General features: G+C 51.6%; 5 protein-coding genes and 1 non-coding gene across 8 annotated transcripts; 2 read left to right on the top strand and 4 right to left on the bottom strand.

Moving 5' to 3' along the window:
- Positions 1-6,184: 6,184 nt before the first annotated feature.
- Positions 6,185-6,291, top strand: LOC125126635 (U6 spliceosomal RNA). The gene has a single exon (XR_007134730.1). It is a non-coding gene; the product is annotated as a U6 spliceosomal RNA (small nuclear RNA).
- Positions 6,292-17,965: 11,674 nt separating this feature from the next.
- On the bottom strand, positions 17,966-23,889 carry LOC125125482 (sialidase). 2 transcript variants are annotated; one of them, XM_047776560.1, is made up of 4 exons: positions 23,763-23,888; positions 21,016-21,384; positions 18,213-18,358; positions 17,966-18,107 (listed from the first exon to the last, which is right to left on the bottom strand). In XM_047776560.1, exons 1-4 carry the CDS (start codon positions 23,830-23,832, stop codon positions 18,060-18,062), a joined length of 633 nt encoding a protein of 210 aa, XP_047632516.1. In that variant the 5' UTR covers positions 23,833-23,888; the 3' UTR covers positions 17,966-18,059. The 2 variants fall into 2 exon arrangements, with proteins under 2 accessions (XP_047632516.1, XP_047632517.1); XM_047776561.1 differs by lacking the exon at positions 18,213-18,358 and having other exon boundaries at positions 23,763-23,889.
- Positions 23,890-24,744: 855 nt separating this feature from the next.
- IQCN (IQ motif containing N) lies at positions 24,745-37,604 on the bottom strand. The gene has a single exon (XM_047776485.1). The coding sequence runs from the start codon at positions 36,949-36,951 to the stop codon at positions 24,829-24,831; it is 12,123 nt and encodes a 4,040-aa protein (XP_047632441.1). The 5' UTR covers positions 36,952-37,604; the 3' UTR covers positions 24,745-24,828.
- Positions 37,605-49,689: 12,085 nt separating this feature from the next.
- JUND (JunD proto-oncogene, AP-1 transcription factor subunit) lies at positions 49,690-51,524 on the bottom strand. The gene has a single exon (XM_047776548.1). It carries the CDS (start codon positions 51,385-51,387, stop codon positions 50,338-50,340), a length of 1,050 nt encoding a protein of 349 aa, XP_047632504.1. The 5' UTR covers positions 51,388-51,524; the 3' UTR covers positions 49,690-50,337.
- An 18,033-nt stretch (positions 51,525-69,557) lies between these two features.
- On the bottom strand, positions 69,558-83,259 carry LSM4 (LSM4 homolog, U6 small nuclear RNA and mRNA degradation associated). Of its 2 annotated transcripts, none has more exons than XM_047776564.1 (5): positions 83,138-83,259; positions 78,144-78,185; positions 75,402-75,500; positions 72,320-72,503; positions 69,558-70,199 (listed from the first exon to the last, which is right to left on the bottom strand). In XM_047776564.1, the coding sequence occupies exons 1-5, from the start codon at positions 83,138-83,140 to the stop codon at positions 70,108-70,110; spliced, it is 420 nt and encodes a 139-aa protein (XP_047632520.1). In that variant the 5' UTR covers positions 83,141-83,259; the 3' UTR covers positions 69,558-70,107. The 2 variants fall into 2 exon arrangements, with proteins under 2 accessions (XP_047632520.1, XP_047632521.1); XM_047776565.1 differs by lacking the exon at positions 83,138-83,259 and adding an exon at positions 82,828-82,851.
- Positions 83,260-99,512: 16,253 nt separating this feature from the next.
- Positions 99,513-130,876, top strand: PGPEP1 (pyroglutamyl-peptidase I). The gene is made up of 5 exons (XM_047776551.1): positions 99,513-99,651; positions 101,666-101,718; positions 122,607-122,723; positions 125,682-125,914; positions 130,091-130,876. Exons 1-5 carry the CDS (start codon positions 99,618-99,620, stop codon positions 130,386-130,388), a joined length of 735 nt encoding a protein of 244 aa, XP_047632507.1. The 5' UTR covers positions 99,513-99,617; the 3' UTR covers positions 130,389-130,876.
- Positions 130,877-131,262: the final 386 nt, after the last annotated feature.

Raw genomic sequence — 131,262 nt, 5'->3', positions numbered from 1 at the left:
GACCTAATTATAGCTGGTCCCCAGGGGATAGAGGTCGCCAGGACTGGCCTGGTGGAGAGACTGGGGCTGGGTCCAAGGAGCCTTGACACCACCTCGGCCCCATGGGAAAGGCTCACAATACTCTCTTGTCCCCAAGAAGAAACTGAGGCACAGGGAGGTTCAGTCCCTCCCCTGAATTCACGAACAAAAAATGGAAGGTTAAGACTAAACAACACATGGATGCAAACGGAGCGCTTCCTGCTCTTCTGGTGCTGAGCCAAGGGCTGTGAAAAGTCATTTGATTTTCAGAGCAACTCTGTAAAGTGGGGACTATTATTCCCCTTTTTTGGATGGGGATACTGAGGCACAGAGAGGTGTGTTACTTGCCTGAGGTCATTCAAGCCTAGGCCAACAGGCATTGCAGCCTGTGCCCATCCCTCTTAATGTTTAACTGGCTCCATCCCATCTACAGTCCCAGATGCTACTCTGACATTAATGCTTTATCAGTAGTCTTTTGTTTTTGTTTTTGTTTTGTTTTTGCTGTGCCCATGGCATATGGAAGTTCCCGGGCCAGGAATCGAACCCATGCCACAGCAGCATCCTGAGCCACTGCAGTGACAACATCAGATGCTTAACCCACTGTGCCCCAAGGGAACGCACATCAATAATTTTAATATTTTAATATTAGTGCTTCATTGATAGATTCAATTTTAAAATATTTATAACCAATTATAACAGTAATGCATTATTGATAACTTGTTGGATGCAGAAACTGAGCCACAGAGCCAAGCCTCAGCTTTTAAGTCTGGTCTGCCTGACTCTGGAAGACCCCAAGCTTTGCCTGGGAAGGGGCATAGGCCGAAGGAAGAGTTGACATGATTTCATCTCACGCTGGCTTTGTCCCTGCATACTGTGTGACCCGAGGAAGTGCCCAGCCATTTCTACCACCCTTAGCACATCACTGTCTCCATTTCCCCCATTTGAGCCCCTTTTCCCTGGGCAAACAGTTTTCTCAACTGCCACCAGGTGGCTCCAGTGAGATGGTGCTGTTCCACCCATTTTACAGAGAGCTATATACCAGGGTCTGGAGAGGAGAGAGGACTTGCCCAAGTTCTCATGAAGAATTTGGACAGAAAGAGGAGGGTGGAGGATGAATCACATGTACAGATGCTCACATGGGTTGGGTCTCACCCTCCTCTGCTCCAGATCCTCCTGTGGCTCCCCACTGCCCGCACTTCTGAATCCACACCTCCCCAGGCCCCACTTCTCAGCTCACTCCACTCCAGCCTCATCGCCCCTCCCTCCTTGCTATTTTTGGAAGCAGCTAGGCTCATCCCTACCCCAATGCCCTTGCCCAAATGCTCTTCCCTTGCTAACTTTTGGTCTTTCAGGTCACAGTTGAAGCACCACCCACTTCAGGAAGCCCTCCCTGGCCAGACAAGTAAATCTTCTCAGAGCACCTTCCTCTCAATGGCGCAATATCACACTGACTGTCATGATTATTTGATCTGTCTCTGCCTTGCCCCCTAGCCCCTCAAAGGCAGGAACTTGCTCCCAGTTGTGCCCTCAGTGCCCGGCACACAATAGGTGCTCAGTAAATGCTTGTGAAATGAATAGAGATCCTCCCCTCCCACCCTCCAGCCACACTATCTGTGTTCAGCTCCTCATAACCAGATCCTCTTGAATCTGAGGCTTTGCATGTTCTGTTCATCCTGTTTGGCATACCCTTCCCTGCACTCCTCCCAGCTGACTTCTCTTTATCCTTCAGGCTAAGCTTAGATGTCACTTCTTCCAAGCAGTCCTTCCTCATCCCCTACCCCCAAATGCTGGGTCAGAAGCCTCCTTTGGCCTCCATGGCACCCCGATCTCTCTTCATCACAGCACAGATCACTCTCTTTTCTCCAGCTGGTGTCAGTCTGTCTCTACCATTAGCATATGAGCACCTGCTTGTCCCTGGGCTGTTTCCCCAATACAGGGCCTGGCACACAGTAGGTGCTAAATAAATGCTTGCAGAACAACACTCAGACCCTCCCAGACCCACATGACCTGCCTGGGGTGGTGGGGAGGAGCACCATAGCTGAGGATTATGCTCCAATATAGGCAATTCATGACAAAATGCAGAAAGTATGGAGTTCCTGTCATGGCTCAGCAGAAACAAATCTGACTAGTATCCATGAGGATGCAGGTTTGATCCCTGGCCTTGCTCAGTGGAATAAGGATCTGTTGTTGCCATGAGCTCTGGTGTAGATCACAGATGTGGCTAAGATCCCGTGTTGCTGTGGCTGTGGTGTAGGCCAGCAGCTGTAGCTCCGATTGGACCCCTAGCCTGGGAACCTCCATATTCGGAGGCTGCAGCCCTAAAAAGACCAAAAAAAAATGCAGAAAATAAGAGTTTATGTTTGTATCTCACTGATGACACTGAGGGTCAGGGAAGTACCACCACTACCGCTTGCTTGGAGATGCACAGCACATTGGCCTTGAACCTAGCCTCTTTGAGGGCTGAGCCTCTCCTACGACATCTGTACATATATGCATGGGCAAGACACACACACACATGCACACTCACAAGAACAAAATTCACCACTCCCGCCATCCAGAGCCATGTGATTCTCCCCCGCTAGATGGGCCCAAAGCTAGACTCTGTTTTTTCTTTCTTGAAGATAGAAAATCACAAGTCACTGGGAGGGAGGGCAGGAGGAGCTGAGGGCTTGGGGGGTGGGGATAAGGGGCCTGCTGGGTCACCTGTGAAAATCCAACCCTTCCTGGCACTGGGGGCCATTGGCCCCAGACACCAACCAGGGTTGCTGGAGAGCCAGGCTGAGATGTTTGGCCAGGTTTGTTGATCAAGAAGCCATTGACACTGGGAGATCCATGGGCTAAGGCAGGATAAAAGTCCAGAGAGGAAAGCAATTTACCCTAAATCACTCAATCTGGCCTCAAACCCGGGCTCTATGTCTGGCCAGATTTACCTTCCCCTCCCACTCAAGTAGGGCCTGGGACTTCTGGACCCTCTGCCTTGGCAGCACTGAGGGTTGACTGGTCCCTCTAAAGCCCAAGTTTCTCTGTGTTTCTCTCTGTCTTTGTCTTATTCTGCCCCCTCCCTCAGTTCATAGGAATTAGGAGCAGCCCCTCCCCCATCTGTACTCCCTTCTTCCCCACCCCATTCTTTCTTCTGTGGAAGAAACATCCTGTGCTCAGGCTCCCCAAGAGGCTTTCTCTTTGACAGCAGGGGACATGGGATGGGGGAGTACAGGACAGGCTATAGAGGAGGTTCCTCCCCCCAACATAGCAGATAGCAGGCCCTGGCTGCTTGCCAGTGGCCACAAACCCCACAAACACTCAAGAACACTCCAGGGTCTGGAGGACACTTAGACACCAAGCTGGGTCAGATCAGATGCCCAGCCACACACCAGGCATGACAAGGAGAAAAACACAGCATGTAGGTAACCCATAGACACATACCCAAACACATCCCTTCACCCACAGAGACACAGCCAGCTGTGGACATTGACACAACAGACCGGAGCACACACAGCGTCGCAACTGCTCAGATTCACACACACATCCGGATGCAGCGACGCTTGAGTACACCCGGTCACACAGACGCATAAGCAATGGTGGCACTACCACCCTCCAGCTCCTCCCGATGTAAAAACAGCTTTTTCCTTTAAAGAGCCGGCCTCAGCCAAAAAGCAGAGACCCCCGCCCCTAGAGAAACAAGGACCACCCCCCCCACTCCCGCCAGGCCCTGCGCGCCCCTCCTCTACCCCGCAGGAGGGCCCTGCCCCCGCCCACATACCGCCTGTGGAAGGAGATGGGCCAGGAGCGCCGCGAATTCTCGAGCCCCGGCCGCGGGCTCTGGTGCCGCTCCCTGCGGCCCACAGACTTTTCCGGGTCTGAGTGGTAGCGCTGCTGGATGCGGATGGGGCGCCTGGGCTGCCGCCACAGGTGCTTCGGGACCCTGGCTATGCCTTGGCGGCCGCGAGCGCGGTTCAGCTCGCGGGATGCCTCTACGCCTTCTTGGACTCCCGGGGTCTCCATGTGCCAAAGCAGGGGAGCAGTCCCGGGAGCGAGGAGTGTCTGAGCCGGGTCGGGCCAGAGCCAGCGGTGGAGACAATAGCGAGGAGCTGTCCGCGCCGGAGGTGCTGAGGCGGGAGAAGGTGGAAACAGGGGCTCAAGGTTGGGGGGTGCGGTTTGACACCGAGTAGCTGTCCGTGCTGTGGTGGTGCTGAAGGATAGATAGCGCGGGAAGAAGAACTTGGGGCGGGGGGAGGGTTGGAAACTGGAGCTGAGAATACCCCCGGCGACAAGAATGATATGCCGTCCCCTCTATTGCTGAAGGAAATAGGGTCAACACATGGACTCGGAGTGAAGACAAAAATTGTCCTCTCGGTTGCTGCGAAATGGAGAACAGACAAAGAGGGGCTGCGGAGACCCCCAGAGCTAAGGCACCGACCGTACTCCTGATGCTGAAAGGGAAGAAGGTAGAAGATTCAGGAGCTCCAGGTGGTTGAAACGGAGAGGAACTGTCCGTGACTTGTTGGTGCTGAAGGCAGAGCAGGAAGACTGATGGTGTTCAGAAGCACCTCCAGACCAGGATGCCAAACAGTGCTGAAAGCTGAGCAGTAGTGGGTCCTCAGCCTTTCCCCAGTGACTACAGCAAAGAGAAGTCTGGAAGCAGAGTCCAGGGCTCTGGTCTTCAGAGGTAGACACAGACGGTGGTTTCTCTGCTCAGGAAGGTAGGCTTATCAGCTCAGCCTCAGATGAGGTCTCTTTGAGGTCTTAAAACCCCTATCCACACAAGGCAGGAATCCAGGAAGGACAGAGGAATTGGAGAGAGCTGTGGCGGGGCCCTCCCATGCCTGAAGTGGGCACACAGAACCTACCTCTGGTTGGGAATGTTGACAGTGGTGGTGGGTAGAGAGAGGCACTCTTTTATAGCCACAACCAATGCTGAGACCCCTCAGCAGAAATGGCAGGATCTCATTTGCCCCGTGATGCCTCGGGCCCCACCTCGCAGCCACAATTCCTGCTCGCAAATTCCAGGTCTGCCCCTCCCTTCCCCAGTTCTAGAAACTCAACCCTGCCCACCAGGCAGTCTAATCTCAGGGGTAATTTCCTGGGAAGTGGCAAAGGGAGGGCAAGAACATTTTCTATCATGGATAATGGAAGAAGACAGGGACAGGAGCAGGGCTGAGTGGGTGGGTGGGTGGGTGTGGGCTGGGGCAGGGAGGAACTTGGGGCCACTTGGTGCAGCAGATGTGAGGGCAGAAAGAGGCCTGATCTTTTCAGAGCTCACAAGGACATCTCAAGGATATTTCCCATGGTGACTGTCTACCCTCTACCCCAGTTGTGTCCAGGTTTGAGGAATGGAAAATGCTTGGATGTGATAGACTGAGCTCAAGCCCCAGTACTACTACTATGTCTTGCTAGGTGATGCAAAACAAATGATTTCTCTCTGTCCATTACACAGGGCTCAATCCCCCACCCTCCAAAGCTGATAGTAGGAGACAACTTGGTCCAATGGTGGGAGATGTGTGTTCTACCACTGGTTTGCTATCAATTCCCCTCCCCAAACCTGTTTTCTATTCTGGAAAATGGGGATAATGATGGTGTTCCCACCTCTGGGTATTGTTGCAAAGATGAAAAGGAATGTCACAAGTGAAGGCTAAAAGACCAGGAGCTGTCCACACCACTCCTCCCTCTCTCTTTCCCTCTGCTGATGTCCACCAGTGCCTGTGTGTCCACTTCAGAAATCTTGTATCTGCCTGAACTTCTGAATCTGCTTGCTCTCTCCAGCTCTTGGCTTCCACCCTGGTCCAGGTACCACCATTTTCTGCTCAGAACTGCCCAGGCCTCTTTGTTGGGCTCCCGCTATTTCCACCCTGGTTCCTGACAGTTCTCCCTACAGCAGCTGTAGGGAATTTTTAAAATTCCAATCTAATTAACTCACTCCCTTGAAAAACCACCCATGGCTCCCCATTATACCTATAAGATCTTGTGTGGTCATGCCCCTGCCCATCTCCCCAGGCTCCCCACCCACCCTCCAGCTACACTGATCTGTGTTCAATTCTTCATGCACCTGATCTTCTTGAGTCCAAGACTGCACAACCTGTTTCTTTTTCTTTCTTTCTTTTTTCTTTTTTTTTTTTTCTGCACTCACAGCATATGGAAGTTCCCAGGCCAGAATCAAATCTGAGCTGCAGTGCTCGCTCCAGCAGCTCATATACTAAAATTGGAACGATACAGAGAAGATTAGCATGGCCCCTGCGCAAGGATGACACGCAAATTCATGAAGCGTTCCATATTTTTTGAAAAAAAAAAATCTGTGCTGCAGCTGCAACATACGCCACAGCTATGGCAATGCCGGATCCTTAACCCACTGCATCAGGCTGGGGATTGAACGCTTGCCACCAAAGAGACAACACTGGATTCTTAACCCACTGCACCACAGCAGGAAGGCCGCATGCTGTTTCTTCTAATTGGCTTACACTTCCCTGTGCTCCTCCTGGCTGACTTCTCTTCATCCTTCAGGCTAAACTTGGATGCCACTTCTTCCAAGCATTCCTTCCTCCCCCCAAGTCCCCAGTGCTCCCATATCGCCCTGATCTATCCAGCTGGCATGAGTCTATTTCTACCATCAGCCCATGAACACCTGCTTGCCCATGGCTGTGTTCCCAGGACAGGGCCTGACACAGAGTGGTTGCTTAATAAATGCTTTCTGAACAAGTTAAAGAAAGGTTCAGCTAGATAAGGAGGTCTCCCTCTCCTGGGACAGGACTCCTTTGTTCTCATATACCTCCTCACCTGCTTGGGGCCAGGCTGTGGCTTTGCTCATTCCCTTGAGCCTCGATGGTGAAGACCACACAGTCACTAGGCTCCACCTCTCTAGAGATCCCAAGGCGGCTCAACAGTGGCGGCAGCAATGGGGTCCCCGAGAAGCATCTCCAGATGACACCACTGCCAAGGGGGATCAAAGGGTCCAAGCCAGAATCTGCCGACACTCGGGCTGGCTGGGGAGACAGCAGCAAAACATGAGTAAGTTCCCAGGCATGGTGCCTCTCTGGGACCCTGGAGACCAGGAGGCTCTAAGATGTCCCCACTCAGATTCCTGGACTGACCCAGAGAGTTGTATCTCAGTTCTACTTTCTCCCTGAGTGAATTTCCTTCTCTAAGCCTCAGTTTTCTCATCTATGAAATGGGGATGTGGATCTTAACCTTGCAGAATATCAACAGTGCCTGGCCCACAGTAAGCATTGCAAAAATATTTATCAATTAACTAATATACAGTGTATTCATTATTTATAACATTATATAATATACCACTATTTATGATAATAATATGAACCATAATGATATTCTATCATAAGTTCTTTATTAAAATATAAAAATAAGACAAGAAGTAAGTAAACAAGTGAATAACGACAGTATGAATAGCTGCCTTTCTGGCACACTCACTTCACACTGGTGCTGTTCTAAGGATACCTCATGGATTAGCTCAAAGGGCACAATGAGGCCATTTTGTACAATTAGCCTCTTTGTACAAACAAGAAAACTGAGGCTCAGAGGTTAAGTAACTTTCCCAAGGTTGCAGTTAGTAAGTAAATGGTGGAGATGGGATTCTGGATTCTGAGGTTTGACTCCTCATTTCTTGAAGGAAGGACTGAACAGGGAAAATTAAATGAGATGGTGTTTGTAAGCATGCTCTGGATAAACACTTGAGACATTTAAAAAGCAAGCAAGTTGTCTTCTTAGTGCAGTAGGCAGCTCATCAGTCTCATAAAAATCAAACAGAATAGGCGTACCCATCATGGTGCAGGGGAAATAAATCCGACTAGGAACCATGAGGTTATGGGTTCAATTCCTGGCCTATATCAGTGGATTAAGGATCCGGTATTGCCGTGAGCTGTGGTGTAGGTTGCAGACACAGCTCGGATCCTGTGTTGCTGTGGCTGTGGCTCTGATTCAACCCTTATCCTGGGAACCTCCATATGCCATGGGGACGGCCCTAAAAAAACAAAACAAACAAACAAACAAACAAGCAGAATCAGGATGGAATTGATGAGTTGAGGGTGTGCACTCTCCAACCCAACAGATCTGGGTTCAATCCATGCCGTGTGGTCCAGGGCAAGCATGCCTCAGTATCCCCATCCTGTGAACCAGGGATGAAATCCATGTAGATTCCTCTGGGTTGTTGCTAGAAAAAGATCTGGCTGGGAGCTGTCCACAGTGCTGACCCCAGGAAGTGGTACCAAAACTGGAACCCACAGCCACAGGGTGGGAGTCAAAGGAACAGAGAGGGAGGTGGAGAGGTGGAGCCCAGAGCTTCTCTGGCTCTTCCCATGTGCTTCACAAGCGAGTCTGTCTCTACCATCAGACAACATTCAGATGGGAAACTGAGGTCCAACACCACATGGCTAATCAGGATCAGGGCCAGGGCAACAGGGGCAGGGAAAAAAGTGAGACAAGGGGACAATAGTTGAAGTTCTTCTATGTTTGTTTCCTTTCTTATGAGGTGGAGCTTCTCATTCCTGTCACAGAGGAGGATGTTAAAAGTCAGAAAGGAGGGAGTTCCCGTTGTGGCTCAGCAGTAATGAACCCGACCAATAACCATGAGGACTGGGGTTCAATCCCTGACCTTGTTCAGTGGGTTAAGGATCCAGCATTGCCCTGAGCTGTGAGATAGGTCACAGACATGGCTCAGATCCCACGTTGCTGTGGCTGTGGCTGTAATGCAGCCTGGCAGCTGCAGCTCCGATTCAACCCCTAGCCTGGGAACTTCCATATGCCTCAGGCGCAGCCCTAAAAAGCAAAAGGTCTGCTGAGTGTCACACAGCTGAGAGCCACTCAGCTCACCCATCTCCCCTAAACTCTTACCATAGAGCTGATCCTTCTAGGACCCAGGATACCCGAATGTTCCCTGCCACACACCCACCCCATTTGAGCTCCACCATCACCACCCTCTCCCAAGGGTACTTCAATTCTAATGCAAAAAGCTAAGTGTTCCACCCCAGGCCTCCCCTGAGAGGATTCCTGGCAGCTTGGAGGAAGTGCAGGAAAAAATGAGGGTGGGGCGCATGGAGACTTTGGGCTTCTTCCAGAATAGAGACTTGCTGAGATGTTACCTGCCTGTATTCTTGAGGAAACTGAGTTCCAGATGGGAAAACCATTGCCCACATGTATGTGCATTCATTTATTCACTCGACAAATACAAAAAATAGCTCATATGGTGCTAGAAAGAAAATTAAACCATGTAAGGGCCTGGAGAGCAATTTGGGGAGTGGCTGATGATAGGCGTAGTTAGGGGCCTTTCTAAGGAGATGACCTTGAGCTGAGACTGAAAAGAGGAGAGAAAGCTGGCCAGGGAGTTCTTGTTATGGCTCACTGGTCACGAACCCACTAGCAACCACGAGGATGTGGGTTCCATCCCTGGTCCTGCTCAGTGGGTTGAGGATCCAGCATTGCCATGAGCTGCAGGGTAGGTGGCAGATGTGGCTCGGACCCCGGCCTTGCTGTGGCTGTGGTGAAGGCCGGCAGCTGTAGCGCTGATTCGACCCCTAGCCTGGGAACTTCCATGTGCCATGGGTGCAGCCCTAAAAAAAAAAAAAAATACCCACCAAAAAAACAAGACAAAACAAACAAACAAAAAACAAATGCAAAAATAGTTCCTATGGTGCTAGAAAAAAAAATTACATCATGTAAGGGCCTGCAGAGCAATTCAGGGAGGGGCTGATGATAATGTTGTTCAGGCATAGTTAGGAGGCTTTCTGAGGAGATGGCCCTGAGCTGAGACCAGAAAGAGGACAGAAAGCTGGCCAGCAGATAGCTAGGAAAATAGCTCCCAGGCAAGCGGACAGCTCATGCAAAGGCCCTGAAATGGGCACAAGCTGGTGAGTTTGACGAACAGGGAGGGGAGGCTGGAGTGGAGTGCAGGAAGCTGAGTCGGTGGGGAGTTGATGGGGGGCCTCTGAGGTGGGGTGATGGGATGGGAGTTAGTTCCAGGAGTGGAATGAGAGGTTTCAAAGGATGCGATTTGCTGTATGATTTTAAGAAGTACCTGGAGTTCCTGTCATGGCTCAGTGGTTAACAAATCCGACTAGGAACCATGAGGTTGAGGGTTCGATCCCTGGCCTTCCTCAGTGAGTTAAGGATCCGGTGTTGCCGTGAGCTGTGGTGTAGTTTGCATACATGGCTCGGATCCCGCATTGCTGGAGCTGTGGTGTAGGCTGGCGGCTACAGCTCCAATTCAACCCTTAGCCTGGGAACCTCCCTATGCTGCGGGAGCAGCCCAAGAAATGGCAAAAAGACAAAAAAAAAAGAAGTCCCCTGTGCCTACATCGGGGAGCAGGGACCACTGGGGGTAGGATAGAGGCTGGTGCAGCCTCTTGTGGGGACACGGACTAGGGTGGGGCCCATGAGTGGATTGGGGACATGTTTTGGAGGCTGAGAGATGGGCCATAGCCGTGACCATGGGGTGTTCAAGGAGATTCAGGGATAACTTATGATCATAATGGGTGACTAGTCATAGTTCTCTGGATAGGTGGGACCACCATGACCTGGATGGGGAAGATTTTGGAGGAAGCACCAAGATCTAGTGAATTCAGTTTCTGTTTGAGCATAACATGAGCCAGAGGAGGAAGCTTGATGTTTGAGTCTGGGCTTGTGTGGAGCCTGGATGGTTTGGGGGTGATTCAGACAAGATAGGCCTTGTGGGAAGAAGCTGACAGCACCTGCCGTGGGTTGATTGCCATGGATTGGGTGATGGGCTTTTCAGCAAAAGCCCCAACTCCCAGGATCCAGCCTGGCTGCTCCTCCCGCCCCCATCCGGAGTGAGGGTAGGGTAGGGTAAGGGGGAGGGCTCTCAGAGCTGCAAGCAGGGGAGTGGAGGGTCCTCCAGGCCTCTCAGCTGCAGCATTAATCAACCTGCCACTCCAGACTAATTGCTTTCCTCATTGAGAGGCTGGAGCCAGGAACCGAGGGCCTGGTGGGGATGGGGTGGGAGGATGGGATGAATGAGGAAGGAATTGCAGAGAAGCTGAGAAGCTGTCTTTTTGGGTTTTGTTTTGTTTCCCTTTTAGGGCCACACCCATGGCATATAGAAGTTCCCAGGCTAGGGTTCGAATCGGAGCTGCAGGTGCCAGTCTATGCCACAGCCACAGGAACTCAGGATCCAAGCTGTGTTGGTAACCTTCCCCACAGCTCTTGACAATGTGGGATCTTTAACCCACTGAGTGAGACCAGGGATCAAACCTGCATCCTCTTGGTTACTAGCCAGGTTCTTAACCCACTGAGCCACAATGGGAACTCCTCTTTAAGTCCTTTTTTTTTTTTTTTTTTTTCCTAGGGCCGCACTCGCGGCATATGGAAGTTGCCAGGCTAGGGGTCTAATCAGAGCTACGGCCTCCAGCCTACACCACAGCCACAGCAACATGGGATGTGAGCCTCGCCTCTGACCTATACCACAGCTCATGGCAACACCGGATCTTTAACCCACTGATTGAGGCCAGGGATCAAACCCGCAACCTCGTGGTTCCTACTCAGATTTGTTAACCACGAGTTATGATGGGAACTCCAAGAAGTTCTGTTTTGATTTGCCCATGCTGTCCCTGAAATCCTGATATGTGCTAGCTCTGGCTGCGACTCCAAGTTCTGCTTCTAAGAAAAACCCTAAATCTGTCCCTTGCCTGCTCCTAACCTCCCCTCGGCTTCCAGCACCCCTAGATCACTATCCACACCCCTTACCACAGCCCCAAGGCCCCTGCCTGCCGCTGCCTCTCACCTTCCTCCCTCTGCCCTTGCTCAGCCTGCCCCAGCCCTTGTTGTAGCTGCTCCTTAAACCTGCCTCAGGGCCTTTGCACAAGCTGTGCCCTCTGCCCTCCCGGAGCTCTCCCCATGGCTGGCTGCTTGGTTTCATCAATTCTTTTTTTTTTTTTTTTTCACTTTTTAGGGCTGTGCCCGCGGCATATGGAAACAGACTAGGGGTAGAATCAGAGCTACAGCTGCTGGCCTACACCACAGCCACAGCAACGCAGGATCCAAGCTGCGTCACCAGGGATCAAACCTGCAACCTCATGGTTCCTAGTCGGATTCGTTTCTGCTGCGCCACGACGGGAACTCCGGGTTCATCAATTCTTCAGCTCAGATGTCACTTCCTCAGAGAAGCCCTTCCAGCCCAGGCTGGGTAACCCCACTTATACTCACCCACCCCAACAGGTTATCCTTTATCTTGTTTAACACCTGTCTGCTTAGCCTGTGACCCTCCACATCCCCCAGGCCCAATGCTGGGCCTTGAACCCAGTAGTCCTCCACATGCAACTGGATACTGTAAACTGAGTGTTTGGGGGAATGTCAGGGGGTCCCCACTTTGCAGAGGAGGAATGTGTGACTTGGAGAGGGAGCCAGCTGCCAGGGTTCACTGGGGCTGCCCGTTAAAGAGGAAGGCTGGGGATTTCCCGCTGTGTCTCAGCAGTAATGAACTCAACTAGTATCCATGGGGACTCAGGTCCAATCCCTGGCCTTGCTTAGGGGGGTAAGGATTTCGTGTTGCTGTGAGCTGTGGTGTAGGTTCCAGACGTGGCTCAGATCCGGTATTGCTATGACTGTGATGTAGGCCAGCAGCTGCAGCTCTGATTTGACCCCTGGGAACTTCCACATGTCATGGGTGCGGTCCTAAAAAAAAAGGACAAAAATAAATAAATAAGTAAATAAAGCCAAAGAGTGTACTGGGTGGTTGGAATAGTTGGGAGCTCAGTTCAACAGAGCACAGACAAGGGCCCTGAGGACTTGGGTTCAAACCTCACTCAGACACTCACCTTGATGGAGGGCTAGCCTCCCTGTGCCTCAGTTTCCTCATCTGTAAACTGGGACTACCCTTATCTTTCTCTTCCTACAGACAGCTGGGGCGCGGCTAAATGAGTTAAGGCTTGTGAGACCTTGCTTGCTGCTGGGGACCAGCTCTTTCTGATGTGTGTCAAGCCATGCAATTTTAGCCTGTTTTTTGTTGTTGTTTTGTTTTTTTGGTCTTTTCTAGGGGCCACACCCTCGGCACATGGAGGTTCCCAGGCTAGGGGTCTAATCAGATCTATAGCCGCCGGCCTACGCCAGAGACACAGCAACACAGGATCCGAGCCGCGTCTCTGACCTACACCACAGCTCACAGCAACGCTGGATCCTTAACCCACTAAGCAAGGCCAGGGATTGAATCCACAACCTCATGATTTCTAGTTGGATTCATTAGCCACTGAGCCACAATGGGAAGTCCCAGCTTGTTGGGGTTTTTTTGTTTGTTTTTTTGTTTTTGGTCTTTTTGCCTTTTCTAGGTCTGCTCTCATAGCACATGGAGGTTCCCAGGCTAAGGGTCTAATCGGAGCTATAGCTGCTGGCCTAGGCCAGAGCCACAGCAACATGGGATCCGAGCCGTGTCTAGGACCTACACCACAGCTCACAGCAACACCGGGTCCTTAAACCACTGAGCAAGGCCAGGGATCAAACCCGCAACCTCATGGTTCCTAGTTGGATTACTGAGCCACAACGGGAACTCCCAAGCCTCTTGTTTTTTAAAACAAGCAAACAAGCATATGGAGAGGCGGGTACCAGCTACTCAGCCATCAGTGACCAACCTGGGATTTAAGTCCAGCTCCTGTTCAGTTCCCTGTTCTCTGGCTTTTGTTTGTTTGTTTGTTTTTGTTTTTTGGGGTTTTCTTTGGTCATACCCATGACATGTGGAAGTTCCTGGGCCAGGGATGGAACCCATACCATAGCAGCAATCCAAGCTGCTGTAGAGACAATGTCAGCTCCTTAACGCACTGCACCACAAAGGAACTCCTTTTTGTTTTTGTTTTTTTATTCACTTTTCCTCTTGACTCAGTTTCCCAGAATGGGGCCACTGGCCCTGCCTCACACCCTCCCCACCCTGGACTGAAGGCACCCAGGCCCCCTTTCCTTGGTCAACCAAAAAGCTTGTATCCAGGAGTTTCCATTGTGGCTCAGAGGGTTAAGGACCTGACATTGTCTCTGTGAGGATGTGGGTTTGATCCCTGGCCTTGCTCAGTGGGTTAAAGATCTGGCGTTGCTGTGGCTGTGGTCTAGGCCAGCAGCTACAGCTCCCGTTTGACCCCTAGCCTGGGAACTTCTATATGCTCTAAGTGCAGCCATGAAAAGAAAAGACAAAAAAATTAAAAACCTTGCATCTAGGCCGAAGAGGTCCCAGCTGCCCCCACCCCTCCCCCCACTGCTCATCCCCTGCTCTTCCCAAAAGCAATGATTGCAACCTTGGGCTGAATACTTGGATCAAACCCTAGTGCCCTCTCTGGACCTCAGGTTCCCCACCTATAAATGGGTCTCCAGGCAGCTCTGGGTGTTTCTAAGTACTGGGACACCCTCCCCCTTGTCCAGAACAACCCAGTTCACCCACCTCCCACCCCGTCCCCACATCCACTGCTCACCTCTCTTAGTGGAAAGGAGAGGGCTGTTCTACTGCGCCTCATGGCAGCATGATGCGTCTCTGAACCTGGGAAGATGGACGTGAGCCCTTTGGGCTCCAGGAGCCCTGCTATGCCCCTATGAGCCCCTCAACTAGACAGGGAGCCCGTTCCCACACCCTGTACCCTCCGCTGGAGCCTACACTCCATCAAGGTAGCCCAAGGTAGACCAGGGCCACCAGTGGGGGACATCCATCCATCCCTCTGCAGGGGCCTGGATCCAGGTCTCCACCAGCCACGCACTCCACCAGCCCCCTCCCTACTCCCTTCCCAAGTCACAGGCCTTGGAGCATCAGGATCCTCAGGAAGAAATCTCCTGGCCCCAGACCTCATGGGGGATCCGTTCCACTCCCAGCCTAACTGGAGGGTTCAGGGACCCCAGCCTACCACCAGGGAACTCCCGCAAACTTACACAAGCTCTACGAGGCCTGGGTAGGCCTGAAGCTCACTGCCACCACTGAGCCCTGCTTGAGTCCTGTGACCTCGCAGGGAGTGGGGGGGAGGGAGAAAAGGACTAAACCTGCCCAAGAGCCAGCCCAGGGTCCCCGCCCCCCAGCCCCTTAACTATCTGAGTGCCAAGCCTGAGCAGGACACACCCACATACTATCCTTTGGGGTTGGGAGGTGCCAGACAGGGCAATTGGGAGGGCCCAGGGGATGTCACCAAGACAGGGTAAGAGAGAGTGGCCGGGATCGGATCGTGACCGAGTGTGTTTGTGTGGGTGAGGGGTTTGGGGGGTGGGCCCAGGGTGGGCAGGTGTCAGGTTCAATTGTTCTGGTGTTTTCTTATGCAAGTGGGGAAGGAGCCAGAGAGACGGAGGTGTGGCTGTAGGTAAAAATGGACGGTTTTGACCAGCTCAGAGTCTGGGACATAAGCTTCCCAGCAGAGCCTGTGAGGTGTGACTTCAAGAGTTTGAAGATGGCTTTTCGGGGTCCCTGGAAGCTCGGGGAAGGTTACCCACCATGCTCTGCTGCCCCCGGCAGATGACCATCTCTGGTCAACACCCCCCTCCACGAACAGTGGCGGGGCTGGAGGTGCAGCAGGAACTAGGCCCCCCAGGAGGTGCTGTGGGGTGAGGGGGGCTGTGGCCAGTAAAAGGGATTCCTGTGGTATTGTTGCCTCCCAGGCTGCTCCCAAGTTAATGTTTCACCAGACCTGCTGCCTGCCCGGGAGGCCCTGCCACCATTTCCTCTGCCCTCAAGAATCATTAGAGCATGACCCTCCCCTGGGTGGGCTTCACCTCCACCTGCTGGATGACCTTGACCCACAGCCTCTCTGACCACCCCTCTCATTATGGGGTAAACCCAGCTGGTAGGTGGGGGTCAGCGCCAGGCCAAGACCCAGCCTAAAGCCTCCAGAAAGAGCCCAGAAGGTCCCTGGGGATAGCGTGAGTAGAATGAAGAGCCCACAGACCCACCAGTGTCCCCACCCCCAGGCCTACCTATCCCCGAACTCAGTTTTGCCTCCTGTAAAATGGGAGGGAAGGACATGGGCACCCCGGCTCAGAGCCTGGGAAGCAGGACTGAGACAAATGGTGCTGGGGGGGTATGCATTTTGACTCCCTGTTCTCTGCATGCTTCTGGGCCCTTCCAGCCTCCAAGCCTTTGCAGAGGCTGTCCCTGAACCTACTGGTCTATCCTCCTAAAGACTTAAAGGGGGAGTTCCTTCCTGTCGTGGCACAGTGGTTAACGAATCCGACTAGGAACCATGAGGATGCTGGTTACATCTCTGGCCTCACTTGGTGGGTTAAGGATCCAGCGTTGTCATGAGCTGTGGTATAGGTTGCCGACACGGCTTGGATCCTGTATTGCTGTGGCTGTGGTGTAGGCCAGCAGCTATAGCTCCGATATAGACCCCTAGCCTGGCAACTTCCATATGCCGCGAGTGCGGCCCTAGGAAAAAAAAAAAAAAAAAAAAGGACTTAAAGAGGAGTTCCCATTGTGGCTCAGTGGGTTAAGAACCTGGCTAGTAACCAAGAGGATGCAGGTTTGATCCCTGGTCTCACTCAGTGGGTTAAGGATCCAGCACTGCTGAAAGCTGCAGTGTAGGTGGCGGCTCCAATTCAATCCCTAGCCTGGGGACTTCCACATGCCGTGGGTGCAGCCCTAAAAAGCTACACACACACACACACACACACACACACACACACACACACACACAAAAGACTTTAAGGAAGACGAGTTGGATTCTGGTACTTGCTGGGTAGAAACTCCCCCATGGTGTTCTGGCTCAAACTCACACCATAGCCCACCCAGTGTCCCATAGACCCCTCTCTCATCCCAAACTGACCCTGCTCTCACCTCTTTTTTATTTTCCAAATGAGGCAGAATATTAACTCAGGTAGTCAGTGTAGGAGCATGGGCTTTGATGCATTCTTTGATATGGCCATTCGTTAACATTTGTGGCTTAAGGGCTCCAGGGAGTAGCATCCCCACAGGCCTTGTTTACTGTAGGGTGTGTACCTACATCCAGATGGACTTGAATCCCTAATCCTCTGTGCCTCGGTTTATGGGAAGAAAAGGACAAAGAAACTATGAGACTTAAGGACATTTCCGCCCCTAAGCCCCTATTGGACAAGGACTGATATAGGTAATTGAACAAGGCCAATGGGAGAAAGCCACATCTTTCTGGGCCCCATGTTGGTACCCCCGCCCCATCTTTAAGGAATAAAAACCCCTATAGGACAATAGAGAAAGGGGGCTCTTCTCCCCCTTCCCAGAAGCCCTGGGAGCTATCTGCTTTCCTTTAATAAAAACTGTGCTTGCTTGCTGCCTGTGTGTTCATGGAGTTCATTCTTTGACTGCCGTGGACAAGAATCTGGATTCCAGTATCATCTTTCCGGTATCACAAATAGCCCAAGTTTTCCCTACCACAGGGCCGTTGCACTGGCTGTGGCTGCCTCCTGGGACAGCTTCCCGAGGCTCCTTTGCCCCTTTCAGGTCTCGGCACAAAAATCACCTTCCAGAGAGACCTTACCCTTTCAGCAAATTTGGACACCCAGGCCCTTGGAATCCAGCCACAGCCCCAATTTGTGACTGTGTGGCCCTCAGCACCATCTGGAATTCTATCATTGGGTCCCTTGGCTGTCGTCAGTCCTTCTGCTTGAGACTTGTCCCCATAAGGGTGGAGAAAGAAATGGTCTCCGTGACTCTAGCACAGAGTAGGCACTCAGAAACATTTGTACATTTGTCAGGAGTTCCTGTTGTGGCTCAGTGGGCTAAGAACCTGATTAGGAACTATGAGGTTGCAGGTTCAATCCCTGCCCTTGCTCAGTGGGTTAAGGATCCAGCATTGCCATAAGCTGTGGTGTAAATCACAGATGCAGCTTGGATCCCATGTTGCTGTGGCTGTGGTTCAGCCAGTGGCTGCAGCTACGATTCAACCCCTAGCCTGGGAGCTTCCATATACTGCGGGTGTGGCCCTAAGAAAACAAAAGACCAAAAAAAAAAGAAAGAAAGAAAGAAAGAAAAGTAATGTTTGTCAAATGAATCCATGACTCAGGAGGCCTCAGAGGAATAGGGCTTTATTCCCACAAGCCTTGCCCCTCCCCAGACACCCCCAGCCCCATCCAAGCCTCCCTCTCTCCCAGGCTCTTGAGGATCACTCCATCCGGTGATGGGCAGAGGATGACCTTCGACTTACAAGCCCCTAAAGGAGGAACACACACAAGAGGGCGTTCAGGCACCAGTGGGCTTTGTAGCTGGGGAGGGAACTCCCCCAGCCCCCCTCCCTGCCTCCCGTCACCCTGGATACCTCATCCAGCTCCTGGAACTCAGACACGCCCTTGTGGCAGTGCCTCACGGCCATTACCACAGACCCAATGAGCAAAAGAGACACCAGCAGACACACGGCCACCACCACACCTGGGTCTCTGTGCAACTCGGGGGCCCCAGTGTCACCTGGAGTTGAGAGGAGGAGCCCTGAGTCAACCCTGGACCCCACCCCTCCTAAGGCTGAGACACCCACCTGGGGCCCAGGGCCTTTTAAGTCCCAGCTTAGAAAGCTGTGCTTCCTTCCCTCTCTGGTGGCTGCTGCGACTGTTTTTTTCAAACACATTTTTGTGTGTGTGTGTGTGTTTAGGGCCCCACCTGTGGCATATGGAGGTTCCCAGGCTAGGGGCTGAATTAGAGCTGCAGCTGCAGACCTACACCACAGCCACAGCAAAGCCAGATCCAAGCCTCGTCTGTGACCTACACCACAGCTCATGGCAATGCTGAACCCTTACCCCACTGAACGAGGTCAGAGATCGAACCCAGGTTCTCATGGTTACTAGTTGGGTTCTTAACTTGATGAGCCACAAATGGAATTACTCAAATGCATTTTATCCTTTTGCTTTTTTTTTTTTCTTTTTTCTTTTTGGCCATACCCATGGCATGTGGAAGTTCCTGGGCCAGGGACTGAACCTGCATCACAGTAGTGATCCAAGCCACAGCAGAGACAACGCCAGATCCTTAACCAGCTGAGCCACCAGGGAACGCGTTCTTTTTCTTTTGAATCTGTTGTCTATAAGGAGTTCATTCTGATCACTATTTCCACTGCCATTGGTGTTTTTTTTGTTTTTTTGTTTTGTTTGTTTTGTCTTTTTGTTGTTGTTGTTGTTGTTGTTGTTGTTGCTATTTCTTGGGCCGCTCCCGCGGCATATGGAGGTTCCCAGGCTAGGGGTCCAATCGGAGCTGTAGCCACCGGCCTACGCCAGAGCCACAGCAACTCGGGATCCGAGCCGCGTCTGCAACCTACACCACAGCTCACGGCAACGCCGGATCGTTAACCCACTGAGCAAGGGCAGGGACCGAACCCGCAACCTCATGGTTCCTAGTCGGATTCGTTAACCACTGCGCCACGACGGGAACTCCTGTGTTTTTTTTTGTTTTTTTTTTTTTGTCTTTTCTAGAGCCACACCTGTGGCATATGGAGGTTCGCAGGTTAGGGGTCTGATTGGAGCTGTAGCCGCCAGCCTACACCAGAGCCACAGCAACGCAGAATCCAAGCGGCGTCTGCGGCCTACAGCACAGCTCATGGCAATGCCAGATCCTTAACCCACTGAGCAAGGCCAGGGATCGAACCCACAACCTCATGGTTCCTAGTCGGATTCGTTAACCATTGAGCCACGATGGGAACTCCTCCACTGCCACTGTTGACCACTCTCAGGGGTTCTTGCAAAATGAAAAAAATCCAACAACCTAGAACTCTGTTCCCAAATGCAGTGACCCTCAATACATGCAAAAAAAAATCTTTTTCTTTTTGTCTTTTTGCTATTTCTTGGGCCACTCCCGCGGCACATGGAGGTTCCCAGGCTAGGGGTCCAATCGGAGCTGTAGCCACTGGCCTACGCCAGAGCCACAGCAATGCGGGATCCAAGCCGCGTCTGCAACCTACACCACAGCTCATGGCAACGCTGATCGTCAACCCACTGAGCAAGGGCAGGGACCGAACCTGCAACCTCATGGTTCCTAGTCAGATTTTTTAACCACTGCGCCACGACGGGAACTCCCAAAAAAAATTTTTTTAGGGCTGCACCTGTGGCATATGGAAGTTCTCAGGCTAGGGGTCGAATTGAAGTTGCAGCTGCCGGCCTCCACCACAGCCACACCAGCAACACCAGATCTGAGCAGCATTTGCAACCTATGCCATGACTTGCAGCAAGGCCAATCAGATCCTTAACCCACTGATCAAGGCCAGGGATCGAACCCGCATCCTCCCAGAGACAATATCAAGTCCTTAACGTACTGAACCACAATGGGAAATCCCAAAATTTGACACTCTGTGAAGATGGCTTACATTCTATGACTTGAAGCAAAATGTCATAGTGTTTTCACTCTTCTTTGCATGTTTTGGAGACAATATATTATTTGAATGATAAATTTTTCTAGACCCCCCAAAAATGTGTGGCCTTGGGGCCCATTCACTCACACCTTGCAACTTCCCCACCTTCACTGCCTCCCACTAGTACACCACTAGCCCCATTCCAGCCATCTCACTCTTCCTCAGATGCACCAGCTACAGTCCTACTTCAGTGCCTTTGCACTTGCTGTGATCACTGCCTGGGCTGTTCTCCACCTGCCTGGCTCCCTCCATCTCCTTCAAACCAAGACCTCTGCTGAACAGTCTTTAAAATTTTCATGTCCTTTGCATTCCTATTCCAATTCCTTATCCTTTTGGTTTTGTTTTTTGGCTGCACCCGGGGCATATAAAACCTCCCAGGCCAGGCCAGGGATCAAATCCGAGCCACAGCAGCAACCCAAGCTGCATGCAGCAGGGGCAATGCCAGATCCTTAACCTGCTGGGTCAAAAGAGAACTCCATGTTCTTTTATAAACAAACATGTACTTATAACTGTGATACACACCAGGCACTTACTAAATGCGTATGGAACCAAGAAAGCCTGAAAAGGATTAGATGGTGCTGGGGTGGGGGCGGGTGAAGGGTGGAGGAAGAGGCCCTCTCCAGCATATTCTTGGACTGTGTCTCCCCCTGGTGTCCACTCCCAGAACTGCAACTTAGTACTCACAACTGTTTCGCCCCCCCCACCCTCCCTGCCCAAATGTCCCAATACTCACCAAGGCCAGAAGCTAAGGTGGTCCCGTCAATGGAGGCGGGGGACATGGAGGAAGGCACTGTGCTGGGGTTGGAGTGAGTGGAGCTCCAGTGAGGGGTGGTCAAGGAGATGGAACTTGGGGGACTGGAGTGGGAGGTGAGGGGGAGCTCTGTACTCGGGGAGCCAGAGCTGGTGTGGGAGCTTAACTCTGGTTGTAGGGAAGTGGGCTGGAGGGTGGAGGTTGCCCATGAATCTGAAGCAGGGTGGGAGGTTGTGGAATCTGCCTCTGAACTAGAGGTGCTAGGGTGCATGAGGACGCTTGTCTCCGGGCTCTCTTCTGTTGGGCGGTTGAAGGGAGAAGGTGAGTTTGCAACATCTGAGACCGTAGTTTCTGGAAAGGAAACACCATTGTGGTGCAGGGAGCATATGATGAGGAACAGAACTGTGTGACCCTGGCCCCAACCACCCTCTGTCGCAGTTTTTGATTGTTTGTTTTTTATTTTTGTTTGCTTTTTTTAGGGCTATACCCATGGCATATGGAAGTTCCCAGGCTAGGGGGCGAATTGAAGCTATAGCTGCCAGCCTACACCACAGTCACAGCAATGTGGGATCTGAACCACATCTGTGACTTACACCACAGCTCATGTCAACACTGGATCCTTAATCCAGTGAGTGAGGCCAGGGGTCAAACCTGCATCCTCATGGATACTAGTCAGGTTCTTAACCCACTGAGCCACAACAGGAATTCCCCACCTCCCTCTGGATGCCTCTTTCCCTAGTGCACCAGACAGTACACACCCACTGCCTAGGGTGATCTGGAGGACTTAGTGCACCATATGAGTGCTCAGTGGGAAACCAAAGTGCCCTTGTCTGAAGCCTCTTATCTGACATCCAATCTGGCTTGGACCTTCCCTGCCCCCTATTCAGGGCTCTGAAGCTAGATGCCCTCTGGATATAGGGAATGGCTACACCCGCAGGCAGCACGCTGGGCAACTCTTTTAAACTTTCTGAGACTCCGTTTCTCTGTCTGTAAAATGGACGTCACAGGAAGTCAGAGACTCTGAGAAGTCACACAGGTGTCTGGCACATAGCAACACAATGCTACAAGCAGGCACAGAGCCACCTCTGAGCACCCAAGGAGGATCAGCCCTAACCTTCTTCCCCAGGTACCTGGAAGGTCCCCATGACTAAACTCAGAGTTTTAAGGGGATGCAAAAGGAACAGTGAGCGAATCAAGGCTCTGAAGCCCCCACTGCCTTGCTCCAGCTACTCCCTAGCTCCTACCCCATCCTAAACGTTGAGCCCCGGGGCCAGGCTGAGGGTGGGTAAAGAGTTCATGACTCACTGCCCACAATTACTTCCTTCCCAGTTCCAGGCTGCTGGGCAGCTTCACTGCTTGCAAGTTCATTCATCAACTACTCCCTGCCCCACCCCTACCCACTCTGCCCTGTACTGATCTTTGTGCTTCTACCCTGCCTCACCCCAAGCAGTAGAAATGCGGAAATAACATCCAGTACTGGGCCCAGGAGGGAGCTTGGTTCATACACAGACCTCCATTTCTCGGTCCAATTTACCAGGCCCTGTGGGGATGACAGATGAGTCTAGAAGCAGCATGGTGCACTAGCCTTATTTCATCCCCATTTTACAGGTGGGGAACTGAGGCTTAGAATAGTTTAACATCTGGCCTGAGGTGACAGAGAGAGAGGGAAGAGGGCCCCTTAAGGACCTCAAAGAAGCCAAGGACTTAAGAGTCCAGCCTCCTCAAACTGCCTCCCACCATCATTTGAAGATGAATCCAGAGGACGAGAGGTTTCTGCTGAAATGAAGATGACTCGGGCCACAGTGGACCCTAAGCCAAACCAGACGTCTGAGGAGTTAAATTTTTCAATTGAACAGAGGAAAACTAATGGACCTGGAAAGAGGAGGTGGGGGGGGGGGCACAAGCTCCACTGAGTACCTGGCACAGAGCAGAGTTGACCAGAAGGTAAAGCGGGGCTGTTTCTGCACACTGTGCCAGGAGTTTGCCTTGCCCAGAGACTCCTAGACCAGGAGGCTGGCATGAGCCAAGTCAACTAGTTCTAATCTGGGTCCACCACGGGCTAAGCCTGTTTCCTAAGCTATGAAATGGGGACAAATGTACTGCCTTCTGAGTGAAGTCTTCACTGTAAGAGTCTCAGGCTTGGTGGCCGCCACTCTGACATTCCAGGTTTGGGGTGGGGACGTGGGTCAGAGGGAATGATGACTTGGTGGGATGGGAAGGGCTGCAATAATTTCTTCTCTGCCCTGGGAACTGTCTCACAGTGAAGCAGAAACTGTCAGGTGCCAAGAACTCCCAGGAGCCATAGATGCTCAGTGACCAAAAAGTGAGCCCTCCTCCTGCCCACCCCGCCTCCTCATGGTCCTGGCGTCCCTACTCTTTGATGACTGGCTAGGAGAAACTGAGGTTTGAAATAGAACCTCAGACTGGGTGTGAGGCACTCAACTAGCCTCTCCCTGGTTCGGGTCACACTGGTTTGGCAAAACTGGGAGCTCTCTGGGCTGGGGTAGGGGGTGGAGACGCTGTAGTGTTCCCGCTGTTCTCGTGACCTCCCCTCCTTACTTCTGGTAGAAAGAACAGCCCTTTGGGAGATAGGGGGCACCTGCAGACCAGCCTGCGGGAGAAGTCCAGCCGCCAGATGTGTGGCTAGGCCATACGCCCTCTCCGGCTTCGTGGAAGCCGGATCTCCTTTTTACCTGTTTTTACCTGAAATGTCAGTAGAAAATTCTCACCAGAAGGTATCAGCGGCAGCAAGAGAACCAACAGCAGAAGAGGCAGCGGCGGCAGCTGGGAGCCCGCCATTCTTGCGACGGGAAGCGGAGGGCGGGCTCTGCACAGGTGTGTGGCAGGTGCCGGCTTCTTACCCCTGAGCGCCCCCTGCTGGCAGCACGCGGGGCTGCTCAGGGGAGCGTCAGAGGCGGACCCTCGGGACATAGGGCCTCCAGGGGGCGCTACTGCGCACCAGAGGTGACACTCCTGACCCCCTTTCTCCACCTGGCCTACCCACCTCTCCTAACGAACTCTCCTGGTTCATGACTCTGAAGCAGTTACACTCTGCCTAGTCCCTCAGGACACCCCTACCCCTTCCAGTTCCCCCTGGTGCCCCCGCCGCTCTGGCCCCCCTCTGTGGCTGCTCCAAACTCATGCTGTCACTGCCCGCTGCACCTCCTCTTGGGCAGGCTGCCCCTTCTGGGTGTCCCCAGCCCTTGCCTTCCCTCTCTGCCCTGTCCCTGATCCCACCAACTGAGGATGTCTGTGTCTGGCTCTCCCTCACCCAGACTAGGGTCCCTTGGGGTAGACCCAGCCTCCCCCCCACCCCCCATGCCCTGGATCAAGATGTGGCTAGAACTCTCTCTGGTATTTCCTGAATGAGGCACACATGCATGCACCCGTAGGACTTTCAAGGGCCAAGGGACTCATGATGACCCTTCTAGGTCAGGTCCCCAGAGAGTGGCTTTTGGAAGGCACTGGGGATGGCCTCCATCTGACACTGTTCCCGTAATCATGGATGGATATCGTGGCACACTGAGGCCACAGTGGCAGCCCTGACCTCCAGGAAAGGCTTAGGGGTGGGCTCCCCAGCCACAGACCCCAAGTGCCAACTCCATGGTTGGAAGTTTTGGGGCCCTCCTGTCCAGGATGTTCCAGATGCCCCCCTAATTCCCCCAACACACCATGCCCAAGATGCCCCCATAAGCACAGGTAGACCAAGACTCAGGCTGTGGAGGACTTTATTCATTAGACCCGGAGAGCCACATGGCTCCTGCCCTGGTGTCCCCCCACTGGTAAGCCAATGTCCTAGACGCCTGGCCACTGCGTGTGCCGTGAGTTGTCCCATGCTGCTGGGCCCAAGAGCGCATCCGTGGTGAGGGAGGCCCGGGTGCAGCGACCACGCCAGCTCGCTTGAAGCATCTTAGCTGCTACCTGCTGCTGCTTCAGCAGGCGGCGTACCCTGAAGCCCCTCCAGGAGGACTGGATGGTGGTGGCTGCCTTGTTCTGGCTATGGGGTTGCCGGGGGCTCCGGGAGGTTGGCTGGATGCTGCAGCCCCGTGGCATGCTGGCCTGGACTACAGCACCCCGGCCGATACCTTGCACCACCCGTGTGGGCAGGGTGTGGCCACACATGTGGCATGTACGGGGGCTGGAACCCACAAGCATCACCACGCTGGGTGGGCTCCCCAGCCCAGAGCTCAGGGACTGGCAGAGGCTACAAGCGTGTGGCTGGCAGGACTGGTAGCAGCGGTGGTCAGACATCGACCTGGCCCCACCCCCACCCCCGCCCACTGCAGCCCACACAGCTGGGAGCAGCATCTGCTGGGTGTGGCTCCGGCGGACGCAGAAGCCTCTCCACACAGCCTGGATGATTGTAGCGGCTCTACAGAGCTGGGCCAAGTCCCGCCGCACACAGTAACCTCGCCAGGCAGCCTGGATGATGATGGCCCACTGGTGCCAGACCTTGATGGTACGGCGCACCAGGTAACCGCGCGTACACGCCTGGATAATGACCGCGGCATGGGTGATTATCTTCTCCACAGCCTGCACCGACGCCACCAGCTCTCCTGGCTGGCTGGGATCCACCGCTGCCTTGCTGCCCGTGGCCTCCCATTGCACAGTGCCCCTGGCTGGCTCCCATGTGCCGCCAGGGACTATGGTGCTGTTCCTGGGCCCGACTGCGACACTGGGGACGGCGGAGTTCCACGCTTGGCCACCAGACACGCCAGCGTCCTCAGGGCCCTGGAGTACAGCGGGAGTCAGGGATGGCTGGTGACTGTCCAAAGGAGCCCTGGAACTAAGAGAATCCTGAGACACCAGCGGCGACTCTTGGCTAAAAAGGGGCCGCCGGGAACCATCTGGTGAAGACTCATAGCCCAGAGACACCCTGCGAACCCCCGGATTCAGCCTAGTGATGGCCATGCCGTGTGCCGCCTCACCAGTGCGGATTATTGGTGTGATGGCCGGCACCGTACCTGTGGAAGGGCGTGGGACTTCCTGTAAGGACCTGGGGGCATCCTCCTGCTCCTGATGGGGGGGCACGGTCTGGGCCTCAGAACTGCTTGGCATCTCTGAGGCAGGGATATCATGCATGGCCCTGTAGGACTTTCTAGGGCCAAGGGACCCATGGCCATTCTGAATCAGGCCCCTGGACACTGGCTTCTGGAACCCCCTGGCCTCTACCCCTCTAGCCAGAGATGGATGAAGAGGCACCTGTGAGGCCATGCTGGTGGACCCTGATCTCTGGGGGGTGCTTGGAGTCGCTATCCCAGCCACAGACCCTCGGTGTAAACTGGATGCCATAGAATCACTATGGGCCAGCTTGGGTGACCCTGAGACCGCGGTGGAAGCCATCATCTTATGGGAATGGCGCTGGGGCACAATGTGAGCCACCAAAGACTTTTGATAAGCTGAAGGTTTCTGGGGAGTGATGTGAGCCACCGAGGGCCTCTGGGGTGCAGCGGGAGGCACTGATGCCTGCTGATGAGCCAACGGGGCCCCAGTGCCCTTGACAGACTCCATCTGCACGTCAGGAACCCCACTAGCAGCCACAAAGTGGGAACTGGGGACCCTCCAGCTGGTTGCTGACCTCTGCTGCAGAGTTGGGGGACCACCACTGGCCATGGGGTGCTTGGCAAAACTTGAGGACTGGGAAGGGACAGAGGCCACGCCACTGGTCACAGTCTTAGCTTGGCTGGGAGCCACCTCCTCCAACAGTGGCCTTTGACTTTTGGGAAGTGTCTCATCCTCTGCAGGGAATTCTTGGCTGTAGTCAATATCGGTTGCCAGGGGACTATGGTACAACCACGGGGTTGCCTCAAGGATCTCGGACTCCGTCCTAGTAAGGGAGCCCTGGGGCAGAGATTTGTCTGGGTCCTCTGACTTTTTAACAGACTGCCTGCCTATGGTCTCAAATGGCATCATCCCAAGAGCTTGGCTCAACTGTGAGGCTCTTTGCAGAACCGTGGGCACTGGGGCCACCCCCTTGGCTGTGCCATTGGCTTCCAGGGCTTGGGGATGAACTTGAGCTGGGCCAGTGTCATGCGGTGCATGAAAGGAGGCTGTAGGCCCTTCTCCTGCCAGGGCTCCATGATATGGCCGAGGAGTGAGCCTGATCAGCATGGACCCCTGGGGAAGGCTCTGGGCCACATATCCAGTTGAGGAGGGTGAACCAGGTGCACTAGCCATAGGCAGGTTCTGATTCAGTCCCCCAGGCGTAGATGCTGGGACCACAGTAGGGGCTATAGGGACACTTGGGTCCACCCCACCTGCCACTGAACCTGGAAGCAAGTTTGGAGCAGTTAGACTAACTGAAGGTCCTACAGAGAAATCTTGCCTCTTCCCACCACCACCAGATGCTGCAATCGGACCTGGGGACACCCCCGTTCCCAACGAACTCAGAGGCAGGGTTCTGGCCATGCCACTGGCCTCAGAACCTGGAGGTAGGCTCTGGGCTACAGGGCTGGTCATGGGATCTAGAGGAAGGCCCTGGCTCATGCCACCAATCGCAGACCCTGGAGGAAGGCCCTGGCCCATGCCACTGACCACCGACCCTGGAGGAAGGCCCTGGCCGACGCCACAAATCACAGACCCTGGAGGAAACGTGTGAACCACACCATTCACCATATAACCTGGTGAAAGGCTGGGGACCACACAACTCATCATGGACCCAGGAGTTAGGCTCTGGCCCATGCCCCTGCCCACAGACCCTGGGGAAGAACTAGGGGCCATGCCACCAGCCACAGTACCTGGCACCAGAGCTGCGGTCATCCTACTGGTTACAGAACCTGGAACCACCGCACTGGCCATGCCCATTCCAGGCTCCTGGATGACAGCATGTGTTGGTTGGTAGCTAGACATGGACCCAGGATACTGGTAGTCCAAAGGTACTGGAAGATCCACCTTGACCTGTGTGCTGGGGCCCATGCTGATCGGGGAGAACTTAGATGAAGTCTTACCTAGTCCACAAGGCCCTGAAGCCCAAGAGAAACCAGGTCCCTTCCCTGAGGCTGGGTCACAGGTCAAAGGGGCACCAGCCACAGAGGCCCGGGATATAATAGGAGTGGTGCCTCTGGCCGCCTGCGATTGGCTTGCGTTCATACCAGTTGCCACACTCCTCCGGCCCATACTCCCTGTCATGCCAGGTGACACAGGTACCCGAGACATACTTAGAAACATGCCAGCAGCCAGAGTCCCCTGAGACATATTTGGGAGCATGCCAGCAGCCATGGTGCCATGGGACATGCTTGCAGCCATGCCCCTGAACAGGATCCCCTGAGACATACCGGGTCCTTGGCCCAGACAAGGGTCGTCTCTACTGGCCGCAGATGCCTGGTAGCGATTTGGCGTTGAAACAGTGACAGAAGGTTGTTCAGTTATGTTTAAGGGTCTCCCACTGACACTGGGTGGCTGATGAAACCCAAGGGACACCTCACTGAACTCAGGGGCCTGAGGATTTGAGGCCACCCCACTAACCATCAGAGGATCTTGATGTGGGTCCACCTTAGTAGACACAGTTGGCTGGCTCAGACCTCGGCCCCTGCCATTAGCCACCATTGGATATGGTGTACATGATGTGACTTCAATGGCAAATGATGAATGGTGCAGACTGGGAGCCACTGCATTCACCCTCGAGGATGGCAGATTTGAACCTACCCTAGAGGACCAACTTGGCTGACCAAGTGTACAACCCGTACCACTGATCATAGATGGCTGGGCCAGGCTGGGGGGCCCCCTTCTGGCCACAGATGGCTGGGTTAGGCTGGAGAACACCCCACTAGCCATAGATGGCTGGCCTAGGCAGGGGGCCTCCCTATATTCCATAGAAGGCTGGCCTAAGCCAGGAGCCATCCCAACGGCAAAGGATGGCTGGGCTAGGCAAGGGGCCACTCCAACGGTCAAAGACGGATGGCCTAGGTTAGGAGTCATGCCAGTGGTCAGAGATGACTGGGCTAAACTGGGGGCTGCCCCACCAACCCTAGATGTCTGGCCTATGCTGAGGCCAACCCCACCAGTCACAGGTGGATGAGCTAGGCTACAGGTCATCCCATCTATCTTAGATGGCTGGACTATGCTGGGCAGCACACCACCAGCCACTGATGTTTGGCCTAGGCTGGGGGCCACTCTGCTGGTCATACATGGCTGGGCTAAGCTAGAGGTCACTCTACTGGTCATAGGAAGCTTGGCAAGGCAGGGAGCCACCCCACCAACCCTAGATGACTGGTTTAGGCTGGGGTAAACTCCACCAGTCATAGACGCCTGAGCCAAGCTGTGGGCCACCCCATGAGTCGCAAGTGACTGGGCTAGGTTTGAGGCCACTCTATTGGCCACAGATGGCTGGGCAAGGTAGGGGGCCCCCCCACTGAACATAGGTGCCTGGGCTAGGCTGGGGTAAACCTCACTGGTCATAGATGACTGTTCTAAGCTGGGGAGCACCCCACTTGTCACAGGTGGCTGGTCAAGGCTCGGGGTTATCCCACCAGTCATTGATGGCTGAGCTAGGCTGGGGGACACCCCACCGGTCATTGATGGCTGAGCTAGGCTGGGGGCCCCCTCACCAGTCATGGATGGCTGGGTAAGGCTGGGAGCCACCCCACCAGTCATTGATGGCTGAGCTAGGCTGGGGGCTCCCCCACTGGTAACAGGTGGCTGAGCTAGGCTGGGGGCCACCCCACCAGTCATTGATGGCTGAGCTAGGCTGGGGGCCACCTCACTGGTCACAGGTGGCTGGGCAAGGCTGGGGGCCACCCCACCAGTCATTGATGGCTGAGCTAGGCTGGGGGACACCCCACCAGTCATTGATGGCCGAGCTAGGCTGGGGACTCCGTCACTGGTCACCGGTGGCTGGGCAAGGCTGGGGACCACCCCGCCAGTCATTGATGGCTGAGCTAGGTTGGGGGCCACCCCACCAGTCATTGATGGCCGAGCTAGGCTGGGGTCCACCCCACCGGTTGTTGATGGCTGAGCTAGGCTGGGGACTCCGTCACTGGTCACCGGTGGCTGGGCAAGGCTGGGGACCACCCCGCCAGTCATTGATGGCTGAGCTAGGCTGGGGGCCACCCCACCGGTCACAGGTGGCTGAGCTAGGCTGGGGGCCACCTCACTGGTCATTGATGGCTGAGCTAGGCTGGGGGCCACCCCACTGGTCATTGATGGCTGAGCTAGGCTGGGGACCACTCCACCGGTCATTGATGGCTGAGCTAGGCTGGGGGCCACCCCACCGGTCATTGATGGCTGAGCTAGGCTGGGGTCCCCCTCACCAGTCACAAGTGGCTGGGCAAGGCTGGGGTCCCCCTCACCAGTCACAAGTGGCTGGGAAAGGCTTGGGTCCCCCTCACCAGTCACAAGTGGCTGGGCAAGGCTTGGGGCCCCCTCACCAGTCACAGATGGCTGGGCAAGGTAGGGGGCCCCCCCACTGAACATAGATGCCTGGGCTAGGCTGGGGTAAAGCCCACTGGTCATAGATGACTGTGCTAAGCTGGAAGGCACCCAACATGTCACAGGTGACTGGGCAAGGCCCGGGATCACCCCACCAGTTACAGGTGGCTGAACTGCACTGGTCATCAATGTTTGAGCTTGACTTGCGGCCAGCCTACCGGTCATTGATGCCTGGGCTAGGCTGGGTACCCCCCGACTAGCTACAGGTGGCTGGGCAAGGCTATGGGCCACCCAACCAGTCATAAGTGGCTGGATTAGGCTAGGGGCCACCCCGCCAGTCATCAATGGCTGAACTAAGCTGGGGACCCCCTCACCAGTCACCAGTGGCTGGGCAAGGTTAGGGGCTCCCCCAACAATCATAGATGCCTGGGCTAGGCTGGGGGCCATCCCACCAGTCACTGATGGCTGTGTTAGGCTGAGGGTCAGCCCACTGACCCTAGATGGCTGGCTGAGGCAGAGACCCATGCTATCAGTCCTGGATGTCTGCCATAGACTGGGAGTCATCTTATTGGCTGCAGATAGCTCAAATAGGCTGGACGTGTCCCTAATGGCCATAAAAGGCTGGCCTCGATTTGGAGACACCTTACTGGATACTGTGGGCTGGGATAGATATGGGGTCAACCTACCAGGCATAGGTAACTGCCAATAGACAGTAGGAACTACATTACTCAATGACAGACTTCTTGTCAACCCAGTTCTACGGGGTTTCTGGGACAAGCTCTCCTCCAGATCCATGGAACTTTGACCTGAGAACATATCACCCTCATCCTGACCATCTGAGCCCCAGTGGACACTCAAGGTCAGGTGACTGGCCACTGAACTGCGATGCAGAATGGGGGTCTGTTCTAAGGCTGGAGAGGACCGGTCATGGACCTTTGGGATCATGGCCCGATGGTCTGTGCTCTCAGTCCCTCCCATGGTCACAGGTCCCTGAGACCCCTCCATGGCCTCCCCAGATTGGAGAGCCCCTAGATGAAGGTCCCTGTCCAAGCTGGCTTCCCAAGACTCCTCCTCTACCAGGTCGAGCGCAGTCAGGCTGGCCATAGACATGGTGGAAAGGCTGCGTGAACTGCAGCTTCGTAGAGAGCTCTGGGAATTGCTCATATTTGGGCCATAGTCTGTGGAACCCTGGGAGAAGCTTCTGGCCAGGTCATTGTCTGGAGCCTGTGGCAAAGTGGCCACCAGTTCATTGATTATATGGCTAGTCACCAGCTTCTGTGGGGAAGGCACACTAGAAACAGCATCCCCTTTTCGACTCTTCTCCTGCCTAGGAATGGCTGTATGGGGAAGGGTGGGTGCCAACTTATTGCCTGGGGAGGCTTGGAACAGAGTGGGGTTGGCCTGAGTCCTGAGCGCCCAGCGATGACCAGGAGCCACAGAGCCAGGGGTTATTACACAGGCCTTGGGGATCTGTGCCTGTGGTCTGCTCACCATGGTGGCATGTGGTGGACTTGGGGTCACCTTGCTGGTCACGTCCCTAGTGCCCATGGAGGGCCGTTTATGATTTGGGGACCGAGTTCTCTGCACAGTCTCCTCAGGGACCACAGATGGCTGTTGCAGACCTTTGGTCACGGGGGGTCGACACGCACCAGGGGGCACCCTGCTAACCCCGGAGGGCTGACACCAACAAGTAGATCCCCCATAGGCGGCAGCACACTGGTGGGAGTGGGCAGCCCTCCCACCACCCTTAGTGCTGGGAAGCTTGCCCGATGCCACCCTGCCCTCTCTTGACGACGCCCATGGACGTGGGGCCACCCTGCTGACCTCGTGTGGACTGTGGGAGCTTGGGGTAGTGCTACCACCAGCCAATGATGGCTGGCTGGTGCTTGGGCCCACGCCATTGGCAATGAGCGGCTGCCATAGGCCAGGAGGTGGCTGCAGGTGGGGTGAGTTGGACAAATTGGGATCCATGTCACCCAACATTTGGTGGAGACCTGATGTCAATTCATTGGCCCTCGGGTGCAGGTACACATTCCCGAAGACCTCAGGGCTCAGATACAGATTTAGGGAGTCGCTGCTGGGCCCCGTCTCCCAGGACAGAGTGGGGTCCAGGGCAGCAATCAAGGGATACTGATGAATGGCAGTGATCACCCCAGCTGTCAAGGAGGTGCCCACAGAGACCACCGATGAGCAGGGGGACCCCACGAGCATGGCCCCATCCCCCCTCTCTTCCAAGAACCCAGAGGGCCAGCCTGTGACGAAGCCCTCCCAGGCCCCACCCCAGGGAACCCTGACCTTGTTGGGCTGTAGTCTCATGGGGCCCAGGGTGGGCCCCCAGGAGGCCAACTGGTTTCCCCTGTAGTCCACCTCCACTGGGCTCGGCATCACAGGCATCCCACTTCCTGCCGTTTTCGAGGCAGCCTTGGGGAGGACAACTCCAGACCTCAGGGCTGCCTGAGACAGAGGCTGGCTGAGGACTGCTCCCAGCTCCCCCTGACACAGGGCCTGGCTCAGGGTGGCCCGCTCCTCCTCCGTCAGGGCCTTGCTCAGCACGTCAGCCAGTCTGCCCTGAATGACCTTGGTGAGTTCCGCCCGCAGCTCGCCCCGGGACAGGGCGCGGGACAGGGTGGTACCCAGCTCGCCCCAGGACAGTGCCTTCACCAGCGCCGTGCCCAGGATGCCCTGGGGCAGGGCCTTAGCCACTGTGGCTCCCAAGACCTCTTTGGACAGGGCCTGGTTCAGGGCCGCCCTCACTTCCCCCTGAGAGAGGGCTTTGGCCAGCAGGGCACGGAGATCCTCCTGGGAGCCCAAAACGGCAGCCAGCTCAGCACACAGGGAGGCAAGCTGGGAGGCCGCCAGCTCCTCCTGGCAGGGTGGGGCCGGGCTGGTTGTTGATGGCTGGGCCCGGGCAGCCCCACTGTCCCCCCAGGATTCAACATTGCAGGTCTTGTGTCCAGCAGATGCCAGCAGAGGCGCCAGCATGCTCTGGGTCTCCGACGCCCCCTGACGTGGCCCCTGGGTGACCTTGCCCTGCACATAGCCGTGGGACGGGAGCTGGGTGAGTCTGTCCTCTGGCTTGGCTCGGGGTAGAGTGCCAAGGATGCTGTGCTGGCAGGGCTGGGTGGAGGCCTTGAACCCAACCAGGAATGGCTGTGACTGTGTCTTGCTGCTGAGCTCAGCAGCTTGGCGGGCTCCATAGAGGCACTTGGCTGTTTCTGTGACCAGCTGAGCCTGCGACTGAGCCTTAGTTAGCCCTGTGGGCAGATGGGCTTGGGATTGTACCTTGATCGCTCCTGTGGCCAGGTGTGCCTGGGACTGTGCCTTGGTCAGACATGAACCTGGGTGTGCCAGGGACAGGGCCTTGGCCAGCTTGGTGGGCAGATGGGCCTGGGACTGCACCTTGGACAGATGCGTGCCCGGATGCGGTTGGGCTGAGGCTGCAATCGGCTCAGCAGATGGATGTCCCTGGGGTGGGGCCGTGGTCAGCTCCATAGACAGAGGTGTCTGGGACAGGGGCTTGGACAGACATGTGCCCAAGTGGGCCTGGGGCAGGGCCTTGGTCAGCTCGGCAAGAAGTTGGCCCTGGGATGAGGCTGTGGTTAAACAGGGGGCTGGCTGTGCCTGAGGCAGAACTTTGGCCGGACATGTAGCCGGATGTGCCACAGCTGTTCCAACAGGGACATATACCTGGGAGGGGACATTCATGACCTCCATGGCCAGGTGGGCCTGCTTGTTCCTGTCCTCAGCCTCTTTTTCCAAGGTCATAGCCTCGGCCATTGCCATGGCCACATTGGTGTGAGATGCTGTTTCTGTTTTTACCTGTTTCTGGGAGAAGGCTTTGATTTTCTCACTTTGCAAAGGAAGCCGGGCTGGAGCCTTGGGAGCCCCAGCCGCTAGATGTGATGGGGGGAAGCATTTCATCTTTCCCTCAGTTAAATAGGAGCGGGACGGGACCTTGACCACCCCTGTCACCTGCCTTGGGGTCACCACAGCCTTGGCCTTTGGTCCACTTAGGCATGTGTGGGAGGAGGTGTCAGGGATTCCAGCTGCGGCTGCCGCCGCCACTGCCGCTGAAAGTGGAGGCTTCAGATTTCCAGCTGCTGGAGGGGGCAGACACAGGGTCCTGAGGATGGTGGCTACTGAGCGTAACTGCGCTGGGGTCTTAGTTATCATGGCCGCCAGGCGCGTCTGGGGAGGAGGTGCCTTGGTCACCGAGGCTCCTTGGAGCGTCTGATGAGACGGGGTCTTGGGCATCGTGGCCACCTGACATGTCTGCAGTGGGGTCTTGGTCGCTGTGGCTGCCGGGCGCACCTGGGGCGAGGTTTTGGCCATCACAGGCATGGTGCAGGTCGGGGGCGGAGCTTTGGTCATTGTGGTGGCTGCCGGACGTGTCTGGGTTGGGGACTTGATCATCGAGGCCAGCAGGCACAACTGGGGTGGGATCTTGGTTGTCATGGCTGCCAGCCGAGTCTGGGGTGAAGTGTTGGTTGTTGAGGCTGTTGGTCGCATTTGGGTTGGGGTCTTGGTCATTGGGGTCGCCGAGCACGGCTGGGGTGGGGTCTTGGTTATTGTTATTGTAGGCACTGGGCATGGCTGGGATTGGATCTTGTTCATCATGGTGGCCAAGCACGTCTGGAGCGGGGACTTGGTCACTGCGGCGGCCGGGCACGTCTGGGCCGGGGTCTTGGTTATTGCAGCCATCGGGCACGTCTGGGCTGGGGTCTTGGTTACTGCAGCCATCGGGCACGTCTGGGCCAGGGTCTTGGTCGCTGGGGCTGCCTGGTATACCTGGGGTGGGGTCTTGGTTACTGTGACCATTGGTGTGGGGCACGGCTGGAGTGGGGTCTTGTTCATCATGGCGGCCAAGCATGACTGGAGTGGGGTCTTGATCATTGTGGCTGCTGGACACAATGGCTGGGGTGGGGTCTTGGTTATCAGGGCAGCTGGGTACGTGTGGGGTGGAATCTTGGTCACTGGAGCTGCCAGGTACATCTGGGGTGGGGTCTTGGTTATTGTTACCATGGGCACTGGACAAGGCTGGCGTGGGGTTTTGGTTGTGGCTGCCGGGTACATCTGGAGAGGGGTCTTGGTAATTGTTCCTGTGGGCACCGGTTGGGGTGAGGTCCTGGTTACCACAGGTGCTGGGCCTGTCTGGGGTGAGACCCTGAGGACCTCTGCTTCCATGTGGGCCTGGGTCTGGGTCTTGAGTTGGCCGTGAACTGCCTGGGCATACCTTCCACATGGTGGTGGACCCAGGACTCCTGCCTTGTTGGCTCTGGCAGTTACTTGCTTGGTCTTCATTGTGTCCCCTTCTACGTGAACGAGGCAGGTGCTTCTGACAGTTCTTGTCAGCAGACATGGGCGGCACTTTGCATCCAGACTCACAGGATACGGAAGTCCGATGGAGACCGTCTGGTGTGGCAGGAAGGTGACACTGGGATCTCCGACGGCACATGTAGCCTGCATGCCAGGCTGTGACTTGACTTTAGACTGCAGCAGGGCTAATTGGTGTGTGTAAGAGGCCAGGCTGTCAGAAGAAGGGAACTGGGTCTCCTTGTTCACCATGATGGGCTGGGCCAGAAGGGACCTGCCCTCTTCTGGATGCTGGAACCGCACCTGCTGGGGTGGGTGATAAGGAATGTTCCTCTCCTCCACCTTCACTTTTTTTTCTACTGCCTTGCCAGACCGGAGGAGGCGCCTGGTATTAAAGCGCCGCCAGGCCTCCTGGATGGCCTTGGCTGCCATCATCTGAGAGATTAGCTTCTGTCGGAGCCGGTAGCCCCTCCAGTTGGCTTGGATGAGAGTGGCTGCGCGGGACAGCATCATGTCCATCTCATCCACCAAGACATTCTTGAAGGCCTGGCTCTCAACCACAGCCCGGAGGCGTGGGATACGGCGAGCCACCATTTTGTCCTTGTCCAGTTGTTGCAGAAGGGTCTCCTTGGGTGTAGGTGGCTCATGCTGGGGCTGTGGATGCGGCATCCCCACTTTGTCTTGGGTATTGGGGACAGGCTGATAGGAGCTCTGCCCACTGGATGACACCTGTAGTTGTGAATGTGGTGTCCCCACTTTGTCCTGGACATTGGGGACAGAATGGTATGAGCTCTGCCCACTGGATGACACCTGTAGTTGTGAACATGGTGTTCCCACTTTGTCTTGGGTATTGGGGACGGGCTGGTAGGAGCTCTGCCCACTGGATGACACCTGTAGTTGTGAACGCAGTCTCCCTGCTTTGTCCTGGAGACTGGGGACAGACTGGTAGGAGCTCTGCATACTGGATGACACCTGTAGTTGTGAACATGGTATCCCCACTTTGTCTTGGGTATTGGGGACAGGCTGGCAGGAGCTCTGCACACTTGGTGACATCTGTAGCTGTGGACACAATGTCCATGCTTTGTCCTGGAGATTGGGGATGGGCTGGTAGGAGCTCTGCACACTTGGAGACACCTGTAGCTGTGAACGCAGTGTCCCTACTTTGTCCTGGAGATTGGGGATGGGCTGGTAGGAGTTCTGCCTGGTGGGTGACACCTGTAGTTGTGTTGCTTGCTGCATTGTCTTGGTTCCTAGGCGGGTCAGCTCTGCCTGTGGAGGTGTGGCAGGTAGGTGAACAGGGGGTGGGGGTCAGGCAGACATGAGGCCTCCTGGCTGGAGCAGGTATGCACCAAGGGACCTCTATTTTCTTATTCCTGGCACCCTGCAATCTTCTTCCTGTCCTTTGCAGGCCCTCTCTCTCCTGGCCACAGGCTCAGGTGGCCTTTCATACCCATGTCTCCCTCATCATCCTGTGGCTACTTCAACACCAGCATACAGTGCCCCTTCTCACCCAAATGCCCAACCACTTACCTGTTTTTCAACCTTCCACTTTATCTTGACCATATGGTGAGTACAGCACTGATCACGCTGTTTTGAAAATATCCTGTTTGTGTGTGCATGTGCACGTATGTATGATGTTATTATTTGCCTTTCGCCATTGACTGTGAATTCCTAGACAGCAGAGACCAAATCTGAGTCATTTCCACATCCCCATCTCAGTCATAGGGTCTGGCTTCAGGCTATGAACAGGTGGATGTTGGCTAGGTGGCTAATAAACAAACAGGTAAGTGGGAGTTCCCACTGAGGCTCAGCAATAACAAGCCCTATGAGGACCCACGGGGACTTGAGTTTGATCCCTGGCCTCACTCAGTGGATTGGGGACCTGGCATTGCCATGAGCTGTGGTGGAGGTCACAGATGTGGCTCGGATCCCCCATTGCTGTGGCTGTGGGGTAGACTGGCAGCTACAGCTCTGATTCAACCCCTAGTCTGGGTCCATATGCTGTGGTTGCAGCCCTAAAAAGCAAGCAAGCAAATACAGAAATAAATAGGTGAGTAGATTGAAAGTTGGATGGATAGATAGATGCACTACTAGATACTGAATGAATAAAGCAGCAGATGAATGAATCATTGAATGGGTTGGAGGGATGGATGAAGGCTGAGTTGAAAATGGATGAGTAGGAGCTCCCATCATGGTGCAGTGGAAACATGAGTAGGAGCCATGAGGTTGCAGGTTCGATCCTTGACTTCGCTCATTGGATTAAGGATCAAGCATTTCCGTGAGCTGTGGTGTAGGATGCTGACACGGCTTGGATCCCATGTTTCTGTGGCTGTGGTGTAGGCTGGAAGTTGTAGCTCTGATTAGACCCCTAGCCTGGGAACCTTCATATTACGTGGGTGCAGCCCTAAAAAGCAAAAAAAAAACAAAACAAAATGGATGAGTAAATGAAGTTGAGAAGTTGATGAATGAATTGTTGAAGAGATTGGTAAATAAGGAAGTGAATACATGGATAGAAGAGTAGGTAAATAAATAAATGGATGGATATGTGTGTGGGTGAGTGGATGGATGGGCAGATGGATGGATGAACGGAAGAATGAATGGATGGATATATGAGTGAGTGGGTGGATGGACAGATAAGTGGGAGGATGATGAATGGATGGATGGGTGTAGGAATAAATGGATAGATGGAGGGAGGAGGATAGATTAGTGGGTGGGTGGATGGATGACATCTGAGTGAACAAGTGTGTGAATGAAGAAAGCTGAAGGAATTGGTAAAGAGATCATGAATAGGGAGGTAGATGATAAATGGCTGGATGGATCAGTGAATGGATGGTGGATAAACTGACAGATGATGGATAGATCAATGGCCAATGGAAGGATGGGTAGAGGGAAAAACGAGGGGATGATTGGTTTTCAGAAGTACCTTGGTGCAAAGAGAGTTCAGACACTGTCAAACAGTCCTGATGTATAATCTGGAGCATAACACACTTATTTTGTTGAAGTATCCCCCTTCCCACCAGACCAGCAGATTGCATACCTTGGAAGATCATAGAGTTGGAGGAGGAGCAGGAGGAAGAGGTGCAATCTCAGAAGCCAGCTTGCAAGAGGAAGCAGCCTTCAGCCCTTCATCTCATTCAACATGCAGCAACACCGCCTTGGGCTAGCTCTGTTCCCAAGACCAACATGAGAAGAGATGTTAAGAGCAAAAAAACTAAATTCCCCAAGAAAACAAAAACAAAAACTTTTTTTTTTTTTTTGCAAAGCTCACTCATTCAGAGGTAAAACTAGAGAAATACCAGTCAGGCCAAGTAGAGTAAAGCCACCATCAAAAATTAGCACTTGTTTCTTTTTTTGCCATAGCCATGGCATGCAAAAGTTTTAGGGCCAGGGATCAAACCCAAGCCACAGCAGTGACCCAAGTCCCTGCAGTGACAGTGTCAGATCCTTAAACTGCTATACTTCCAGGAGTTCCCGTTGTGGAACAACGGAAATGAATCTGACTAGGAACCATGAGGTTGAGGGTTCAATCCCTGGCCTCGCTCAGTGGGTTAAGGTTCCAGCATTGTCACTGTTGTGGCACAGGTTCAGTTCTTGGATTCAGAACGTCCACATGCTGTGGGCATGGCCAAAGAGAAAAAAGGGCATTCATTTTCAGTGAATCTACTGCACATGCATGTCTTTGGATTTGGGGGGGGGGGGAAGCTTTTTAAGTCTACAAAAACGAATGCACAAGGAAGTTTGTTCCAGTGTTTTTTTGTACCTAAAAACCAAACAACTGGAAATAGCCAAAAAGGTGATTGCTAATAGGAAAGTTACAACTGCATATAGAAAAGTATTTAAGGATGCTCATCCCTGTATTGTTTAGAAGAGTAAAAACTGAAACAACCCAAATGCTTATCAATAGTAAGTAGTTTAAATTAATCAATAGGACCTTGGTATGCTACTCAGCCATTAGAAATGATATCCAGATCCACAGAATGGCTAAAATTTAAAAGGTGAACATGTCACAATCATCTGGGTAAACAATCTGTGTCTTGAAGGCAACTCATCAATTCCACTCTTGACAAATATACTCATGAGGTCCATGTGTTTATACTCACCCCAAACCAGAAACCACTGAAATGCCCATTATTATAATAATGAATAAGTCAGAGTTCCTACTGTGGCACAGCAGAAATGAATCCAACTAGGAACCATGAGGTTGCAGGTTCAATCCCTGACCTTGCTCAGTGGGTTGAGGATCCAGCATTGCAGTGAGCTGTGGTGTAGGTTGCAGATGTGGCTTGGATGTGGCATTGCTGTGGCTATGGCGTAGGCCAGCAGCTACAGCTCCGACTAGACCCCTAGCCTGAGAACATCCATATGCCACAGGTGTAGCCTTAGAAAAGACAAAAGACAAAAGACAAAAAAAAAACTCAGAAAACCCTAAGCAAGATAAGCACAAAGAAACACACGCCTGGGCTCTACACAGTCAAAAACCTAAAAAACAAGGATCAAATCTTGAAATCAGGCAAAGAAAAATAATACATAACATACAAAGGAGCCATGATTCAGCCAACTTCTTATCTAAAACTATGGAAGCCAGAAGACAGTGGAACTACATTGAAGCTGTCTTAGCTCAATCAAGATAGAAACCACACCATAGACTGAGCGAAATTTAATATGAAAAATTGTTTGTGAGGAGTTCCTGTTGTGGCTCAGTGGTAAAGAACCTGACTAGTATCCACGAGGTTGCAGGTTCAATCCCTGGCCCTGCTCAGAGGGTTAAGTCTCTGGCCTGGGAACCTCCATATGCCGCAGGTGTGGTCCTATAAAGACAGACAAAAAAAAAAAAAATGAAGACTGCCAAAAGGTTTTCCCCAGCCAAGCCTGCAAAGTTGGCTTTGAGAGGACATTCTGGATCCATGACTGGGGCAGGTTCACCAGGAATCTTTACACTTCCACCGCTGACCCTTCCTGCAATGTCTCATCAGCACCCTCTAGTGAGAAAAAATGAACATTACACTTACCTGAAAGACCATGAAAGGAACTCTTGTTTATTACAGAGCACTGTACATATTGAAAAGTGCATTTGGAACCAAGAGGCAATGGATTGGGGACTGACAGGCACATATTTAAAGTGCTGAAAGAACAAAGAAACCCACCAACCCATAATTCTGTATCCAGTGAAACTGTCCTTTGAGAATAACATTTTTAAGAAAACATTTTCAGATAAAAGAATTTGTCAACTGTACACCTGCATTATAAGAAATGCTAAAAAAAAAAAAGTTCTTCAAACTGAAGGAAAGAGACACTCAAGGGAAACAGATCTTTGGGGAGAAATGAAGAGAACATAAGAGATGATAAAGGAATTCCCATCATGGCTCAGCAGAAACAAATCTGACTGGTATCCATGAGGACACAGTTTCAATCCCTGGCCTCGCACAGTGGGTTAAGGATCTGGCATTGCCATGAGCTGTGGTGTAGGTCACAGACACAGCTTGGATCCCGTGTTGCTGTGGCTGTGACTTAGGCTGGCAGCACAGCTCCAATTCAATCCCTAGCCTGGGAACCTCCAAATGCTTCAGGTGCAGCCCTGAAAAGACAAAAAAAAAAAAAGAGAGAGAGAGATGATAAGGATTTGTATAAATAGGAAAGACTATTATTTCACTCTTTAAAAAAACATCTATGACTATATAAGTAAAGATGAAAACATTGTCTTGTTATGGGAGTTCCCTTTTGGCACATAGGATTAAGGATGCCGCATTGTCACTGCCACAGGGCTCTGGTCACTACTGTGACGCAGATTGGATCCCTGGCCTGGGAACTTCCACATGCCTCAGGCAAGGCTAAAAAAAAAAGCAACACATTGTCTTGTGGCATTTATAATTCATATGACAAATAGAGAATAAAGGACAACAGTGAGGGTAAATGGACTTCTACAGTTGGAAGATTTTTTACATTTTAGGTGAAGTAGAATAGTAAATCTAAGTCAATTGTGACTTAAGGATGGGTATTAAGAATTATAATTCCTTGAGCAGCCCCTAAAAAGGAAGAAAAAAGGCAGTAGTTAATTTAAAATGGAATTCTAAAAAAGATTCGAAGTTCCCATTGTGGCACAGTGGAAACGAATCCAACTGGAATCCATGAAGATTCGGGTTCGATCCCTGCCCTTGTTCAGTGGGTCAGGGATCCGGTGTTGCAGTGGCTGTGGTGTAGGCTGGCAGCTATGACTCGGATTTGACCGCTAGCCTGGGAACCTCCATATGCCACAGGTGCAGCCTTAAAAAAAAGAAAAAGAAAAAGATTCAAATAATCAAAGACAGAAGAGGGGGAATAAGGGGGATAAAACTCAGGGACCACAGAAAGAAAAATAGTGAAACAGTATATTTAAAGGCAATCACATAAATCATTGATATGATAATTGACTAAACATCTCAAGACAGAGATGATCTCAATCTATTTGTTTTCAAAGACCCATGCACCATCTCCTTGTGAAATGGACATTTTTTTTTTTTGCTTTTTGCCTTTTCTGGGGCCGCTCCTGTGGCATATAGAGGTTTCCAGGCTAGGGATCTAATTGGAGCTCTAGCTGCCAGCCTACATCAGAGCCACAGCAACACAGGATCAGAGCCATGTCTGTGACCTACACCACAGCTCACAGCAATATCAGATCCTTAACCCACTGAGCAAGGTCAGGGATCGAACCCACAACCTCATGGTTCCTAGTCAGATTCATTAACCACTGAGCCACGACAGGAACTCGAAAATGGACATTCTTGATTCACTTATGTGATAGGTCAGGGCAGGCGAGGCCCAGGCACAACGAGCATCAATGTGAACTGAGTTGTAACAGCAAACTGGCCTGAGGTCGGCTTCCCTGGAGGTAGGCAAAGTCCCTGTTCCCATGTCACAGAGAGGAATTTGAGGCCCAGAGAAGCCAATATACTATGTGTCTTATTTCTTGTTTTTTGTTGTTGTTGTTTTGTCTTGTTTTTTAGGGTTTTTTTTGTTTTGTTTTGTTTTTAGGGCCGCAACCCCAGCATATGCAAGTTCCCAGGCTAAGGGTCAAATTAGTGCTACGGCTGCCAGCCTGAGCCATAGCTGCAGCAACACAGGACCTGAGCTGCCTCTGCAACCTACACCACAGTGCACGGTGCCGGATCCTTAACTCACTGAGCAAGGCCAGAGATCAAACCCCCATCTTCACGGATTCTAGTTGGGTTCATTAACCGCTGAACCATGAAGGGAACTCCCTGTGTCTTACTACTTGATATAGTTTCCTCTTTGCTTCCCCCATTAGACTGTAAGCTGCCCACTGGGGAGTATCTTTTGTCTGCCTTCAAATCCCAGTGCCTAGAACAGTACACATAGTAGGGCTTCAATAGATGTTATGGATGGATGAGTGTGGCGCAGGCTTCAGAACTTGGAGATGGCAAACTCCAAGGCCTGAGGTTTCATCATTTGCATGGTTCAGTCCTTTTGATGAACTCCGTCAGAGTAATAAGAGAACAGGGAATTCCCTGGTGGTACAGCGGATTAAGGATCCAGCGTTGTCATTGCTGCGTCTCCAGTGGCTGCTGTGGTGTGGGTTTGATCCCTAGCCAGGGAAATTCTGCATGCCGCTGGCGGGACCAAAAAAAAAAAAAAAAGAAGAAGAAGAAGAAGGGGGCAAAGGGAGGATGGGGAGGGAAATGGGATTGTGGGGGAAAAGGTGCTATGGATATATAACCTGAGTGGCCAGCTATGCAATTTTTTTTTCTTTTTAGGGCTGCACTGTGGCATGTGGAAGTTCCCAGGCTAGAGGTCGAATCAGAGCTACAGCTGCTGGTCTACACCATAGCCACAGCCATGAGGGATCCGAGCCACTTCTGTGACCTACACCACAGCTCAGGGCAACGCCAGATCCCTAACCCAATGAGCAGGGCCAGAGATTGAAACTGCATCCTCATGGATATTAGTTGGGTTCCTTACTGCTGAGCCATAGTTTCCCTATGCGTCACATGAGCTAAGACCACTTTTCCAGGCTCCCAAGAAAATGTGCTACGCTCTCCAGGCTGGGCCCTCAAGGCAAACAAACCCACTGGGAGGCCTTTGGGGAGCCCCAGCTCCCCTGCTCTGACAGGTTGTGGAGCTGTTCTACCTCTCCGAGCAGCCTGGAGGGCCCAAGAGGATTCTGAGGGCACTGGGGGCCAGGGGAGAATGACCAGGTCTCCACATATCCCCCCGACCAAACCCACCACCAGCCTCACTCACCTGCCCTTGAAGCTGAACCCACCAGCCCAAACAGTTGGGGACTTGGTGCCAGGGTGGCTTTGTGACTCACAGCCAGGTTCCAGCCAATCCCCACCAGCTCCTGGGGGGAGGGGCTTCTAGAAGGCTTACAGTGGGGACGGGGGAGGGGCAGATCAGGGCTGAGGGCCATGGTGGTTGCTACAAACCGCCTGCCCATCCTGAGAGCAGAAAGTTAGGGCTCTGAGCCCAGAGGGGACCCCCACATCTCTCCCTTCCTGTGTCAGGAGATCTCAGTCTCTGATCCCTTGGGCACTTGCTGAGGACCTACTTGGTGCTAGGATTTGATGTGGGTCTAGGACACAAACAACTCAAACAATTTAAGGAACCAAAGAGGAGGTGGGACAGGCTGAGCCCTACAGAGAGAGAAAGAGTTGGCTCTGGGAGAGCTGTGGGAACGAACAGCATCCTGGCTGATGGACAGAGCATGTGCAAAGGTCTGAGGTCAGAACAGGCTGGGTGTGTTTAGGGAACACAGAGGAGGCTAATGCCTTTGGAGGCGAGGGAGAAGAGGGCATAGATGGGGGGACTGTAAGGCAGGGCTTCAGAGAAGAGGACAGGCATTTGGGTTTTGTTGAAAAGCTGAGGGGAAGCCAGTAGATGGTTTAAAACAAAGGAAGCGTATGGGAGTTCCCGTTGTGGTGCAGCAGAAACAAATCCAACCAGTATCCATGAGGATGTGGGGGTTTTTTTGTTTGTTGATTTTTTTTTTTTGGTCTTTTTTGTCTTTTCTAGGGCTGCTCCCAAGGTATATGGAGGTTCCCAGGCTAGGGGTCTAATCGGAGCTGTAGCCGCTGGCCTACGCCAGAGCCACAGCAATGTGGGATCCGAGCCTCATCTGTGACCTACACCACAGCTCACGACAACGTCAGATCCTTAGCCCACTGAGCAAGGCCAGGGACCGAACCTGCAACCTCATGGTTCCTAGTCAGATTCGTTAACCACTGCGCCACGACGGGAACTCCATGAGGATGTGGGTTTGATCCCTGGGCTCAATCAGTGGGTCAGGGATCCAGCATTGCCATGAGCTGTGGTGTAGGTCGAAGATGCAACTCGGATCCTACATTGCTGTGGCTGTGGTGTAGGCTGGCAGCTATAGATCCGATTCGACCCCTAGCCTGGAACCTCCATATGCCACAGGTGCAGCCCTAAAAAGCAAAGAAATAAAACAAAGGAGTTCCCATCGTGGCTCAGTGGAAATGAATCTGACTAGTATCCATAAGGACGCAGGTTCGATCCCTGGCCTCACTCAGTGGGTTGGGGATCCAGCATTGCTGTAAGCTGTGGTATAGGTCATAGACACGGCTCAGATCTGACATCACTGTGGCTGTGGCGTAGGCAGGCAGCTAAGCTCTGATTCAACCCCTAGCTTGGGGACCTTCAACCTTGCATGCAACCCTAAAAAGACAAAAAAATAAAAACCTTTACAATTTGTTTTTAAATAAAATAAAATAAAAAATAAAGCAAAGGAAGCATAGACTTCTGCACTCTGACTTATGCCCTAAAAGGCCCGGCACATCTGGCTCTGAGGATGGAGGCTCCTCAGGGTAGTGCTGTGCCTGAGGGCCCTTGGGATCCTCCCACTGCCTGGCCAAAGTGGGCGCTGACCCTGAGCCACAGTCTGGAAGGGGAAGTGAGGTCACCGTCCCCGGTCACCTCCTGGGCTGGGCCAAGGCCTGGTGTGAATCATTGCTGGCCAGGCCAGGGCTGACACACACTTTGGCCTCAGCTCGGCAGGGTCCCGCCAAAACCACACAGGCCTGGCCCAAAGGCCTCTGCCTGGCCTCCCTGGGAAGCCACTAGGAGGGGCGCTAGAGCAAGAGGCCAGTAGGGAAGCCGAGCCTCCCTCTGCAAAGATCTCCACACTGTGGGGTATGGCTTTGGGCAAAACCAGGGACACGGCAGCTGGACAGGACTGATTTCCTTTGTCTCAGCAGAGACCAGGACCAGTTCCCATCCATGCCCTAAGTGAGCCAAACATAAATCCAAAGCGATCACGGCAATAATAATGGAAGAACAGAGCACTGATAAAGCCCAGTAAGGTAGGCCCTGGTCCAGCTGGGGGTTGGTGTGGACCAGCTTCCAAAAAAGAAAGCGTCTGCAGCTGAGGTTGAGAGGTGGAGCTCGGACTTGGTGGCTGAGGGAAGAAAGGTATGGGGCTTATAGCTATGCAAAGGTCCGGAGGCCAGAGGGAAAGGAAATAAGAGTTTGGGTGGGGGAGGGGTCTGGAGAGAGACTCTGAACAGCGCAGGGCCAGTGCAATTAAGACCCTTTTTTCCAGAAAAGTTTAAGTAGAGGTCAGGTCTGTGGTTTCCAAAACGCCCTTTTTGTCACATGGTAGTGAAAGAGAGGGCCTCCACCTAGCCCTGAGGCAGGTAAGAGGCTTGGGTTTGACCCCTGCCCTGCCATTTAGCAAGCAGGTGACACAGTAAGATAACTTTTGGTCTTTGTCCACACAGCTCCTAAAACTTTCGTAACCTCTGGAGTGCTAAGTAATAAAATGAATAATGGCTGGTGGGGGGTGCTTAGATAGCTTTGAAATGGGAGTTGGTCTCCAAAAAGACCAAAGCATGATTAGAGGGTTGTAACTTTCGGCCTAATCTCCCAGACCTCCTGGCAGGGGAAAGAGGCTGGATATTGAGTTAATCACCAAATGCCAGGGATTTCCTCAATCCTGCCTAAGCATTGAGCACGTGGGGTGCTGGGAGGGTCAGATGCCCAGAGGTGGTTAAGAAATACAGGTGGCAGAGTTGCCACTGTGGCACAGTGGGTTGAGAATCTGTCTGTAGCAGCTCCAGTTGCTGAGGAGGCAAGGGTTTGATCCTAGGCTGGGTGCAGTGGATTAAGGATCAGGCATTGCTGCACCTGTGGTGTAGTTCACAGCAGGGGCTCAGATTCAGTCCCTGACCTGGAACTTCCTTATGCTATGCGTGTGCCAAGAAAGAGGGGAGGGGAGGGAAGGGAAAAGAGAGAGAGAGAGGAAGGGAGGGAGGAAGGAAGGAAGTCAGTCAGTCAGTCAATCTGGGACAGGCATCTAAACTGAGAGGGGGAGTTCCCGTCGTGGCGCAGTGGTTAACGAATCCGACTAGGAACCATGAGGTTGCGGGTTCGATCCCTGCCCTTGCTCAGTGGGTTAACGATCCGGCGTTGCCGTGAGCTGTGGTGTAGGTCGCAGACGCGGCTCGGATCCCTCGTTGCTGTGGCTCTGGCGTAGGCCGGAGGCTACAGCTCCAATTCGACCCCTAGCCTGGGAACCTCCATATGCCGAGGGAGCGGCCCTAGAAATGGCAAAAAGACCAAAAAAAACCAAAAAAACAAAAAACAAAAAACTGAGAGGGGAGTTCCTGTGGCGCAGCAGAAATGAATCCGACTAGGAACCATGAGGTTGCTGGTTCCATCCCTGGCCTCGCTCAGTGGGTTAAGGATCCAGTGTTGCTGTGAGCTGTGGTGTAGGTTGTAGACACAGCTCGCTTCCCACGTTGCTGTGGCTATGGCATAGGCCTGCAGCTACAGCTCTGATTGGACCCCTAGCCTGAGAACCTCCATATGCCACAGGTGCGGCCCTAAATAGCAAAAATAAATAAATAAATAAAGTGAGAGGCTTGGAGTTTCCACCGTGGCTCAGCAGGTTAAGAACCCAACTAGTATCCTTGAAGATATGGGTTCAATCCCTGGCCTCAGCCAGTGGGTTCAGATTCCAGCATTGCCGAAAGCTGCAGCATAGTTTGCAAATGTAGCTCAGATATGGCGTGGCTGTGGCGTAGACCACCACTACAGCTCCAATTCGACCCCTGGCCTAGGAACTTCCATATGCCACAGGTGCAGCCCTCAAAAAAATAAAAAATAATAAAGTGAGACAGTCTTTGGAGCTCCCTGGTGGCTCATGAGGTTAAGGATCCAACTGTCACCACTGTGGGTCTGGTTACTGCTGTGGTCCCTGGCCCAGGAACTTCCACATGCTGAAGGTGTGGCCAAAACATTCAAAAATGAAGTGGGAAAGTCTTCTAGGATTGAACCTTTCACCTGTGTGGTCTGTGCTAACAGTGTCGAACTGAACTGTAGGATACCCTTGGTTTCTGTAGTTGGAAGGTTGGTTGGTGTGGGGGAAAAAAATCCCACATGTGCGGCATCAGAAGTGCTGCGAGTAAAAACATTTCAGGAGGTATCATGAAAGCTCCCTGGGCCTCCCCTTCTCTATAGATTTATAGATTGGGAGCTGCACAGGAAGCACCTTGCCCGAGCACTAATTTCATTCATTCATTGTTGTTCATCCCCTGAGCACTTCCAACTTCTGACCTGAAACATGTTACCTGGACATGTGAAACACATACTTTTCACAGCACAGGAGCTAAAGGCCAGAGTGGGATGGAGACTTGACTGAGGTTACAGTGGCAAACTGGCACCCAAGCAGGGACTCGTCTCCTGAGTGACGCTGAAAAGTGACACTCTGCCCCCCTCAGACATGGTTCTTGGTCTCCTCTGTGTCAACACCCTCCCATCTCAGCATCAGCTTCCCTCTCACTCCAAACCCGACTCCTGAAACATCTGCCTGAAGGTGGTACCAAGGAGAGGTCACATGGCTAAAAGCCAAACCCTAAAGCAGCTCTTGGAGCTTTGAAAAGTAGCAGCCAGAACTTGCAGCTGGTGAGGGCTCAATCTTCCAATGGCTGAGGGACTGTGGTCACAAGGTGTTCCTTCTCTGCACCAAAGTTTCCTCATCTGTAAAACAGGTGAGATTTGCCCACCTTCTCTAACAGAGCTAAGCTAGTTCAAAGCTCGCTTGCCCTGTGTCCTTAGCCACCAATGCTCATGTCCCTCCAGGCCCTAAGTGAGGCAGAAGACCAAGGTCCAGGGTCTTTTGCCCCCACAACAGCAAAGGCCAGAGCAGGAGGGGAAAATGGTAGTCTGGCAGTCAAGGCTCTGGAGGTGAGAAACCCAAGATCCAAATGTCCCTGTGCAGTCTACCAAAAAGGCTGTAAGACTCAAGCCAAGTCACTCTGAACCTGTTTCTTCAAAATGGGTGAATAAGATGTTGGGAGAGGGATGTTTCAGAGAGTACTTGAAAAAGCCTGGATTCCATGTCAGTGCCCTAACAAGAAGGTCCCATGAAACCTAACTACATCTCCAGTTCTGGAGGCAGACCGCCTAGGTCAGATCCTACCTATGCCAACCTTTCTTCCAGTCCTGAGACTCAGGTCTCCCATGCAACAAACCATACTACAAGCTCACACTGAGCACCACCTGTAAGCCAAGAACAGCTCTGTAAACTATTTCAATCCTCACAAATTTCTAGGACATGTTTACAACTGTTCTGTCCATTTTACAGACAGGTAAACACAAGCCGAGAAAGTTTCTATCTTTTCCTTTCTGCCTCCGGCTGGACCTGCTCCCCTTCCCTCCCGCATTCCCTCCTCCGAAAAGGGGAGGCAAAGGTCTGGGACAATCGCGGGCTAGCTAGTCCAAACATTGGCAGGAAACCCCAAAGTCCCCCGCCCACCCGGATAGGAGTCGGCCCCGCGCCCAGAGGCGCCTAGATGGCGCTCTCTGCGCGCCAGATGTGCAGTACCTTCCCGGACGCCGACTCCCTCCTTCTCCGAGCAGGGGCGGAAGGAGGCGGCAAAGGAGGCAAGAGGGGAAGGGGAGCCGGTCAGGCCCCGCCCAGCCCGTCAGGCCCCTGCGGGGGAAGAAGGAGGCGGAGAGCCGAGCTGGCGCAACGAGACTTTACTGAAAACAGAACACCGGGCGAACCAAGGATTACAAACAGGAATGTGGACTGGTAGCAAAACAAAACAAAAAAATCAGAAAAAAGGCGAGAGGAGGGGGTGTCGGAGGGATAGGAGGGGGGAGCGAGAGCAAGAAAAGGGGTGTTTTTTTTTTCTTCTTCCCATTTCTTTAAAAAACCAACACAAGAAAACACACACACACACAACCAACGTTTGTTCCCGAGTAGAAACATAAATAGGGCAGAATCGAACACTCTGTTCTTCTCTCTTCCAAAGTCCAAAAAAAAAAAAGTAAAAGAAAAGGAAACGCAGGGCTTGAGGCTGCGCCCCCTTCGGCGGCGATGTGTACAAAGGGGCAGCCAGGACGCGCGGGTTTGTGCAACACCGGGTGGCCGCGCGCCGAGGACAGAGGCAGCGCGAGGGCAGGGGAAAAGGAGGGGGGTCATGCGCTCGCCCCCCCAGGAGCAGGGGGTCCAGCTTGTCGAGTCTGAGGCGCCCTCTCCGAGTCCTAGCACCCTCGGGGGGGGGGGTCCCCGGGGCCGCGCCCTCTCCAAGTCCCGGGAGCCCACGCCCCCCCCCCAGCGAACCCGCCTCTCTGGAAGGGGGCCGCGCATGCGCCCCGCGCGCGGGCTCAGTACGCCGGCACCTGGTGCTGGGGCAGCAGCTGGCAGCCGCTGTTGACGTGGCTGAGGACCTTCTGCTTGAGTTGCGCCACCTGCTCGCGCAGCAGGCTCGCCGTGGACGCCAGCTCCGTGTTCTGGCTCTTGAGCGTCTTCACTTTCTCCTCGAGGCGCGAGATACGCTCCAGCTTGCGCTTGCGGCACTTGGAGGCAGCGATGCGGTTGCGCAGCCGCTTGCGCTCCGCCTTAATGCGCTCCTGAGTGTCCATGTCGATGGGCGACAGCGGCGGGCTCTCGCCGAAGCTCGGCACGTCGGGCACCGTCTGCGGCTCATCCTTGAGTGCGGCCAGGCGTGGCGGCCCCAGCGCGCCTGGGGGCGGCGGCGGCGGCGGCGGCGGAAAGGGCACGGGTTCAGCGGCGAAGGCGACCGTCGCAGCTCCCCCCGAACCCCCAGTCCCGCCCGCGTAGCTGCTCAGGTTCGCGTAGACGGGCGCCTCGGGCGTGGCCGCCGCTGGGGCCAGCTCGCTGGGAGGTGCGGCGCCTGCAGCCGTGCCTGAGGGTCCTCCGGCGGCGGCGGCAGCGGAGGCCGCGCCCGCGCCCAGCTGGTTTTGCTTGTGCAAGTCCTCCAGGGCCTTGACGAAGCCCTCGGCGAACTCCTGCTCCTCGCTTGCCGCCACCTTGGGGTAGAGAAACTGCGTGCTCGTCGGCGTGGTGGTGACCAGCCCGTTGGACTGGATGATGAGACGTTCGAGCTCGGGCGAAGCGAGCTTGAGCAGCCCCAGGTCGGGCGAAGGGAGCAGGCTGTCGGGGGGCGCCGCACCCTGGGCGCCGTCGGTGCGCAGGGGGGCCGGGGGCGGTGCGGCCGCGGGCTTGAGCGCCGCTGCCACCTGCTCGCTCAAGCTCAGCGTCAACGCGTCCTTCTTCATCATGCTGCCGGCGGCTGCCGTCGGGGGCGCCCCGGGGAACAGGCGACCCGGGGACGCGAAGCTGCCACCGCCGCCACTGCCACTGCCGCCGCCCAGGCCGCTCAGCGCCTCATCGCCGTAGAAGGGTGTTTCCATCCTCCGCCTCCCCCGCCGCGCCGGCCCGGGGGGGGGGAGTGGCCGCGGCCGCCCGGGGGGCCCTCGCCCCCCCGTCCGCTCGGCCCTGCGCCCGCCCAGGCCGCGGCCGCTGCGCCCAGCCCTCTGCTGGCGGCGGCTCCCGAGTCGCGCAACGCGCGCGCCCCCTTATAGCCTCGGCCGGGTACGATGAGCTCACTGTCCCTGCTCGCCATTGGACGCGGGTGACGTCGCTCATTTGCATGGAGGGGCGGGGCCAAGCCACTGACGGCCTCTTCAACCCCCACCGACTGCAGTCGTCCAGGTGACGCGCGGTAAACGGCACAACAGCGCGCTGCCTTGTGGGTTGACGTCATGGGGGCGGGCCGCGCGTCGGCCCGGTCACTCCGCCCCAGGAGCCAGAGTAAGACCCAGGCCCCCAGCACCGCCTCTCGCCAAGGCACGTCCCGGGTGGCGTGATGGGCCCGGCCACCAGGCGCCCGCCAGCCCGAAGCCCCGCCCCGCGTCCGCGCGTGGGGCCCCGGGCGGGCGGGGGCGGTGCTGGCTCCGGGGACAGGAGGGGGATGGGGCCCCGGATGGATAAATAACTCCCTGGCGCCTCCAGCTCCACTACGCCGGCTGGGCTTCCCTTAGCGCGCCTGTAGCTACGCTCCGTGGAGTTGAAGACCTGAGGGAGCTGAAGCCGGTGGCTCGCCAGGGTGTGGGTCTAGTCTGTCCACCTCACCTCCACCCCCAGCCCAGTCCCAAGTGGTGTGTTTGCTTCAGAAAGGCCGGGAAGCGGAGAGGAGGCCAGAAGTTGCTGGAACCTTTTTGATCTCAATACTTTTCACTGGGTGGGGACTGAATCGTGGAGTCTGACTTCCTGACTTTACAGATGGGAAATTGAGGCTCGGCGAGGTGGAGTGACCTGTCTCCGGGACCAGGCCTGAGCTCTTATACATCTGGCAGAACCCTGGCGTCCATGACCCTGGACAGCCCCCTACCTGGGTCACACTCCTCACCCCCCAACCCTTGGCCCTTGGCTCCCGGACTGAGCTATTAAGGCAGGAATCCCAGTCCGTATTTATTACCATGATTGTCAGGTCAGGCTTAATTGGCCTCGAAAAGGCTGGCTGGGAACGGAATGTTAGGGAGGTGGGAGAGACTCTTCCCACCTTGGGACTTCTGGGTCTGACCTACAGTCCCTGCATACAACCCCTCCATTGTTCCTACCACACTGAGGATGGAGCCTAGTCCATCGGGAGGGGGCCCCACACCTTTCTTGTGGTGTCCTCTAACCTTTCACCCTCACCTTCTTTGAGCTTTGTCTTCCCAATTCATTGCTACCTCGGGGCCTTGACAGGTGCTGTGCCCTCAGCCTGATGCTGCCTTCCCCCAGTGCCAACACTTGTCCTTAGGCCCCTCACACTCACCTTGTTTCCATTATATCCTGGCAACCATCCACAATGATGGGATGGACCATAAGTCCCTGGAGGGCAGGGACCTTGTCTAGCTCAAGCTAGCTGGGTACCCAGCTTTCTGCATGGGGCCAAAGACAGCGTTAAGAAAAAAACACTCTCTGGTGGGGTTGCTGTGGCAGTCTCTGGCCTCAGTCTGATTGCCTTTGGACATGAGCACTTGCTCTTCTAGGTCCCTTCCTCACCTAGCCTTGCCCCTAACTGGGCTGTGGAGCAAGAAGGCCATGAGGGAAGTTGTCACAGGAGCCAGAAGCCAAGCCTGGCTGGCAGAGGGTCAGAGTATGGGTGTGTGTGTACAAACACACAAATGTCTGTTTGTGCCTTTGTGTGTTCGTGTGTGGGTCACTATACCCAAATGTGTTCATACATGGGAGTGGATGTCTGTGTGCCTGGGTGGATCTGTGCATGTGGATCTGTGTTAACGTGTATGTATATATGTACATACACATGTATTCATGCATGTATATACATATACATACACATCTGTATGTATGTGTCAGTGTGTCCAGGCATGTGGGTCTCTTTCTTCTCCTGTCCCAGCCTGGGCAAAGGGACACCTGATGGGAGGGAATACAGCCTCCAGCCTGTAGCCAGCCCAGTACTGGGTTCCTCCCTCTGGGCCTGTGCAGTGGGCCAAATTGAAGGAGATGGGACCATGATTCTCCCCAAGGCAAAAGGGTGAGTGGGCGGCCTAGGAAGGCCCTACTCTGACCTGGGGCTTTGACTTTGACAGGTAGGCAAGTGGTCAGGAATGCTTTGGGCTGGGCCAACCTGATTTGAGAGGCTGACCAGCAGACAAGCTTTGGTAAATGGAGGCACAGGAAAGCCAAGGCATGTTACCTCTCTGAGTGTGTTTATTGCTTATGAAAATGGAACAAATAATCCCATCTACTTCATGGAGTATTGTGACTTTTATTGGAAGGATCTGAACAAAAAGTAAAGGCTCAGTAAATGTTTTCTGTAATTGTTTTGCTTTATTATCATTTGGCCAAACTTTTTGGGGGGCCACACCTCGGGCATTTGGAAGTTCTCAGGCTAGGGGTCAAATCAGAGCTGCAGCTGCCAGCTTACGTCATAGCCACAGCAACGCAGGATTCCAGCCATGTTTGCAACCTACACCACAGCTCATGGCAATGCCAGATTTTTAACCCACTGAGCAGAGCCAGGGATCAAACCTGCATCCTCATGGATATTTGGGTTCATTACTGCTGAGCCACAATAAGAACTCCCTTATTTGCCCAAATTTAACTGGGGTTCTTTGGTCTGGAGTTCCCTTGGCCTGGAGTGCCCTTCCTTAGCTTCCTGGCAAACTCCTACTCATCCTTCAAAACCCGCTTCCAATGTTTCCTCTTGCAACAGTCTTCCTTAACCATGCCTCCAAGACTCCCCTAGACTCCCACCATCTGGCTGAGCCCTGGCCACTATCTGTGCAGTTCCATCTGCCCCAGGCAGGGGAAGGAGAGTCCTTGGGGCTGGGTAGAGAGGACCTGCTTGGCCTCTAAGTGTTGGGAGCTGCCCTTTCCATCCTCTGCCATCCCTACTCTCCAAGTTCTACCCCCTCAGGCTTCTCTGCTGTGTACTTGCTAATCCCTGTGACCCAATGCTCTTCCCCATCCTCCCCTTCCTCCCTTTGGTACTCTCAAGTCCTGCTTCTCCATTTGGACTAGCCCTGACCCCACAGAACTGGATGGCAGCCTTGTCCAGCTCAGTCCTCCCAGACTGGGGGCTCCCCTGGCAGATCAAGGGGGCCCCAAATCCATCAACCAGTCCCATGCAGTGAACTGGGAATCGCTCCCATTCATTCATCCATTCCACATAAATAGATTGAGGACCTACTGTGAACCTAGTGATGGGGACACACAGGATTGTCACAAACTCCTGCCCTTTTTCAGCACACAGTCTGAAGGAGGAACCTGGTAAACACAGCTTCAAGGAGAATGAATGGTATTTCTTTCATGAAGGATGAAGCTGGAAGGAAGAGGGACTGTTTTAGAGTTGGGTAAGCTGGGACAGGCACCCAGGTGGTGATGTGGGCAATGGCTTCCAGTGAGAACAGCAAGTGCAGAGGCCACATTGATCTGATCAAGGATAGAGAGGTGAGTGGGGCTGGATTCACCAAGCTGGGGGAGCCAGAAGAAGAGAAGGAAGGCAAGGGTGGCAGTGGAGATGCCTTTGCTGAAACTTAGGTGGTTTTTGTTTCAAGGGCAGTGGGAGGGGCATATGGGACTAAGGGAAGAGATGGTGACAGGGCTAAGTCTGGACTCTTATTTTCACCTTTATTCTCCCTGCAGCTTTCTAAGTACATGGACATTATCCCACTTCCCAGAGTGTTATCCAGAGAGTGCGTACAAAGGGTCCTGGATCACACAGCTTAGGCCTGGAAAGAACTCCACTTTCCAAACGAGAAGCTAAACTTGAGGCCCCTTCCTGGTGTTGGGGTCTCCCTGGCTCTGGCCTCTCCCCAGCACAAAGAGATTTGCTTTCTAGTTTCAAGCAACCTGCAGTTCAATTTAATGTTTGGTCTTTAACTGAAGACCCAGAGATGTAAAATCTGCTTAATAAAATGGAAAGCCCCAAAGAACAAAGAGTTAAGCAGAAAAGAGTGAGGTGGTGAGACGAAGGGAGTTCTGGGGGCAGAGGATTTTGCTAAGGATGTCTGGAGGGACTCAGGAGGCCAAGGGGCCAGGTGGGGAATTGCGGGGGGGGGGGGACTTTCCCTGGTGGCAGGACCCCATGGGGTGGCCCAGGGGGCAGCGGTGTGTGGAAGGCACCAACCTCCGGCTGGGGGCACTTCTGGCCCCGGCGCATTCCTCAGGATCAGGTTACCCTGGCAGGCAGCAGCCGTCCCTCCCCCCCCACTCCCCTCCCTTCCCCTCCTTCCCCACTTCCTCCCACTGCCTGGAGCAGGAACCGCAGTCACGTCCAGTGCAGGTGTTTGTCCAGCAGCTGGGAAGGGACCCAACCCTGTCCTCTGGCTCTTTCTAGTCTCATGAGGCCATTTTATAGACAAGAAAACTGATGCACCCTTCAACATCAGACACCTGGCAGAGCCTGCTTTATGACTCTGTGGCCCTGTTGACTGTTCCCAGGGCTTGTGGTGTCTCCTATAGTTCCTGAAGAACTGCAAGGTACAATTTTTTTTTTTTTTTAGGGCTGCACCTGAGGCATATGAAAGTTCCCAGGCTAGGGATCGAATCAGACCTGCAGCTGCCAGCTTAATGCCACAGCCACAGCAATACAGGATCCAAGCTGTGTCTGTGACCTATACCACAGCTCATAGCAACACCGGATCCTTAACCCACTGAGAGGGGCCAGGGATTGAACCCGCATTCTCATGGATTCTAGTCAGGTTCATAACCCACTGAGCTACAATGGGAACTCCAATATTTGTTGATTGACCATCCTGAGTGAGCCCAGAAGGGCTATGGGGCAAGAAGTATACAATTCTCATGCCACCCCCATCCTCCAGGAGGAGCAGGACCCCTGCACACACATATCCAGTGTACACAATATATACTTGGTGTATACCCGGGCCCAGTCAGCCCCTCTCACAGGAGAACTTTGGGGAACCAGAAGATTTGGGGGTCAGAAAGTAGTGAGTTCAATTTCACTAGACCAACTACAGAAGTTGATTTGTTTTTCTTTTGCTTGTGGCCAACCTCAAGCATTATTATTCATCCATTCTACTACTCACTGTTGAACACCTACTGTATGCCCAGGCCTGTGTGCTAGTGAAGATTTGGGGCCATCTCTCCTCACCTCTGAGCTGACAAGACTCTCATGGGGGATGGGAAACCACCACAGGAATACAGAAGCCAGCTTTAGGTCAATGTCATAATTTTTCCTTTAAGTCGACCGATCCCTTTTCTGTTTTTACTTCAATAAATATTTGAAAAGGGAAGCTTCGAGTCACCACCAGGAATGGAAAACCAAGTTTCTCTTGCCATAAATAGAAGGAAACTGAAAAAACGATGAAACGAGAGCAAAACCCAGGCATTCCCTCCTCAGGGATACTCAGGGCCAGGCCTGGACCGCTAATGTTCCAGTGTCCAGAAACCATTAAAGTCAGGGAAGCCCCAAGCCAAGAAGAGTGGGGCATGTGGGCCCAGAGGGCAGGAGGGGACACATGGACCCACACAGCTTTCCTGTCCCCAAGGGGAGGGCCCCAGCACACAGTAGGAGCTCATTAATGTTCCCAGCCTTGGTGATGAGTACCTACAATGTGTGGGTTTTGCCTGTATCAGCCAGATTCCTCCCAAGGACCTTTGATGCACTGACCCATTTTGGGGTACAGATGGAGGCAGTGGTGGTGGCAGACAATGGCCTCTCTGGGGAGGCTTCAGGTTGGTTAAGTGGAAGTTCCCACTTCCTCCTGAAGACCTTGGGACTGTCCCCACCCACGGTCCTGGTCCTGTGGGCCCCTGGCATCCTTCCCAGGCTGCCTGGGTGGGATTGGGGAAGGGGGATGGTGAACCAATGGATACATTTATAATGAAATGAATGAAGATGATTTAGTGAAGTAATAATCAGATGCCTCTGTGCTGCCACAATGGAAGCCCATTCTTGACGTTGTTCCTTAAAAGCCCCAGAGCAGCACCGCAAAGAGGGACAACTGTCCCCATTTTTCGCATGAATAAACTGAGGTTCCAAGCAAAGAATGGCTCTGATCTTTGGAGGGTAGGCTGGAATCCAGGTGAATCTCTACAGGCAGACGTGGGGGGTGGCGGTGTGTGAGCCAGGCTGGTGAAAAGGACAAGGGGCTGGACCTTGGGCCTGTGGGAGCCTTGTGAGCAGGTACCTGATTGGCATCCCTACAGGATCCCGGCCCCTACACCGGAGTAGATCGAATGGGGGCGAGGTGGCAGCGGAGGGAGCAGGGAGGCGGTGGCAGAGGGGCCCCCAGAGTGGGGAGGAGGCAGAGTCCGAGTTGGTTAGGAAGGAGCACCAAGGAAGGAGCAGTTTTGGGGGGCTCTCTACATGTGTGGTATAAATTAACGCCAGTTCTGCCCATCCTGGGCGTATGGGCGAGGAGACCCCGACTCCGAGGAACCCAGGGCCGCTCCTCAGAACTCGCAGCGAGTCATTGCCCACCCTCCTCCGCCCCTCCTCCTCCGCCCCCGCCGCCGCCGCTCCCAGGGAGGAAGTGGTGAGGATGCGGGGGAGGGCCCCCCATTCTCACTTCCCCTGGGGCAGGGCGGGGCCCGCAGGGTCCCCTCCCCTGCCGCAGGAATGGCGGGGCATAGGGGTGGGGGTCTGGGAGCCGCAGTACCTAGGGCCCGGCCAGGTTTGGAGGGGCCCCTCTGGGTGACCTGTAAGTTTTCTAGGCTTCGACGGTTCTCATCTTCTCAGCGAATTGCTGGGTTGAGAGGACCCCGCCCGGGCCTGACAAGCGCCCCCCCCCACCCCCCGCCACCGCCCTGGGGCGGGGAGACCCAGGCGGACAAGGACACGCCCAGCCCTGGAGGGGTCAGGGCCAGGACGCTGGGAGGGGTGTCGCAGTAAACACGGACTTGGATGGGGAGGGAGGCGCATTCCAGGCGCAGGCAAAGGCCCTAGAGGCTAGTCGGGGCCTCCCGTCTCGCCTGGTAGCCAGGCCTGCCCAGGACTTGTCTCACGTAGATCCCCACAGCCTGGCCCCTTCTCTGGCCGGGGTTGAGGAAAGAGAGGTAATTGGGGGTCTCGGCGCGGCCAGGGGCTGCGCAAGAGTTAACCCCGCGCAGCGGTCGGACCCAGTGGCGACGGGGGCGGGTGGCGTCAGCGCCGACGTCAAGGCGAGGCGGAGCGGGTTAGACGCCCGATGCCCCGGCCGCCCGATACCCTGGCCGGCCCCCCACGTCGCGTGGGAGACCGTGGGCGTAGTGGTGGGGAGGGTCCGCCCTACAGTTTCCCCGACGCTGCGCAAAGAGATGGAGAAACTGAGGCACCAAGAGGGGCGTGGCTTAACTGGGACAACCCAGCGCCTGTGGGGTCCAGGTCCCCGCTCGTCGGCCCGGGTCCCACAGGTCACCCTCTCGCACGCCGAGACCGCCCGCAGGGTTGCCTGGCTGGGACGAACTGGTATTTTGTTCTCCAGCACGCAGACAAAACCGCATAAATAGTCTCGGAGTTAGTCGCCACATCTACCTGGGCCTCAGTTTGCCCTCGGGACAATGGGGAGCGAGCTGACATTTACTGTGGGCGCAGAGCTCGGCCTTCGGGAGGGGTTGGGTGGGGATTCCCACCCCCGAGGGGAACCGAGAGCCCTGAGAGACGAGCTGGGGACACTAGCCAGGCGGGATTCGAATCCCCGGTGGGCTCCTGACCCCCCGGTTGGCTCCCGCCCCCGCTTACCTCCGGCCCCCTCTAGGCCCTCTCCCTGCATTTCTTCTCCCTTCCACTTCTCCCCCGCCTCGCCTCTTCCCTCAATTCCTCTTCCCACCCCCATCCTCTCCCTTGCTTCGCCCTTCAGCCTCCCTCCCTTCCCAGCTCCCCTCTCATCCCCGCTCCCCCCTCCCCCGCTGCCTTCCTCGCCCCCACCCTCGCCGGTCGAGACCGCCCCGCGGGGCCGCTAATTAAATACAGGGCTTGGGGGGAGGGGGACGGCGCGCGATTAACTCCTTCCCTGCCGGGCCCTGAAATGCTGTTGCTGCTGGAGAGGAGGAATGTCCGCTGCCTAACTACCCTCAGCCCAGGACTTCAGGCTGCAAGACAAGCCCATTTGATGAATGGGTAGCTCAAGGCCAACGGGCCGGCCCCGAGGTTCTGAGCAAGACTGGATTCCTCAGGGTCTCCTAATGGGGGGGCTGGAGCGTAGAAATAATGGGAGGAAAATGGGAATTATAGGGACTGCGAGATAAGTAAAGGGAGAAAGGCAGAGATGGAAGGGGGGAGAGCAGGAGCTGGAGGATGGAGCGAGACCGAGACCAGAGAGAAAGGAGGTGGGAAGAGAAACCAGCTGGAGAAGGCAGAAGACACAGAAAGAGGCACATGATTGTTTTACTTTTTTTTTTTGGTCTTTTTAGGACCACATTCAGGGCATGTGGAGGTTCCCAGGGTAGGGGTCGAATCAGTGCTGTAGCTGCCGGCCTGTGTCAGAGCCACGGCCACAGCAAGGAGGGATCCGAGCTGCCGTCTGTGATGGACACCACAGCTCAGGGTAACACCAGATCCTTAACCCACTGAGTGAGACTAGGGATTGAGCCTGCATCCTCATGGATACTAGTCCGGTTCCTTAACCACTGAGCCACAACTGGAACTCCACACAATTGTTTTTAAATCAAGCCACATTTTTCATTGGGATCCAGGGCCCTTGGCTGCGGACTGAAGCCAATCTTCAATCTCATTGGCATGAAGAGAAAGTCACCCTATAAATCTGTACAAGGGAAACTGAGTGACTGTCTCCTAGAGCAGCACAGTTGGGGCTAGTGAGGACATGGTGACCCTAGGGACAATCAGTATATATAGTGGTAAGAGATTCACAGGCCACCTCAGGGCCTGGCGCCCCAATTGTCCTGGAGGCCCTGATGCTGGTTCCTGGCCCTGGCCTGGCTCATCCACTGCTCATTGATCTTTGACAGGGCTTTATGGCCTGAACTGAGGGTCAGCCCTGTCCAGGAAACTGTGGGTCACTCGAAGCCCCCACATTGCCCCTGCGCACTGGATCAGGAGGAGAGGACCCAGACACTGGCATTTTACTGCTTGGCTCCCTCTTTTGTTGGCACCCTGGCTGTTGCCATTGTTGAGTGGGGGTAAACTGAGGCTCTGAGAGGAGCCCTCATTCTTGCTGTGGGAATAACAGAAAAAAAAATTGGCAATATAGTATCTGGCAGTGACAAGGGTTATGAAGAAATCTCAGTGGGAAGAGGGAAATGAGTACACAGGGCCCATGACACCTGCAGACAAAGGGGGCACTATGAGGCTGCACCAGAGAAAGATGTTTCTGAAAGTTGGATTAGCACATGCAAAGGCCCTGAGGTAGGAATGCAAGGTTTACTTTTTTTTTCTTTTTATGGCTGCACCTGCTGCATATGAAACCAAGCCACACCTGCAACCTACACTGCAGCTTGCAGCAATGCCAAATTCTTTTTTTTTTCTTTTGTCTTTTTAGGGCCACACCGGCAGCATATGGAGTTTCCCAGGCTAGGAGTGGAATCGGAGCTGTAACTGCCAGCATATGCCACAGCCACAACAATGCCAGATCGGAGCCGCATCTGTGACCTACACCACAGCTCATGGCAATGCTGGATCCTTAACCCACTGAGCAAGGCCAGGGATCAAACCCGCACCCTCGTGGATCCTAGTCGGGTTTGTTAACCACTGAGCCACAATGGGAACTCCGCAATGCTAAATGCTTAACCCATTAAGCAAGGCCAGAGGTTGAACCCGAATCCAACAGAGACAACATCAGGTCCTTAACCCAATGAGCCACAACAGGAACTCCAGGATACAAGGTGCATTGGAATAAAGTCAAGGAAGAGCCTTGGGGTAGAGTGAGGAAAGAGGAGTTGAGGAAAGTGGGGTGGGGGCAGAAATCACAGGTGCAGCCATGTCATCAGCAGTTGGGATAGGGGGTAGTGGGAGTCCTTGCCAGACTGGGGGAAGCTGCCTCACTGTCTTCACCAGTTCTAGAGGATGGAGGGAAGGTTCACGAGGCATAGGGGCTGCCCAGGGTTACAGGGATACCCTCTGTGGCTCCCTGCTTCAGTCCATCCCCCTATCACCCCCTAGCTCTTTGCCCACTGCTACCATCCAGCCACCCAACCCTTGCTGTGATATTCCCTCACCAGCCACTCTCCAGCCCCCGTCCCAAGCAGAGACTGGAGACCCTCCCTAAGCTGTCTCTCCATCCCCATTGGGCCCCTCACTCCACCACCTCACCCCATGTTTGGCTGCAAGCTCTGCACAGAGGATGTGGCTTAGGAGGCAGAGAGGCTGACAGAAATGAGAGAAGGTGGGCATCAGGGTCCTTGAGCTCTGCCCGCAGCCTGGGTAAAAATAGCTGCCCCCTCTGCCCCTGCCCCCAGTGAGGAGGCGGCAGTGACGTTGGTGGCTGCAGTGATGGGGGATGTGCCCGGAGGAGCCTGCAGGGCCCGTGTTGCCATGGTGATGCTGACTCAGAGGCAGAGGCAGGTAGCGGCATCTGGTACCCGGGCCGGCCCGCCTCTGCACTCATGGCACCCTGCCCAACCCCCACCACGTAGCCTCCACTCCACTCATCTTTTGAGACTAGAGAGAGGTGGATGAGGCACCAGGGCAGCTGGATAAGTTCCTCCACTAATCCCCATCCAATCACCTACTGGAAGATGGGAGAGGATGTTCTTGCTGCACTGATCTGGGTACCAGGTCTTCCTGCCTCCATCCACCTGTTGTCCTGTTCATCTGTCTGTCCGTCCATCCACCCACCCGCCCATCTGTCTATCCCTCTGTTCATTCATCCACCCAACATTTATGGACCACCTACTGTGGTGTCATAGCACACCCAACATTTATGGACCACTTACTGTGATCTGGGCTGGGAGGATGTAGGTAAAGACCCCTGGCCACTTGAACCCAGGCCTCAGGATATGGAGGCCCCTTCTCTTCCTCCTGCTCCAGTCTCTTTCCCTCTTCCTGCATCTTTTCCTCTGTCTCTCCGTCTCCGGATACAGCCCGGACCTTCCCCATACCCCTTAGGCCCTCAGCTGCTGTCCACAACTTTCTTCCCTCCTCACTTATTCCACTCCAGCCACATCAGTCTCTGCACTTTTCCCTCCAACACACCAGCTTATTCCCACCTCAGGCCCTTTGCACATGCTGCTCTCCCTGCCTGGAAGACCCTTAGGATCTTCACCTGGTGTTAACTCATTTAATTCTTAGTTTCCTTATCATCTCTCTATCCCATCTCCAGAGTGTATATACATAAGAGATGGCCTGTGGTTCCTTCAGTGGCCTGTCTGCCTGTCTGTGCCTTCATTACCTCAGGTGTGAAATGGGTAAATCAGCATGGTGATTACAGTACGACTTTAGAGTGGGGATGGGGATGAAGTGCTTAGAACTGTGCTTGGGGAATTCCCGTCGTGGCACAGTGGTTAACGAATCCGACTAGGAACCATGAGGTTGCGGGTTCGGTCCTTGCCTTTGCTCAGTGGCTTAATGATCCGGCGTTGCCGCGAGCTGTGGTGTAGGTTGCAGACGTGGCTCGGATCCCGCGTTGCTGTGGCTCTGGCGTAGGCCAGTGGCTACAGCTCCGATTTGACCCCTAGCCCGGGAACCTCCATATGCCGCGGGAGCGGCCCAAGAAATAGCAAAAAGACAAAAAAAAAAAAAAAGAACTGTGTTTGATGCCAAGCAAATGGTCAACAAACAGTTCAAATGTCCATGAACTGATGGAGGAGACACAAAATGTGACCCATTTATACAATGGAATATTATTCAGCCAAAAAAAAGGAATGAAGCACTGATACACACTACAACATATATGAACCTTAAAAATATTATGCTGGGGAGTTCCCACTGTGGTGCAGTGGGTTAGTGATCTGACTTGTCTCTGTGGTATTGCTGGTTCAATCCCTGGCTTGGTGCAGTGGGTTAAGGATCGCCACAGCTGTGACGTAGGTCACTCAGATTTGATCCCTGGGCTTGGGAACATCCATATGCAATGGGCATGGCCGAAAAAGGCAAAAAAAATATGCCGAGTGAAAGAAGCCAGACACAAAAGGCCGTGTAGTATATGAAAGAAGCCAGACACAAAAGGCCGTGTAGTATATGATTCCGTTTATGTGAAATGTCCAAAACAGGCAAGTCCATAGAGACAGAAAGCAGATCAGGGGTTGCCAGGGGCTGGGGGAGGAAGGAATGGATATAGAGTTTCTTTTGGGGGCAGTGAAAATGTTCTGGAACTAGAAACAGATGACCATTGTACAACATCATGAATATATTAAATGCCACTGATTTGCTCACCTTTTTTTTTTGTCTTTTTTGTTGTTGTTGTTGTTGCTATTTCTTGGGCCGCTCCCGCGGCATATGGAGGTTCCCAGGCTAGGGGTTGAATCGGAGCTGTAGCCACTGGCCTACGCCAGAGCCACAGCAACGCGGGATCCGAGCCGCGTCTGCGACCTACACCACAGCTCACGGCAACGCCGGATCATTAACCCACTGAGCAAGGGCAGGGACCGAACCCGCAACCTCATGGTTCCTAGTCGGATTCGTTAACCACTGCACCACGACAGGAACTCCTGATTTGCTCACCTTTAAGATGGTTGATTTTGTGTTAGCGAATGTTATCTCAATTTTTTTTCTTAAAGGACCTTGGGTAAAAATGAAGTGTGGACTTCAGGTCAACTTGCTATGTCTCTAAGACACCCAGAATGCACCTTCCCCAGGATCTTTGCACCTGCTATTCCCTCTAGGCTTCAGATGACCAAGGCCAGACCCCAGTAGGCCAAGTCACAGTCCCACTCCAAATTGCTCCCCTCACTTTCCCTCAGCCACCAGAAAGGTCACATGGCTGGGTGGGTGGAAGGAGCGTGCCCAGGAGGCTGAGTGTTTAGAATGCTATTTGGGTGCCTTGGAGGGGACAGTCTGCTTCCCTGGGGGAGGGAGAAGGACTTCTCACCTATGTGGAGTCTCAAAGCAAGTGGATGGGGGGAGATAATAGAATTCAGTCCAGCTGGGAGGCCTGTCCTAGGGGCCTGCTTCCCCACAGTCTTGTGAACACAAATCACAAGAACCATTTTCTAATTTTTTTTTTTTTTGGTCTTTTTAGGGCTGCACTGGTGGCACATGGAGGTTCCCAGGCTAAGGGTAGAATCGGAGCTGTATCCGCCAGCCTACACCACAGCCACAGCAACACCAGATCCGAGCTGCGTCTGCAAACTACACCACAGTTCACGGAAACACCAGATCCTTAACCCACTGAGCGAGGCCAGGGATCAAACCCACAACCTCATGTTTCCTAGTTGGATTAATTTCCCCTGTGCCACGACGGGAACTCCAAGAACCATTTTCTAATTTTTAAGGAAAACTGCTGAGTAATGAAGATCTCCCTGGATGGTGTTGCTGTGCCCAGCCTCCCCCTCCAGGAACTGAGACTTCTGGGGGTTGTGGAAAAGGCTTCACCTTTCCAGAGAGTTCTGGGAGACCCTTCCGGAGTCTCTCCATGGTAACAGGGAGAGAAGGAGACCACCTCGCCACCATCCACGTGAACCTGGCACTTGGGGACATCCCACAGCCTTGCTCCTCAGGGACACTTAACATGCTGGAGGGGCACAGGGTGGAGGGACAAAGCCATGGGGGCAGGGTGCTTACAGGGATCATTTTCAAAGGAACAGAGCAGGGAAGGAGGGAGGGGAAGATGCATGAGGACGCGCCAAGTATTTTTAGGCGCTGAATGCAGCCCTGAAATATTTCCACGGCCACTCCCGAGAGTGAGCTGGGTGACTATTTCGGTGCCTGGTTCCAGCTGAGGCGGGGATGCGGTGGGGAGGGGGGTGAGTCACAGCTGGGTAGCTGGGCCCAGACCAGGAGGGGGTTCTCAGAGCAGGACCAGGAGCCTGTAAGGTGACCTCTCTCACTGGCCCAGGCCAGGCATCTGCTGCCGGCCTCCAGGACACAGAAGACAGTGGCCTGACTGCTACCTATGGCTTGGTCTTCCCTGGACAGTGAGCAAATCATGCTAACCCCACAGTTTATGGCAGTAACTATGGCCCTGCGGTGAGGTTTCGGACGCTCCACAGGTGCTCAGTGAAGCGCGTCTCCCAGATGTTTTCAAGCATGTATGGAACACTGGCTCTGTGTCTACCAACCACCCTCCCTTCATGTAACCCTCCCAACAATTCCTGCAAGATGGAGTCCCCTGCTGTCCATGCTGACCAGTAAGGAAACTGAGGCATAGTAGGGTTAAACTCACCAGTACTCTGTGCTTTGAAACTTGTCCTTCAACTGAGGCTGTAATCAAGGGAGTGAATTTTTTTTTTTTTTTTTTAATTTGACGGCTGAACCCACAGCATGTGGAAGTTCCCGGGCCGGGGTGGAATCCAAGCCCCAGCTGGATTTAATGCCACAGCTGCAGCAAGGCTGGATCCTTTAACCCACTGTGCTGGGCTGGGAACCAAACCCACTCCTCTACAGAGACCTGAGCTGCTAGAGTCAGATTCTTAACTCCCTGTACTATGGCGGGAACTCCCAGGGAGTGGATTTTAAAGCAGGTGCTGGAGTTCCTGGCGTGGTCACTGCTGTGGCATGGGTTCGATCCCTGGCTTGGGAACTTCCACATGCCATGGGCATGGCCAAAACGAACAAACACACAAAAAGCAGGTGCCAGTGGTGACTTCATATCCCCTCAGCCCCACCCTGCTCCTAATTCCTATAGCTGAACTGAGAGAAGGTAAATAGATCCTTCAAGTTCAAGGAGGCGAACTTGGACTGAGGAGGCTCTGGAGCTGTGTGTCCTGGGGATGGAGGTGGCAGTTCCCATGAGCAGACCTGCGTGGCACATGCTAGACTGATGTTAGTTCACGCCCCTAGGTCTGTTGGTCCTCTCTGCCCTCCCCAAGCAGTCCACAGAAGCTCAGGAGCTTTGTTCTTGCTGTTCCCTCTACCTGTTCCCTGCTCTCTTCCCAAGGCCAGCGGTTTCTCATTCTTTGGGAACTGCTTTGATCATGTCTCCCTTTTACTCTGTGAAAAGGGCCATCACAGCATTCTGAGCTTCCTGCAGAACAGTGAGCCTACCTGCCTTGGGCTTCATGGCACCCCTGCCCCTTCTCCCACCACCTCTGCAGCTTTGACCTTGGGCTGAGCCCCCGCACTGCCTCCTCCTGGTCTCTTGGCTCCCACCCTTGCCTAGGTCTACCCTGGAACCTTCTGTGTCTTCCCATCTCCTTCAGGATCTGCAATTGCCCCATTTCCTGTGCCCTCACTTAGCTCCTGTCACCCACTCCGCACAGGGCCTTCCTTTGCATGGAACACTCTTCCCTGCATGGCTGGCTCCCTTGCCACCCTCAACCCTTTTCTCAAATGTCACCCCCCCTAGCCTGCTCTGACCGCCTCTCTTCCCCATTCTTGCTTTCTTCTCAGATTGTTTGTTGCCAGCTCACCCTTGGGGAAGGTAAAGGCCACTGTGGCAGGGTCTCTCTGCTTAATTCATCGCTGTCTCCAGTGCCTGTGATGGGGTTATGGCTCCAGTTTCTCTGTCCCCAGCCAGCCCTCTGCTCCTGTTGCGGCAGGTAGCTTCTCCCACTGAGATCATCTGAGTGGACATCAGACCATCTCCTGTACCTGCCACAGGCCAAGCAGCCCTTCATCCAAAGAGATGTCAGGGGACACAAAGGCATGTGCTGAAGCATGAGGGACACACACGCTGCTGATACCGGGACATGCAGACCCCAGCGTCCAGCTGGATGGGTGGGGAAGACACCTGCCATCAAGGACACCTAGAGGAGGTGGGAGGCGGCAGGCTCAGGGCAGGGCTTCCGGGTGGAGGTGCTCTTGAGGCATTGGGTGAGCCCAGTGGAGGAGGAATCAGTGCAGAGGTGTATGCGGGCACCGACGACACAGGAAAGCAAGACATCTTCCTAGCCACCACCAGCCTTGTGGGGCTGCTGCTTGAGGCTGCCGGCTCCTCCAGGTCTCTGAATGGACTCATGGCCCCAGGTTGAGGCAGCAGGGCCATCCAGGCTGGCCCTGTGGAGCTGGCCCCAGGCTGAGTCACACCTGAGTATGTGACCTGACCTGAAGCAGCCCTAGCAAACTCCAAGGGGAGGAGGTCTGGGACCCACAGGAACCACCTACACTTAAGGGAGCCCTCACGCTGTGGGTCACACACCAGTCAGCTGATAACGGGTGCAAATCCCTGGGGACAGACCAGCAGAAGGCCAATAAGACCGAGGCGTGGTATGGGAACTAGGCCAGTGCTTTTGGTTTCTCTTCTTGTTGAGGGGGTTGAGGCTGGTTTCTTGAAACCAACCAGCAAGAAGACTGGAAAACCGGCCCTCCCGACACCCGGCTCCGGAAGACGGCGCCTTCCGGAAGCCCAGGGCACCTAGGCAGCCAGGGCTGGGGAAGCGGCTCACGTCACCGGTGGGCAAGGTGGGGACTGGGCAGCCAGCCCAGGCTGCCCAGCGGGAAAGGTCAGGGCCGGCTGGCCCTGCAGGCGGGAAGCCACGATTACGCACGCCCGCCTGGGATGTGTCCCAGCGCGGAGACCCAAGACCCTGCCTGGGCTGGGAAGGGGCCCTAGGGAACGTCTGAACATGTTCTTGGTCCAGGGCTCAGTAAGGGAGGAAAAACCAAACTGCAAAGAGCAGGAAGGGGCGGGGCTTCTAAAGGGCTTCCCATTCGCAGCCAAGCAGGACTCGCGACCCAGAGCCCCTGATTTCATCAAAGCCTCACCATGGAGAAACCCAGCCCCCAAAACCAAGGCCCCAGAGGCCATTTTGGGATTCTTTGTCCAGGGCGATGGGGGAGGGGAGTTATAAGCCCAGCTCTCCCTCTCCCCATCCTTCTCTTGTTGCCCCTTCAGTCCCATCAGCCGGACCCCTGCACAGCCCACCCTACCCAGGACTCCTGCCCACATACCTGATAAGGGAGGGAGGTTCTCAGGGTCACTCTCAGGCCCCACACCCCAGTCCCCAACCTGTATCAGTGTTGCTTTGTCACCAGACAAGGATTCAGGCAGCAGCAGGTCCCTAGAGGGCGGCCAGGGGGAAGAAGCAATGATGGGGGTGGGGGTGGGGTGGCAGGGAACCTCGATCTCCAGACAGGATCTGGCTGAGAAATCTTTTTTTTTTTTTTGTCTTTTGTTGTTGTTGTTGTTGTTGCTATTTCTTGGGCCACTCCCGCGGCATATGGAGGTTCCCAGGCTAGGGGTTGAATCGGAGCTGTAGCCACCGGCCTACGCCAGAGCCACAGCAACGCGGGATCCGAGCCGCGTCTGCAACCTACACCACAGCTCACGGCAATGCCGGATCGTTAACCCACTGAGCAAGGCCAGGGACCGAACCCGCAACCTCATGGTTCCTAGTCGGATTCGTTAACCACTGCGCCACAACGGGAACTCCTGGCTGAGAAATCTTAATTCAGAGATCTCCAGGATAGTGAGGCCAGCCACTGCAGATCTGAGAGTGGAGTTAGTTCTACAGGCACCACCACCTTTTCTTCCAATCATGCCTCAAAACCAGTCTCAACTTGGTGACAGTAGCAGTTGCACCCACAGGAACTGGCCTTCTAGCACCAGGCTGTACCTGTGGTTCCGAGGAAAATTGGTCAGTAGACCTTATCACCGGAAGCATTCTGCACAAGCACTGGCTCAGCATCTCAAGTAAATCACCAAGTTGTGGGCAGGCAATGCCCTGACTTGGAGAGGAGGTAAAAGGTTGACAAAAACTCTCACAGCTTCTCTCTCGGGAACTCTGGTGTGTGGATGGTGCTTGCAAAACAGGGACCGAGGGAGGAACACTGGTGGTAACGCTGGGCACTGTCGGTGTCATGCTGGTTCCTGCCTGGGGCTTCCTCCTCCACCTCCCCGCGACACCCACTCTCCCTACAAAGGGGGGAGGGTCCCCTACTGCCCAGACACCAGTACTGCCTTTTATCTTTTGTCAGAGGACATTGAGGGACGTGGGAACCAGAGTCCCGCTGAAATGCTTCCCCTCAGCCAGAGGCCACAGCCTGCAAAAGGAAACTTCTTTCATGGGGCTGTGATTTCCTGAGGATATTACCTACTACATGTGCCCAGGGGTTCCAGAGGAATTATGGTTTTGGAGTTTGTATTTGTTGTATTTGTTTTTATTTTTGTAATACAAAGAGGGAGAGAGGAGGAGAAGGGATGGGGCCCAGCATCATCCCAGAACAGCTTCTAGAGCATACATTTTGACAAGGCAATTTCGGGGTCTGTGTTTCAGGAAACTCTCCAGGCTGTCAATCTCAGTGCAAAGAGCTTAAAATAAAGACCTCCCGTCTGCTCACCACACGGGGATCTAACACAAAATGCAGAACAAACCTGTTGGGAAAATGCCTGCCCTTAAAAGAAGAGTGAGTGCTGTAAAGATGCATTAAACAGAATCTTCCAGGAATCAAGTGGGCTGTGACGTCACAAACCCAGAAGCACAGAATAACATTTCCAACTGTAGAACCACTAGCTAAAAAAAGGGGGGAGGATCGCTAGATGACAGGCAGGGGGTCCTCCCCCAGATACCTGCCTCTTCTTTTTGTGCTGGGAAGACTTATGAACTGGAGAGTAGAAAAGCGGCCTCGGGAGTGGGAGCAGATGCCTGGTGATTTCGGCTCAGTCTCTGGGGAGCAGAGGGGGTGCTCACTGTTTCCCCGCCTGTCTGCCCGGCTTCTTTTCTGGCTGACCTCTGCCAGTGCCTGGGATCCCACCTCGGCCCCGGCCACCAAACACACCTGTGGAACAGAGAAGGAGCAGGGGTGGTACTTCAGCAGAGCTGGCCGGGGAGGTCTCACTGTGGACTGGGACCGGGAATTGGAACCCTTAGAATACGGCTAAATCATCTAAGCTTCCACCTCTCTAAAATGGGACCAGTGACTATACCAATGGCGAGGGCAGGCTGAGAATCTGAGGTGGAGCGTCTGACCAGGGCTGGGCATGAGTAGGGCCCCAGAACATTCTCAGTGTGATGAGGGCCAAGATCAGCCCCCCAGGGGTGCAAAGGATGCCAGGGAGGACAGAGGTTGGCACCAAGTCACGCTGGGGCTTGGGGTAGGCTTCCTGGAAGAGAGAGGGCTGGGGGCCAGGGCTGGAGGTGGTCGTCAGGACAAAGGAGGGGCTTCCAGGAGGAACATGAGCTAGGACCAAAACAAGGCCTGCACTCAGCCCAGGAGGAGGGCAGTGACCTCCAGCTGTGAGACTGTGTCAGGGGACACAGGCTTTCCTTGCTCTACCACCACTTACATCTGGCCCAGGAGAAAAACGATCGGGGGTTTCTGTGTGTCCGGCCCAGAGGGAGCAGGGGAGCTCCGAAGTCTGAAGCCAGAGGTGGGGCTGTTTGCAGACCCCTTTTTTTTTTCCTGTCTTTTTAGGGCTGCATCCATGGCATAGGGAAGGTCCCAGGCGAAGGGTCAAATTGGAGCTATGGCTGCCAGGCTGCGCCACAGCAAGGTGGGGTCCGAGCCACACCTTCAACCTACACCGTAGTTCATGGCAATGTCGGATCCTTAACCCACTGAGCCGAGGCCAGGGGTCGAACCTGTGTCCTCATGGATACTGGCTGGGTTCACACTGAGCCACAACAGGAACTCCCCAGAAGACCTTTCACATGGTACAGGCGGCACTGCTGTGGGAGGTGGGCAGTCGGCAGTAGGCCGTGTCCAAAAGTGTCTCAGAAGGATTAAGGGCAGCGTGGGGACAAAAGCCAATGCTGGCAAGTTCTGCTAACCTCATCTCTCACGGGGCAAGACCAGCTGTGCCAAGCAGAGCTTGGCCATGTGGGGAGTCCTGTGAGATTTCCACCAGCCATTGAGGGCCCCGTGGCCGCCCTGTTCAGAGCCATGTGAACAAGCCTTGCTCTCCCCGTCCTCCTTGCACCTTCAGGCAGTTTACTCAACAGTGGAGGCCCCCAGTGTGAAGAGCCTAGCCCTCAGGACAGGCCCTGAGATCCTGAGGGCCCTGCTTACACCCAGGCCTTGGCTACCCTCCACCTGGACTGCCTTCTTGTCCTCATCCTCTGGTTCCTTCCCGTCAGGGCCGGCTCCTGTGTCCTTCCTGGCTCTGCCTGAGAGCGCCCAGGGCAGGCCCTGGGCTGGGCACGCAGGAGCCCCCTTCAGATGAAAGAGACAAAGCCAGATAGGTCCCTCAAAGAACAGGAGCCTGGCAGCGGGGGAGGCAGGGAGGGGTGGGGTCTGCAGATGGCGTCTGGGCTCAGGCCCCAGCTGACTGCTGAAATTTAATTTTATGCCAGATTTCTAGTCTCAGGATGGTGTGGAGGGAATTGATCACAAAGGCGTGACCTTGGCTTTGTATAAAGAAGTCGCATCAGGGAAAGGTCCCATGCCAGGCCAGGGTCCTCAGCAGCAGCCCGGTGAGGCGGGCACTGGGAGCCCTCTCTGCGGAGAGGAAACTGAGCCTCGGAGAGGTGCCCAGAGCACCAGGAAACACAGGCAGGGCTCGAGTCCCAGGTCTGTGTGGGTGCCACTTGCGTCTGCTGGACTGGACCTGGAGCTAAGGGAGCACCAAGAACCGGGGTAGGAGGGCCCAGGTGGGTGGGAGTCAGCATTGGCCACAGGGCTCAGCCTGGGCTCCCAGTGTTGAGGTCATGGGGCAGGGCAGGCGGCAGCCAGCAGCATCAGCTGTTCCACAGAGGAGCCCCATGAGTCACAGCCCCCCAGCTCCATGTAGGAGGGGCTCAGAGCCAGGCCTTCAGCATCGTGACGGCACCGGCCAAGAATGTCAACACTGGGCCGGGACAGATGCCACGTGCTGCACTCGCCCCCCCTCCGCCCGCCCTGCCGTGGGGAGGCCCCAGCAGCGCAGCCTGCTAGGGGAGAAGGGCGGAGAGCAGACCTACCTCTTCCAGCACCCCCCATACCACGGCCCTTTTGCTGCTTCTGCTGCTGCAGGCCACCGCGGCCACGGCCCTTGGCCACCACCTCCTCCTTGACCATGTCGATGATCTCGTCAGGGATGCGGAGGTACTTGATGGTGCTGCCACGGATGTAACACTCGGGCATCCGCCAGAATTTGTCCCCGTCCTGCGAGGGGTGGGGTGGGGTATCAGACCTGTGTTGGGGTGGGGTGTGGATAGATGCTGCAGGGGCACCTGGCATTACCCTCAGTCTGCCAAGTTCTCTGTCCTGGACGCAATACAGGAGGGGCCACCCCCCAGCAGGATCTCTCTGGGCCCCTGGCAGCCCTTCACGCCTGAGGGAGGGCGGGGTGGGGCCGTGTGAGAAGGCCTGTGTGTCCTTGGCCTATCCTCTGGTGTAGGATGCAGCCCAAAGCCCAGAAAGGGGTGAGGCTGTCCCATATGCCAGGTGCTGCCACAGCCAGATCCTTCCTAAATTCTGCCCCAGCCTTCCAGAACTCACCTTCTGAACCCTCTCTACGTGCCCTGACTCCTTCCTTCACCCAAGTAGCTCATGACGGGGTCTGAGCTGGGCACAGGACACAGGTGAGCAGGATAAAGACCTTGTGTGATGGATGAAGAGGGCTGGGAGGCCAGCCAGGGGAACCTCCAGGTGATGCCAGTTTTCAGGGGAGCTGATGGAGACTAAAAATGAGGGAACTTGTCTTTTTTGTTCTTTTTTTAGGACCATACCCGAGGCATAGGGAAGTTCCCAGGCTAGGGGTCGAATCAGAGCTACAGCTGCCAGCATACACCACAGCCACAGCAACACGGGATCCAAGCTGTGTCTGCAAACTACATCACAGCTCAGGGCAACAGTGGATCCTTAACCCATTGAGCGAGGCCAGGGATCGAACCTGCATTGTCAGGGATGCTAGTCAGATTCGTTTCTGCTGAGCCATGATGAGAACTCCAAGAGACAAGGGGACTTGTAAAGCCACAGGCTCACAAGCAATGCCAACCCTGTGGTTCTTAGGATGCTGACTATCTCCCCACCACCCACACTACCACATACCCTGTGACCAGCACAAGGCCTTCCCCTGACCCCGCCTCCTACTGCCCTTGGGCAGGAGCCCAGGGCCTCATCTATCAGACAGCTCTCCGGCCCCACCCCTGCTGCCCCAAGCCAGAAGCCGGGGCAACTCTCCACCCCCAGAATCAGACCAAGACATCTCCCTGCTTAGATCCCAATCAGAGCCCTGTTGGCCCAAGGACGAGGTCCAAACTCCTCAGTGTGGCTCCAGAGGGCCTGAGATCCAGCCCCACCCTGGCCGCCCTCTCTTGGCACTGAATGCGCCTTCCAGATGGAACTTTCTGGAACATACACAGTGGGCTTCTGGCCCCCAGCACTTTGCACACACACTGGTCCCACATTTTTGTGTCTAACTCCAGCTGCCTCCTTGAAACCCCCGGTTCTCTTGCATGACACTCGTCAGCAGTGCCTGGGCCACTCGAGCCCAGCCCAGTGGAGGCACTCGATGGGGACAAATGGAATGTTTGAAGGCCAACTCTTCCCAGGAACACACAGAAGAGCCCCCAATCCATGCAGGAACCTCAAGAGGCCTCGGAGCATTCCTTTCCCAGAAAGGCAGGCAAGGGGCCAAGTCCGTGGGGATGCAAAATACAGCCAGACAGAAACTGATTCTGTGGAAACTCAGGGCCAGGACTGGGGCTGGCCGCTCAGTGCTAGCTTTTCCCTCAGCCAAGGGCAGGCCAAGCCCAGCGTGCTCCCTGTAGAACAGGGCTTACTCTGCTTTCCAAGGGGACAGCTAAATGCCTCCCAACCCTTGCTCTCCCCTGTTTTCTCAGCCCCCTGGGGTCTCTGCATCCAGCTGTCAGCTACCCAAGGGAGGGAGGGGCCACCACCATCACCTGTTTATAGATGAGGACGTCGGATGCCCTGAGAATGTACCTCATACCAGCCTCTCCTCCCAATTGCTGGCTCACAGAGGGGGACTCCTCAGGGGGAGCCATGTGTCCAGTCTCAGCTGGCCCCGGAGGCCAGACTGACATTGCCCTGAGACCCAGTGATGGGTTCCAGGTCCCCAGAAGCAGACATAGACCTACTGGCCACGTGCAGAAGGCCACGTGCTCAGCAGTACTATCTGCCACCGCCACACTGGAAATGCCCAAACACCTGCCACCAGGAGCACAGTCCCAAGAAGTAGGGCACAGAGCTGAGCAGGCAAGGGGAGGGGGTCATGCTCACCTGTCTGCGTTTTTTGGGTGTGAAATATCCAGGGCAGACCAGGGGAAAGAGTGGCTGGCATGGAGAGCCCTGGGGGCATGCTGCCCACAGCTCAGTACAGCCCCACCCTGGCTGGGCCTGCCAGCAGCTTCCGCCCCTGAAGCAAGGTAAAAGGAACGCTCCAGCAGAACCCACTGCAGGTTAGTGGGATGGAGTCCTGCCTTCACCACTGTCCTTGTCCTCTTCCCTTTGTGGATCATCCCAGGACAGGGAAGGCCTGTGACCCTGGGACCATTGTCCCCAGCCCTGGCCCTGCCCTTCCTGGTTTCAGGCCTCAGGAGAAACAAACCCCCTGGTGGCCTGGCCATCCCACAGCAGCACCACCATGGTCCGCCCGGAGGGCAACATCCACAGTCAGCCAGGACCAAAGGCAGCAGAAGATGATGAGGCACCAGAGGGTGGGGGATGGGGGGGCAGCTCGATACCTGCCAGGCAGCATCCCCACAGGTGCAAAGTCCAGGGCACTAGAGGAACTAGGAACCTTGTCCGTCAACCTTCCACACCACCCAGTCCCTCGGGCCCCGCCCCTCCACAAGCCCCACCCCCACAGGATGACCAGCCGTAAGGGCTGAGGTATGTCCTGTTCCACTCCTCCCACAAGGCCCAGGGAGAGGCCTGCAACCCCACTTGGAAGCAAGGACTCTAAGGCTCTGTAAGCCCTGGGTACAAGTGCACATTCCTGGCCACATAGTTTCCATGCTTCCCTACCCCCATCAGACCAGCGCCGCCTGAAGGCCCCCGGGCATTGGGTGCAGAGTTGGGGTGCAGGGCACTCACCCTGGATGTGCAGATCACCTCACGCAAGTTGATGTTCATCCAGTTGTCACAGCTCACCAGGTGCCCATTATATGTCTCCCCGTTTTTGAGCTCTACCAACTGGAGAGAAATGGGTCCGTCAGTCTCAGGCCCAAGGAAGGTGCAGCCCTACCCTAAGAGCTGGTGACCCCCACCGAACCTCATTCAGACATGTCCTCAGCTGCTCTTAGGACTCAGTGGCTACAGCACCCAGCACCCAGGCCTCCTCGTCAGAGGCCTGTCTTGCTGGGCAACGGCCTCTGCTTTCACTGTACACTTTGCTAGGCACTGCAGACTTCCTGCGACGAAAACCGTTCTGTTTGTTTGTGGGGGAAAAAAACCCCACAAATCTTTTTCTTTTTAGGGCCGCACCCGAGGGATATGGAGGTTCCCAGGCTAGGGGTCAAATTGGAGCTGTAGCCACTGGCCTACACCACAGCCACAGCAATGCCAGATCTGAGCCACATCTGCAACCTACACCACAGCTCACGGCAACGCCGGATCCTTAACCCACTGCACGAGGCCAGGGATCGAACCTGCGTCCTCATGGATGCTAGTCAGATTCATTTCTGCTGAGCCACAACAGGAACTCCAAAACCCAGGAATCTTTAAAGGAACAAGTATGGTTAGGGTAACAGGGTGGCTAGGGATAGCACGTGTGTAAGCTTCGGTGGTCTGGAAACACTGGTTTTCACTGCAATAATTACTCATCTATTTTGATGTGTTTGGGGAAAAGCACATCATTTTAAAGACATGTTACTGCTGGGAAAAGGCAAGATTTAAAAAAGCATTGGGGGGTTACAGAAATAAATAAAATAAAATAAAATAAAATAAAATAAAATGAAATAAAATAAAATAAAATAAAATAAAATAGAATCGACTCAGCTACTTGCCCAAGAGAAATGATGGTATTCATCTATGGAAAAACGTGTGCATACACGGAGGCTCACAGCAGCCAAAACATTCAGATAGTCAAAAATGTAGAACAACCCTAATGCCCATTACCAGTAGACAAATGGATAAATAAAACGTGGGGTTTCAATACAATGGAATTATCACCTGGCCATAAGGAATGAAACCCTGACACATGCTACTACGTGGAGATACCTTGAAAACTTCAGGCTGAGTGATGAGTTCCCATCGTGGCTCAGCAGTTAATGAACCTGACTAATATCCATGACGGTGCAGGTTCAATCCCTGGACTTGCTCAGGGGGTGAAGGATCCGGCGTTGCTGTGAGCTATAGGTGTAGGCCAGTGGCTGCAGCTCCAATTAGACCCCTAGCCTGGGAACCTCCACATGTCACAAGTGCCGCCCTAAAAAGACAAAAAATAAAAAATAAAAAATAAACTTCAGGCTGAGTGAAAGAAGCAAGACACAAAAGGCCACACAGTATATGATCCCATTTACAGGAAATGTCCAGAATAGGCAAATCCAGAGACAGAAAGCAGATTAGTGGTTGTCAGAGGCTGGGATTGAAGCGACTGCTACTGGAGACCAGGTCTCTTTCTGGGGTGATAGGATTGCTCTGCAACTACATCGAGGTGGTGGCTGCACAACACTATGAATATAATGAATGTCCCTAAATTGTACACTTTGAAAGGTTGAATTGCATGATTTAGGAATAGCACCTGAACAAGAAAAGGAAAGACTACAGAACACACTGACAGACACCACACTGCACCATGAACAAAAGCAGCTTAAGGAGTTCCCGTTGTGGCTCAGCAGAAACAAATCCGACTAGGAACCATGAGGTTGCAGGTTCGAGCCCTGGCCTCGCTCAGTGAGTTGGGGATCCGGCATTGCCATGAATTGTGGTGTAGGTCACAGACATGGCTTGGATCCCGCGTTGCTGTGGCTATGGCATGGGCTGGCAGCAACAGCTCCAATTCAACCCCTAGCCTGGGAACCTCCACATGCTGCGAGTGTAGCCCTAAAAACCTAAAAAAAAAAAAAAAAAAAGCAGTTTAAGGAATGCATATTACATGATTTTAAAAAATCATTCACAAAAAGAAAAACAAATTAATTCACATTCATACACACAAACACCAGAGGTCTAGCTGTGTATATATCAAAGAGTAGTTAAACTAATAGGAAGATTAATGGAGAGGGGCTTTTACTTTCTATGAATCTCTAGTGTTTGATTATTTTTTTTTTTTGGTCTTTTTGCCATTTCTTGGGCTGCTGCCGCAGCATATGAAGGTTCCCAGGCTAGGGGTCAAATTGGAGTTGTAGCCGCCAGCCTACACCACAGCCACAGCAACATGGGATCTGAGTCACGTCAGCGACCTACACCACAGCTCATAGCAATGCCGGATCCTTAACCCACTGAGCGAGGCCAGGGATCGATCCTGCAACCTCATGGTTCCCAGTCAGATTCGTTAACCACTGAGCCACGATGGGAACTCCACTATGTTAAAAAATTTTTGGCCATGCCTGCAGCCCGTGGAAGTTGCCAGGCCAGGGATCAAACCCGTGCCACAGCAGTGACCAGATCCACAGCAGTGACAACACCAGATCCTTAAACCATGAGGGAACACCATATTTGAGCTTTTTAATAAGCCTGTATTACTTTGATCAGCAGCAGGTCCTAACATGCATGGGAAGGAGAACAGGACAAGCTGCTACTCTATGGACAGGGAGGAAGCGGGTTTGGCTAGAGACACCTGACCCTTTGCCCAGTGTCCCCACTGAAACTCTCCATCCCAGACCAGTATGTACTCACCATTGGGTGATTCTGAGCTGTTTTCAGCAGCGACAAGGGAAGCTGAAAGGCGAACACAAACACATGACTTGTCTGTTTCATTAGTGCTGTGGGCCCCCCCACCCAGGCAGGGCTGAGACTCCAGTCCCAATATTAGGGGTGCAGGAGCACGCACCCCACGACAGAAATGCCTTCTCCAAACTCTGCCCAACTCCAGGAAACACACATTTAGGACAGAAAAGTCTCAGACCCCTTCCCTGCCAATCTCAGAGGCAGCTGCCCTCTGGTCTTGGTACTGACCATTCTGGACATTTCTTTGTAGCTGCAGATACTCACACCTCTGATGATAGCACCAGCCCTCTGTGCTTATCAGCAGCATCACAGCACACAGGTCCTGCTGTTGCTTGTTTTTTGACATTTCTGAGATGTATCCATGTTAATACACACAACTCTAGCTAGCCCTTTTGTTTTCAGCACTGTAGGTGGTTATCATCACACCCACTTCATGGATGGGGATATTGCGGCTCAGAGACTGAGCTTGGGTTGACCCCCAACAGTCAGCAGCCAGCTCATGCTAGGCCCACGTCTGAGGTGGGGGTGGGGACAGCCCTGACTGAACCAAGAGTGAATGGGCTAGGCACAATGCAACTGGGAGTCCTCGTGATCTGAGGAGGCCACATCTTAGCCCCCGTTCAGAGAGAGAAATTGAGCAGGTGAGAGGAAGAAACATTTCAGAAAAAGTCTGTGGTTACCACAAGGGCCAGGAGACAAAAGGATGGAATTTAAAAACCCACCCAGATAAGGTGAACCTTCAAGATAGTTCTTTTTCCATTATTACTGATTTTATTTTTTTGATCTACTCGCAGCATGCAGAAATTCCTGGGCCAGGAATCAAATCCATACCACAGATGTAACCAGAGCCACAGCAGAGGGCAGAGGCAACGCCAGATTCTTAACCTGCCGGAACATGGGAGTCCTGAGTTTCTTTTTTTTTGTCTTTTCTAGGGCCACACCCGCGACATATGGAAGTTCCCAGGCTAGGGGTCCAATTGGAGCTGTAGCTACTGGCCTGTGCCAGAGCCACAGCAATGCCAGATCCAAGCCGTGTCTGCGATCAACATCACAGTTCACAGCAATGCAGGATCCTTAACCCACTGAGCAAGGCCAGGGGTGGAACCCGCAATCTCATGGTTTCTAGTTGCATTCATTAACCACTGAGCCACAGTGGGAACTCCCCGAATTTCTTTTTTTAAAACATATAGTGTAACTGGGAAAGAAATCAGCTCTTTTCATTCTGGGAATGCAAATCACAACCCACATGCTAGACCCTGTCTCTGGGTCTCCAGAAGGGTGACTTGGATGGGAGTGCCTGGGTCCAAGGTCCAATGACAGCCTATCCAGTAGGGCCAGGTGAAGGTTCTAGACCAAGGGCCCCACAATATGGGACAGTGTCTCAGGGAGGATGACACCTTGCCCTAGCGACTTGGGAATTCTAAGTTGGCCTGACCCCCCAGAGTTCTTTGCAGGAGAGCTCCAGCCCACCCTTCACACTCCCAATAGGGGGCAGCCACTTCTCCAGGTGGTGGGGACCGTAAGGCCTCTCTGTGAAGAGGCCCTCCACCCCCAGAGAACGGCTCCCTATGGAAGGGCTTGGGGTGGGGGTGGCGGATGCCACATCCCACAGGCCTTCTCTGAGAAGAGCCACCTGGGGGAGATCCAGCAGTGGCAGGAAGCTGGGCCCAAGCCCACTTCCTGCACTGGCTTCCTGGAGGGGCAAGATAAAGAGGAGGAAGGCGCCACGTGGAGAGGTGGCTGGTCCCAGAAGGCAGCTGGGGGTCCCCACGCAGGCAACACACAGCCCCTGCCCCCTCCTCTGGAATGCATCTGTCTGGAGTTCCTGTTGTGGCACAGTGAAAACAAATCCAACCAGTATCCATGAAGATGTGGGTTCGATCCCTGGCACTGCTCAGTGGGTTAAGGATCCGGCGTTGAAGTGAGCTATGGTATAGGTCACAGACACAGCTCTAATCCCGCGTGGCTGTGGCTGTGGTATGGGCTGACAGCTGCAGCTCCAATTCCACCCCTAGCCTGGGAACTTCCATATGCTGCAGGTGTGGGCCTAAAAAAGGAAAAAAGAAAAAGGAACACATCTGTCTGATGCTGCCTGAGCACAGCAAGCTGTGGAAAAAGAACAGGAGGCTCAGATACGCATGCGGGAGCCACACAGCCAGGTGGTATTTTATTATAGAGAAGCTCAGGGTTTTCCTGGACAAGCCTGTTTGCTGTGTCCACAACGGGAATCTGGACCAGGGCAATGACACACTTGAGTCCTCCTCCCAGATCACCGGAGACGGGGACAGGGCCAGGCCAGCCCCTGTCCTGGAAGGTGAGAATGAAAATGGACTGTGTGGAGAGGTGGAGGGAGTAGGAGTAGCACAGCCAAGGCCCCTCTAGATGAGGTACCAGCAGCTAGGAGGGACACCCAAGGATACAGAGCAAGGTCTGGGTAAAGCCGGGGAAAGCAGACTGATGCCTGTTAGCAGAAGACCCACAGATGTCCTTTTATGGCATACCTTGCCTTCAGGCTGTCTCTCTCAAGCTACCATCCTGTCCCAGCTACCAGTAGCACAGCCCTGGAGGACCCACAGCCTTTGCAGCTGTTGCCAGCAGTGTGACCTCAGAGGACGGCAGCGACACAGATGGAACCAGCACCTGCTTAAAACCCTCCCCTGCACACCCGCTCCCTCGGCTAGCCACAGAGCCAGGCCTGACACGGCTCTAGCAAACTGGCCCGCTCACTTCTTTACACCATGCCTGGTGCTGTTGGTCAAACTTTGTTCCTTGGTTCCCTCTACCTGGGGTGCCCTCCCCCAGGCTGGTGACTTCTGCTTCAGCCAGCCCCTCATTATAACCCCATCAAGGGAATGAGGTTTCCACCTGGGCCACCCTCTGCTTCTATTATAGGGTATAGCCAGTCTCTAATTAACTTGTTTATTTATTATGTCTCCCTGGCTAGACTGGAAACACCAAGCCTCTTGCTAGACTGGAAAATTCAGAGGGTGTGGACTTTGTCCAGTGCTGAACACTGGGCCAGGCACATGCAAGGGACTCAGTAAATATTTGCTGACAAATATAGCACATACCACCCAGGGAGGCACTCCAGGCAGGGGGTGGTGACAGGGGTGGGGTGGGGTGGGGAATACTTGCCACACCTCACAAGACAAGGAAAAGGAGAAGCTCAGGTAGGGAAAGGTGGCATTGGGACAGCCCTCCAAGACTTCAACAACCGCAGCAGTGGTCATATCTACTTCCTTGTTCCCAAACGATGTTGGAGACAAAGGCCAAAGGAAGAGGAGGATCCTGGTGAACTTGAAAGCGAGGGGTATGCTGGGGTGGGGGAAAGCATGAAGGTGCCAGGGATACAGGAGAGGGCAGATCACCCAGTTCAGGGGGAGCAAGGGCTGTGTGGAATTTGGAAAGTCATAAAAAGCTTCAGGGAAGAGAATTCTTTTCTCTAGCCTTTCTCAGAACATCTGGGGTCTGGCCCTCAGGTCTAGGTCCATCCACACCTAGATACATTTATTTATTTGCTTTTTAGGGCCGCACCCATGGCACATGGAGGTTCCCAGGCTAGGGGTCGAATTGGAGCTACAGCCACCAGCCTGCGCCACAGCCACATGGGATCTGATCCACATGTGCAACTTACACTACAGCTCACAGCAACACTGGATCCTTAATCCACTAAGCAAGGCCTGGGATCAAACCCCCAACCTCATAGTTACTAGTCGGATTCGTTTCTGCTGTGCCACAACGGGAACTTCCACGACTGGATTTAATGGTGTCCTGAGGTTCCCAACTCAGGAAGCTGCTGATCACCCACTCCCTCACCCAGACCTTGGCTTGGTTTCCACCCCACCCCGACCACAAGGAACAGGCAGTGTGTAATGCCTTAGCCACTCCTGAACACGCTTCAGAAGGTGGAAACAGGCCTAATGAATGAATCTGTACTTTGCACAGACACTGTTCTAGGCTCTGGGAATATATGAGGATAAAACAGAGATCCTGTCTCCATGGAGCTTAACAAATGGATTCTTCCACAGACCAACTCTACCCTCCATAGAGACGAACAGAGAGAACGAAGCTGCTCCCTTCTCTCCATCCCTACAATGACCAGAAGAATTACTGAACCCTCATGGTCAGCTCCGAAAAATGTGCAGCGACCATCTTAGAGGACTCGAGGGCTGATGGGCCAGGTTCTCTCCCAGCTCAATTCCTCTGTGTGGGCCTCCATTTCCCTGTCTGTCACTCACTGGGGACACAGGCACGCTGGTTTAGATCTCCAACTTCCACAACTTGTGAGATGGCATGGCCCTGGGGAGACTTCCTGCCAGGGCCTCGATTTTTTTGTTTTCTAAACTGGGATACGGTTAGCCCATCCATGGCTGAAAACGCTCCCTCTTCCCCTGGAACCATATGCTGTGTGACCCCGGAAGAAGTTAACCCTGCTTTGGGTCTGCTTTTTAGTCTGAAAAGGAGAGGCATAGGAGGTTGCGCAGCTAGCATTCTAAGGGCAGTACAACCCCCGAAATTCCCCAGGTTGGCTGAATTTGAGAAAGAAGGCCGGCCCCCTACTGCCTGGTGCTCTAGCTTTACTGTCAGATCGGGTCGGATACACTGGGAGCCATTTCCCCGTCCGAAAACTCACTCTGCTGCCTTCACCGGGCCCTTCCGCAGGTCCCCTTCCTCTCTGGCCTCAGTTTCCCCATCTGCAAAATGGGAAGCCTGCTGCCAGACTGCCATACTATGATTTCACTTCTATCCAATCCCAAGCTCCCCCGAGACCGACGTGCTTGGTGTCCTGGGAGAAGCTCTTCCACTCTCCGGCCTGTTCTCCCCACCTTGGGCGAAGGGGCAGGACTCAAGGCCCAAATTACAGGCTGGCTCCACAACGCCCCTGAACCAACACCCGCCCGGAGGGCCCTTGGCGGCCGGCTCCCCTGTCGCACCGCCCTCACCATGGTGTCGGCGGGGACTAGGCTCGTGGGCTACTTCCGCCGCCGCCGCTCACGTTCCCGCCGGTAGCTGCAGCTCTGCGCGCCACTAGGCTGAAATGGAGTGGCAGCAACGCGAGCCAGTCAGCACGGGGCTCATGGGAAGGCCAACCAATCCACGCGGAGTAAGGCAGGCCTATTAAACACGAGGGGCGGGGCGGGCTGCGGTTCCTACCGGAGAAATGAGAGGGAGAGTCGTAAAGTGCCGCTATGAGTGCTGCAAAAGGGGGCGGAGCAATGTGCGCCGGCGCAGGAGGCCTTGTGGGTAAGGGCGCCTGCGCAGGTGCAACCTTCAGTGATTTTCCGGGCTCCACGCTGTGGGCAAAACGGGGTAGTGCCTCCAATTTCCAAATGGAGGAATGGCAGCTCTATGGTTATTGCCATGTGTCCCTTCGAGCTCCTACTCTTCTGATTCTCTTTATTGTAGTTGACCGTTATCCAGGGCACTTCTTTTGATAGGCTAGACGTTCCGGTGTGAACCTCAGTTTGCTTCCCTTTGAAATGGGCTTAATAATAGTGTCTGCTTTAGAAGGTTGCAATGAGTGCGAAGCGATTTATGCCTTGTAAAAGAAGAGTGCCAGGCACGTACTGAGCACTTGATACACGGACATGCAATAAATATTTATTGAGCATCTACTACGGGCCTCCTCCTGGAAACACAGAAGAGAATAAACCAGACAAAACTCCTGGCCCTCCTGAGGTTTAGGAGCCCACCGGGGAGGCAGACTGTAAACAAAATAGACAAATGTATTAGTTTCCTTGGGCTGCCATAACAAATGATCAAATTGGGAGGTTTTATTTTTTTTATTTTTATTTGAATATTTTTTGCTTTTTAGGTCCTCACTCACAGCATATGAAAGTTCCCAAGCTAGGGGTCGAATTGGATGGAGCTACAGTTGCCTACACCACAGCCATGGCAATGCAGGATCTGAGCAGCATTTGTGGCGTACACCGCAGCTTCCTTAACCCACTGATTGAGGCCAGGGATTGAACCTGAGTCCTCATGGATACCTAGTCTGGTTCCTTACAGGAACTCCAAACTGGGTGGTTTTAAACAATAAAACTTAATCCGGAAGACTGAAATCAAAGTTTTAGCAGAGTTGGTTCTTTCTGAAGGATCTGAGGGGCAATTCATCCCATGCCTCTCTGCCAGCAATCCTTGTAGTTCTTGGCAGAGATTCCTCTGTCATCACATGGCTTTTTTCTGTCTCTGTGTCTCAACTCTTCCTCTTTTTTTATGAAGGCATTCCTTTCTCGTATTAGGCCCTGCCTAAACTCAGGTTAAATTTCATCTTGAGATCCTTAATTATATCGACAAAGACTTTATTTCCAATAAGGCCATATTCACAGATATGGGGGTTAGAACTGATCTCTGTTATCGATGTTCTGTTGGAACTTAAGATACATTAGAATAGGAGTTCCCGTCGTGGCCGGCAGTAGAAACAAATCCGACTAGGAACCATGAGGTTGCAGCTTCAATCCCTGGCCTCTCTCAGTGGGTCAAGGATCCAGTGTTGCCAAGAGCTGTGGTGTAGGTCACAGACGCGGCTTGGATCTGGCGTTGCTGTGGCTCTGGTGTAGGCCGGCAGCAACAGCTCTGATTGGGCCCCTAGCCTGGGAACCTCCGTATGCCGTGGGTGTGGCCCTAAAAAGACAAAGACAAAAGACATACACACACAAAGATATGTTAGAACATATCTTTTTAGGAACACTACTCAATCCACTACATCAAGTATTAGCTGTGATTTCTTTGAGCATAGACATTTATTTGAATAGTTCACTCTCCAAGGTCACCATGCATGTACTTTCACTCATGAGCCTAAAATACAATTACACTGCAGCCTAAATTTCCAGGAGTGGTCCAGCTGTATGACCATCGAGGGTCCCTTACTCTGCATGACTTTCACACACACCTTGACCTTCAGGCTTGTACATGAGCAATAAGTGTCCTCCTCCAGTGACTACCATTCTCTGGGCCTCCTGAGTGTCAGCATTGGCCTGAGAGTTTTTTCTATTTATTTATATTTTTATTTTTGCTTTTTAGGGCCACAACCGCAGCATATGGAGTTTCCCGGGCTAGGGGTCAAATCGGAGCAGTAGCCGCCAGCCTAAGCCACAGCCACAGCAACATGGGATCCAAGCCGTGTCTGTGACCTACACCACAGCTCATGGCAACGCTGGATCCTTAACCCACTGAGTGAGGCTAGGGATCGAACCCACAACCTCATTGATCCTAGTCAGATTCTTTAACCACTGAGCCATGACGGGAACACCAGAGACAGGCTCTTCCAGCTGAAAAGACCCTATGCCTTACAGAGCCATCTCCAGGAGCCCCTGATGCTCAGCTTCTCAATAAAAGATTCCCCGGCATCAGGTCTCAGAAACTTGGGTTAGAAGAGAATGGGAACCCACAGGCCCCGTCACCTCCTACCAGGCAGGTTTAAGGCACTAAAATCTCCCCTCCAGGACCTGGTGAGGAGAGAGGGGTCTGGTGACCAGCTTTGCAGTGAAGGAACTGAGTGGGTCAGACGTGTTCTTCCATCTCCCTTCTCTTTATTTTTTTTTAATTTATTTTTTTATTTTATGATTTTTACTTTTCCATCATAGCTGATTTACATCCTTTCTATTTATTTATTTATTTATTTACTTACTTACTTATTTTTTTTTTTGCCTTTTCTAGGGCCGCACCCGCAGCATATGGAGGTTCCCAGGCTAGGGGTCTACATCCCTTCTCTTTAAAAGCAGGAATACAGGAGTTCCAGTCGTGGTGCAGCGGAAACGAATCTGATTAGGAACCATGAGGTTGCGGGTTTCGTCCCTGGCCTCGCTCAGTGGGTTAAAGATCCGGCATTGCCGTGAGCTGTGGTGTAGGTCACAGACGCAGTTCGGATCTGGTGTTGCTGTGGCTCTGGTGTAGGCCAGCAGCAACAGCTCCGATTGGACCCCTAGCCTGTGAACCTCCATATGCCATGGGTGTGGCCCTAAAAAAGACAAAAAACAAAAACAAAAACAAAAAAAACAGGAATACAGCTCTTCCTCAACTTACATTCAGGTTACATCCCACTAAATCCATCGTAAGTGGAAAATAGAAATTGCAGATGCATTTAATACATTTAACTTACTAAACATCATACCTTAGCTTAGCTAAGCCTAGCCTAACCTATCTTAAACTTTCTCAGAACACTCACATTAGCCTGCAGTTGAGCAAGATCGAACATGAAACTATTTTATTTATTTATTTATTTATTTTATTTTTTGTTTTTTTGCCTTTTCTTGAGCTGCTCCCGAGGCATATGGAGGTTCCCAGGCTAGGGGTCGAATTGGAGCTGCAGCCACGGGCCAACGCCAGAGCCACAGCAACACAGGATCTAAGCCGCGTCTGCAACCTACACCACAGCTCATGGCAACGCCAGATCCTTAAACCACTGAACAAGGGCAGGGATCGAATCCACAACCTCATGGTTCCTAGACGGATTTGTTAACCACTGAGCCACGACAGGAACTCCAAAACTATTTTATAATAAAGTGTTGAATAGCTTATGTGATTTATTAAATACCGTACTGAAAGTAAAAGAACAGTTGTAAGTGTATCCCTTCTTTACCATTGTGAGCATATGACTGACTGGGAGCTGAGGCTCGCTGCTACTGCTGAGCATCATGAGAAAGTACCTTACTACATATCACTAGCCTGGGAAGGGATCAAAATTAAAAGTTCAGGGAGTTCCCGTCATGGCGCAGTGGTTAACGAATCTGACTAGGAACCATGAGGTTGCAGGTTCGGTCCCTGGCCTTGCTCAGTGGGTTAAGGATCTGGCGTTGCCGTGAGCTGTGGTGTAGGTTGCAGACCCGGCTCGGATCCCGCATTGCTGTGGCTCTGGCGTAGGCCAGTGGTTACAGCTCCGATTAGACCCCTGGCCTGGGAACCTCCATACGCCGCAACTGCAGCCCTAAAAAGCCAAAAAAAAAAAAAAAAAATTCAAAGTTCAATTTCTACTGAATGCTTTCACACATTGTGAAGTCGAAAACGCTAATGTCAAACCATCTTAAATTGAGGACTGTCTGTAATCATCTCTGCCAATCGGGGTTACTGTGTGGAGTGATCAAATGTGAAACCCATATAAAGTGTGAAGCACCTGGTAGCCCTGAACCAACAGTTGTCCTTCATGTCTTTTTTTTTTTTTTTTGTCTTTTTGCCTTTTTCTAGGGCCACACCCACGCATATGGAGGTTCACAGGCTAGGGGTCGAATCGGAGCTGTAGCTGCCGGCCTACACCACAGCCACAGCAACTCAGGATCCGAGCTGCGTCTGCGACCCCCACCACAGCTCATGGCAACGCCAGATCCTTAACCCACTGAGCAAGGCCAGGGATCAAACTCTCAACCTCATAGTTCCTAGTCGGATTCATTAACCACTGAGCCACAACGGGAACTCCCCTGTCCTTCATGTCTTAAAATGGGATCTGCCCTCCCCCAGAAGCTGACCCTGAGATGAGGACTCACAGACACATAGAGTATGCCAGGGGGAAAACACCAGAAGCCCCCATTGGGAATGGATACCTGAGATAGGGAGGGAAGGAGCTCTGCAGTGGACACTGATGAGCAGGTGACAAAGTGGGCAACTGAGGGTTAGTACAGATGTGGACCTTCGGGAATCAACATAAGAGCTTGTGTCTCATAGAGGCCCCACCCAGGGTCAGGGCAGCGTTTATTTCCGCCTTCATCATTGGCTTGAGCATGCTCCCAGGGTTGCTGGTGAGGTCTGGAAAGTGTGCAGAACGCTGGTTATGCTAACTGGGTTAAGGTGACTAGCCAAGTATTGTTTGCCGCAGGTAAAGGCCGTTGTGATGTAAACAATAGAAACTGGGATACATGAAGTGCTCCAGCAACAACACGCTGGTAGAAGTAGGAAGAAAATCGCATGTCGGTTCACATCTTTGTGACTTTTCTAGACTTTTCTATGTGCAGTCTTTCTCCTTTTGCGCAAGGGATCAACTATTCATCCTTGAAAATTCTGCTTGGGTGACCCCGTGTGGCAGACTGCGATTACTGCAGTTTGAGTTAGCTCTTTCAACTCCGGAGTTGAAGTTCGGAGTTCTCCACCCACTTGGGCATAGTGATTGGTTAAAGGGGAACACGTGACCAACCGAGGGCCATTAGACTATCCCTTGGGAGGTCTAGGAGGAGAAGAGCGCTTTCCACAGAGGTTTTTAAAAGTGCGGTAGTGAAGGTCCTGTGCCATCACAATTGATCTTCTGGAATAAGTTCTTTGCCAGGTTGTTTGTTTTGTTTTTGTCTTTTCGTCACTTTAGGGCCGCACCGGCGGCTTGTGGAGGCTGCCAGGCTAGGGGTCCAATCGGAGCTATACGAGCTATCTGGCTACACCAGAGCCACAGCGACGCCAGATCCGAGCCGCATCTGCGACCTACACCACAGCTCACGGGATTGAAGGCCAGGGATCGAACCCGAAACCTCATGGTTCCTAGTCGGATTTGTTTCTGCTGCACCACGATGGGAACTCCTTTTTGCGGGTTTAATCTGAAATACAAAGGAATTCCTCTGTGGAGAAGAGGCATTGTTTGATCAGATATTCCTGAGGTTATAAGACATGACTTTCCACTTATAGGGGCCCAAGAATTTGTCCTTTGTTGCTTAATTGACTTGGAGTTTGGATACTGTCCTTAGCATTTGGCAGAGCCTGCACTAATGCACAGCTGCTCTTTGAACTTTTCAAAATCTAAACATTCCCCCCTAAACTTTTTTTTTTTTGGCTGTACCCTCAGCATATGGAAGTTCCTGGGCCTTCACCCTACACCTCAGCTGCAGCAACACTAGATCCTTAACTTGCTGTGCCAGGCTGCAGATAGAACCTGTGCCTAAGCAGTGACCTGAGCTGCTGCAGAGACAACACTATTCTTTCCAGTCCAGTTTAAATTGTATTTCCGGCAGCAGAAACCTAAAGAGTATGAACCAATGTACCTATTAAATTAATAAAGATACACTACCCTCCACTTTAAAAAAGGGGGGGAGGAGAGAAGAATCATAAAACTCAATGCTGGCAATGTTGTGAAACTGGTAGACATACGTTTTCTTTTTTTAATTTTATTTCTTTTTTTTTTCTTTTTTTTCTTTTTAGTGTTTTGGCCACACCTGCGGCATGTGGAAGTTCCCTGGGCATGGGACTGAACCTGTGCCACAGCAGTGACTCAAGCCACAGCAGTGACAATACTGGATCCTTAACCCATGTGCTATCAAGAAACTCCTGTTTTCTTTTAAGGAGGGAAAAATGGCTTTATGTTTGAAAATCTATAAAAGTGTCATACCCTGAAACTCAGTAATTTCTGCTAAGGAGGTCTTACAAATGAGGGGAACTGCTCTATGCCAAGGCCTTGCAGCAATGTTGCCAATTTTAAAACAAGAGAAAGAATGTAAATGTCTAACAGCCGTGGACTGATTGAGGAAGCTATGTTTCTTCCATTAGACAGAATATTTTAAATGTATTAAAAAATTATATGTAGGAGCTCTCATCATGGCTCAGCAGAAATGAATCTGACTAGCATCCATGAGGATGTAGATTCAGTCCCTGGCCTCAATCAGTGGGTTAAGGATCTGGCATTGCTGTGGTTGTGGCTGTGGCTGTAGCCAGCAGCTACAGCTCCAATTCGACCCCTAGCCTGGGAACCTCCATGTGCCACGGATGCGGCCCTAAAAAGAAAAAAAAAAAATTTATATGTAGGGGTTCCTGCTGTGGCACAGCGTTTTAGGAATCCGGCATTGCTTCTGAGGTGGTGCAAGTTCTGTCTCTGTCCCAGTGCAGTGGGTTAAGGATCTGTCATTGCTGCAGCTGTATCATAGGTAGCAGCTGCTGCTCAGATTCACTCCCTGGCGTAACTTCCATATCAAGCCATAAAAGAAAAAAAAGGAAATCCACCTCCACCCCACTCCCTCCAGATGGTGGGCTGAACTGAGTGGCTGGATTCTAATGAACAGAGAAAAGGGAAAATAATAACTCACCAGTGGAGACATCAGGCAGACATCACCTGTAGTGGATTGAATGGTGGCTCCTTCAACACATGTCCAAGATCTGACCCCAAGTAACTGGGAATGTGACCTTATTTGGAAAAAGAGTCTTTTTCAGAGGTAATTAAGTTGAGGATTCTGGGATTTAGGATGGAGCCGGAGCCCAATGACTGGTGTCCTTCTAAGAGAAGGTAGAGGGAGATCTGAGGCGCAGACATAGAAGCCAGAGACTGGGATTGGGCTGATGGGGCCACAAGCCAAGGAGAACCCGGAGGCCTGAGTGGCTGGACAAGGCAAAGAAGAGTTCTTCCATAGGGCCTCTAGAGGGAACGAGGCTCTGCCCACACCTTGATTTCAGTCTTCCAGCCTCTTGAACCACAAGAGAGTAAATTTGTATCGTTTAAGCCACCTAGTTTGCAGTCATTTGTTACTATAGCCATGGGAGCCTCATACACCGCCTTAACAAGATGATTCATATCGCACCACTATGCTTACTCAATCAGTCCACTACTGTTAGACTTTTATATTCTTCCTGTTGTTTTAAAATTGGCAACATTGGCGTTCCTGTGGCGGCTCAGTGGTTAACAAGCGAGACTAGTATCCATGAGGACATGGGTTCGTTTCCTGGGCTCACTCAGTGGGTTAAGGATCCAGCGTTGCCATGAGCTGTAGGTTACAGATGTGGCTCATATCTGGCGTTGCTGTGGCTGTGGCATGGGCCAGTGGCTATAGCTCGGATTAGACCCCTAGCCTGGGAACTTCCATAGGCCGCAGGTACAGCCCCAAAAAGACCAAAAAAGGAGTTCCCGTCGTGGTCCAGTGGTTAACGAATCCAACTAGGAGCCATGAGGTTGCGGGTTAAGGATCTGGTGTTGCCGTGAGCTGTGGTGTAGGTTGCAGACGTGGCTCGGATCCCGCATTGCTGTGGCTCTGGCATAGGCTGATGGCTATAGCTCCTTTTATACCCCTAGCCTGGGAACCTCCGTATGCCGCAGGAGCGGCCCTAGAAAAGGCAAAAAGACACACACACACAAAAAAAGACCAAAAAAAAGGCAACATTGTTGTAAGACCTTGGCATAGAGCAATTCCTCTCATTTGCAAGACCTCCTTAGCATAAATTTTCAGAAATGAATTACTGAATTTCAGGGTATGACATTTTATAGATTTTCAAACATTAAGCCGTTTTTCCCTACTTGAAAGAAAATATAGGAGTTTCTTGATGGCACATGGGTTAAGGATCCAGCATTGTCACTGCTCTGGCTTGGGTCGCTGCTGTGGCTCGGGTTCAATTCTTGGCCTGGGGGACCTCCACATTCCTCAGGTGTGGCCAAAACAGAAAAAAAAAAAGAAAAAAAGAAATAAAATAAAAAAAGGAAATATATGTCTACCAGTTTCACAACACTGAAACCGTGTGGCCGCAGGACTCAGGGATCCTGGACATGGTAAGGTGAGAAGGGTGCCTCACCTCTATGATTTTCCTCAAACACCTGTAACACCATTCTTTATTTTATTTTATTTTATTGTCTCTTTAAGGCCACACCTGAGGCATATGGAAATTCCCAGGCTAGGGGTCCAGTCGGAGCTGCAGCTGCCAGCCTATGCCACAGCCACAGCAACTCTAGATCCGAGCCACGTCTGCGACCTACACCACAGCGCACGCAACACTGGATCCTTAACCCACTGAGTGGGGCCAGAGATCAAACCTGCATCCTCATGGATACTAGTTGGGTTCGTTAATCACTGAGCCACAATAGGAACTCCTCAACTTTTCTGTAGCTCTGAACGTTTTCAAATATAAAAAGCTTATTTTAAAAAATCACATGTAAAATACATGCTACGTGTGACACAGCTTTTAACCTCAAGATGCATTGTGCAACGTAATTGTGATAAGGAAGAAGAAGAGGAGGAAGAGGTGCTTGTGCAGGCTGGGGGTTCAGTTCCTCCTTGAATCCTGACATCTTATCCATGAGGTGTTTTCAGGGTTTTCTTCCATGTGACAGGAGGGGAAACTGAGACACCACCCGTGCATTCCCCATCAGTACCAGTCTCTGAGCATCAAACACTCCTGGGACACAGCATCACCAGGAGATACGTAGACGGCTGTGTTGGACTTATTAGAGCGTTAAGATTTCCATTCTTGGAGATCCTGTCATGGCTCAGCGGTTAACGAATCCAACTAGGAACCATGAGGTTGTGGGTTCCATCCCTGGCCTCGCTCAGTGGGTTAAGGATCTGGCGTTGCTGTGAGCTTTGGTGTAGGTTGCAGATGCAGCTCGGATCCTGCATTGCTGTGGCTCTGGTATATGCCGGCAGCTACAGCTCTGAGTCGACACCTAGCCTGGGAATGTCCATATGCCTCGGGTGTGGCCCTGGAAAAGACAAAAAAAAAAATTTCTCTTCTTTAATTTTTTTTTTTTGGTGTTTTTTCTTTTAAGGCCGCACCCATAGTTTATGGAGGTTCCAGGCTAGGGGTGGAATCAGAGCTACAGCTGCCAGCCCATACCACAGCTCACAGCAATGCCAGAAACTTAACTCACTGAGTGAGGCCAGGGATCAAACCTACATCCTCATTATCCTAGTCAGCTTTGTTAACCGCTGAGCCACGAAGGAAACTCCTGGTTTCTACTGTTTTATGCTGCAGGTGGAAACTGCTCTTCCTCCCCACCCCCAGCAATGACTTTCACAGCTTCTGAGGACTGCCAGGACCTACTTGGCAAAAGAAACAGAGAAAAGAAAGAATATTTCCAGAAAACTGTATGCATCTTCTCTTTCTACTCTTTACTTTTTTGGCTGCACCCAGAGCATATGAAAGTCCCTTGGTCAGGGATCAAGTCTGAGCCACAACTTTGGTAATGCCAGGTCCTTAACCCACAGTGCCACAGTGGGAACTCTCATCTCTTTCAATCCAGCAGAAAATATTCCTGTATCCAGTGGAACATGGTTTTTTTCTTTTTTTTTCCCCTGCAAGGTACAGAAGTCTAATTTTTTTTGGTGTGTGAATAGTATGGATAGGTAAAATATAGTTTTGGGTTTTAAAAAAGTAACATCATGGACTGATGCATTTGTGATGCAGTGGGTTAAGGGTTGTCACTGCAGTGGCTCGGGTCACTGCTGTGGCTTGGGTTTAATCCCTGGCCTGGGAACTTCCACATGTCGCAGGCGATGCCAAAAAATAAATAAATAAAGTAACGTCATAATGACATTCCTAATTAGAATTAGTATGTCTGTTTTTGTATCTCTATATTGTATTGGAACACTTCATTATTTTGCTTTGATTAAAAATGGTTCAAATAGGTAATTCCCGTCGTGGCTCTGAGGTTAATGAACTGGCATCCATGAGGACACGGGTTTGATCTCTGGCTTTCCTCAGTGGGTTAAGGATCTGGCATTGCCGTGAGCTGTGGTGTAGGTAGCAGATGTGGCTCGGATCCCTTGTTGCTGTGGCTGTGGCATAGGCCAGCAGCTATAGCTCTGGATTGACCCCTAGCCTAGGAACCTCCATAAGCCACAAGTGTGGCCCTAAAAAGCAAAAAATAAATAAATAAATAAATAAAATAAAAAAAAATAATAATGTTCAAATAGATAAGAGGTCAGGTTTATAAAGACAGCGTACAGGAGTTCCTTGGAGGTACAGCGGGTTAAGGATCTGGCATTATCACTGCAGTGGCTTGGGTTGCTACTATGGCTAGGGTTTGATCCCTGACCCAGGAACTTCCACATGATACAGGTGTGGCCAACCCACCCCCCAAAAAAACACCCAGCATACAGAACTGTAAATAAAATGTGTGCAATGAATTGTCTCTTAGATAAAAAAAAAAAAAAAAAAAGAGGATGGGGCGCCAAGTGTAGAAACTCAGAACAAATGTTTCCCACTGGACTTAGTGAACAATTTGATGCCTTCAAACATCTCCCAATGGGACTCCCGGCCTGGGAACTTGCATATGCTGCGGTGTGGCCTTAAAAAGATTAAAAAAAAAAAAAAGAAAAGTAAAAAGGAAAACATCTCCTAATGGAATCCTTAAGACCACGGGCGGGGCTTTGTCACCTCAAGGGGTCAGTCACTCAGTCAACTTTGCTGAGTTTCTCTTTCTGTCTCCATCCTGGGCCAGGTCTGCTGATTGACATGTCCTCAGCCTTGGGGACGCTCTGTCAAGGCTGAGGCACTGGGGGACTTTGGGCAGAGTTTTCTTAGGAACTTCCTGATATCTGTCTGTATCTCAAAAGTTGGAAACCCATTCACCTGCAGCCCCAAATTGAAAAAAAAAAAAAAAAAAGGAAGGAAGGACATTCTGATTTTGCAGGAAGGGGGACCCATTCCAGGGCCTGAGAATTGGCTCTTGTCTAAAACTCAGAAATGAACTGTCCAAGTGACTTGATTGGGAAGGGGCGCCCAGGTGGAGAGCAGCAAGGTAAAGGCACCCAGGAGAAACACTCTGCTACACGTGGCTCACAGCCTCTGGTTTTATGGGAATAGGGTTAGTTTCTGGGTTGTGTCTGGACAATTGTCTTGCTCTGCTGGAATAGGTCTGGCTCAGGGTTCTTCTCTGTGGCTCTCACATCTCTCGGCCAAGATGGATTCCAGGGAAGAGGATCCTGGGAGGTTGGTTATCTCCTCCCTCCTATTCTCCTATTGGCCCCTCCCTCAGATCCTCCAGTTAGTCTTCAGGGCAACATCATGTGCCTTTTTTTTTTTCGTCTTCTATAGGGCAGCACCCATGGCATATGGAAGTTCCCAGGCTAGGGGGCAAATTGGAGCTGCAGCTCCCAGCCTATGCCATAGCCACAGCAGCACAGGATCTGAGCCATGTCTGCAACCTACACCACAGCTCACGGTAACACTGGATCCTTAACACACCAAGGGAGACCAGGTATTGAACCCGTGTCCTCATGGATACTAGTCAGGTTCGTTACTGCTGAGCCACAAGGGGGAACTCCAGCACTGCGTTCCTTGTCAGGGCCTCCTGCTGTGCGACAACTCTGGCAAGCAGCTATTGTCTTGTCTGGCCAAAGTAGGCAGTTTCAGTCAATGGTCCCCTGACACCGACACATGCTACGACATGGATGAACCTTGAGGACATTAAGCTAAATGAAATAAACCAGTCACAAAAAAACAAGTACTCTCTGATTCTCCTCATGTGAGATCCCTAGAAGTAGTCAAGTCCACAGAGACAGAAAGCAGAAAGGTGGGTGCCAGGGGCTGGGGGTGCAGGGAGTGGGAAGTGTTTTTTCATGGGTACAGTTTCTGCTTTGCAAGATGAAAAGAGTTCCAAAGATGGGTTGCACTGCCATGTGAAGAATACACGTTTAACCTTGCGGATCTGTACACTTAAAAAGGGTAAATTTTATGTAGGTTTTCGCATGTTAAAAAAAGAAAATCGGAGTTCCCGTCGTGGCGCAGTGGTTAACGAATCCGACTAGGAACCATGAGGTTGCGGTTTTGGTCCTTGCCCTTGCTCAGTGGGTTAACGATCCAGCGTTGCCGTGAGCTGTGGTGTAGGTTGCAGACGCGGCTCGGATCCCGCGTTGCTGTGGCTCTGGCGTAGGCCGGTGGCTACAGCTCCGATTCAACCCCTAGCCTGGGAACCTCAATATGCCGAGGGAGCGGCCCAAGAAATAGCAACAACAACAACAACAACAAAAAAGACAAAAGACAAAAAAAAAAAGAAAAGAAAATCTAGGAGTTCCCGTCATGGCGCAGTGGTTAACGAATCCAACTAGGAACCATGAAGTTGCAGGTTTGATCCCTGGTCTTGCTCAGTGGGTTAAGGATCCAGTGTTGCTGTGAGCTGTGGTGTAGGTTGCAGACATGACTCGGATCCCGCATTGCTGTGGCTCTGGCATAGGCTGGTGGCTATAGCTCCAATTCGACACCTAGCCTGGGAACCTCCATATGCAAATGGCAAAAAGACCAAAAAAAAAAAATTAAAATTAAAAAATAAAAAATAATAAATAAATAAATAATCTAGCAGTGTGTTTTAAACAAGGGAGTGTCCGTATCATTTATTTCTGATTCGTTGATGCTGGTACACAGTGGAAGAAATGTTGAGGATGTCTCCTCCCCACCCCCACTTTCATCTCTCCCACATCCTGGTTCCCTCCCCAAAGGCCCCCCCACCCCCACCCCGCTCTTATCAATTTCTTGCCCTTCCTTCCTGAGATATTTTCCGCATTTGCAAACGCATCTTTCTCTTACATTTGTTTTGTAATCCATCAATGCTTCCACACTGATTTTATTATTGTTATTATTGTGATAAAACATACATAACACTTACTACATAAACCATTTTAAAGTGTACAGTCCAGTGGCATTAAATGTATTCACCATGTTGTGCAACCATTGCCTTTTATCTAGTTTCAGAACACTTTCATCACCCCAAAAAACCTTGTCCCCATTAGAGGTCACTTTCTTTTTTTTTCCTTTATTTGAATACAAAAGTATTTATTTTATAAACTTTATATTTAAAATAGAATTTTAACTTGTCTACTCACAAAACCTAGTTCAAAACATGATACATTTATCTCTCTAGCGGATCTCATGTTACTATTTTACAAACAACACTGAATTTGTAATTATGTTATATTAAGAACCTGTACTAAATGAAGTCGTTATTTTATCAGAAAACATTTCCCTTTAATTTTAAAAAGTGCCTTTTTATTTTTATGGCTTTTTAGGGCCAGGCTAGGAGTCAAATCAGAGCTGTAGCCACTGGCCTACACCACAGCCACTGTAATGCCAAATCTGAGCCAGATCTGCAACCTACAACCATAGCTCACGGCAACGCCAGATCCTTAACCCACTGAGCAAGGCCAGGGATCAAACCCGCAACCTCATGGTTCCTAGTCGGATTCGTTAACCACTGCACCAAGACGGGAACTCCATGGCAACACTGCATCTTTAACCCACTGTGCTGGGTCGAGGATTGGACCTGCATCCTGGCACTGCAGAGACTCTGCTGATCCATTGCACCACAGCAGGAACTCCAACCATCTTATTTTTTTAAAAAAAGAGCTCTCCTGGAGTTCCTGTTGTGGCTCAGTGTTAACAAACTCGATTGGTATCCACAAGGACTTGAGTTTGATCCCTGGCTTCTCTCAGTGGGTTAAGGATCCGGTGTTGCCGAGAACTGTGGCGTAGGTTGCAGATTCGGCTTGGATCTGCCATTGCTGTGGCTCTGGCCTAGGCTGGCAGCTACGGCTCCAATACAACCGCAAACCTTGGAACTTCCATATGCAGTGGGTGCAGCCCTAAAAAGACAAAATAAAATTTTTTTAAAAAAAGAGCTCTGGAGAGTTCCCGTTGTGGTGCAGTGGAAACAAATTTGATAAGTTATCAATGAGGTTGTGGGTTCGATCCCTGGCCTCACTCAGTGGGTCAGGGATCTGGGGTTGCCATGAGCTGTGGTGTATGTTGGTTGCAGTCTTGGCTCGGATGCTGAATTGCCATGGTTGTGGCATAGGCTGGCAGGCAGCTGTAGCTCCAATTTGACCCCTAGCCTGGGAACTTCCATATGCCGCAGGTTTGGCCCTAAAAAGGAAGGAAAAAAGAGAGAGAGAGAGAGAGAGAGAGGGAGAGAGAACACAGAGTTCCTGCTGTGGCTCAGCAGGTTAAGAACCTGACTGGTATCCATGAGGTTGTGGGGTCCATCCCTGGCCTCGCTCAGTGAGTTAAGGATCTAGCATTGTTGCAAGCTGTGGTATGGGTTGCAGATGAAGCTGGAATCCGGTGTTGCTGTGGCTGTGGGGTTGGCCGGCAGCTGTAGCTCTGATTTGACCCCTAGCCTGGGAACCTCCATATGTCACAGGTGCAGCCCTAAAAAGAGAGAGAACACCAGTGACGTGCTTAAACAGGGCCTGCATGCTGTGAACATGAGCTTTTACTCCTAGTCACTCTTGGCGGTAGCATGTGACTCAGTTTCTCTGATGACTAAGGTTGGGTGCTATCAGTTTCCTCTTTCTTTCCAGTGCAGTGGGGGAAAATGAAATCTCTCTCCACAGCCCCGGCTTCTAGCAAAACATGCTCTTTGTATCAGACACTTATTACATGTTTGAGTTCTAAAACTTGATTCTTGGTAAGATTTTTGTTTCATTCTCTTTTTCAACTTGGCTGAGGTCTCGCTCCCATAGCCAGCCCAGGCCGAATTCTACCTGAAGCTGCCAGAGACCAAAATAGCCGCTGAGTGTGTGACCTCTGGTCTGAGCTTGCAAACAAGGCTCCTGGGCAGTTCAGAGAACACTGCCTTGCATATTCTGAGGCTTGGGCCAGAGGCAGACGGTCCTTGGTCAGAGTCCTGGCTAATCTGGGGCCAAGGCTGCTTGGAATGAGATTTTGGCGACCCAAGTCCAAGGTCCAGATCTGTTTCTAAGGACGTGGCCAGAAACTCAGCTTTATTTTTCTGGCTATTTTTGGAGGAACGATGGCCTCTGCTGAAGTGAGTTGGGAACCTCCTGTGTGCCAGGCACACAGCTCTAACAAAGACATGCCCTTGCCCTGGAAGTCAGGGCAGGAAAATGGGAAATAAATCAGAAAAGCAGTGCCTATTAAAGAATAATTTCTGAATGTAAGCGCTGCTGTGAAGAGGATGAAACAAGGAAATGAGACAGACCTACTGGGGTGGTGGTGCGGTGGGGTGAGGAGGGTCACTAGGAGGAGGTGATGTTCCAGCTGAGCCCTGAAGGAGAAGCAGCTAGTTTTGCAGGTACCTGCAGGGCATGTTCCAGGCAGAGGGAACAGCAAGTGCAAAGGCCCTGAGGTGAGACTGTGTTAGGCTCCAGGACAACTGCTGGGGTTACAGCAGCTGTCTATTGGGGAGCTAAAGGGAGGGGAGGCCAAGGTTAAGGGGCCACATCAGCCTCCTTAGCAACATAGGACCCTACTCTGGGCACCACCCAACCGTGGGTGCGGGGTTTTCACTTTATTTCACTATCCCCTCAACCTCCTGGCTTGAACGCCGCTTCTGGGACCTCAGGAGGCTTTAGGTAAGTAGTCTTCGATACTACGGCTCAGTTTTCTCATCTGTAAAAGGGGCCAAATGATGGAGCTTTGCTCACAGGGGGGTGGGGGCCAGCGATGTTCATAGCAGGCGCTCAGTGAACCCTTGCGGAATAAATGACCAGCTCATGCCTAGCGTCTGCCACAGCCTTCGGGATGAAGTGTCCCCATCTTACACATGGGGAAACTGAGGCTGCGAGCCAAGCGCTCCTAACGTGAAAGTTAAGGATGGGGCGCGCACGCTGCGTCTCGGGTCGGGGACGCGCACGCCTAGCCGCCCGGCTTGGGGCGGGGTCGAGGGCGGGGCCGGATTCAGGGGCGGGGCCGCGCGGGGTCCCGCGGCAGCGGCGGCGGCGGAGGCGGCGGCGGCGGCGGCTGCGGACTGGTCAGCTTGCCAGTCCCAGCAGGAGCGAGTCAGAGGTGCAGCCTGCGCCCGCCATGGAGCAGCCCAGGAAGGCGGTGGTGGTAACGGGTACGCGGGCAGTGTACCGATGGCGGCCGCGGCGGCAGCGGCCCCGGGGCAGGGGTTGGGTCGGGCGGCTTCAGAACCAGTTGGGCCGGGAGGAGCGCGGTGGCCCGGGCGGGGCAAGTGCTAGAAGTGTCCCAGGTTTGGAAGGTGTCATCGTCCGCGGGAGCCCAGCTGAGTCCGCGCGACAGAGAAAGTGGAGAAAGGGGTGCCCCTGTGGTCCTACTGTCAGGGTCTGGGGCAGGGAAGGACGTGGGGGTCTTGGCAAGTGACCCACACGGAGCAGGCCCCTTTCGCGTCCTTCCTTACCCAGTTGGGGACAGTAACTCTCTGAGCACCTGTTTGTTCTGTCTGCCTGGCCAGCAGGCTGGACCGGGCTCTTCCCTGCCCCTCCCTAAGTCAGATTTGTCACCACCCCCGGTCCCAGGGGACAAAGGCCGATTTGCGGGCAGGAAGTGCCCCGGTGACAAATGAATGTCTTGCCAGCCACTGCTCCCCGAGCCTTGCGCCAACGGGGGGCTGCTCCCCGGAGGCGGGGGCAGATGGAGTTCGGTGGACCTCGGTTGCCCGGCCACTCTCTCGGTTGCCCCAGGGACCGTCTTGGTCAAAATCTTTAATGCCCAGGTTGTTTGTGTGTCAGCCTGCCCCCCCCCCCCCCGCCCCGCTGTCACCAAGTCCGAGAAACTAACTTTTCCTTCTTGAGGAGACTCCGCCTTGGGTCCTCGTGGGCGTCAACTTCCGCCAGGCCTCTGGTGGGAGGGTGTCATTTTGACCCTCAGTCTGGAGGAGTCGGAGTGGGAAATCCAAGTTCAAACAGGTGTTTTGTGGCCCAGGGAGATTGGGGCTGGTCCTGGAATTCCCAGGAAGATAGAAGTCCCTTACCTGGCTAATATGTGTGTCATATTGCCAGAGGGTCACTGTCCTCTGCAGCCCTCCTCTATCTGCTTACTTATTACTCTCCTGCTAACTCTGCAGGCAGCCACCAGACTGGGCATTTTTCTTGCATGAGCTCATTACATCGTCAGTGTCTCCATTTTGCAGAGGGGAAAACTGAGGCTCACAGAGGTCACCTTGTTTGTAAGTGGCTGAGCTGGGACTCATACCTGGTCTATGCAGGAGGAAGAAAGGGATGGAGAGGTTCTGACCCTACTTGGGGGTCCCCTCCAGGCAGAGGATCCTTCCTAGGGCCGTGATACCACTTGGGACATTCAGCCCAGCTATGGTTCAATGATAGCCTCTCTTGGAGATGTTTATTTTTTAGGCAGTTTGTTGGGGTGGTTAGAAGAGGGAGGCCATGGGCTCTCATGGGTTCGGGTTTGAATCCCTGCTCTTTTGACTTCTTGCTGTGTGACCTTGGGCAGCTGGCTTCACCTCTCTGTGCCTCAGCCCCAGCTCCTGTGAAATGGGCCCAGGAAATACCCTTGCCTGAAAGGGGATGTCCAGTGAGGCTGAATGCCACAGTGCATGCAGAGCACTTAGCACCTCCTTCGGTAACTGCTTAGTTTGAAATGGGGCCTGGAGTTTGAGTGAGAAGGAGGGTGGCGGGATGATGTCTGGACAGCGTGCCTCCCTTAAAGGCCATTCCTCATCAGGTGATGTGTCATGGAGCACCTCTGGCCCTGCAGTTCCAGACTTCAGGGAAAAGGCACAAATACAGTGATACAATAATTATATTTGGGGGTCAAGGGTGGGGGAATAAGTTGAGAAGGGAATAAGGCCAGCATTTTCTGGGGGAAAAGAGGCCACTGGCCCCTTGCTGGGCATGAAGTTCAGGTGAAGGTGAGGACAAGAAAGGACTCATAGTTTCAGTTAAGAGCAGACAAGTATGTGTGGTGGAGGGCTCTGAAGGGCCACTGGGTGCACCCCAGAATCGGGATCAGGCCCCCCACATTGTCCCAGGTAGCAGCTGCTCCTGATGTTCCCTGCTTCATCCTGCTGGATGAAGGCAGCAGCTTAGCCCTGGGCAGACCAGTAGGGGCCACTGGGTGGTGACATGCTGCTTTTATTTTTTTTTTTTCAGGGTTTGGCCCTTTTGGGGAACACACCGTGAACGCCAGCTGGATTGCAGTCCAGGTAACTGGATCCAGAGGGTAGGAATCAGGCTTGGGGCTGGGTTTTCCCTGGAAATATTTGGCACCAAAGAAAGAAAGGAATCTACAAAGAAATCAATCTCCAGAAGAGTTCCCTTGTGGCACAGTGGGTTGAGGATCTGGCATTGTGGCTGCAGCGGCTCAGGTCACTGCTGTAGCACAGATTGGATCCCTGGCCCCAGAACTTCTATGTGCCACTGGCTCAGCAACTCCCCCACCCCCCAAAAAAAGGAGTTCCCATCGTGGCGCAGCGGAAATGAATCCGACTAGGAACCATGAGGTTGCGGGTTCAATCCCTGGCCTTGCTCAGTGGGTTGGGGATCCAGCACTGCCGTGAGCTGTGGTGTAGGTCACAGATGTGGCTTGGATCTGGCGTTGTTGTGGCTGTGGAGTAGGCTGGCAGTAACAGCTCCGATTAGACCCCTAGCCTGGGGAGCTCCTTATGCCATGGGAAGCGGCCCTAAAAAGACCAAAAAAAAAAGTCTCCTGTGATGCTTCCTGAGAGATATTTAAGTCTGATGTACATTTCCCCTTAGGTAGTTACCACTGTAGCTTGCATTTACTGAGTGCTTGCTCTGCTCCAGGCGTTTTTTTTTTTTGCTGTCCAGTGTGCCAAATTCTTCCAACAACTCTTAGGTGCAGTTATTCTTGTGCCTACTTTCCAGATGAGGAAACTGAGGCCCAGAGAGAGTTATGTCAGGACTTCCAGCTCAGAAACCAGAGTTTAGGGCAGCGGGACCAGGCAGGGGTATTAACCTTGTAGAGGTGGGTGCAGTGACCCTCAGCATTGCCTCCTGGCAGCTGGAGGAAGAGAAGGCTGCATTTTGGGTAGGGCAGGAGGGTCTTTCCCACTGTCCCAAGCCTCGCAGTTTCTTTGTCAGATGGGGCATTTGGAGGAACAGACTGGGGAACAATGGGCAGAGAGAAAGAGAGAAACCTTTTCTCCTTATATAAATCAGATCTGCAGAGACCGGAGCCAAACTCATGTTAATCCTAGCCCATTAGCTGCTTGATTTAAAGCATCCCCTGCTTTCCACTCCAGAGCCCTGAATTTGGAGAAAAATCCATGTTGAAACCTCAGGGTGTCAACTCCTAGTTGGGCCTCCCCACTTTTTTTTAAAAATTACCTCTGGTCCAGACCTCAAAATCTTGGCCACATTCCTCCCTCCTTTTTAAAAAAATATCACCCCACTTTGCTATCGGGACAGAAGGACAGGGTCCCCAGGACCTTGCAGATGGGAGCATGTCTGAGGCCCTGCTGGTCGCACCCGCTCCCTGGAGCCCCAGACAAAAAGGAAACAGCGTGTTTCTGAAGACGTGTGTGTCTGGCTTTGTGCGAGTTTCAGACAGGAGTCTTCACGGGGCTGAGTGGACACAAAGCCGTGTGTCTGAATTCCTGGGCCCCAGACACTATGATCTGCATCTAAATAGGAGAAAAATCAATTAAACAATCTTTGGAAATCCCTCCGAGCCTTGGGACTCGGACGGTGTGGGATGGCGGCTTTTAATCCTGCTGCTGGCGGGGCAATACTCCTTATATTTTAGTCGTCCATCGCTCCAGACCTCACCTCTAGAAGACTTTCAATTTTCCTCCTCAAGTTTATGAAACAAGAAGAGAAGATTCCCCACCAGTCCCTGGCTAAAAAGATACCAAGCTTCCCAGATCTGATTGTTTCCATTTAAGAAAACGAAACTGGAGTTGTACACACATACCCTGAGTGCACACAGCTCTGTAGCTCCATGAAATTTTACACGTGTACTTCCGCAGCACCTGAGTCCAGATCATGATCTAGAACATTCCTAGCCCCTTCTCTGTTCTCCCCCATTGCACAAGCTCCTCGAATCCTTTCCTTTCCCAGTATTCCTGCTGTGCCCCACCCTCACCCCAGGTATAAACCTCTCTGCTGACTTTATCACCACCAAAGTGCATTTTGCATGTTCTAGAACTTGGTGTCAGTGGAGTTGCACTTGGGTGCCTTCTGCATGGGGTGACTCAGAGCTGCTGGTGGTGCTTTTCAGTCATGGTGGATAAAAGAGATTTGCTCATAGGAAGGGTGTGGCTGTTGCAAGGGTCAGATCCATCCCTCAAGATGATATATTTCAGGGAGTTCCCTTTGTGGCTCAGCGGTTAACGAACCCGACTAGAATCCATGAGGATGAAGGTTTGATTCCTGGCCTCACTCAGTGGGTTAAGGATCTGGTGTTGCCATGAGCTGTGGTGTAGGTTGCAGACGTGGCTTGGATCCCACATTGCTGTGGCTGTGGTGTAGGCTGACAGTTGTAGCTCCAATTCAACTCCTAGCTCGAGAATTTTTTAAGTGCAGCCCTAAAAAAGCAAAAAAAAAAAAAAAAAAGGAAGAAGAAGACGAAAACATGCTTTGGAGTGTTCTTGGTGAGATCCAGACATGAGTTGTGAGCAACAATTGATGTCTCTCACCTCAAGCCAAAGATGGGTTTTTGGTTAGGCAGAGTGAGTGGCAGTTTCTCCTATTCCAACTGATTTTTCTGAAGCTCAAGTTGCCACCTGTGGAAGGAATTCCTTTTCCTCTCCCAGGGACCAGCTAACTTCCCTCTGTCTCTCCCCTCCTTCCTTCCTTTCTGTTTTCTTTTTACAACCACATCTGGGGCATATGGAAGTTCCCAGGCCAGGGGTCTAATCAGAGCTGCAGCTGTCAGCCTCAACCATGCCAACACCAGATCCTTAATCCACTGAGCGAAGGCAGGCATTGAACCTGCATCCTCACAGAGACAGAGTTGGGTCCTTAATTCGATAAGCCGCAATGGGAACTCCCCCCCCCCCTTTTTTTTTCTTTTTTGGTTTCACCCTTGGCATGTGGAAGTTCCTGAGCCAGGGATCGAACCCATGCCATAGCAGCAGTCTGAGCTTCTGAGCTGCTGCAGTGACAATGCCTGATCCTTAACTTGCTACACCACAAGAGAACTCTGCTCCCCTCCTTTCTGTCTCTCTCTGTTTGTTTCTCCCTGCATGTCTCTCTTTCTCTGTCTCTCTCTGGGTCTCTGTCCCCTTCTCTCTCCATATCTCTCTCCCTTTCAGTTTCTCTTGGCCTCTCGGTGGGTCTCTGTTTTTCCCTCCTTCTCTCTCACAGTCTGTGTCTCTCTCCCCTTCTCTCTCCATCTCTGTCTTTCTCTGCCTCTTCTCTCTCTCCTTCTCCCTCGCCTGTCTCATTCTCTCTCTCTCTGTCTGTCTTGTCTTTCTCTCTCATCTGACCTTCTTTCTCTATTCCCTGGATGAACTTGCGCCCCAGCAGAGAATGAACTGTTTTCCACATTCGGGCACATTCGGAAGGTGGGAGTTCTGGGGACAGAGGGGCAACCCCCCCTTTCATCTTTCCCAGGATAGCGATGCCCTTTAGCACCTCACTCCGGACAGACTGTACTTTTTTCTGATCTCCCTGAAGGTCTTGGGTGGTGGTCGTGGGATGCTGGCTGCGGGTCTCTCTTGCCCTAGGAGGCTCAGGTGGGTGTCAAGGGCTGGGACCTCCTTGGCTTGGGACCGTCTGGAGCCTCTCCTGCCCAAGCAGGGCAAGGAGGAAAAGGGTCACAGATCTTGGTGACATCACGGAACAATTACTGCCACAGTGAGTCTAGACAGACCTGCTAAGGATATTAACCAGGGAACAAAGGGGGTCTTTGTTGTGGGGTCAAGGGAATCAGTCAGACGCAGCCGCGCGGCGGGGTCTTGTCAGGTAGACGGGGTGTAGACAATGTGTTGTCTGGGGTGCACAAGCCCCGTTCCTTTCACGGTGTGTGCTTAGCGGCTGCGTTTGTTGCAAATTGTCGTGGGATTTGGGGTGCATTGCTACCCCCCGCACCACCAAGGAGAACTCTCCAGGCCTTTTGGAGCAAAGAATTTAGCTCAATTACGGGCCACACACTTTTCCTAACTTCAGATGAAGGTTGTAGATGCTCCCCCACTTTTGCCCCTATTAGAATTGGGGAATAATCTGTATAAAGACATATACAGATCTTTGGTGCTCCCATCACTATGGTGAAAAGTATTTATGCCCATGTCACCAATACTCTGATCAAGATGGCTGAGGAGTTCCCTCTACAGGCCAGCAGCTGCAGCTTCGATTGGATCCCTAGCCCGGGAACTTCCATGTGCTGCATGTGTGGCTGTAAAAAGAAAAAAAGAAGAAAATTGATGTGGGTGAATCTCCCAACTAATGCTTGGTAAATGTCACCCAAGTGGAACTGACCCTTGAGTTGCGGCTGTGAGGGTGCTCAGCACGTAGCACCTGTTCTGCTGAGGGAAGGGAGAAGACCCATCATAGTGAGGGACTACTGCCACCCCAAGCTGGGTGTCAAGCCTAGGACAGCAATCTCAGTTTGGGGACAACTCCCCAAGTGGAACTCTGAACAAATAAAGGTGATTATTTTTTATGGCTGCATCCTCAGCATATGGAAGTTCCCAGGCCAGGGACTGAATCTGAGTCACATAACTGTGGCAGCGCTGGATCCTTTAACCCACTACACTGGGCCAGAGATCAAACTCTCGTCTCTGCAGTGACCCAAGCTGCTGCAGTTGGATTCTTAACCCACCATGCTGTAGGGGGAACGACAAAGGTGATCCTTTTAAGTCCTCATTTTACCTGGGAGATGGATTTTTTTTTTTTTGTCTTTTTGCTATTTCTTGGGCCGCTCCTGCGGCATATGGAGGTTCCCAGGCTAGGGGTCTAATCGGAGCTGTAGCCGCCGGCCTATGCCAGAGCCACAGCAACTCGGGTCCGAGCCACGTCTGCAACCCACACCACAGTTCACAGCAATGCCAGATCCTTAACCCACTGAGCGAGGCCGGGGATTGAACCCGAAACCTCATGGTTCCTAGTCGGATTCATTAACCACTGCGCCACGACGGGAACGCCTAAAAATTTTTTTTGACAGATTACAAGAATCATGCAAAGAAGTCCTTTCACACCCAGATTCCCCAAATGTTAGCATTATATTACGTTTGCTCTTTCTTTTTTTTTTTTTTGTCTTTTGTCTTTTGTCTTTTTTGTTGTTGTTGTTGTTGTTTTTGTTGTTGCTATTTCTTGGATCGCTCCCGCGGCATATGGAGGTTCCCAGGCTAGGGGTCGAATCGGAGCTGTGGCCACCGGCCTACGCCAGAGCCACAGCAACGCGGGAGCCGAGCCGAGTCTGCAACCTACACCACAGCTCACGGCAACGCCGGATCATTAACCCACTGAGCAAGGGCAGGGACCGAACCTGAAACCTCATGGTTCCTAGACGGATTCGTTAACCACTGCGCCACGACGGGAACTCCCGTTTGCTCTTTCTTTATTGATAAATAGGTAGGTAGATCAATATATTTAAAAAATGTTTTTCTTGGAGTTCCCATCACGGCTCAGTGGTTAACGAATCCGACAAGGAACCATAAGTTTGTGGGTTCAATCCCTGGCCTCGCTCAGTGGGTTAAGGATCCAGCGTTGCCGTGAGCTGTGGTGTAGGTCACAGACACGGCTCAGATCCCGTGTTGCTGTGGCTCTGGCGAAGACCAGAGGCTACAGCTCCGATTAGACCCCCTAGCCTGGGAACTTCCATATGCCGCAGGAGCGGCCCTAGAAAAGGCAAAAAGACCAATAAATAAATAAATAAATAAAAATAAAAAATAAAAAAAATATTTTTCTTGACTTTCAAGTCATTTTTTAAACTGTGGTAAAATACATAGGTCATAAAATTTACCATCTTGGAGTTCCCACTGTGTGCAGTGGGATTGGCAGTGTCTCTGCAGCACTGGGACGTAGCCTTGGCCCCAACACAGTGGCTGAAGGATATAGTGCTGCTGCAGATTCGGTGTAGGTTGCAACTGTGGCTCAGATCTGATCCCTGGCCTGGGAACTCCATATCCCGCAGGGCAGCCCAAAATTTTTTTTACCATCTTAATCATTATTAAGTGTGCAGTTCAGTGGCATTATGTACATCACATTGTTTTGCAACATTACCATCGTTCATTTCCAGAACTTTTTCATTTTCCCAAACTGAAACTCCGTCCCCATTAATCACTAGCTCCCCATTCTTCCTCATTCCTTAGCCCCTGGCACCCACCCTTCCACTATCTATCTCTATGAATCTGACTACAATAAGGACCTCATATAAGTGGAACCGTATAGTTTTGCCCTTTTGTGTCTGGCTTATTTCACTTAGCATGATTTCAGGGTTCAGTCATGCCATAGCACATATTGCCTTCCTCTTTAAGGTTGATTGCATGTATATAGCGCATTTTGCTTATCTAGTAATCAGTCAATGGAAACTTGGGTTGCTTCTAAATTTTAGCTCTTGCGAATAATGTAGCTACGAGCATGGACACACAAATATCTCTTCAAGACCCTGCTTTCAGGAGTTCCCGTTGTGGCACAGCGGAAACGAATCCGACCAGGAACCATGAGGTTGCAGGCTCGATCCCTGGCCTCACTTAGTGGGTTAAGGATCCGGCATTGCTGTGAGCTGTGGTGTAGACTGGGCACTACAGCTCCGATTAGACTCCTAGCCTGGGAACCTCCATATGCTGCAGATGTGGCCTTAAAAAGACAAAAAAAAAAAAAAAAAGACCCTGTTTTCAGTTCTTGTGGTTATGCATCCTGAAATGGAATGGCTGCATCAAATGTTAATTCCATATTTAATATTTTGAGGAACTGTCATGCTCCATGTCATTTAGAGGTCAGTTGCAGACATGATACCCCTCTACCCCTAAGTAAGTCACTGTGCATTCCTGAAACACAGACTGTGCACAATGATCAAAATCAGACCCATTGAACATTGATACAATTCTTTTTTTTTTTTTTTTTTTTACGGCCATGTCTGTGGCATATAAAAGTTCCCAGGTCAGGGATCAAATCAGAGCTGCAGTTGCAGCCTACACCACAGCCATAGCAACACTGAATCCAAGCTGCATCTGTGACCTGTGCTGCAGCTTGCAGCGATGCCGGATCCTTAACCCACTGAGTGAGGCCTGGGATCGAATCTGCATCCTTACAGAGACCACGCTGCATCCTTAACCTGCTGTACCACAATGGGAACTTCTGATACAATTCTATAATCTATAGCCCTTTATTCAGATATTGCCTATCATCCCATGAAAGTCCTTCACAGAAAAAGAAAATTCTAGGTTGTGCATAGTGTTTAGTTGTCCCATTTCTTTAATTCCCATAATCTGGAAAGTTCCTCAGTCTTTGTGTCTCATGGCATGACATGTTTGCTAAGAACTGCTCAGTCCTTTGGAGTGCCTCTCAGCATGATTTCTCTGGTGTTTCCTCATGACTAGACTGAGGCTGTGCGTTTGGGGCAGGAATCCCACAGAAGCGAAGTTGTGTCCTTCTCTGTCCATTGTATGAGTAGGCACTGAATATATCAATATATATATTGATGTGTCTCATTACTGGTGTCATTGACCTTGATCACTTACTAATGATGAGGTCTGGTGGATTTCTTCTCTGCAAAGTACAATTTTGCCCTTTTTGATTAGAACTTATCCTTTGGGAGTTCTCATCGTGGCGCATTGGTTAACGAATCCGACTAGGAACCATGAGATTGCGGGTTCAATCCCTGGCCTTGCTCAGTGGGTTAACGATCCGGTGTGGCTGTGAGCTGTGGTGTAGGTCACAGATGTGACTCGGATCCTGCGTTGCTGTGGCTCTGGCGTAGGCTGGTGGCTCTAGCTCCGATTGGACCCCTAGCCTGGGAACCTCCATATGTCTTGGGAGCGGCCCTAGAAAAGGTAAAAAGACAAAAAATAAAATAAAATTAAATTAAATTAAACATATCTTATGGTTTGCCAGATGCTCCAGCTCTCTGTTCTCGTTGCTGAAGTGTCTGCATGTGGCCTCATAGAGATGACTGTCCCCTGCTGTAGGGGGTCTCTCTCCCCTTCCTCCCTTCCCCACTGCAGCTTCACTAACCTATCTCCTAGCCTTGTGCACACCCTGCAGAGCCTGATACCAGTACAGGATTGTGGCATGGATTTCCCATCAGCCATTACCAACCAAAATTTGCATATATTCTTTTCTTGGAAATATATTCTTTTTTCATTGATATTTTTTTATGGCCACACCCATGGCATATGGAAGTTCCTTGGACAGGGATTGAATCTAAGCTGCAGTTGTGACCTATGACACAGGTGTTGCAATCTGGATCCTTTAACCCACTATGCCAGTCAGGGGTGGAACCTGTACCTCCACAGTGACTTGAGCCGCTGCAGTTGGATTCTTAACCCACTGTGCCACAGTGGAAACTCCACTATTAACATTCTTTACTAAATATGTTACTACAATTTTATGTAAGTTTTTTCCTTTAGTCATTTCCACAAACCAAATAACCTACTTATAAATTGGACTGTGCTTATAATTATCTTTAAGATGCAATAAATCTCTTAATCCAAGCCAAAAAAAGAGTATCCCATAGAGAGATACTTTGAGGCATTCCCATTGTGGTGCAGTGGAAATGAATCTGACTGGTATCCAAGAGGATGCGGGTTTGATCCCTGGCTTCACTCAGTGGGTTGGGGATCTGACGTTGCCATGAACTGTGGTGTAGGTCAGATCTGCCACTGCTGTGGCTGTGGTATAGGCCGGCAGCTGTAGCTCTGATTTGACCCCTAGCCTAGAAACTTCCATATGCTGTGGGTATGGCCCTAAAAAGCCAAAAAAAAAAATTTTTTTTTTTGAGACCATATTAGCATCCCCTGGTGAGTCTTGCCTGAATCAGTTATGATTTTAGTATGATGGTTGCCAAAGTGTCTTTTTCTTTTTTTTTTCCAAGTTAAGATAATTTATCTTTATTAGCACAATTCTCAGAGGCAGATAATTCTGTCAGCTTTGTATGTGTGTGTTTCAAGCTTTTTTTTTTTTAATGATTTTTTTTGTTTTGTTTTGGTCTTTTTGCCATTTCTTGGGCCGCTTCCGCGGCATATGGAGGTTCCAGGCTAGAGGTCAAATCGGAGCTGTAGCCGCTGGCCTACGCCAGAGCCACAGCAACTCGGGATCCGAGCTGCGTCTGCAACCTACACCACAGCTCACGGCAATGCTGGATCCTCAACCCACTGAGCAAGGCCAGGGACTGAACCTGCAACCTCATGGTTCCTAGTCAGATTCGTTAACCACTGAGCCACGACGGGAACGCCTAATGATTTTTATTTTTTCCGTCATGGCTGGTTTATAGTGTTCTGTCAATTTTCTACTGTACAGCAAGGTGATCCAGTCACACATACATATGTACATTTTTTTCTCACATTATCATGCTCCATTATAAGTGACTAGATATAGTTTCCAGTGCTATACGGCAGGATCTCATTGCTTATCCATTTCCAAAGGCAATAGTTTGCATCTATTAACCCCAAATTCCCAGTCCATTCCACTCCCTCCCCCTCCCCCTTGGCAACCACAAATCTGTTCTCCAAGTCCATGGTTTTCTTTTCTATGGAAAGGCTCATTTGTGCCATATGATAGATTCCAGCTATTAGTGATATCATATGGTATTTGTCTTTCTCTTTCTGACTTACTTCACTTAGTATGAGAGTCTCTAGTTCCATCCATGTTGCTGTGAATGGCATTATTTTGTTCTTTTTTATCGAGTAGTATTCCATTGTGTATATATGCCACATCTTCTTAATCCATTTATCTGTTGATGGACATTTAGGTTGTTTCCATGTTTTGGCTATTGTGAATTGTGCTGCAATGAACATACGGGTGGATATATCTTTTTTTTTTTTTTTTCCCCACTGTACAGCAAGGGGATCAAGTTATCCTTACATGTATACATTACAATTACATTTTTTTCCCCACCCTTTGTTCTTTTGCAACATGAGTATCTAGACAAAGTTCTCAATGCTATTCAGCAGGATCTCCTTGTAAATCTATTCTAAGTTGTGTCTGATAAGCCCAAGCTCCCGATCCCTCCCACTCCCTTCCCCTCCCATCAGGCAGCCACAAGTCTTTTCTCCAAGTCTATGATTTTCTTTTCTAAGGAGATGTTCATTTGTGCTGGATATTAGATTCCAGTTATAAGTGATATCATATGGTATTTATCTTTGTCTTTCTGGCTCATTTCACTCAGGATGAGATTCTCTAGTTCCATCCATGTTGCTGCAAATGGCATTATGTCATTCTTGTTTATGGTTGAGTAGTATTCCATTGTGTATATATACCACCTCTTCCGAATCCAATCATCTGTCGATGGACATTTGGGTTGTTTCCATGTCCTGGCTATTGTGAATAGTGCTGCAATGAACATGCGGGTGCACGTGTCTCTTTTAAGTAGAGTTTTGTCTGGATAGATGCCCAAGAGTGGGATTGCGGGGTCATAGGGAAGTTCTATGTATAGATTTCTAAGGTATCTCCAAACTGTTCTCCATAGTGGCTGTACCCGTTTACATTCCCACCAACAGTGTAGGAGGGTTTCCTTTTCTCCACAGCCCCTCCAGCACTTGTTATTTGTGGATTTATTAATGATGGCCATTCTGACTGGTGTGAGGTGGTATCTCATGGTAGTTTTGTTTTGCATTTCTCTTATAATCAGCGATGTTGAGCATTTTTTCATGTGTTTGTTGGCCATCTGTATATCTTCTTTGGAGAAATGTCTCTTCAGGTCTTTTGCCCATTTTTCCATTGATTGATTGGCTTTTTTGCTGTTGGGTTGGATATATCTTTTTTAAGTATAGTTTTGTCCAGATGTATGCCCAAGAGTGGGATTGCTGGGTCATATGATTGTTCTATGTTTAGTTTTCTGAGGTACCTCCATACTGTTTACCATAGTGGTTGTACTAATTTACATTCCCACTAACAGTACAGGAGGGTTCCCTTTTCTCCATACCCTCTCCAGCATTTGTTATTGGTAGACTTATTAATGATGGCTATTCTGACTGGTGTGAGGTGGTACCTCACAGTAGTTTCGATTTTCATTTCTCTAATAATTAGTGATGTCGAGCATAAAGGGTGGTTTTCTAATTCCATCTTTCCTTTGGTACTTTTTAATGGCCTTCTACTGTAACTTTATTTGTATCTGTGTGGAATCATGGGTACTTACTGTCTTCAGTAGATGATAATCTCTTACTGTCTTAATTTTAATGCTGGCATCTCCCAGATTTGGCCTGTGATGGCCCCTTCAGTTGGTTCCTATGTCTTTTTTCAATGTCGCCATCATTCTTGAGCACTTTCTTCCTTTTTGGTTCCAGGCTCACTTTTTGGAAATACACCTTTTTTTTTGCCTTTTTCTAGGGCCACATTTGCAGCACATGGAGGTTCCCAGACTAGGGGTCCAATCAGAGCTGTGGCTGCCAGATTTGAGCTGCATAGCAATGCCAGATCTGAGCTGCATCTTCAACCTACGCCACAGCTCACAGCAATGCCGGATCCTTAACCCACTGATAGAGGCTAGGGATCGAACCCTCGACCTCATGGTTCCTGGTTGGATTCATTAACCACTGAGCCTCGTCGGGAACTCCGGAAATACACTTTTAATTTCAGAATAATTTCAGACTTACAGAGGAATTGCAAAGATAATACAAGGAGTTTCCACATACCCCTTGCTTTCTGCTAGTGTCAAACATCTTATATAATGACTACATTTCTCAAAATAAAGAAACCAGCATTGGTCCATTACTGTTCACTAAACTCTACTCTTTATTCAAGCGTCATGAGTTTTCCTACTAATGTCCATTTTCTGTTCTAGGATCCTGTCCAGGACCCTACATTGCATTTATCAGGGCATCTTTTTTTTTTTTTTCCTTTTCTGATTGCTACTTTAACATCTGATGTCAGATGCTTTGTTTTTTTTTTTTGTTGTTGTTGTTTTGTCTTTTTGTCTTTTTTGTTGTTGTTGTTGTTGTTGTTGTTGCTATTTCTTGGGCTGCTCCCGCGGCATATGGAGGTTCCCAGGCTAGGGGTTGAATCGGAGTTGTAGCCACCGGCCTACGCCAGAGCCACAGCAACTCGGGATCCGAGCCTCGTCTGCGACCTACACCACAGCTCATGGCAACGCCGGATCGTTAACCCACTGAGCAAGGGCAGGGACCGAATCCGCAACCTCATGGTTCCTAGTCGAATTCGTTAACCACTGCGCCACGATGGGAACTCCTGTTTTGTTTTTTTTTAATTGAGATATAATTTTATTGAGATACACTCATGTACCATAATTTTTTTTTTTGCGTTTTGGGGCTGCACCCATGGCATATGGAGTTCCCAGGCTAGGGGTCAAATTGGAGTTGCAGCTGCTGGCCTACACCATAGCCACAGCAACACGGGATCCAAGCCACGTCTGCTACCCACACCACAACTCACAGCAACGCCAGATCCTTAACCCACTGAGCGAGGCCAGGGATTGAACCTGCATCCTCATGGATGATAGTCGGGTTCATTACTGCTGAGCCAGGATGGGAACTCCAAAATTTACCTTTTTAAAATGTGTAACTTAATGGTTTATAGTATATTCACAAAGTTGTACAACCGTCACCTCTACCTTAATCCAGAACATTTTCATCACCCCAAAAGAAACCCCATACCCATTAGCTATCACTCCTATTCCTCCTTTTCCTCAGTCCCTGGCAATCACTAATTTACCTTCTGTCTGTATAGATTTACCTGTTCTGGAAAATTCATATAAATGGAATCATACAGGGAGTTCCCGTCGTGGCTCAGTGGTTAACGAATCCGACTAGTAACCATGAGGTTGCGGGTTCGGTCCCTGCCCTTGCTCAGTGGGTTAACGATCCGACGTTGCCGTGAGCTGTGGTGTAGGTTGCAGACGCGGCTCGGATCCCGCGTTGCTGTGGCTCTGGCGTAGGCCGGTGGCTACAGCTCCGATTCGACCCCTAGCCTGGGAACCTCCATATGCTGTGGCAGCAGACCAAGAAATAGCAAAAAAACAAACAAACAAAAAGAATGGAATCATACAAGAGGTAGTGTTTTGTGTCTGCCTTCTTTCACCCAGTATAATATTTTCAAAGTCCATTGATGTTGTAGCATGGATCAATACTTCACTCCTTTTCATGGTTGAGTAATATTCCTTTGTATGGATAAATCAAATTTTGTTTATTTGTTCACCCATTGATGGGCATTTGGGTTATTTCCCCCTTTTGGTTATTATGAATAATTCTGCTGTGGACATTCACATACAAGTTTTTGTGTGGATGTAGGTTTTCATTTCTCATATATATACGCATACACACTTAGGAGGGGAATTGCTGGGTCATATGGTAACTCTGGGTTCACTTTTGTACTTTCCCTACCTCATCCCTGAAATGAGCAACTTCTCCAAGATGTTTTATTCTTTTAGCAGCTAATAATATTTGGCAGAGAATAATATTTAAAACTGGAAGCTGGGAGAATAATATTTAAAACTGGAAGAGAGTTTTAGCAGAGAATACTATTTAAAACTGGAAGCTGGGAGCTGGGTGTGCTCATTGCTACTAGAGTTTACTGCTTCTGAGCTCTGTCAGTGGACAGAGCTGGAAAATAGAGGTGTGTACATTCACACCCACTGCCTTACACATTTCTATATCAAAACTCTGGAGTTTGCACGGATGCCTCCAATTCTGATCCAGTGCCACAGACTTGTGACTCCTTCCTCTGACAGTGTCAGGCTCCTCCCCACCATGATCTCCAGTGTGTTCACTTCTTTTTGATCAATCCTAGAATAAACAGAAAGGAATTTCAGAATTGCTAACTCATGCTTCCCCAAAAAGAAAGCCTGCTCATTCAAATTTAGTATTTGCTTACAGTTCTTTTTGTCTTTAGCCAGAGGACAGAGTCCAAACACTGTGTTCAAACAATTACTTGAGTAATGTCTCTGTGTGTGTGTGTGTGTGTGTGTGTGTGTGTGTGTGTGTGTTTTAAAATAAAAATTGCAATGTTTATTTCAGGTTCTCTCTTAGTTTTTTGTTTTTTGTTTTTTTTTTTCTTTTTTGCCACAACTGTAGCATGTGAAAGTTCCCAGACCAGGGATTTATTTATTTATTTTTTTGTCTTTTGTCCTTTTAGGGCCACACCAGTGGCATATGGAGGTTCCTAGGCTAGGGGGTCTAATCCGAGTTGTAGCTGCCGGCCTACACCACAGCCACAACATCAGATGCGAGCCCTGTCTGCGACCTATACCACAGCTCACAGCAACGCCGGATCCTTAACCCAATGAGCAATGCCAGGGATTGAACCTGCAACCTCATGGTTCCTAGTTGGATTCGTTTCCACTGTGCCACAAATGGGAACTCCCTAGGCCAGGGGTTGACCTGGCCAGCAGCAGTGACCTGAGCTGCTGCAGTGACAATGCCAGATCCTTAACCTACTGGCCCACAGGGTATCTCCATCCTTTATAGTTTATTACATGATATTGAACATTGTTTCTGTGCTATACATTAGGACTTTGTTGTTTATCTACTGGAGTTAGTGGATTTGTGTGTGTGTGTGTGTTTTCTAGGGCCTCACCCAAGGCATATGGAGGTTCCCAGGTGAGGGGTCGAATCGGAGCTGTAACTGCCAGCCTACACCACAGCTACAGCAACGCAGGATCCAACCTGTGTCTGTGATGTACACCACAGCTCACGGCAACGCCGGATCCTTAACTCACTGAGCGAGGCCAGTAATCAAACCCACAACCTCATGGTTCCTAGTCGGATTCGTTAACCACTGAATCACGATGGGAACTCCAGATTTTTTTTAATTTGAGTTAGTTTTAAAAGGAATAAAAACTATTTTTGGTAGAAGAGAGAAGTGCTATAAACTATTTTTGAAATAGTTCATGCATGAAAAATAAATACACACTATATAGTGCAAACATGAGATTATAGTGGCTGAGTATTTAATATAATGTGTTTTAGAAAAAGCATATATGAGCAGCACATCAAGTCCTGTAACTTCTTGGATATTATCAACTAAGGATGAGGCTAAATTTATTTAAGGGAAAAAAATTAAGTGAATGAGTTTGAGGCAAACATTAAATAAGTATTAGCTCCATTGGGGAAACAGCTGAAATGGTGGGCTATCCAGCATGAGGCTTTGGGAAAAGTGTTCTGTGCCTCTAAGCTCATGACTCTCCAGAAAACTCACATTTCTTGAAATTGAAAAGTTTGTGCATCCCCATCTTCCCTACATGGTCAAGATCCTGATAAAAAAGACAGGGTTGGGAGTTCCCTTTGTGGCTCAGTGGTTAATGAAACTGACTACGATCCATGAGGATGAGGGTTCCATCCCTGGCCTTGCTCAGTGGGTTAAGGATCTGAGCTGTGTTGTAGGTCACAGACGTGGCTCGGATCTGGCATTGCTGTGGCTGTGGCATAGGCCAGTAGCTACAGTTCTGATTAGACCCCTAGCCTGGGAACCTCCATATGCCATGGCTGCAGCCCTAGAAAGACAAAAAAAAACAAAACAAAAACAAAAAAAAAGAGAGAGAGACAGAGTTAATCGTTTAAGGGAAATTAGTTAGGAGGACTACAGATTCCTTGCCTGTGTACATCCGGGTCCTTCCTCCTGGCCAGGCTGTTGAGAGTTTGAAGTTCCTGTGAATTGTGTGAAGATGACATTGAAGTGGGCATTTATTCTGTAGATTTCAAATTTTTCCATTGAGTTTGAGAGAAAAGGCAGGAAGGAACTCCAGAAAGTTCTAGAGGATTTAAAATTGGAACTCGAGGAGTTCCCGTCATGGCGCAGTGGTTAACGAATACGACTAGGAACCATGAGGTTGCGGGTTCCATCCCTGGCTCAGTGGGTTAAGGATCCGGCATTGCCGTGAGCTGTGGTGTAGGTTGCAGACGGGGCTCAGATCCCACGTTGCTGTGGCTCGGCTACAGCTCCAATTAGACCCCTAGCCTGGGAACCTCCATATGCCCAAGAAATGGCAAAAAGACAATAAAATAAAAGTAAAGTAAAATAAAATAAAATAAAATAGGAACTTGATGCTTCCCAGCTTTCAGCCCATGAAGTACAGCTGGCAAAGAGCCAAACTCTCCTCTCCAATGGGGAGAGTTTGGTGTGCAGGGAACAGCTTGGGCCGCAGGGAATAACATGTGCTCAGATCCCAGACTCGGGGCAGAGGCTCAAGGGAAGCTGTTTGTCTTCCTGTTAACAGGCTCCTGGGAGCCCCTGGTGTCAGCAAAATAAGAGATGTCTTTAGTGTCTGTGTTCAGGGAACCATCCATAGGTAAGGCGATGGATACAGACTGTAGCTTCCAGCTTTCTCTTTTTCAAATTGTGATAAAATACACATCACATACAATTTACCATTTTAACCATTTGTAAGGTTACAGCCAGCGGCATTAAGTACTTTACTGCTGTGCAACCAACACTATCATCCAACTCTGGGACTTTTTCATCTTCCCAGACTGAAACTCTCTCCCTATTAAATACTAACTCCCCATTCTCCCTTCTCCCCAGTCCCTGGCACCTTCCCCCGCCCCCCATTTTCTGTCTCTGAATCTGACTGCTTCAGGGACCTCATGTAACTGAAATTGTGCAGGTTTTGTCCTTTTGCATATGGCTTTTTTAAAAATTAAATTTAATTTATTATTATTATTATTATTGCTTTTTAGGGCTGCACCAACTGCATATGGAGGTTCCCAGGCTAGGGTTCAAATTGGAGCTACAACTGCCAGCCTACACTATAGCCACAGCAACTCGAGATCCGAGCTGCATCTTTGACCTATACCACAGTTCACGGCAACACCAGATTCTTAACCCACTGAGTGAGGCCAGGGATTGAACCCACGACCTCATGGTTCCTAGTCAGATTCATTTCCGCTGTGCCATGATGGGAACTCTGCCTGTCTCATTTCTGAATCCTCAGACCCTTTGAAAAACGGGCCCTCTGATTCCCATCACACAGTCTAGGAAATTGAGACTTTGATGACAAGGGAGCATGAATAAAAATATTAATGATCAAGAAAAATGATTTGGGAGTTCCCGTCATGGCGCAGTGGTTAACGAATCCAACTAGGAACCATGAGGTTGCGGGTTTGGTCCCTGCCCTTGCTCAGTGGGTTAACGATCTGGCGTTGCCGTGAGCTGTGGTGTAGGTTGCAGACGCAGCTCGGATCCTGCGTTGCTGTGGCTCTGGCGTAGGCTGGTGGCTGCGGCTCCGATTCGACCCCTAGCCTGGGAACCTCCATATGCCGCAGGGGCGGCCCAAGAAATAGCAAAACGACAAAAAAAAAAAAAAAATCCAACCCCCTTGTCCCCCAACCATCTGCCCAGCAATGTCTGCATCTCACCATGCACTGTTTGGGTAGTGGGTTTGCACTCTGACCTCCTTGGTACAGCTCTGGGATTTCTGGGGCCGAGGTACTTTCTAGTCTCACACATCACTGGGCTTGGCAAGAGGGTTGGGGTTCCAGTTCCTTATGTTGGCTTTTTTTTTTTTTCCATGTCTTTTGTCTTTTTAGGGCCGCACCCACGGCATATGGAAGTTCCCAGGCTAGGGGTTGAATCAGAGCTACAGCTGCCGGCCTACACCACAGCTGCAGCAACGCTGGATCCAAGCCGCATCTGTGACCTACACCACAGCTCATGGCAACGCTGGATCCTTAACCCACTGAGTCAGGCCAGGGATCAAACCCGAAACCTCATGGTTCCTAGTCAGATTAGTTTCTGCTGCGCTATGACGGGAACTCCCTGATGTTGGCTTTTGAGACGCCCCCACACACCCTCGCCACACACCCCTACTCTACAGATGTTCTTGTCTTCTGGTGACCCTGACACACCCTCTTTGGGGAACGATGTGGAATTATCTGTTGGTGAGGAGGGATGTGCCTTTCCAGGCATCAGATACTCTTCAGAGCAACTGCAGTGGATAGGGTGTGGGGTTGGGACAGCATAAATAGCAAGGTCAAGATGACCAGATAAAGAAATCCTGAAGTTACTGCAGGAGATGCAAAAACACCTTTGGTGACTTCATCAAAGTCAGATGCAAAAAATGCTTCGCTTGGGACCCTATTGCAGAACGCTGTAACATCCATCAGTGGTAGCGTTCCCAAACTTCTTCATGAGATCTGAGAATAATGTGAAACAGCCCGACGATAATCATTATTTGGAGTAGGGAGTTCCTGCTGTGGCACAGTGGGTTAAGAATCCGACTGCAGGAGTTCCTGTCGTGGCTCAGTGGTTAACGAATCCAACTAGGAACCATGAGGTTGCGGGTTTGATCCCTGGCCTTGCTTGGTGGGTTAAGGATCCGGCATTGCTGTGAGCTGTGGTGTAGGTTGCAGACGTGACTCGGATCCCGTGTTGCTGTGGCTCTGGCGTAGGCCAGCAGCTGTAGCTCCGTTTGGACCCCTAGCCTGGGAACCTCCATATGCCTCGGGAGCAGCCTCAGAAAAGGCAAAAAAGACAAAAAAAAAAAAAAAAAGAATCCGACTGCAGCAGCTGGAGTTGCTGTAGAGGTGAAGGTTCATTCCCCAGCCCAGCACAGTGGATTAAAGGATCCAGCACTGCCACAGCTGCAGCGTGGGTCACAGCTGTAGCGTGGGTCATAGCTGTGGCTTAGATTCGATCCCTGGCCCAGAAACTTCCATGTACCGTGGTTGTGGCCATAAAAAAAGAAAATCATTATTTGGAATATTAATTTTACCATGAAGAATGCCTAGTTTTGTTTTGCTTTTTTTTTCCCCTTTTTTTGGCCGCCCCTGCGGCATATGGAAGTTCCCAGGCCAGGAATCAGATCTGAGCTGAAGTTGTGACTTATGCCTCAGCTGCAGCCATGCCAGATCCTCAACCCACTGAGCTGGGCTGGGGATCAAACCTGCGTCCCAGCGTTCCAGAGACCCCGGTCCTGTTGTGCCACAGCAGAAACTCCCAAGAATGCCCAGTTTTTAATATTGAGTTGAAATCTTCATCCACAGATGTCTCTGCCTGCCTCTGGGTTCCAGGATCATCATTCCTCTAAGAAAGTTGGTTCTGGGTCTGCTGTGTGCTGGGCCTTGGGTCATCTGGGGGAAAGAGGCCAGTCATGGGCTCCATCACATTGAGAATCTGAGGAAAGCATCAGTGTTTCCCCAGAGGAGTGTGCATAGGGAGATCTGTAATACCCCCCTTTTTTGCAATTATACATACATATACATGTATATTCTTTTTCATACTCTTTTCCATTATAGATTATTATAAGATACTGACTGTACTTCCCTGTGCTCTCTAGCAGGTCCTTGTTGTGTATCTGTTTTATATATAGTAGTGTATATCTGTTCAGCTCCTAAGTTATCCCTCCCCTTCTTTCCCCTTTGTCAACCATAAGTTTGTTTTCTACCTTTGCGGGTCTATTTCTGTTTTGTAAATAAGTTCAATTATATAATTTTTTTAGATTCCAGATTTGAGTGATATCATATGATATTTGTTTTTCTCTGTCTGACTGACTTCACTTAGAATGATAATCTCTATGTCCATCCATGTTGCTGCATGGCTTTCTTTCCTTTTTTTTTTTTTTTCTTGGTTGATCCTGTGGCACATGACACTTCCTGGGCCAGGGATCAAACCCACACCATAGCAGTGGCCCAAGTTGCTGCAGTGACAGTACCAGCTCCTTCACCTGCCGTGCCACAAGAGAACTCCAATTTTAATCAATTTTGATGGCTGAGTAATATTCCATTGTGTATAAATGTAATACACCACGCTTTTTTCATCCATTCATCTGTCCATGGACATTTAAGTTGCTGCCATGTCTTGAATATTGTGAGTAGTTCTGCTATGAACATTGGGGTCATCATAGCCCAATTCATGATGTTCTTAAACCCCTTCATTCCTGGGATTGTTAGAGGCTCCCTAAGGAGTTGGGACCATCTGTAAATGTATGTTGAGACCTTGCTATCTGCCATACACCACATCTATAATTCAAAACAGGTATAACAAAGGGAGAGTGTAATAACGAACAACAAAAATAATAGTACAGATCGGAGCCTCATCTGTAACCTCCACCACAGCTTGTGGCAACAGCAGATCCTTAACCCACTGAGTGAGGCCAGGAATCAAATCCTCATGGATACCAGCCAGGTTCTCAACCCACTAAGCCACAAGAGGGACTCCATTCCTTCAATTCTTATAACTACCTTTTGAAGTAAATACATTAATATCTCCATTTTACAGATAAGGAAACTGAGGCTCAGAGAGGCTAAGTGACTTGCCCAAGGTCACACAGGCAGGGTTTAAACCCAGGAGCCTAGCTCAAGTAATGTTGGCTTCCATATGCACAGTATAAGCTGTTCCGAGCATTGCTTGGAACTCATAATGTGAATTCATTCCTTCAGTTCTTTTTTTTTTTCTTCTTTTTAGGGCCGCACCCACAGGATATGGAAGTTCCCAGGCTAGGGGTTGAATCAAAGCTGAAGCTGCCGGCCTGCACCGCAACCACAGTCACGCCAGATCCGAGCTACGTCTTTAACCTCCACCACAGCTTGTGGCAATGCTGGGTCCTTAACCCACTGAGTGAGGCCAGGGACTAAATCCCATCCTCATGGATACTAGTCAGTTTCTTAACCCCCTGAGCCATCGCAGGAAGCCCATTCCTTCCATTTGTAACTACCTTGTGAATTACATTATGAAGTACATTACCTTGTGAAGTATGTTATTATCTCCATTTTACAGATAAGGAAACTGAGGCTCAGAGAGGCTAAGTGACTCGCCCAAGTCACACAGGCAGGGTTTAAACCCAGGAGCCTAGCTCCAGAGGCCTCAGTGTGATGCTGCTGTCCATGGAGATGCTGAGAGCATGGGTGGGGAAGGGACTGAGGGAGGAGCTTTGGGATAGACCAGCACAGGGGCCTTCCCCCTCTGCACAGTGAGTCAGGAGCCTGCCTGTTTTCTGGAGAACAGGTCAGTTTATCCCCAGGGATTGCGTTAGCCCTGCCGTGCTTACCTAGTGCCAAATTTCCTTTCGTCTTGCTCCCAGGAGCTGGAGAAGCTGGGGCTTGGTGACAGTGTGGACCTGCATGTGTACGAGATTCCTGTGGAGTACCAGACAGTCCAGAGACTCATCCCCGCCCTGTGGGAAAAGCACAGTCCACAGGTGAGTGGGGTGAAGGCAGGTGCTTCCTCATTAGGACCTGCAGGTGGGTACCCCATGCATAGATGATTTGTGTGGCTTTGTTCCTGCTCTGATCACCTGGCTGATGCTACAGAGTTATCCTCCAAAGTGCTACACTTTCTTGGGTTACCCTCGGAGGTGAGGGAGGAAAACAAACATCTGGAACTTCACAGAGCCTTGGTTCTATCCCACTGGAGTTCTGTATCAGTCACGACATGTCTGGTTATAAGTGACAGTCAAAATACACCTCAACCCAGCTCGTGCACAGGTGTTCGTTTGCTTCAGGTATAGCTTGATCCAGGCGCTCACCCAGTGTCATCGGCCTCCTCTCTTGGCCACTCAGCTTTGTTTTGCTTTGTACTTTGCTCTTGCCTTGGCAAAGATAGGTAGCTGCTGGCTGATATCCTCCCAACTCAGTCCCTCAGCAGAAAGAGAAGGCCTTTCCTCCAGATAATTCCCCAAAGTGCACAGCTGATTCGTTTTATTATCTATTTATTTATTTATTTGTCTTTTTAGGGCTGCAACTGCGGCATATGGAGATTTCCAGGCTAGGGGTTGAATTGGAGCTGTAGCTGCTGGCCTATGTCACAGCCGCAGCCGCAGCAATTCCAGATCCGAGCCATGTCTACGATCTGCACCACAACTCACCGCAACACCAGATCCTTAACCCACTCAGTGAGGCCAGGGATTGAACCTGTTTCCGCTGAGCCACGCCCATCACCCATCCCACTCCCACAGCTAATTCTTATTGGCCGGCTTAGGTCACAGGCCAGTCCCTGAGCTAAACGCTATGTCTGGGGAAGAAGGAATGCTCTGATTTGTGAAGCCTGGATCACATGCCTACTCTGATGGTCAGGGGATGGTGTCACCTCTCTCCAAACCTCCTAGAATGAGAAGGGAAAGTGGAGGTATTCCACACATGGAAAATGACTGTGGGAGGGAGCCATGGTTGTAACCAGATATGATGGAATGGAGGCCAAACAGGCAGGAACCATATCCTCCCACCAAAGATACATGTGGTCCGCTGTGGTGGCCCCAGCCAGCTTGCCACACTAGTCTGCTGTTTCAGATTCTCCAAGTCTGGCAGGAGGAATCTCCCTTTCTAAGGAGGCCTCCCGTTGCACCTCAAATGGAATTTGCCCCTCTTTACAGAGGGGGACCTGGAGACTTACTGAGGTCTGACTGAAGATTCTGTGAATGAGCTTTTTCCTCTGCTGGGTCTATGCCATCCTGCCTTATTCTAGTTTAAAAGAAAACCTAGACAGTTCCCGTTGTGGTGCAGTGGAAATGAATACAACTAGTATCCATGAGAATGCAGGTTTGATCCCTGGCCTCACTCAGTGGGTCAGGGATCTGGTGTCGCCATGAGCTGTGGTGCAGGTTGCAGACATGGCTCGGATCCCACGTTGCTGTGGCTGTGGTGTAGGATGGCAGCTGTAGCTCTGATTCAACCCTTAGCCTGGAAACTTACGTATGCCGCTGGTACGGCCCTAAAAAGCAAAAAAAAAAAAAAAGAAAGAAAGAAAGAAAGAAAGAAAGAAAAAGGAAAACCTAGGGAGTTCCCATTGTGGCTCAGTGGATTAAGGACCTGATGCAGTCTCTGTGAGGACATGAGTTTGATTTCTGGTCTCGATCAATGGGTTAAGGATCTGGCATTGCCTCAAGGTTGCAGGTGCAGCTCAAATCCAGTGTGGTGACTGTAGCATAGCCCTCAGCTGCAGCTCCAATTCGACCTCTAGCTTGGGAACTTCCATATGCTGCAGGTATGGCAGGTAGTGGTCTAGTGGGTTAAGGATCCAGCGTTGTCACTGCTGTGGCCTGGGTTCTATCCCTGAAGCAGAAACTTCTGCGTGACACCGGCACAACCAAACAAAGAAAAAAGAGAACCTAATGCATGAATATGTTTTTCAAAAATTTCTCACCACATAGAAAGGAATAAAGGAGGATTTGGAGGCCAGGCTGCTACTGATGAGCTATGAGGTCTCAGGCAAGCTCCTTGAGCTCCTAGTGCCTCAGTTTCCTCCTGTAACAGGTGGAAATAACATAGTCAGGCTTCAACCAAGCACAGATCAAAAATATTTGGAAAAAAATTCCAGAAAGTTCCAAAAAGTAAAACCGGAATTTGCCTTGACCTGGCAGCTGTTTATTTACATAGCATTTACATTATACTAGGCATTATAAGTAAACTAGAGGAGTTCCCTCCCTAGGGGCTGGGGGGTCTTCCCTATTTGGCTCACAGGAGTGTAAATATTCATAAAGCTATACAGTAAAAATAGGTGCATGTTGGAGTTCCCTGGTGGCTTAGCAAGTTAGGATCCCGCGCTGTCACTGCTATGGCTCTGGTTACAGCTGTGGCGTGTGTTTGATCCCTGGCCTGGGAACTTCTGCAGGTGCGACCAAAAATTCTCCCTAAATGTAATTTTAATAGCTAAGTAATTTTTAGTTATTAATACAGCCATTCTGTTATTGGGCATGCTAGTCATTTCCATTTTTTTTTTCACTTTTATAAATAACACTGAAGTGACCATTAACAGATTATTAGCTCTTTGATTATTTTCAGGTTCGATTCCTGGAAATTGTACCTTGCCTTTTGCCTTCGGCCATATATCTTGAAGATTGTGCCATAAAAAAAATTGCCTTGGGCCTCTTAACAGCTACAAAGTAGCGCATAAATTTAGCCAATTCCCCCCTCCACGAATAGCTAATTAGGTCATTTCCAGTCTCCGACTGTAATGACAAAGCTGCAGTGAACATCTTTGCATAATTCACATTCTTGCATGTTTCACTCAGCATACCTTTCTGTAAGAGTGACTATAAGGTCTGTTCCAGCAGCAAGAGGTCAGCAAGCATAAGCTCATCAAGGATACCGTCCTCTCCTTGGCCTCAGGGGACCCCAGTCCCATGACCAGACCCTACTAAATCCTGCCCATCTGTCTGCAGCTGGTGGTGCATGTGGGGGTGTCAGGCATGGCTACTGCGGTCACGCTGGAGAAGTGCGGTCACAACAAGGGCTACAAGGGGCTGGACAACTGCCGATTCTGCCCCGGCTCCCAGTGCTGTGTGGAGGATGGGCCTGAAAGCATTGACTCCATCATCGACATGGACGCTGTATGTAAGAGGGTTACCACACTGGGTCTGGATGTGTCCGTGACCATCTCACAGGATGCCGGCAGGTAAGGCGCCATGGAGCCTCAGGTGGTAGGTGTGAGTGGGGGTTTCCCTCCTACATCAGCCCAGGCTGGGTGATGAACAAACCAAGTGCCTTTGACTTTGGCCTCTGTGGGCCAAGCACTCACTTTTTTCCCCCTTTTGAATACATCATTGATTTACCACCTGGTAAAAGCATGAGATAGTTTAACACTATTATACATAATCTTTTCTGGCATGCAGAAGTTGCTAGGCCAAGGATTGAACCCGAGCCACAGCAGTGACAAGAATGAGTCCTGAATCACTAGGCCACTAGGGAACTCCTCTGCATTTTTTTTATTTTGGCCATGCCTGCAGCAGGCAGAAGTTCCTGGGCCAGAGATTGAACCTACACCATGGCAGTGACTAGTGCTGTTGCAGTGACAAAGCCAAATCTTTAACCCACTGTGACACCAGGGAATTCCACATGATAGATATTTTTTTACTTTCTATTCTGGCTGCCTCTCAGCATGTGGAACTCCCAGGCCAGGGATCAGATGTGAGCCACAGTTGTAACCTATACCATAGCTGTGGCAATGCCGGATCCTTTAACCCACTATGCTGGGCCAGGGATTGAACCTGCGTCCTGGCACTGCAGAGATGCTGCCAATCCCATTGAACCACAGTGGGAACTCCTCCACATGACTTTTTTTTTTTTTTTTTTTTTTAGGGCCACACTTACAGCATATGGAGGTTCCCAGGCTAGGGGTCAGATTGGAGCTACAGCTGCTGGCCTACGCCAGAGCCACAGCAACTCGGGATCCGAGCAGTGTTTTCGATTTACACCACAGCTCACGGCAACGCTGGATCCCTGACCCACTGAGCGAGGCCAGGGATCGAACCTGCATCCTCATGGATACTAGTCAGTTTTGTTTCCGCCTGACCCACGAAGGGAACTCCTCCGCATAATATTTTGACACAGAAAAAACTACATAACATTTCACTGTTCATAATTCTCACCATGCATGAGGCACAGAGCTAGGTATGTAAATAACAGGTCCCACTACTTCTGCTTTTAGAACTCATTATATATTGATCTGCCCACTTCTCCTCACCCAGGCTCCTGGCATCTCCCACCTGGACAGTCCTCTGACTGCCTCCCTCTGGTTCCTCCTGTCCCCTCTACCCCAACCCTGACAGGGCTTTTCCCCTAAGCAGTCAGTTTCTAAATGAGTTCCCTATGGCTGCTGTAACAAATTACCACGTTGGTGGCTTCGGACAACAAACATTTGTTCTCTCTCAGTTCTGGAGGCTAGAAGTCCACTATCAAGATGTCAGCAGGGTTGGTTCCTCCTGGAGGCTCTGAGGGAAAATTGTTCCATACGTCTTTCCTGGTTTATGGTGTGGGCCAGCAACCCTTTAAGTTCCATGGCTTGTTGATGCTTTACCCTATACATGTGTAGGGGCTTCACCTCCACATGGCCCATAACTTTTTTTTTGTCTATGTCCTGTGGCCTGTGGAACTTCCCAGGCCAGGGATTGAACCCTCACCACAGCAGCGACCAGAGCCACAGCAGTGACAACCCTGGGTCCTTAACTCACAGAGCCACAAGGGAACTCTACTATCAGTCATTTTTTTCTTTTTTCTTTTTAGGGCCACACCCCCACAGCACATGGAAGTTCCTAGGCTAGGGGTCGGATCAGAGCTGCAGCTGCCAGCTTACACCATAGCCACAGCAACTCAGGATCCTAGCCACATATGCAACCTACACTGTAGTTTGTAGCAATGCTGAATCCTTAGCTCAGTTAGTGAGGCTAGGGATCGATCTAGCATCCTCATGGATATTAGTCGGATTCTTAACCCACTGAGCCACAGTAGGAACTCCTTTGTATAGATATACATTTTTTAAAAATTGAAATATGGTTGATATACAATATTATATGTTACAGGTGTATGGTATAGTGATTCACAATTTTTAAAGGTTATATTCCATTTATAGTTATTATAAAATATTGGCTATATTCCCCATGTTGTACAATTTATCCTTGTACCTTATTTTATACCTAATAGTTAGTCCCTCTTAATTTCCTAACCCTATATTGCACTTCCCGCCTCCCATCAGGTTTTTTTTTTTTTTTTAATGACTGAACCCACAGAATACAGACATTCCCATGTCTGCAACCTACACACAGCTCCTGGCAACTCTGGAAACTTTAACCCACTGAGGGAGGTGGTTCTTAACCTCCTGAGCCATCACAGGAACCCCCGGTCTTTTTTAAAACTAGTTTTAAATTACTCATATAATTCTAGGAATATATTGTCATACATTCCCATTGTGAAGGATTCTCTTGCTCTCTCTCCTCACCCACCCCCAACTCCAGAGATCCCTCTGTTAAATCAGAGACTTTTTTTTTTTTTTTGTCTTTTTAGGGCCGAACCCATGGCATATGGAGGTTCCCAGGCTAGGAGGTGAATCGGAGCTATAGCTGCTGGCCTATACCACAGCAGATCCAAACCGTGCCTTTGACCTACACCACAGCTCACGGCAACGCTGGATCCTTAACCTACTGAATGAGGCCAGGGATTGAACCTGTGTCCTCATGGATGCTAATCAGATTGGTTTCGCTGAGCCACGACGGGAACTCCTAAATCAGAGACCTTTAAACAAATTTTGTGTGTGTGTGTCTTTTTGTCTTTTTTAGGGCCACACCCATGGCATATGGAGGTTCCCAGACTAGGGGTCTAATCGGAGCTGTAGCTGCCGGCCTACATCACAGCCACAGCAACACCACAGCTCACGGCAATGCTAGATCCTTAACCCACTGAGCAAAGCCAGGGATCAAACCCGCAACCTCACGGTTCCTAGTCAGATTCGTTTCCGCTGTGCCACAACGGGAACTCCTAAACAAAATTATTTAATTAATTATTTTGGCCACACCTGTGGCATGCGGAAGCTCCACTGCCAGGGATCATACCTGCACAACAGCAGGGACCCAAGCCACAAAAGTGGTTATGCAGGATCCTCAACTCGATATACCACCAGGGAACTCCTAAATCAGAGACTTAAATTGTAACCTTAACTACTCACTCACACATATGTTTCCACACATATATAGGACACTTGACATGCCGCTTTGATTTTGTCCTGTTGCACTTTTGCTTTCATGTGGATGCGGTTACATGGTGTGCATTTTCATGAGAGTTCCCTTCCTCAGCTTCCCCTGTGGGCATGTGACATGAGTCTTGGTGAGGTTCTGTCTTCCCGTGGGTCTATCACCTGCCTTGTGAACAGCTGCATCATATTCCACTGTGTAGATGAACCAGAGTTTGTTAAGGCACTCCTCTGTCACTGGGTATTTGGGCAGTGTCTTAGTCTGCTCGGCTGTTATAACAAAAAATCCCTCAGCCTGGGCAGCTTATAAACAATAGAAAGTTGTTGCTCACAGTTCTGGAGGCAGGGAAGTTCAAGATCAAGGTGCCAGAATGGTAGCGTGCTGATGAAGGCCTTCCTATAGGTTGCTAGCTTCTGGCTGTAACCTCACAGAGTCGGAGGGGAATTGGAGGGAACATTAACACTCAGACCCTAGCTGGTCGCTTCCTGTTTTTCTGCTTGTATACATCATGCCACAGCAGATACCTTGTGCATCTTTCTTGTGCCCTTGTGCCGATGGCTCCTGAGATAGATTCTAAAAACTTGAAACATCAGGTCATGAAGTCTGTGCATTTGTAATTTTATTAGCCTGCCAGAGTGTCCTCCCCTGGGGTGATTTGAATACCAGCCAGCAGCATCTCTCACTGCCTCCTTCCTCACATATACTTGGAATTACTGTTTTATTTGTTTAACTTAAATTTTTTTTCTTTGCTTTTTAGGGCCACACCCACGGCATGTGGAAGTTCCCAGCTAGGCATTGAATCAGGGCTGTAGCCGCTGGCCTACACCACAGCCACAGCAACGCCAGATTCCTAACCCACTGACCAAGGCCAGGGATTGAACCTGCGTCCTCATAGATACTAGTCAGATTCCTTTCTGCTGAGCCATGATGGGAACTCCCTTTATTTTTAAAATTTTTGCCGGCTGGGGAGTGGAGAAGCAGTATTCCATCTTGTGGATAGCTAGTGAGGTTGCCGTGGGTGAGGCGGGGTCTTAGATGGATTTGGATGGAGCGTGCACCCTCTGATCCCATTTTGGTTTCCCTCCCATCCCCCACACCCCGTGGCTTAGGTACCTCTGTGACTTCACCTACTATACCTCTCTGTACCAGAGTCACGGCCGCTCAGCCTTTGTTCACGTGCCCCCTCTGGGCAAGCCGTACAATGCAGACCAGCTGGGCAGGGCACTTCGGGCCATCATCGAGGAGATGCTGGACGTCCTGGAGCAGTCAGAAGGCAAAATCAACTGTTGCCAAAACACTGAGTGCCACTCAGGCCTCCCGAGACCTCATCCCGCCCGGGACTCTGAGAGAGACGTCCACCCTCCGGGGCCTGACCAGGAAGGACAAGTTCATCAGCTGCGGATCTGATTTGGATCAAATATGCCAACTCACTCACCTCCTCTCCCTTTTTCTCTGCAAAAGCGCTGGTTGATCTGAAGGGGGCAGCTGAAGATTTTTTTTTTTTTTTTTCTGTTTCTCTTTGCATCTGGGGATACAGCTGTGGCAGCCAGGAAGCCTCTAGGAGGCCCTGAATCATGCAGAGAACCCTAATCAGGTGGCCGGATCTCCACTCTTCGATCCCGTGGCTGGGGCCACCTGCTTTTCTAAGTCTGTGGCAGAGGGATTCCTGAGTTCCCTCTGTCTGTGACTGGTTTTTCCCAAATTTAAAAGCCTCACAAAGAGTCTTTGCCTTGTTCCATGTCCCAACAGCCTCGACAGCCCCAGCAAGGGCTGCCTTCGGATATGGTATGGGTTTGTGCTTCTTTCTTATTCTCTTTTTCAAAACAATAGTGCTAGTTTGGGCACAGAGTAATTTATATTACCTTTGGTTAAAACGCAGGCTTTAGCCAAACACAGAAGTGTCTTTTCTTTTTAATGGGGTGTGGCCCCTTCTGCCTCCTGTCCCAACACTGGACCTGCATCTCTGGGTGGGGGCTGACTTCGAGGTGTCCTTGCCATAGTGGGAGTGGGCAGGGTCCATGGCCAGACCATGGGGAGGTGGGGTGGCTGCCTCCCCAGGAGACCAAAAGCATTGGCTGATCTTTTCAACAAGCCAGCTGTGAGCTCTACCCCTGGGGCTTCCAGAGCTGAGACGCCAGTGGAAAGCAGACTGTCAGGTCAATGGGCACATGACTTGTTTTTTGTTTTTTGTTTTTTGTTTTTGTCTTTTTGCCATTTCTTGGGCCGTTCCCATGGCATATGGGAGGTTCCCAGGCTAGGGGTCCAATCGGAGCTGTAGCCA

This window comes from Phacochoerus africanus, chromosome 4 (assembly GCF_016906955.1).
Source record: "Phacochoerus africanus isolate WHEZ1 chromosome 4, ROS_Pafr_v1, whole genome shotgun sequence".
NCBI classification, from domain to species: domain Eukaryota; kingdom Metazoa; phylum Chordata; class Mammalia; order Artiodactyla; family Suidae; genus Phacochoerus; species Phacochoerus africanus.
Note: the sequence above shows the minus strand (reverse complement) of the source record. Positions and strands in the feature narration are given on the sequence as shown.

What these genes read in the sequence shown, in the direction of transcription:
- LOC125125482 (XM_047776560.1), bottom strand. Translation starts at nt 23,832, where the DNA reads ATGGCGGGCTCCCAGCTGCCGCCGCTGCCTCTTCTGCTGTTGGTTCTC. An exon ending in GCTGCCGCTGATACCTTCTG is followed by an intron (nt 21,385 to 23,762) that starts GTGAGAATTTTC and finishes TTTCCTTTCCAG; the next exon opens with AAACTACGGTCTCAGATGTT. An exon ending in CACCTTAGCTTCTGGCCTTG is followed by an intron (nt 18,359 to 21,015) that starts GTGAGTATTGGG and finishes TCTCAACTCCAG; the next exon opens with GTGACACTGGGGCCCCCGAG.
- IQCN (XM_047776485.1), bottom strand. Translation starts at nt 36,951, where the DNA reads ATGCAGCAAGCAACACAACTACAGGTGTCACCCACCAGGCAGAACTCC.
- JUND (XM_047776548.1), bottom strand. Translation starts at nt 51,387, where the DNA reads ATGGAAACACCCTTCTACGGCGATGAGGCGCTGAGCGGCCTGGGCGGC.
- LSM4 (XM_047776564.1), bottom strand. An exon ending in AGGTGATCTGCACATCCAGG is followed by an intron (nt 72,504 to 75,401) that starts GTGAGTGCCCTG and finishes CACCCCTCGCAG; the next exon opens with GACGGGGACAAATTCTGGCG. An exon ending in TATGGGGGGTGCTGGAAGAG is followed by an intron (nt 70,200 to 72,319) that starts GTAGGTCTGCTC and finishes TCTGTTCCACAG; the next exon opens with GTGTGTTTGGTGGCCGGGGC.
- PGPEP1 (XM_047776551.1), top strand. Translation starts at nt 99,618, where the DNA reads ATGGAGCAGCCCAGGAAGGCGGTGGTGGTAACGG. An exon ending in GAAGGCGGTGGTGGTAACGG is followed by an intron (nt 99,652 to 101,665) that starts GTACGCGGGCAG and finishes TTTTTTTTTCAG; the next exon opens with GGTTTGGCCCTTTTGGGGAA. An exon ending in CCAGCTGGATTGCAGTCCAG is followed by an intron (nt 101,719 to 122,606) that starts GTAACTGGATCC and finishes TCTTGCTCCCAG; the next exon opens with GAGCTGGAGAAGCTGGGGCT.